Consider the following 125,030-nt stretch of genomic DNA (forward strand, 5'->3'; position numbering starts at 1 on the left):
GTCCCTGCACTCTGACCTGTTATCTCAATGACATACCAATTACTTATGAAATAGATTGAATAAATGCTATTTTTCTGGACAAGATATATAATGGCAGAGGGTTCAAGAAAAGAACTTGCTCCTGGTGAGGCTCGAACTCACAACCTCGGCATTGCTTCGTTTCATACTGCTGTATAAGTACCACGCGCTAACCGACTGCGCCACAGGAGCTATGCAGAGCACTCTTACTGACCACCATATTTTGCACCAACATATCTGTACGATATTCGGTCCAAGTCAGTACCTCAATTGATCTGCCTGGCAAGCTCAGACATTTGAGCATGAGCCTCTTAATCTCAGAATCGTAGGGTCGATACCACAAATGGGGTGATTCTTGTCTGGGCCGGAGCACCAACTCACTTTGCAAACAGCCATTCACCTGGACTTTCTAGCAGGCTTGCCACCCTGCATTCCTGATGTGTCAGGCATAGCTGGTGATACAGAAGACTATGGATTTGAATCCTAGCTGTGCCTGCACTCTGACCTGTTATTTCAATGACATACCAATTAATTATGAAATGTCCTCCTAAGTGTATTGAATAAAAGCTCATTTTCTGGACAAGAAATAGACAGGGTTCAAGAAGAATACTTGCTACTGGTGGGGCTTGAACTCACAACCTTGTCATCAATTTGCTGTATCTTACTGTATAAGCACAATACGATAACCGATTGCACCACAGGATCCACTAACAACACTCTCAATGATCACTACATTTTCCACAAACGGAGCTGTACGATATTCGGACCAATACAAGATGACCACTGAGGTACCTGGCTAGCTCAGTCGGTAGAGCATGAGACTCTTAATCTCAGTGTCGTGGGTTCGAGCCCCACGTTGGGTGATTATTTTCTCTTCCGAAGTACCAACTAAATTCGCGAACAGCCAACCGCTTGGATTTTTGAGCAGGCTGCATTGCTGATGTTTCAGGCATTGCTGGTAATGCAGAAGACTATACATTTGAAAGGTAGCTGTCCCTGCACTCTGACCTGTTATCTCAATGACATACCAATTACTTATGAAATAGATTGAATAAATGCTATTTTTCTGGACAAGATATATGAAGGCAGATGGTTCAAGAAAAGCACTTGCTCCTGGTGAGGCTCGAACTCACAACCTCGGCATTGCTTCGTTTCATACTGCTGTATAAGTACCACGCGCTAACCGACTGCGCCACAGGAGCTATGCAGAGCACTCTTACTGACCACCATATTTTGCACCAACATATCTGTACGATATTCGGTCCAAGTCAGTACCTCAATTGATCTGCCTGGCAAGCTCAGACATTTGAGCATGAGCCTCTTAATCTCAGAATCGTAGGGTCGATACCACAAATGGGGTGATTCTTGTCTGGGCCGGAGCACCAACTCACTTTGCAAACAGCCATTCACCTGGACTTTCTAGCAGGCTTGCCACCCTGCATTCCTGATGTGTCAGGCATAGCTGGTGATACAGAAGACTATGGATTTGAATCCTAGCTGTGCCTGCACTCTGACCTGTTATTTCAATGACATACCAATTAATTATGAAATGTCCTCCTAAGTGTATTGAATAAAAGCTCATTTTCTGGACAAGAAATAGACAGGGTTCAAGAAGAATACTTGCTCCTGGTGGGGCTTGAACTCACAACCTTGTCATCAATTTGCTGTATCTTACTGTATAAGCACAATAAGATAACCGATTGCACCACAGGATCCACAAACAACACTCTCAATGATCACTACATTTTCCACAAATGGAGCTGTACGATATACGGACCAATACAAAATTACCATTTAGATACCTGGCTAGCTCAGTCGGTAGAGCATGAGACTCTTAATCTCAGGGTCGTGGTTTCGAGCCCCACGTTGGGTGATTATTTTCTCTCCCGAAGTACCAACTCAATTCGCGAACAGCCAACCGCTTGGATTTTTGAGCAGGCTGCATTGCTGATGTTTCAGGCATTGCTGGTAATGCAGAAGACTATACATTTGAATGGTAGCTGTTCCTGCACTCTGACCTGTTATCTCAATGACATACCAATTACTTATGAAATAGATTGAATAAATGCTATTTTTCTGGACAAGATATATGAAGGCAGATGGTTCAAGAAAAGCACTTGCTCCTGGTGAGGCTCGAACTCACAACCTCGGCATTGCTTCGTTTCATACTGCTGTATAAGTACCACGCGCTAACCGACTGCGCCACAGGAGCTATGCAGAGCACTCTTACTGACCACCATTTTTGCACCAACATATCTGTACGATATTCGGTCCAAGTCAGTACCTCAATTGATCTGCCTGGCAAGCTCAGACATTTGAGCATGAGCCTCTTAATCTCAGAATCGTAGGGTCGATACCACAAATGGGGTGATTCTTGTCTGGGCCGGAGCACCAACTCACTTTGCAAAAAGCCATTCACCTGGACTTTCTAGCAGGCTTGCCACCCTGCATTGCTGATGTGTCAGGCATAGCTGGTGATACAGAAGACTATGGATTTGAATCCTAGCTGTGCCTGCACTCTGACCTGTTATTTCAATGACATACCAATTAATTATGAAACGTCCTCCTAAGTGTATTGAATAAAAGCTCATTTTCTGGACAAGAAATAGACAGGGTTCAAGAAGAATACTTGCTCCTGGTGGGGCTTGAACTCACAACCTTGTCATCAATTTGCTGTATATTACTGTATAAGCACAATAAGATAACCGATTGCACCACAGGATCCACAAACAACACTCTCAATGATCACTACATTTTCCACAAACGGAGCTGTACGATATTCGGACCAATACAAGATGACCACTGAGGTACCTGGCTAGCTCAGTCGGTAGAGCATGAGACTCTTAATCTCAGGGTCGTGGGTTCGAGCCCCACGTTGGGTGATTATTTTCTCTCCCGAAGTACCAACTCAATTCGCGAACAGCCAACCGCTTGGATTTTTGAGCAGGCTGCATTGCTGATGTTTCAGGCATTGCTGGTAATGCAGAAGACTATACATTTGAATGGTAGCTGTTCCTGCACTCTGACCTGTTATCTCAATGACATACCAATTACTTATGAAATAGATTGAATAAATGCTATTTTTCTGGACAAGATATATGAAGGCAGATGGTTCAAGAAAAGCACTTGCTCCTGGTGAGGCTCGAACTCACAACCTCGGCATTGCTTCGTTTCATACTGCTGTATAAGTACCACGCGCTAACCGACTGCGCCACAGGAGCTATGCAGAGCACTCTTACTGACCACCATATTTTGCACCAACATATCTGTACGATATTCGGTCCAAGTCAGTACCTCAATTGATCTGCCTGGCAAGCTCAGACATTTGAGCATGAGCCTCTCTTAATCTTAGAATCAATACCACAAATGGGGTGATTCTTGTCTGGGCCGGAGCAGCAACTCACTTTGCAAACAGCCATTCACCTGGACTTTCTAGCAGGCTTGCAACCCTGCATTGCTGATGTGGCAGGCATAGCTGGTGATACAGAAGACTATGGATTTGAATCCTAGCTGTGCCTGCACTCTGACCTGTTATTTCAATGACATACCAATTAATTATGAAACGTCCTCCTAAGTGTATTGAATAAAAGCTCATTTTCTGGACAAGAAATAGACAGGGTTCAAGAAGAATACTTGCTCCTGGTGGGGCTTGAACTCACAACCTTGTCATCAATTTGCTGTATATTACTGTATAAGCACAATAAGATAACCGATTGCACCACAGGATCCACTAACAACACTCTCAATGATCACTACATTTTCCACAAACGGAGCTGTACGATATTCGGACCAATACAAGATTACTATTGAGGTACCTGGCTAGCTCAGTCGGTAGAGCATGAGACTCTTAATCTCAGGGTCGTGGGTTCGAGCCCCATGTTGGGTAATTATTTTCTCTCCCGAAGTACCAACTCAATTCGCGAACAGCCAACCGCTTGGATTTTTGAGCAGGCTGCATTGCTGATGTTTCAGGCATTGCTGGTAATGCAGAAGACTATACATTTGAAAGGTAGCTGTCCCTGCACTCTGACCTGTTATCTCAATGACATACCAATTACTTATGAAATAGATTGAATAAATGCTATTTTTCTGGACAAGATATATAATGGCAGAGGGTTCAAGAAAAGCACTTGCTCCTGGTGAGGCTCGAACTCACAACCTCGGCATTGCTTCGTTTCATACTGCTGTATAAGTACCACGCGCTAACCGACTGCGCCACAGGAGCTATGCAGAGCACTCTTACTGACCACCATATTTTGCACCAACATATCTGTACGATATTCGGTCCAAGTCAGTACCTCAATTGATCTGCCTGGCAAGCTCAGACATTTGAGCATGAGCCTCTTAATCTCAGAATCGTAGGGTCGATACCACAAATGGGGTGATTCTTGTCTGGGCCGGAGCACCAACGCACTTTGCAAACAGCCATTCACCTGGACTTTCTAGCAGGCTTGCCACCCTGCATTGCTGATGTGTCAGGCATAGCTGGTGATACAGAAGACTATGGATTTGAATCCTAGCTGTGCCTGCACTCTGACCTGTTATTTCAATGACATACCAATTAATTATGAAACGTCCTCCTAAGTGTATTGAATAAAAGCTCATTTTCTGGACAAGAAATAGACAGGGTTCAAGAAGAATACTTGCTCCTGGTGGGGCTTGAACTCACAACCTTGTCATCAATTTGCTGTATATTACTGTATAAGCACAATAAGATAACCGATTGCACCACAGGATCCACGAACAACACTCTCAATGATCACTACATTTTCCACAAACGGAGCTGTACGATATTCGGACCAATACAAAATTACCATTGAGGTACCTGGCTAGCTCAGTCGGTAGAGCATGAGACTCTTAATCTCAGGGTCGTGGGTTCGAGCCCCACGTTGGGTGATTATTTTCTCTCCCGAAGTACCAACTCAATTCGCGAACAGCCAACCGCTTGGATTTTTGAGCAGGCTGCATTGCTGATGTTTCAGGCATTGCTGGTAATGCAGAAGACTATACATTTGAATGGTAGCTGTTCCTGCACTCTGACCTGTTATCTCAATGACATACCAATTACTTATGAAATAGATTGAATAAATGCTATTTTTCTGGACAAGATATATGAAGGCAGATGGTTCAAGAAAAGCACTTGCTCCTGGTGAGGCTCGAACTCACAACCTCGGCATTGCTTCGTTTCATACTGCTGTATAAGTACCACGCGCTAACCGACTGCGCCACAGGAGCTATGCAGAGCACTCTTACTGACCACCATATTTTGCACCAACATATCTGTACGATATTCGGTCCAAGTCAGTACCTCAATTGATCTGCCTGGCAAGCTCAGACATTTGAGCATGAGCCTCTTAATCTCAGAATCGTAGGGTCGATACCACAAATGGGGTGATTCTTGTCTGGGCCGGAGCACCAACTCACTTTGCAAACAGCCATTCACCTGGACTTTCTAGCAGGCTTGCCACCCTGCATTGCTGATGTGTCAGGCATAGCTGGTGATACAGAAGACTATGGATTTGAATCCTAGCTGTGCCTGCACTCTGACCTGTTATTTCAATGACATACCAAATAATTATGAAACGTCCTCCTAAGTGTATTGAATAAAAGCTCATTTTCTGGACAAGAAATAGACAGGGTTCAAGAAGAATACTTGCTCCTGGTGGGGCTTGAACTCACAACCTTGTCATCAATTTGCTGTATATTACTGTATAAGCACAATAAGATAACCGATTGCACCACAGGATCCACGAACAACACTCTCAATGATCACTACATTTTCCACAAACGGAGCTGTACGATATTCGGACCAATACAAGATTACCATTGAGGTACCTGGCTAGCTCAGGCGGTAGAGCATGAGACTCTTAATCTCAGGGTCGTGGGTTCGAGCCCCACGTTGGGTGATTATTTTCTCTCCCGAAGTACCAACTCAATTCGCGAACAGCCAACCGCTTGGATTTTTGAGCAGGCTGCATTGCTGATGTTTCAGGCATTGCTGGTAATGCAGAAGACTATACATTTGAATGGTAGCTGTTCCTGCACTCTGACCTGTTATCTCAATGACATACCAATTACTTATGAAATAGATTGAATAAATGCTATTTTTCTGGACAAGATATATGAAGGCAGATGGTTCAAGAAAAGCACTTGCTCCTGGTGAGGCTCGAACTCACAACCTCGGCATTGCTTCGTTTCATACTGCTGTATAAGTACCACGCGCTAACCGACTGCGCCACAGGAGCTATGCAGAGCACTCTTACTGACCACCATATTTTGCACCAACATATCTGTACGATATTCAGTCCAAGTCAGTACCTCAATTGATCTGCCTGGCAAGCTCAGACATTTGAGCATGAGCCTCTTAATCTCAGAATCGTAGGGTCGATACCACAAATGGGGTGATTCTTGTCTGGGCCGGAGCACCAACTCACTTTGCAAACAGCCATTCACCTGGACTTTCTAGCAGGCTTGCCACCCTGCATTGCTGATGTGTCAGGCATAGCTGGTGATAAAGAACACTATGGATTTGAATCCTAGCTGTGCCTGCACTCTGACCTGTTATTTCAATGACATACCAAATAATTATGAAACGTCCTCCTAAGTGTATTGAATAAAAGCTCATTTTCTGGACAAGAAATAGACAGGGTTCAAGAAGAATACTTGCTCCTGGTGGGGCTTGAACTCACAACCTTGTCATCAATTTGCTGTATATTACTGTATAAGCACAATAAGATAACCGATTGCACCACAGGATCCACAAACAACACTCTCAATGATCACTACATTTTCCACAAACGGAGCTGTACGATATACGGACCAATACAAAATTACCATTTAGATACCTGGCTAGCTCAGTCGGTAGAGCATGAGACTCTTAATCTCAGGGTCGTGGGTTCGAGCCCCACGTTGGGTGATTATTTTCTCTCCCGAAGTACCAACTCAATTCGCGAACAGCCAACCGCTTGGATTTTTGAGCAGGCTGCATTGCTGATGTTTCAGGCATTGCTGGTAATGCAGAAGACTATACATTTGAATGGTAGCTGTCCCTGCACTCTGACCTGTTATCTCAATGACATACCAATTACTTATGAAATAGATTGAATAAATGCTATTTTTCTGGACAAGATATATGAAGGCAGATGGTTCAAGAAAAGCACTTGCTCCTGGTGAGGCTTGAACTCACAACCTCGGCATTGCTTCGTTTCATACTGCTGTATAAGTACCACGCGCTAACCGACTGCGCCACAGGAGCTATGCAGAGCACTCTTACTGACCACCATATTTTGCACCAACATATCTGTACGATATTCGGTCCAAGTCAGTACCTCAATTGATCTGCCTGGCAAGCTCAGACATTTGAGCATGAGCCTCTTAATCTCAGAATCGTAGGGTCGATACCACAAATGGGGTGATTCTTGTCTGGGCCGGAGCAACAACTCACTTTGCAAACAGCCATTCACCTGGACTTTCTAGCAGGCTTGCCACCCTGCATTGCTGATGTGTCAGGCATAGCTGGTGATACAGAAGACTATGGATTTGAATCCTAGCTGTGCCTGCACTCTGACCTGTTATTTCAATGACATACCAAATAATTATGAAACGTCCTCCTAAGTGTATTGAATAAAAGCTCATTTTCTGGACAAGAAAGAGACAGGGTTCAAGAAGAATACTTGCTCCTGGTGGGGCTTGAACTCACAACCTTGTCAACAATTTGCTGTATATTACTGTATAAGCACAATACGATAACCGATTGCACCACAGGATCCACTAACAACACTCTCAATGATCACTACATTTTCCACAAACGGAGCTGTACGATACTCGGACCAATACAAGATTACCATTGAGGTACCTGGCTATCTCAGTTGGTAGAGCATGAGACTCTTAATCTCAGGGTCGTGTGTTCGAGCCCCACGTTGGGTGATTATTTTCTCTCCCGAAGTACCAACTCACTTCGCGAACAGCCAAGCGCTTGGATTTTCGAGCAGGCTGCATTGCTGATGTGTCTGGCATTGCTGGTGATACAGAAGACTATGGATTTGAATGGTAGCTGTCCCTGCACTCTGACCTGTTATCTCAATGACATACCAATTACTTATGAAATAGATTGAATAAATGCTATTTTTCTGGACAAGATATATGAAGGCAGATGGTTCAAGAAAAGCACTTGCTCCTGGTGAGGCTCGAACTCACAACCTCGGCATTGCTTCGTTTCATACTGCTGTATAAGTACCACGCTAACCGACTGCGCCACAGGAGCTATGCAGAGCACTCTTACTGACCACCATATTTTGCACCAACATATCTGTACGATATTCGGTCCAAGTCAGTACCTCAATTGATCTGCCTGGCAAGCTCAGACATTTGAGCATGAGCCTCTTAATCTCAGAATCGTAGGGTCGATACCACAAATGGGGTGATTCTTGTCTGGGCCGGAGCACCAACGCACTTTGCAAACAGCCATTCACCTGGACTTTCTAGCAGGCTTGCCACCCTGCATTGCTGATGTGTCAGGCATAGCTGGTGATACAGAAGACTATGGATTTGAATCCTAGCTGTGCCTGCACTCTGACCTGTTATTTCAATGACATACCAATTAATTATGAAACGTCCTCCTAAGTGTATTGAATAAAAGCTCATTTTCTGGACAAGAAATAGACAGGGTTCAAGAAGAATACTTGCTCCTGGTGGGGCTTGAACTCACAACCTTGTCATCAATTTGCTGTATCTTACTGTATAAGCACAATAAGATAACCGATTGCACCACAGGATCCACAAACAACACTCTCAATGATCACTACATTTTCCACAAACGGAGCTGTACGATATTCGGACCAATACAAGATTACCATTGAGGTACCTGGCTAGCTCAGTCGGTAGAGCATGAGACTCTTAATCTCAGTGTAGTGGTTTCGAGCCCCACGTTGGGTGATTATTTTCTCTCCCGAAGTACCAACTCAATTCGCGAACAGCCAACCGCTTGGATTTTTGAGCAGGCTGCATTGCTGATGTTTCAGGCATTACTGGTAATGCAGAAGACTATACATTTGAATGGTAGCTGTTCCTGCACTCTGACCTGTTATCTCAATGACATACCAATTACTTATGAAATAGATTGAATAAATGCTATTTTTCTGGACAAGATATATGAAGGCAGATGGTTCAAGAAAAGCACTTGCTCCTGGTGAGTCTCGAACTCACAACCTCGGCATTGCTTCGTTTCATACTGCTGTATAAGTACCACACGCTAACCGACTGCGCCACAGGAGCTATGCAGAGCACTCTTACTGACCACCATATTTTGCACCAACATATCTGTACGATATTCGGTCCAAGTCAGTACCTCAATTGATCTGCCTGGCAAGCTCAGACATTTGAGCATGAGCCTCTTAATCTCAGAATCGTAGGGTCGATACCACAAATGGGGTGATTCTTGTCTGGGCCGCAGCAACAGCTCACTTTGCAAACAGCCATTCACCTGGACTTTCTAGCAGGCTTGCCACCCTGCATTGCTGATGTGTCAGGCATAGCTGGTGATACAGAAGACTATGGATTTGAATCCTAGCTGTGCCTGCACTCTGACCTGTTATTTCAATGACATACCAATTAATTATGAAACGTCCTCCTAAGTGTATTGAATAAAAGCTCATTTTCTGGACAAGAAATAGACAGGGTTCAAGAAGGATACTTGCTCCTGGTGGGGCTTGAACTCACAAACTTGTCATCAATTTGCTGTATCTTACTGTATAAGCACAATAAGATAACCGATTGCACCACAGGATCCACGAACAACACTCTCAATGATCACTACATTTTCCACAAACGGAGCTGTAGGATATTCGGACCAATACAAGATTACCATTGAGGTACCTGGCTAGCTCAGTCGGTAGAGCATGAGACTCTTAATCTCAGTGTCGTGGTTTCGAGCCCCACGTTGGGTGATTATTTTCTCTCCCGAAGTACCAACTCAATTCGCGAACAGCCAACCGCTTGGATTTTCGAGCAGGCTGCATTGCTGATGTGTCAGGCATTGCTGGTAATGCAGAAGACTATACATTTGAATGGTAGCTGTTCCTGCACTCTGACCTGTTATCTCAATGACATACCAATTACTTATGAAATAGATTTAATAAATGCTATTTTTCTGGACAAGATATATGAAGGCAGATGGTTCAAGAAAAGCACTTGCTCCTGGTGAGGCTCGAACTCACAACCTCGGCATTGCTTCGTTTCACACTGCTCTATAAGTACCACGCGCTAACCGACTGCGCCACAGGAGCTATGCAGAGCACTCTTACTGACCACCATATTTTGCACCAACATATCTGTACGATATTCGGTCCAAGTCAGTACCTCAATTGATCTGCCTGGCAAGCTCAGACATTTGAGCATGAGCCTCTTAATCTCAGAATCGTAGGGTCGATACCACAAATGGGGTGATTCTTGTCTGGGCCGCAGCAACAGCTCACTTTGCAAACAGCCATTCACCTGGACTTTCTAGCAGGCTTGCCACCCTGCATTGCTGATGTGTCAGGCATAGCTGGTGATACAGAAGACTATGGATTTGAATGCTAGCTGTGCCTGGACTCTGACCTGTTAATTCAATGACATACCAATTAATTATGAAACGTCCTCCTAAGTGTATTGAATAAAAGCTCATTTTCTGGACCAGAAATAGACAGGGTTCAAGAAGAATACTTGCTCCTGGTGGGGCTTGAACTCACAAACTTGTCATCAATTTGCTGTATCTTACTGTATAAGTACAATACGATAACCGATTGCACCACAGGATCCACTAACAACACTCTCACTGATCACTACATTTTCCACAAACGGAGCTGTACGATATTCGGACCAATACAAGACTACTATTGAGGTACCTGGCTAGCTCAGTCGGTAGAGCATGAGACTCTTAATCTCAGGATCTTGAGTTCGAGCCCCACGTTGGGTGATTGTTTTCTCTCCCGAAGTCCCAACTCACTTCGCGAACAGCAAACCGCTTGGATTTTCGAGCAGGATGCATTGCTGGTATAATGCAGAAGACTATACATTCGAATGTGAGCTGTCCCTGCACTCTGACCTGTTATCTCAATGACATACCATTTACTTATGAAATAGATTGAATAAATGCTATTTTTCTGGACAAGATATATAAAGGCAGAGGGTTCAAGAAAATCACTTGCTCCTGGTGAGGCTCGAACTCACGACCTCGGCATTGCTTCGTTGCATACTGCTGTATAAGTACCACGCGCTAACCGGCTGCGCCACAGGAGCTATGCAGATCACTCTTACTGACCACCATATTTTGCACCAACATATCTGTACGATGTTCGGTCCAAGTCAGTACCTCAATTGATCTGCCTGGCAAGCTCAGACATTTGAGCATGAGCCTCTTAATCTCAGAATCGTAGGGTCGATACCACAAATGGGGTGATTCTTGTCTGGGCCGGAGCACCAACTCACTTTGCAAACAGCCATTCACCTGGACTTTCTAGCAGGCTTGCCACCCTGCATTGCTGATGTGTCAGGCATAGCTGGTGATACAGAAGACTATGGATTTGAATCCTAGCTGTGCCTGCACTCTGACCTGTTATTTCAATGACATACCAATTAATTATGAAACGTCCTCCTAAGTGTATTGAATAAAAGCTCATTTTCTGGACAAGAAATAGACAGGGTTCAAGAAGAATACTTGCTGCTGGTGGGGCTTGAACTCACAACCTTGTCATGAATTTGCTGTATATATTACTGTATAAGCACAATACGATAACCGATTGCACCACAGGATCAACTAACAACACTCTCACTAATCACTACATTTTCCACAAATGGAGCTGTACGATATTCAGACCAATACAAGATTACCATTGAGGTACCTGGCTAGCTCAGTCGGTAGAGCATGAGACTCTTAATCTCAGGGTCGTGGGTTTGAGCCCCACGTTGGGAGATTATTTTCTCTCCCGAAGTAACAACTGAATTCGCGAACAGCCAACCGCTTGGATTTTTGAGCAGGCTGCATTGCTGATGTTTCAGGCATTGCTGGTAATGCAGAAGACTATACATTTGAATGGTAGCTGTCCCTGCACTCTGACCTGTTATCTCAATGACATAACAATTACTTATGAAATAGATTGAATAAATGCTATTTTTCTGGACAAGATATATGAAGGCAGATGGTTCAAGAAAAGCACTTGCTCCTGGTGAGGCTCGAACTCACAACCTCGGCATTGCTTCGTTTCATACTGCTGTATAAGTACCACGCGCTAACCGACTGCGCCACAGGAGCTATGCAGAGCACTCTTACTGACCACCATATTTTACACCAACATATCTGTACGATATTCGGTCCAAGTCAGTACCTCAATTGATCTGCCTGGCAAGCTCAGACATTTGAGCATGAGCCTCTTAATCTCAGCATCGTAGGGTCGATACCAGAAATGGGGTGATTCTTATCTGGGCCGGAGCACCAACGCACTTTGCAAACAGCCATTCACCTGGACTCTCTAGCAGGCTTGCCACCCTGCATTGCTGATGTGTCAGGCATAGCTGGTGATACAGAAGACTATGGATTTGAATCCTAGCTGTGCCTGCACTCTGACCTGTTATTTCAATGACATACCAATTAATTATGAAACGTCCTCCTAAGTGTATTGAATAAAAGCTCATTTTCTGGACAAGAAATAGACAGGGTTCAAGAAGAATACTTGCTCCTGGTGGGGCTTGAACTCACAACCTTGTCATCAATTTGCTGTATCTTACTGTATAAGCACAATACGATAACCGATTGCACCACAGGATCCACTAACAACACTCTCACTGATCACAAAATTTTCCACAAACGGAGATGTACGATATTCGTACCAATACAAGATTACTATTGAGGTACCTGGCTAGCTCAGTCGGTAGAGCATGAGACTCTTAATCTCAGGGTCGTGGGATCGAGCCCCACGTTGGGTGATTATTTTCTCTCCCGAAGTACCAACTCAATTCGCGAACAGCCAACCGCTTGGATTTTTGAGCAGGCTGCATTGCTGATGTTTCAGGCATTGCTGGTAATGCAGAAGACTATACATTTGAATGGTAGCTGTACCTGCACTCTGACCTGTTATCTCAATGACATACTTATGAAATAGATTGAATAAATGCTATTTTTCTGGACAAGATATATGAAGGCAGATGGTTCAAGAAAAGCACTTGCTCCTGTTCATCTCAGCCTATGCCTCCCTCCAGTCCCTCGACTTCTTGGCACTGACGGAAACATGGATCACCACAAATAACACTGCTACTCCTACTGCTCTCTCCTAGTCCGCCCACGTGTTCTCACACACCCCGAGAGCTTCTGGTCAGCGGGGTGGTGGCACCGGGATCCTCATCTCTCCCAAGTGGTCTTTCTCTCTTTCTCCCCTTACCCATCTGTCTATCGCCTCCTTTGAATTCCATGCTGTCACAGTTACCAGCCCTTTCAAGCTTAACATCCTTATCATTTATCGCCCTCCAGGTTCCCTTGGAGAGTTCATCAATGAGCTTGATGCCTTGATAAGCTCCTTTCCTGAGGACGGCTCACCTCTCACAGTTCTGGGCGACTTTAACCTCCCCACGTCTACCTTTGACTCATTCCTCTCTGCCTCCTTCTTTCCACTCCTCTCCTCTTTTGACCTCACCCTCTCACCTTCCCCCTACTCACAAGGCAGGCAATACGCTTGACCTCATCTTTACTAGATGCTGTTCTTCCACTAACCTCATTGCAACTCCCCTCCAAGTCTCCGACCACTACCTTGTATCCTTTTCCCTCTCGCTCTCATCCAACACTTCCCACGCTGCCCCTACTCGGATGGTATCGCGCCGTCCCAACCTTCGCTCTCTCTCATAATATATAATAATAATATAATAATAATAATCTCTCTCCCCCGCTACTCTCTCCTCTTCCATCCTATCATCTCTTCCCTCTGCTCAAACCTTCTCCAACCTATCTCCTGATTCTGCCTCCTCAACCCTCCTCTCCTCCCTTTCTGCATCCTTTGACTCTCTATGTCCCCTATCCTCCAGGCCGGCTCGGTCCTCCCTCCCGCTCCGTGGCTCGACGACTCATTGCGAGCTCACAGAACAGGGCTCCGGGTAGCCGAGCGGAAATGGAGGGAAAACTCTGCCTCCCTGCGGACCTGGCATCCTTTCACTCCCTCCTTTCTACATTTTCCTCCTCTGTCTCTGCTGCTAAAGCCACTTTCTACCATTCTAAATTCCAAGCATCTGCCTCTAACCCTAGGAAGCTCTTTGCCACCTTCTCCTCCCTCCTGAATCCCCCCTCCTCCCTCTCTGCAGATGACTTCGTCAACCATTTTGAAAAGAAGGTCGACGACATCCGATCCTCGTTGCTAAGTCAAACGACACCGCTGGTTCTGCTCACACTGCCCTACCCTATGCTCTGACCTCTTTCTCCCCTCTCTCTCCAGATGAAATCTCGCGTCTTGTGACGGCCGGCCGCCCAACAACCTGCCCGCTTGACCCTATCCCCTCCTCTCTTCTCCAGACCATTTCCGGAGACCTTCTCCCTTACCTCACCTCGCTCATCAACTCATCCCTGACCGCTGGCTACGACCCTTCCGTCTTCAAGAGAGCGAGAGTTGCACCCCTTCTGAAAAACCTACACTCGATCCCTCCGACGTCAACAACTACAGACCAGTATCCCTTCTCTCTTTTCTCTCCAAAACTCTTGAGCGTGCCGTCCTTGGCCAGCTCTACCGCTATCTCTCTCAGAATGACCTTCTTGATCCAAATCAGTCAGGTTTCAAGACTAGTCATTCAACTGAGACTGCTCTTCTCTGTATCACGGAGGCGCGCCGCACTGCTAAAGCTAACTCTCTCTCCTCTGCTCTCATCCTTCTAGACCTATCGGCTGCCTTCGATACTGTGAACCATCAGATCCTCCTCTCCACCCTCTCCGAGTTGGGCATCTCCGGCGCGGCCCACGCTTGGATTGCGTCCTACCTGACAGGTCGCTCCTACCAGGTGACGTGGCGAGAATCTGTCTCCTCACCACGCGCTCTCACCACTGGTGTCCCCCAGGGCTCTGTTCTAGGCCCTCTCTTATTCTCGCTATACACCAAGTCACTTGGCTCTGTCATAACCTCACATGGTCTCTCCTATCATTGCTATGCAGACGACACACAATTAATCTTCTCCTTTCCCCCTTCTGATGACCAGGTGGCGAATCGGCATTAGCTTTCATACTGCTGTATAAGTACCACGCGCTATCTCTGCATGTCTGGCAGACATATCAGTGTGGATAACGGATCACCACCTCAAGCTGAACCTCAGCAAGACGGAGCTCCTCTTCCTCCCGGGGAAGGACTGCCCGTTCCATGATCTCGCCATCACGGTTGACAACTCCATTGTGTCCTCCTCCCAGAGCGCTAAGAACCTTGGCGTGATCCTGGACAACACCCCGTCGTTCTCAACTAACATCAAGGCGGTGTCCCGTTCCTGTAGGTTCATGCTCTACAACATCCGCAGAGTACGACCCTGCCTCACACAGGAAGCGGCGCAGGTCCTAATCCAGGCACTTGTCATCTCCCGTCTTGATTACTGCAACTCGCTGTTGGCTGGGCTCCCTGCCTGTGCCATTAAACCCCTACAACTCATCCAGAACGCCGCAGCCCGTCTGGTGTTCAACCTTCCCAAGTTCTCTCACGTCACCCCGCTCCTCCGCTCTCTCCACTGGCTTCCAGTTGAAGCTCGCATCCGCTACAAGACCATGGTGCTTGCCTACGGAGCTGTGAGGGGAACGGCACCTCAGTACCTCCAGGCTCTGATCAGGCCCTACACCCAAACAAGGGCACTGCGTTCATCCACCTCTGGCCTGCTCGCCTCCCTACCACTGAGGAAGTACAGTTCCCGCTCAGCCCAGTCAAAACTGTTCGCTGCTCTGGCCCCCAATGGTGGAACAAACTCCCTCACGACGCCAGGACAGCGGAGTCAATCACCACCTTCCGGAGACACCTGAAACCCCACCTCTTCAAGGAATACCTAGGATAGGGTAAGTAATCCTTCTCACCCCCCCCCCCCCCTAAAAAGATTTAGATGCACTATTGTAAAGTGGCTGTTCCACTGGATGTCTTAAGGTGTATGCACCAATTTGTAAGTCGCTCTGGATAAGAGCGTCTGCTAAATGACTTAAATGTAATGTAAATGGTGAGGCTCGAACTCACAACCTCGGAATTGCTACGTTTCATACTGCTGTATAAGTACCACGCGCTAACCGACTGCGCCACAGGAGCTATGCAGAGCACTCTTACTGACCACCATATTTTGCACCAACATATCTGTACGATATTCGGTCCAAGTCAGTACCTCAATTGATCTGCCTGGCAAGCTCAGACATTTGAGCATGAGCCTCTCTTAATCTTAGAATCGATACCACAAATGGGGTGATTCTTGTCTGGGCCGGAGCAGCAACTCACTTTGCAAACAGCCATTCACCTGGACTTTCTAGCAGGCTTGCCACCCTGCATTGCTGATGTGTCAGGCATAGCTGGTGATACAGAAGACTATGGATTTGAATCCTAGCTGTGCCTGCACTCTGACCTGTTATTTCAATGACATACCAATTAATTATGAAACGTCCTCCTAAGTGTATTGAATAAAAGCTCATTTTCTGGACAAGAAATAGACAGGGTTCAAGAAGAATACTTGGTCCTGGTGGGGCTTGAAATCACAACCTTGTCATCAATTTGCTGTATATTACTGTATAAGCACAATAAGATAACCGATTGCACCACAGGATCCACTAACAACACTCTCAATGATCACTACATTTTCCACAAACGGAGCTGTACGATATTCGGACCAATACAAGATTACCATTGAGGTACCTGGCTATCTCAGTTGGTAGAGCATGAGACTCTTAATCTCAGGGTCGTGTGTTCGAGCCCCACGTTGGGTGATTATTTTCTCTCCCGAAGTACCAACTCACTTCGCGAACAGCCAACCGCTTGGATTTTCGAGCAGGCTGCATTGCTGATGTGTCTGGCATTGCTGGTAATGCAGAAGACTATACATTTGAATGGTAGCTGTCCCTGCACTCTGACCTGTTATCTCAATGACATACCAATTACTTATGAAATAGATTGAATAAATGCTATTTTTCTGGACAAGATATATAAAGGCAGAGGGTTCAAGAAAAGCACTTGCTCCTGGTGAGGCTCGAACTCACAACCTCGGCATTGCTTCGTTGCATACTGCTGTATAAGTACCAAGCGCTAACCGACTGCGCCACAGGAGCTATTCAGAGCACTCTTACTGACCACCATATTTTGCACCAACATATCTGTACGATATTCGGTCCAAGTCAGTACCTCAATTGATCTGCCTGGCAAGCTCAGACATTTGAGCATGAGCCTCTCTTAATCTTAGAATCGATACCACAAATGGGGTGATTCTTGTCTGGGCCGGAGCAGCAACTCACTTTGCAAACAGCCATTCACCTGGACTTTCTAGCAGGCTTGCCACCCTGCATTGCTGATGTGTCAGGCATAGCTGGTGATACAGAAGACTATGGATTTGAATCCTAGCTGTGCCTGCACTCTGACCTGTTATTTCAATGGCATACCAATTAATTATGAAACGTCCTCCTAAGTGTATTGAATAAAAGCTCATTTTCTGGACAAGAAATAGACAGGGTTCAAGAAGAATACTTGGTCCTGGTGGGGCTTTAACTCACAACCTTGTCATCAATTTGCTGTATATTACTGTATAAGCACAATAAGATAACCGATTACACCACCGGATCCACTAACAACACTCTCAATGATCACTACATTTTCCACAAACGGAGCTGTACGATATTCGGACCAATACAAGATTACCATTGAGGTACCTGGCTATCTCAGTTGGTAGAGCATGAGACTCTTAATCTCAGGGTCGTGTGTTCGAGCCCCACGTTGGGTGATTATTTTCTCTCCCGAAGTACCAACTCACTTCGCGAACAGCCAACCGCTTGGATTTTCGAGCAGGCTGCATTGCTGATGTGTCTGGCATTGCTGGTAATGCAGAAGACTATACATTTGAATGGTAGCTGTCCCTGCACTCTGACCTGTTATCTCAATGACATACCAATTACTTATGAAAAAGATTGAATAAATGCTATTTTTCTGGACAAGATATATTAAGGCAGAGGGTTCAAGAAAAGCACATGCTCCTGGTGAGGCTCGAACTCACAACCTCGGCATCGCTTCGTTGCATACTGCTGTATAAGTACCACGCGCTAACCGACTGCGCCACAGGAGCTATGCAGAGCCCTCTTACTGACCACCATTTTTTGCACCAACATATCTGTACGATATTCGGTCCAAGTCAGTACTACAGTTGATCTGCCTGGCAAGCTCAGACATTTGAGCATGAGCCTCTTAATCTCAGAATCGTAGGGTCGATACCACAAATGGGGTGATTCTTGTCTGGGCCGGAGCACCAACTCACTTTGCAAACAGCCATTCACCTGGACTTTCTAGCAGGCTTGCCACCCTGCATTGCTGATGTGTCAGGCATAGCTGGTGATACAGAACACTATGGATTTGAATCCTAGCTGTGCCTGCACTCTGACCTGTTATTTCAATGACATACCAATTAATTATGAAACGTCCTCCTAAGTGTATTGAATAAAAGCTCATTTTCTGGACAAGAAATAGACAGGGTTCAAGAAGAATACTTGCTCCTGGTGGGGCTTGAACTCACAACCTTGTCATCAATTTGCTGTATATTACTGTATAAGCACAAAACTATAACCGATTGCACCACAGGATCCACTAACAACACTCATTGATCACTACATTTTCCACAAACGGTGCTGTACGATATTCGGACCAATACAAGATTACCTTTGAGGTACCTGGCAAGCTCAGTCGGTAGAGCATGACACTCTTAATCTCAGGGTCGTGGGTTCGAGCCCCACATTGAGGGTGATTATTTTCTCTCCCGAAGTACCAACTCACTTCGCGAACAGCCAACCGCTTGGATTTTCGAGCAGGCTGCATTGCTGGTAATGCAGAAGACTATACATTTGAATGGTAGCTGTCCCTGCACTCTGACCTGTTATCTCAATGACATACCAATTACTTATGAAATAGATTGAATAAATGCTATTATTCTGGACAAGATATATAAAGGCAGAGGGTTCAAGAAAAGCACTTGCTCCTGGTGAGGCTTGAACTCACAACCTCGGCATTGCTTCGTTGCATACTGCTGTATAAGTACCACGCACTAATCGACTGCGCCACAGGAGCTATGCAGAGCACTCTTACTGACCACCATATTTTGCACCAACATATCTGTACGATATTCGGTCCAAGTCAGTACCTCAATTGATCTGCCTGGCAAGCTCAGACATTTGAGCATGAGCCTCTTAATCTCAGAATCGTAGGGTCGATACCACAAATGGGGTGATTCTTGTCTGGGCCGGAGCACCAACTCACTTTGCAAACAGCCATTCACCTGGACTTTCTAGCAGGCTTGCCACCCTGCATTGCTGATGTGTCAGGCATTGCTGGTGATACAGAAGACTATGGATTTGAATCCTAGCTGTGCCTGCACTCTGACCTGTTATTTCAATGACATACCAATTAATTATGAAACGTCCTCCTAAGTGTATTGAATAAAAGCTCATTTTCTGGACAAGAAATAGACAGGGTTCAAGAAGAATACTTACTCCTGGTGGGGCTTGAACTCACAACCTTGTCATCAATTTGCTGTATATTACTGTATAAGCACAATACGATAACCGATTGCACCACAGGATCCACTAACAACATTCTCACTGATCACCATATTTTGCACAAACGGAGCTGTACTTTATTCGGACCAATACAATATTACCATTGAGGTACCTGGCTAGCTCAGTTGGTAGAGCATGAGACTCTTAATCTCAGGGTCGTGGGTTGGAGCCCCAAGTTGGGTGATTATTTTCCCTGCCGAAGTACCAACTCACTTCGCGAACAGCCAACCGTTTGGATTTTCTAGCAGGCTTGCCATCCTGCATTGCTGATGTGTCAGGCATTGCTGGTAATGCAGAAGACTATACATTTGAATCCTAGCTGTGCCTGCACTCTGACCTGTTATCTCAATGACGTACCAATTAATTATGAAACTTCCTCTTAAGTGTATTGAATTAATGCTCCTTTTCTGAACAAGAAATAGACAGGCAGAGGGTTCGAGAAAAATACTTACTCGTGGTGAGGCTTGAACTCACAACCCTTTCATCAATTTACTGCATATTCGTGTATAAGCACAATACGCTAACCGATTGCACCACAGGATCCATTAACATGGTCATTGGTATGACATAGCACATGATGTGAGTAGTAAATAAATCCACGTAATTCAATGCAACAACAACTCAATTGGTGGCGAATCACATCTCTGCATGTCTGGCAGACATATCAGTGTGGATGACGGATCACCACCTCAAGCTGAACCTCGGCAAGACGGAGCTGCTCTTCCTCCCGGGGAAGGACTGCCCGTTCCATGATCTCGCCATCACGGTTGACAACTCCATTGTGTCCTCCTCCCAGAGCGTTAAGAACCTTGGCGTGATCCTGGACAACACCCTGTCGTTCTCAACTAACATCAAGGCGGTGGCCCGTTCCTGTAGGTTCATGCTCTACAACATCCGCAGAGTACGACCCTGCCTCACACAGGAAGCGGCGCAGGTCCTAATCCAGGCACTTGTCATCTCCCGTCTGGATTACTGCAACTTGCTGTTGGCTGGGCTCCCTGCCTGTGCCATTAAACCCCTACAACTCATCCAGAACGCCGCAGCTCGTCTGGTGTTCAACCTTCCCAAGTTCTCTCACGTCACCCCGCTCCTCCGCTCTCTCCACTGGCTTCCAGTTGAAGCTCGCATCCGCTACAAGACCATGGTGCTTGCCTACGGAGCTGTGAGGGGAACGGCACCTCAGTACCTCCAGGCTCTGATCAGGCCCTACACCCAAACAAGGGCGCAGACTGCGTTCATCCACCTCTGGCCTGCTCGCCTCCCTACCACTGAGGAAGTACAGTTCCCGCTCAGCCCAGTAAAAACTGTTCGCTGCTCTGGCCCCCCAATGGTGGAACAAACTCCCTCACGACGCCAGGACAGCGGAGTCAATCACCACCTTCCGGAGACACCTGAAACCCCACCTCTTTAAGGAATACCTAGGATAGGATAAGTAATCCTTCTCACCCCCCCCCCCTTTTAAGATTTAGATGCACTATTGTAAAGTGACTGTTCCACTGGATGTCATAAGGTGAATGCACCAATTTGTAAGTCGCTCTGGATAAGAGTGTCTGCTAAATGACTTAAATGTAAATGTAAATGTAATTCAATAATGTGAGCTGACATGGAAACTATTCAGACCCCTCTTTTCCCACATTTTGTTAGGTTCAAATCTATGCACAATACTGCATAATGACAAAGCAAAAACAGTTTTTCTAAAATGCTGCTAAGAAAATAAAAATGTAAAACTGAAATATCACATTTACATGAATATTCAGACCCTTTACTCAGTACTTTGTTGAAGCACCTCTGGCAGCGATTACAGCCTCGAGTCTTCTTGGGTATGAGGCTAAAAGCTTGGCACACCTGTATTTGGGGAGTTTCTCCCATTCTTCTCTGCAGATCCTCTCAACCTCTATCAGGTTGGATGGGGATCGTTGCTGCACAGCTATTTTCAGGTCTCTCCAGAGATGTTTGATCGGTATCAAGTCCGGGTTCTGGCCGGGCCACTCAAGGAGATTCAGAGACTTGTCCTGAAGCCACTTCTGCATTGTCTTGGCTGTGTTCTTAGGGGTGTTGTCCTGTTGGAAGGTAAACCTTCACCCCAGTCTGAGGTCCTGAGTGCTCTGAAGCAGGTTTTCATCAAGGATTTCTCTGTACTTTGCTCCGTTCATCTTTCTCTCGATCCTGACAAGTCTCCCAGTTCCTGCCACTGAAAAACATCCCCCAGCATGATGCTGCCACCACCATGCTTCACTGTAGGGATGGTGCCAGGTTTCCTCCAGATGTGACGCTTGGCATTCAGGCCAAATAGTTCAATCTTGGTTTCATCAGACCAGAAAATCTTGTTTCTCATGGTCTGAGAGACTTTAGGTGCCTTTTGGCAAACTCCAAGCGGACTGTCATGTGCCTTTTTACTGAGGATTGGCTTCCGTCTGGCCACTCTACTATAAAGGCCTGATTGGTGGAGCACTGCAGAGATGGTTGTCCTTCTGGAAGGTTCTCCTGTCTCCACAGAGGAACTCTGGAGCTCTGTCACCTCCCTGACCAAGGCCCTTCTCCCCCAATTGCTCAGGTTGGCAGGACGGCCAGCTCTAGGATGAGTCTTTGTGGTTCCAAACTTCTTCCATTGAAGAATGATGGAGGCCACTGTGTTCTTGAGGAATTTCAATGCTGCAGACATTATTTGGTACCCTTCCCCAGATCTGTGCCTTGACACACCATGTCTCAATGCTCTACGTGCCATTGCTTAGACCTCATGGCTTGGTTTTTACTCTGACATGCACTTTCAACCTTATATTGACCTGTGTGTGCCTTTCCAAATCATGTTCAATCAATTGAATTTACCACAGGTGGACTCCAATCAAGTTGTAGAGACATCTCAAGGATGATCAATAGAAACAGGACGGACCTGGGCTCAATTTTGAGTCTCATAGCAAAAGGTTCGAATACTTATGTAAATAAGGTATTTCTGTTTAAAACCTGTTTTTGGTTTGTCATTATGGGGTATTGTGTATAGATTGAGGATTTTGTTTTATTTGATCCATTTTAGAATAAGTCTGTAATTTAACAAAATGTGGAAAAGGTCCAGGGGTCTGAATACTTTCTGAATGCACTGTATGGAGAGCGTTTGGGCCGATGTAGTATGGAGAGTGTTTGAACATTGGCAAACATCTATTCCACATCCATTAATACAGCTCAAGTCCCTAAAAATATAATTCAACTTGGCAAGAGTCTATTGTCCTGCTAATAATAGCCCATTATGGGTGGATGGCTTCGTTTATATTCCAATATATTGAATTCATGTATTACGTTGTTTGCGGAGTTCACAACCTACTACACTTGTGAAAAACAAGTGTTTGAAAACATGTTTTCAAATCCCTCCAGCTCACATTGTAAAGTGGTGGGTGACTCGCTGACAGACTGTAGCTCGCACTTGAGTGGTGAATGGGAGGCGGGCTTCAATTACCAGTTGAGACATACAATTGTGCTAATTCTTCTATAGACCGACTAGCATGACGGTCAAATGTATTTACACACATAAATTGTTTTATTTTTGTATAATTAAGTATTATGTTGATTATAATAAATTGACATTATTTGTTGTTGCATTTGCCATTGTGTCTGGATGGCCAGACACAAATTCATGCTGATCACAAATTAGCTATCATGAGGGTTTCGGCTGGCTATTGTCCAATTTAATAGCTCATCAATGCATGAACTGTGACCAATGTCCATCACTACTGTAAACCGAAAACTTTATTCTCAAAATAAAAACACAGCATCTACAGTGGTAGAAAAAATATACAGTATTTTTTACTGATTCAAGATGCATATATTTATTAGGCTACTGTGCAGTGTGACAAAAACCAACAGGACAATGAGATGTTTACTGTCGTCTGCATATACTGTATGCCTTAGATAAGGGAGAGCAGGCTTAGCCCAGACTTTCTCAGCGAACTCAAGTACTCATTAACCCTGTCTTTAATGCTTTCTCGGGTTGCATCAGTCATGGACAGAAACTTCTGAAACACTCAAAGGGTGAACAGACGACCTGACGAACCCCCCACGATTGTTGCCTCCACCTGTCGGAGGGGGAGTTCCGGAGCTCATAGGTGTACCTGACACATGTTAGAAGAGATTCATTTGAATAGAGGCACTGCAGATAGTGCTGATGACTGGTCCGTCCATGCATGAACAAGGGTGTTTATTGTCCTGCTAATAGCCTATCATGGGGGGATGGCTTCTTTTGTATTCCAAAAGTATTGAATGAATGTATTAATTATAGTAATTTACCATTCTCATTTTCATAGTGGCATCGTTGTTTGCAGAGTTTACAATCTGCTACACTTGTGAAAAACATTTGTCATTGTATCTGATTGGCCAGATACAAATTAGCTTTGATGACCAATTAACTGTTATGAGGGTTTTGGCTGGCTGTTGTCCAATTTAAATGTCTCATCAATGTGCGAACTGTGACCAATGTCCATCACTAGCGTAAACTGAACTGTATTCTAAAAATAAAGCATCTACAGTGGTAGAAATATATTATTGATTTTTTTTTTTTTTTTTTTACTTTTAAAGTTTCAAAGTTCATATGTTTACTAGGCTAGTGTGCCGTGTGACAAAAACCAACAGGTTCCTTAAATAAGAGAGAGCAGGCTATGTCCAGACTTTCTCTGTCTTTAATGCTTTTTCAGGTTGCATCGCTCATAGACAGAAACTTCTGAGACATAGCATTCATGATGAACACTAGGATGTTCACTGGTAAGCCAAATTTGTCCCTGGATCCATCCCAGTTGGCATTCGGTGTCCACTCGTTGTGAGCCGTTCATCAAGTTTTGGTGTCAGAAGAGGAAGAGGAATGGAAATGTCAGGGTGAACAGACGACCCGACGAACCCGCCACAATTGTTGCCTCTGCCTGTCGGAGGTGGAGTTCCAGAGCTCATAGGTGTACCTGACACGGATTGTGACTCTATCATCTCGTCCCCTCACCCTCTTCAACGCGTCATTCTCCACCTGACTCTCTGCTAATGCTGAATCTCCTAGGCTACATTCTCTGGAATGTGTTGCACCATAGAAAGAAGCTGGCTTGCTGAAAACTATGTCCATTCCGGAGATAAATATATCATTTTTTAATGGTAACTGTGTTAAGGGCAGAGTTTAGGGTGGGGTGAGGGAGTACTGGAAAGGTGTGACTCCAGGTTACAATAGACCATAAGTATACAGCAGACCTCCCATGTCCTCACTTTGATTAGGCTGTTGCACATACTGTAGCTATGATGATGAGCGATCTCTCTCAAATGCAGACAGTGACTTAAAACACACTGCCGCCTGGGTTTGCATTGCAAATGAGGGCATAAACTGGGTCAAGACTCCAGCAGAGTAAGTAAACCTACAACAGCACATTACTCAACACTAGTGAGACTCACCTCGCCTACAAGAGACCTACAGTACATCTTGAAATATTTTTGTAGGTCTCCTGATTTAAACCCAATCAAACTTGTTTGGCATCAACTGAAAACATGCATCCATAACATGCAGCCAACAAGCAAAGATGAACTGGTGCCATCAAGATGTTTAGGTGTGAGAAACTGACAATACAACAATGCAACAAATACATTGATCATCTCAGCAAGGTTTTACCCGTGGTCGTGGAGCTGGGGGGAAGTGAAGCTAAAATGTAGTTGAGATGTAGTTGAAATAAACATCTGCATTTTGAAAGAGTCTTTTATCATTATTTTATCAACAAAAACAAAGATGTTGATGAACAAATACTGTAAATGCATCTTTCTTTTGGAAATATATAAATCATGACCTATTATAAGGTTGATTTGATTATTATGTGGATTATAATACATTTACATATTTGTAAGTTGTTGTTGCATTTTTCGTTAGGGCAAAGCAGGTCTGTGATATTGATAGTCTTGTATCAGATTAACTGTTGTGTCCTCACATTTGATCTGATAATTGCCCTATGACCTCTAGTGTTCTTCGATATATATCATCCATTCATTCAAGCATTTGATTTATATTAAACAAAATAACAGGAGCCTTGAATAATTAAACAATAAATGAACTGCAACATGTGAGTCTCGTGTTCATAATGTATTTCACAACCTCTGCGGGCATTTGGAGTTGCCTTTACTGTATGGGGTTGAGCAAAATAATAGGCTTACTCTTTATTTATTTAGGCTACATTATTCCACAGCCTAAATGTAGCCTAACCAATATCCTAACAGAGATTCAGTGAAAAGAAAACAACCTGACATTAAGGGTGGATGGCTTCTTTTGTATTCCAATTTATTGTCAGGCTGCTAAACCATTTCCACCTGTACCACAGTGTTGTAACTTACTTACAGTACAGCACACTTTCACTCCACGCTCCACCAGATGCTTCTTTCTATTGTTGTTATCTATCCAGGAACATTCCACAAGTGTAATGCACACGATGGGAGACAGAGAGCTGGTTTCAAGCAGGTGTTTATTGTAAAGGACCACAGGAGGAGGCAGGTAGCTGGGTCCAGGGGCAGGCAGAAGGTCATACACAGGGTGTCCAAAAACCGTCATCCCGGAGATCAGGCAATAGGTTGATAACAGGAAATTCGATAAAGTACAGGCAGGGAATAGGCAAAAGGCATCGTTAGTGAGGCAGGCCAAAACTATCATACACGGGAGGATTAAATAATGGGGGAAAACAGAGCTCCGACTAGAAGTGTGTCACAAAACACACAATACCTCACAATGATGGTGTGCAAAGAACTGAACTAAATAGTGTGTGATAATGACATACAGGTGTGTGAACAGGTGATCAGAATTCAGGTGATTGGTATCTAGAGAGTGAGCTGTGTTCAGGGGATCTGTGTGTTTCAGAGTGTGAGTTGGAAGCAGACGTTACAACAAATCAATAAAATAGCTCAGTTCTTGAAAATATGTATGTGAAGTATAGTACAGTATATTTATTGAAGAAAACTAAATGTTTGTTATATTGTCAGTCTGTATAACGGGTTATGTAAAAAGATTGTACATTTTTCTACTAGTTGTCTACTGTGAAATGTGTTTTTCCAATGTATGCAGTGTATATAGTTCATTTTTTTTCTATTTTCTGAATATGAGAGAGAGTGATTTGATTGTTGTCATTATGCCGGTCCCAAAAGAAACAGCGGTATGGCTATTTGTTGGGGGGTTCAAACTACTTTACTAAAATTGCATTTGCCCATACAGAACTGTAATACATGCCATTTACTTAGCAGACATTCTGATCCAAAGTGCCAACCATCCACACATTTTGGTATGTGACCCCAGTGGCAATCAAACCAACAACTCTGGTGTTGCTAGTGCCATGCTCGTATGACCTAAGCCATGTACAGGAACATTACAAAACATAAGTACAATACCGTAAAGTACAATGCACAATTAGAATCAGAGAAGAGCAGTATTTCTGTTACATGTATATATTGTGTCATTTTGTATTACACTAGGCTGAACTACACTCCAATGTATTTTGTAACAAGATACTTTCGAGAGCTTTAATACTTTTCTATACCATTTTTTTGTAGCAGTTCACAATTCTGTGGCCCCCTTTCACCCTGCATTGGTATCAGAAGTCTGATGGCACTATAGTGTGATAAGACTATCTGCTAAATGAACTAAATATAATTGTACACTGAATGTACAAAACATTAAAAACATTAAAAACATCATAGAAAATTGACCACATACTTATAGTAGTACCAAAAACCAAAAACAAAATGTACATGGACCAAATTTGAACCACTCGTAGACATCTGTTTTTGGGACAAATCAAGGCCGATTAGGACTGAAAAATCATGGCCAGGGCGGACAGACCAAAATTCAACAAATGTTCAATGTCCATGGACGACCTGCACGCTCGCATACAAGCACACATCTTTCCTTCCTGGGCCTACACCCTGTGAAACAGCCATCTTCATCATTATTGGGGATCCTGAGTGGCCTAAGGCACTGCATCACAGTGCTAGAGGCGTCACTACAAACCCGGGTTCAATCCCGGGCTGTATCACAACTGCCCGTAATCGGGAATCCCATAGGGCGGCATCCAATTGGCCCAGCGTCATCCAGGTTAGGCTGGGGTAAGCCATCATTGTAAATAAGAATTTGTTCTTAACTGACTTGCTCAGTGAAATAAAGGTTCAATAAAAATTTGCACCACAATAACCTTCATCATCCATATTCAGCAAGGTACCCAAAAAGCTGTGACAGCGCAGCCAGGGTGAATGGGGCAGCAGGATAACAGTGGAGTCAAAGCTAAATGTGGAGATGGGGTGGTGGTAATAACTTTTCCTATGGGTGTTGGGTATATTGCTGGGGGACCCTAGGGCCACTTGCACGCAGGTCAAGTAAGGGAAAACGGCCTTGTCTGCCTGCCAAATACTATCAATAGAAATTGCATGCCCCAAATTAGCTTTCATATAAAGCAATCATAGCAATAGAGTACAGTAAAACAAACATGTAAGTTATTTAAATAAAATAATCATATGTTGGGCTTATACACATTTGAACTGAATGGCTCATTATGGGCTAACCTTTCTGTGCGATGCGCATGCCATGACGTTTGGTCTCTTCTCTAGCGCACTCGCAGTTAACACAAGTAATTGAACACAGCTGAATAACATAGAAAGGATATTTTCTCCAAACGATTTCCAAGGAAGTGCGCACATGTGGATATTCTGTGTTGAGCAGTTAACAAAGAAGCAGGCTCTCCTATAGGCTTAATTTAGTTATTCATACAACTTTAGTTGTGATAAAACATATAGCCAAACATTTGTGATGTTTAATACATTGTAAGGCTGCATAATGCGACTCTAATGATGGTTTGAAAAACGTTGCATGAAAAGCTCTGATTTGTTTCTTGCGCAGGCTACACACACTTCATCAGTCTCTCACTCACAATTTGACCAGCACTTGATAATATTCACACCAGGCCTTTAATTTCCTGGCAGCATCCCACTTGTGTGGCCATAATGCCCCCTAAAACATGTATGCTTTTTGTGGCCGTTGTGCCTTTGGGCTGAAAATAATAATTATAATTCCCTTCCCTAAGCTGCCGTGCTCCGAAGTACCTCTAACTCACATGGCTCTCTCAGATACATACATTCTATTGGCCAATGCCCATTACGTGATCGGGTCCTTTTCAGAGGTAAGAAGTAGGCTACAATTGAAGACAGACACATCGGGGAAGCAATCATGTCCATCTTATAAGAATCCGAGGCGCATATTGAAGATATTAGAAGAACTGTCCACAATTAGCCTACTTATCGTCAGCCAACAATATGATTAGGCCTAACAAAGAGCAACATCACTAGCCTATGTCAATTTACTATCACCCATAGGCCAAAAGTGTACCTATTGTATTGGTCAACTTGTCCTTCTGTGCAACTGTAACGGCTTTATTCTGTGGACGAAGGAGAGGACCAAAACGCAGCGTGCTTAGTGTTCATCATGTTTAATAAAGACGATAAACGTGAACACTACAAAATACAAAACAACAAATGTGACCAAACCGAAACAGTTCTGTCTGGTGCAGACACACAAAGACAGAAGACAACCACCCACAAAACCCAACACAAAACAGGCTACCTAAATATGGTTCCCAATCAGTGACCATGACTAACACCTGCCTCTGATTGAGAACCATATCAGGTCAAACATAGAAACGGGAAAACTAGACACACAACATAGAATGCCCACTCAGCTCACGTCCTGACCAACACTAAAACAAAGAAAACACAAAATAACTATGGTCAGAACGTGACAGCAACAAATAAATATTCCAAACATACAGTACCAGTCAAGAGTTTGGACACACCTACTCACTCCAGGGTTTTTATTTATTTTTACTATTTTCTACATTGTAGAATAATAGTAAAGACATCAAAACTATGAAATAACACATATGGAATCATGTAGTAACCAACTATTTTTTTAAACGAAACAAAATATATTTTATATTTGAGATTCTTCAAAGTAGCCACCCTTTGCCTTGATGACAGCTTTGCACACTCTTGGCATACTCTCAACCAGCTTCATGAAGTAGTCACCTGGAATGCATTTCAATTAACATGTGTGCCTTGTTAAAAGTTAATTTGTGGAATTTCTTTCCTTCTTAATGCTTTTGAGCCAATCAGTTGTGTTGTGACAAGATAGGTGGGTGGTATAGAGAAGATAGCCCTATTTGGTAAAAGACCAAGTCCATATTATTGCAAGAACAGCTCAAATAAGCAAAGAGAAACAACAGTCAATCATAAACCTTATGAAGCTGGTTGAGAGAATGCCAAGAGTGTGTGAAGCTGTCATCAAGGCAAAGGGTGGCTACTGTGAAGAATCTAAAATATATATTGATTTGTTTAACACTTTTTTGGTTACTACATGATTCCATATGTGTTCTTTAATAGTTTTGAAGTCTTCACTATTATTCTACAATGTAGAACATAGTAAAAATAAAGAAAAACCCATGTAGGTGTGTCCAAACCTTTGACTGGTACTGTACGCTGGGACTGTTGTGGGATGCGATAGATCCCAAATTATTACAACAACTCGAATCAAAAAAAACTGTTAAAAGTGAGGCTGATTCAACACATCAGAATGTTTAGCTTAAAATGTTGATTAACTATTAAGCTATTTCTTCACATTAAAAGTGCAGCAATGCACATGGCAGTAGGCTATAAGCTCAAGGTGCATTATGGTGAAAATGATCTTCCCCAAACTGGAAACTCATGTGTCACCTATTTATACCACTTAGGCTCTTCACCGGTTGTAAAAGCTGATTAGTGTACTTAATTTTTAGAAGGTATTTGGCCACTTTAGTTGTGATACAAACCTTATCAAAACATATTGGCCTATGGGCTAGGCTACATGATGTGTGTGACTATGATTTGAAAAGGTCTTGCCTTATTGCACAAGCTGGGCATCATTCACAAGTGATAATACATCATTCACAAGTAATAGGCTAATATTGTCACCCATCAGACTGTTCTTAATTCATTTAATGTTGTCTTTACATATACTAAATAATATATGTGTGAAATTAGTTTTGATTTCATAACAACATATTGGAGGCCCCGTGCGAGGAATCTAAGATAAAACTAGGCCTTACTGTTGACTTCTGTCTTTATGAATTGTGTAGCAAATTCCGTTATACACCAATAGTGCTGTAGGCAGCATTATTGTTGAGAGTGAGGTGTGTGGATCCTTTTCATCCAGATACTAGAGAGAGTTTGAATCTGGTGTTGTATATCTGACAAAGGGTCAGTGTGTAGGGTCAATTACTGAATGACTATGAGCCAGGACATATGGGCCAGCCGATTTAGGAATTCTGAGAAATAGACCTGTTGGGTCAAAGCAAAGTATTATTTCTGTCTCTCGTGTTTAACGGTCGGTCGGTATTCAATTAATGAGCAGGGACATATGGGCCAGCCAATTAAAGAAATTTGAGAAGATATGTTCGTTTGATCGAAGTGAAGTAATTATCTCTCGCGTTTCAGTAGCGTGAGTAGATCATGGCGAGTATTTCTTTATGTTACTGCGAGTTCCGGTATGACATTGCTTGTGAAGAAACGCCAATTGGGTTTATGGTGGAAAATTGCAAAATTATGTTATAATACTTTTATTGCATCAAATGGTTGTTTTATGCAACAGAATAGAGGATTCTTATAACTATTGTGTGTATGTTCTACTGAGGATGGGCCTCTGGGAGATAACACTGACAAAGGAGATGTACGATGTCTTTTGGGTGATAAAACCTAAAGAGCATTCCAGAGCATGAGTTAATGCTTCTGCTCTATACCGTGCCCAGGGAGACATGGCTCCAGTATGGAGTTGGTGGACAAGGTACTGGTCCCTACACAATGAAAACTGTTGACACAGCAGATTTTTTATTTATTTCACCTTTATTTAACCAGGTAGGCTAGTTTTACAACTGCGACCAACTGCGACCTGGCCAAGATAAAGCAAAGCAGTGCAACACAAACAACAACACAGAGATACACATGGAATAAACAAAACATACAGTCAATAATAAAATAGAAAAAGTCTATATACAGTGTGTGCAAATGAGGTAGGATGAGGGAGGTAAGGCAATAAATAGGTCATAGTGGCAAGATAATTACAATATAGCAATTAAACACTGGAGTGATAGATGTTCAGAAGATGAGTGTGCAAGTAGAGATACTGAGGTGTAAAGGAGCTAAATAAATCAAATAAATAACAGTATGTGGATGAGGTAGTTGGATGGGCTATTTACAGATGGGCTATGTACAGGTGCAGTGATCTGTAAGCTACTCTGACAGCTGGTGCTTAAAGTTAGTGAGGGAGATATTTGTCTCCAGCTTCAGTGATTTTTGTAGTTCGTTCCAGTCATTGGCAGCAGAGAACTGGAAGGAAAGGCGGCCAAAGTAGGAATTGGCTTTGGGGGTGACCAGTGAAATATACCTGCTGGAGCGTGTGCTACAGGTGGGTGCTGCTACGGTGACCAGTGAGCTGAGATAAGGCAGGGCTTTACCTAGCAAGGACTTATAGATGACCTGGAGCCAGTGGGTTTGGCAACGAATATGAAGCGAGGGCCAGCCAACGAGAGTGGTGGGTAGTATATGGGGATTTGTTGACAAAACGGATGGCACTGTGATAGACTGCATTCAATTTGCTGTTGGAGGCTATTTTGTAAATGACATCGCCGAAGTCGAGGATCGGTAGGATAGTCAGTTTTATGAGGGTATGTTTGGCAGCATGAGTGAAGGATGCTTTGTTGCGAAATAGGAAGCCGATTCTAGATGTAATTTTGGATTGGAGATGCTTAACGTCAGTCTAACCAGACACCTAGGTATTTGTAGTTGTCCACATATACTAAGTCAGAACTGTCCAGAGTGGTGATGCTAGAAGGGCAGGCAGGTGTGGGCAGCGATCGGTTGAAGAGCATGCATTTAGTTTTACTTGCATTTAAGAACAGTTGGAGGCCACGGAAGGAGAGTTGTATGGCATTGAAGCTCGTCTGGAGGTTAGTTAACACAGTGTCCAAAGAAGGGCCAGATGTATACAGAATGGCGTCGTCTGCGTAGACGTGGATCAGAAAACCGCCCGCAGCAAGAGCAACATCATTATTGATATATACAGAGAAAAGAGTCGGCCCAAGAATTTAACCCTGTGGCACCCCCATAGAGACTGCCAGAGGTCCGAACAACAGGCCCTCCGATTTGACACACTGAACTTTTCCGAGATCAGTTTGGTTCAATTTCTGCCCAGAGTGAGCGAGCCATCGACAACAGCGTGCAACGGTCGTCGTATGAAGAAGGTGTGGACCAAAGCGCAGCGTGGTACGTGTTCATGATTTTTATTTGACTGAACACTAAAACACAAAACAACAACGTGAATAAACTAAACCGAAACAGTCCTGTAAGGTGCAGAAAACACTAAACAGAAAATAACTACCCACAAGACACAGGTGGAAAAAGGCTACCTAAGTATGGTTCACAATCAGAGACAACGATAGACAGCTGCCTCTGATTGAGAACCACACCCCGCCAAACACACAGAAATAGAAAATATTGAACACAAAAACATAGAATGCCCACCCCAACTCACGCCCTGACCAAACCAAAATAGAGACATAAAAAGGATCTCTAAGGTCAGGGAGTGACACAGCGTCCTATTTTGAGATGTAAAATAAATCTGAAAATGACGTACTTTAGAAACAAAACTGAATGCAATTACATTGCTAAATTATTACCCAGCATTTTAACAGATATCACAATAACTAAATGTAGTCTATTAAATCCTTAAGAGTCTATTGGTCACTTAGAAATGTCCTTGTTTTTGAAAGAAAAGCACATTTTTGTCCATTAAAATAACATCAAATTGATCCGAAATACAGTGTAGACATTGTTAATGTTGTAAATGACTATTGTAGCTGGAAATGGCTGATTTTTAATGGAATATCTACATAGGCGTACTGAGGCCCATTATTAGCAACCATCACTACTGTGTTCCAATGGCACGTTGTGTTAGCTAATCCAAGTTTATAATTTAAAAAAGCTAATTGATCATTAGAAAACCATTTTGCAATTTTGTTAGCACAGCTGAAAACTTGTCCTGATTAAAGAAGCAATAAAACTGGCCTTCTTTAGACTAGTTGAGTATCTGGAGCATCAGCGTTTGTGGGTTCGATTACAGGCTCATAATGGCCAGAAATAAAGAACTTTCTGTTGAAACTTGTCAGTCTATTCTTGTTCTGAGAAATGGAAGCTATTCCATGTGAGAAATTGCCAAGAAATTGAAGATCTCGTACAACGCTGTGTACTACTCCCTTCACAGAACAGCGCAAACTAGCTCACAAAGTGCCATTAGAACACAGGAGTGATGGTTGCTGATAATGCGCCTCTGTATGCCTGTGTAGAAGTTCCATTAAAAATATGCAATTTACAGCTACAATAGTCATTTACAACATTAGTAATGTCTACACTATATTTCTGATCAATGATGTTATTTTAATGAACAAAAAAAAAGTTTTTTTTTCAAAAACAAGGACATTTCTAAGTGACCCCAAACTTTTGAACAGTTGTGTAAGTTACATCTTAAAAAAATCCCCATCAAAATCTGTCAGTGTAAGCTAGAGATATGTTGGCCTTCCGCATCTGCGGTGGAAGGTGGGCGAGCTACAGCGGTGTGTGTCAGACACAAATGACTGAACAGTTAGTCCTACAAACTATTATGGAAAGGGGAGACTCTCACAATGGTTTCCTTTTTGCTCTATGACCCACACAAGTGTCACGGGACTCGTCTGAAGGTAACCCTTACAAACAAATGGAAGTATGGAGGTAGTTTGGTGCCAACAAAAATAAGGGGTTAAATATGTGTCCAAATAAAATACTAAATATTTCCTGAGCTTTCTTATATCTCCTAAATATAAAACAGACGTCTCAAACCTTATTTCTTATGATTTGTTTTTATTGCTGTATTTTTATTGCCATTTATGAATGTGTTAGTCAATGCGTTTCTATGGGCTATAGTAGTGAAGGCCCAATTCTATATTTGGTGTCCAAGAGACTTTGACTGGAAGCCATTGGAGTGTGCGAAGGAGCGGAGTGACATGAGAGAACTTGGGAAGGTTGAAAACCAGGTGGGCTGCAGCATTCTGGATAAGTTGCAGGGGTTTGATGGCACAAGTGAGGAGCCCAGCCAACAGCGAGTTGCAATAGTCCAGACAGGAGAGGACAAGTGCCTGGATTAAGACCTGCGCCACGTCCTGTGTGAGGTAGGGTCGTACTCTACGGATGTTGTAGAGCATGAACCTGCAGGAGCTGGTCACTGCTTTGATGTTTGCATATGACAACAGGGTGTTGTCCATGGTCACGCCAAGGTTCTTTGCACTCTGGGAGGGCGACATAGTGGAGTTGTCAACCGTGATGGAGAGGTCTTTGAGCGGGCAGGCCTTCCTCAGGATGAAGAGCAGCTCAGTCTTGTCAAGATTGAGCTGATGGGCTGAGATCCAAGTTGAGATATCTGCCAGGGACGTAGAGATGTGTGTCGTCACCTGGGTCTCAGTAGGGGGGGAAGGAGAAAAGTAGTTGAGTTTCATCCGCTTAGCAAGGATAGCAGAGATCATGTGAGGATATCACGGAGCCGAGTGACTTGGTGTATAGAGAGAAGGCCTAGAACCGAGCCCTGGGGGACACCAGTAGTGAGAGCATATGGTGCAGACACAGATCCTCTCCATGTCACCTGTGCAGAGTCTTAGACTCCCAGCCCTGCGAGGAGGACCTGATGGTTTATGGTGTCGAAGGCAGTGGATAGATCTAGGAGGATGAGGAGAGAGAGTCAGCTTTGGCAGTGTGGAGAGCCTCCGTGACACAGAGAAGAGCAGTCTGGGTTGAGAGACCCGTCTTGAAGCCTGACTGGTTAGAGGTCCAGAAGATCCTCCGTGACACAGAGAAGAGCAGTCTGGGTTGAGTGACCCGTCTTGAAGCCTGACTGGTTAGGGGTCCAGAAGATCCTCCGTGACACAGAGAAGAGCAGTCTGGGTTGAGAGACCCGTCTTGAAGCCTGACTGGTTAGGGGTCCAGAAGATCCTCTGTGACACAGAGAAGAGCAGTCTGGGTTGAGTGACCCGTCTTGAAGCCTGACTGGTTAGGGTTCCAGAAGATCCCCCGTGACACAGAGAAGAGCAGTCTGGGTTGAGTGACCCGTCTTGAAGCCTGACTGGTTAGGCGTCCAGAAGATCCTCCGTGACACAGAGAAGAGCAGTCTGGGTTGAGTGACCCGTCTTGAAGACTGACTGGTTAGGGGTCCAGAAGATCCTCCGTGACACAGAGAAGAGAAGTCTCAGTTGAGTGACCCGTCTTGAAGCCTGATTGGTTAGGGTCAAGAAGATCGTTGTGAGAGAGATAACTAGAGATAATCAGCGACAGCACACTCAAGTGTTTTGGAAAGAAAAGAAAGAAGGGACACAGGTCTATAGTTTTTGACATCAGATGAGTCAAGGGTTGGTTTTTGAGGAGGGGAGCATCTCGGGCCATTTTGAAGTCAGAGGGAACACAGCCAGTGGTCAGGGATGAGTTGATGAGGGAATTGCGGAATAGGAGAAGGTCTCCAGAGATGGTCTGGAGAAGTAAGGAGGGATGGGGTGTAGCGGGCATGTTGTCGCGCAGCCAGACCTCACTAGTCGCAGGATGTCATCTGGAGAAAGAGGGGAGAAAGAGGTCAAGGAATAGGGTAGTTCTGTGTGAGTGAGACCAGTGGACTCAATAGGCTGAGTGAATGACTGGTGGATGTCGTCAACCTTCTTTTCAAAGTGGTTGACAAAATCGTTCGCAGAGAGGGAGGAGGAAAGGAGGAGAAAACTTTCCGAGGGTTAGAGGCAAAAGCTTGGAATTTATAGTGGTAGAACACAGATTTAGAAGGGGATACAGAGGAAGAGAAGATAGAAAGGACAGAGTGAAAGGATGATAGGTCCTCCGGAAGTTTAGTTTCTCTCAGCCCTGTTCTGTAACATCACAATGAGTCACTCAGCCACAGAGAAGCAAGGGAGTTAAGGGGACAGCGCGAGTCATACTGTAGGACATGAAAAGGGAGGAGAGTAGGGTCGAAAGAGGCAGAATCAGGAGACATTAGGGAGAAGGATTTAGAAGGGAGAGATGATAGGATAGGAAGATTGCGACGGAGCATGGCCATCTGGGTAAGCTTGGAGGAAAGGGAGACAGAAAAGGAAACCAGGTAGTGATCAGAGACCTGGGGGGGGGGTAGCAGTGAGATTCGTAGGTGAACAGCCTCTAGTAAAGATGAGGTCAACCATATTGCCTGCCTTGTGAGTTGGAGGGGATTGAGAAAGGTTGAGATCAAAAGAGCCACAGAGGGGAAAGAGAGAGATGGAAAGAAATTAATCTAAGGCAGACATCGGGAGTTTGAAGTCACAAAGTACGAAGAGCGATGAGCCAAACATCAGGAAATTAGTTTATCAAGGTGTCAAGCTCCTTTAGGAACTCTCCAAGGGCTCCTGGTGGGCAGTAGGAAAGGGGCGCGGCTCTGTTGCATCCCGCAGTGTGTGTGACGTTTGGTGTGGCCTTCTTCTATGTTTTAATTTGTACACTTAGCTTACAAACAATCTGCCATCTGTCAATGATGGATTTACAGTGGTGTGGTGTTGGACTGATCTTGTTGATCGTGTACATACCCGCTACAAACGGACTAAATTATGAGAACGCTGCTGGCAGCGGAATTCAATACAGCAGAGCTCCTACTACAATGCAACTCAAACACGAACGCGATGGATATCCCAATGGCCCGTCTCCGATTGTCTGATTACAAACCAAAATGCAAACGTAAAACGCAGGGGAATCAGACAAAGACTTTGAAAATTAAAGAACAAACTTCCCTTACTCACCACCTTGCTGATCAACACCCAGTCACTGAGGGGAAAAGTGGATGAGCTGTCAGCGAATCTGCGCTTCCTACGCGAATAACGGGAGGCCTTCCAAAGCGTCTGGTCTATATCTTAACATTAAGAAATGTGAACTCATGGCTGTCAAAGATTGTGTGACACCTTCATATTATGGTATTCCAGTAAAAGAAGAACTTACATATTTAGGCATAACCATTACAAAGGATCAGAAGTCTAGAGGCTTACTAAATTTTAACCCTCTTATTAAAAAAACCCAGAAGAAACTAAATCAATGGCTACAGAGGGACTTATCTTTAAAAGGTAGAGTCCTAATAACCAAGGCTGAAGGTATCTCTAGACTAACATATGGTGCTCTATCTTTATATCTTGACCGTAAAATAAGCAAGGAGATAGACCAGATGCTTTTCAACTTTCTTTGGAGAAACCGTACCCATTACATTAGGAAAACTGTTGTAATGAACACTTATGAGAATGGTGGACTGAATTTTCTGGATTTTACTACTTTAAATAATACTTTCAAGATCAATTGGATAAAACAATTCCTAAGAAGACCCACTTCTATCTGGAATTTTATTCCTCATCATGTCTTCTCTACTTTTGGTGGCCTTAACTTCATGTTGTTTTGCAATTATAATATTGACAAAGTTCCAGTGAAACTTTCTGCTTTTCATCGGCAGGTTTTCTTGTCATGGTCCTTAATTTATAAACACAATTTTTCTCCACACAGATATTATATATGGAATAATTGGGATATATTGTATAAAAATACCTCTCTGTTTTTAGAATATTGGTTCAGAAATAATATCCTATTGGTGAGCCAACTGGTAAATGCAGAGGGTCTTTTACTCAGTTATAAAGAATTCTTATCACTTTACAAGGTCCCTGTAACACCTAAAGATTTTGCAATTGTTTTAGATGCCATTCCCTCAGGTGTTGCTATGTTATTCAGGAACATGTCAAGACCTGACCCTCAGAGCCTACCTTCTATTGACCCTGTTGACTCATCAGTAGGAAAGATTTGTTTCTCTTTTGGTCCATTCAACAACAGAGCGATACGATCCTTGTTTCAGCAGGATGTTGTATCTATATGCCTTATTGGAATGGATTTATTGATAATATCTGTTGGAAAAAAGTTTGGATGTTGCCACAAACATACCTACTTGTTAACAAAATTAAGGAAGTTTCCTTTAAAATTATTCATAAATATTATCCTGCCAACCACTATATGAAGAAGTTTAACTCAAATGGCTCCTTTTGTAATGACCACCCAGAAACAGTTGTGCATCTTTTTTGGCATTGTATGCATGTAAGAAAACTGTGGCAAGACATCAGTAGGTTTATAATTGAACACATTTATGAAGATTTTACACTATTGTGGAGAGATGTACTGTTTGGATTCTTTACATACAATAGAAATAAGCGGAATCATTTTTATGTAATTAATTTCATTATTCTTTTGGCCAAATTTCATATACACAAATGTAAATTTACAAACAGAAAACCACATGTTCGTATCCTACAAAAATAAATGGAACTGTATTTTAAGACGGTTAAATGCTCTACTAACCAAAAAGCTGTTAGAATTGTAAGTATATGCATGTCCCTTAAGGTCCTTGTGTAATTGTAATGTGATATTGTACCCCCTAGCTCGATTGTCCATTGTTTGTAATCTATGTATGCTTGTGTTCCCTCATGTGCTTTATGTATTGATTTGTTGTTAATAAAAAAATAAAAAAATAAAAAAAAAAAATATAAAAAAATAACGGGAGGCCTGTTTGCTGGCATTTACTGAGACTTGGCTGGATGACAGAGTCCCGGACAGAGAATTGGAGCCGGCCGACTTCACTCTGGTCAGAGCGGACCGTGATCTGACAGTCACAGGGAAACTTCACGGCGGGGGGCGACTGCCTGCTTGTCAGGGACCAGTGGTGTAAATCGATCCTGGTAAGAGAGAGGCTCTGTACCCCGACATTGAACTGCTGTCTGTGTCATTGCGACCTTACTATCTGCCCCGTGAGTTCCCTCAATTGTTTGTTATCGTTGCGTACATTCAACCTAAAGCTAATATAACAAAGGCATCAGAGATGATTTATAATCTGTCCAATCCATCTCCCCCGACGCACCCAATGTATTTTAGGGGATTTTAACAACTGTACTTCGCACATACCACCAGTATGTGAAATGTCACACTAGGAAAAATAGGACTCTTGATTTGTGCTATGGGACAATACCAAAGGTGTTCTCTGCCACCACCAGACCTCCCCTGAGGACATCAGACCACAATGTGGTCTACCTCCGGCCAACCTACTGTTGGCTCTTGGAGAGGGAGAAACCCTGTAACTTGTTTGTTTCATGGGTTTCTTCTTGCTGGCTTGTGATGTCTGGAGCCTGTATTGTTTGTTATGTGCCCTCCTCACTGCTTGCCTAGATTAGACTTGCAGATTGACTCGCCACCACGCTGTTTGAAGCTGGAAAAGATCAAATGAGCACATTTGTGGTAGAGTGCCTCCTAGAATGGTTGTGTACTCTTCCTAACCTGCTAATCCCACCATCCCCTCTCTGCTGTCCTCCGCAGTTTTGAGCTTTCTCCATTGATAATGAATGACGAACGACTGCTTAATTCATCTACAGGAGAGCAACCACCCCACACGACCCAACCCAGACTACCACGCATCTCCCGCTGTCACAGAGCGAGAGGGGGATCTTTCTCATGGCTACCCATGTATTTCCATGGAAATATAACATTTATTTGGAAAGTAATAAATATATAGATATTTTTAAAAGCATCCATGATTTGCAAAAATGTAATATAATAACTATTACTCTTGTTAAAAATATTAAATGGTATTACATTTGGTGAAGAGCACATTATGACTTGTTTAGGACTCGAAACTCAAGTTAGGGACTTGAGACTTGACTTGGACTTGCCTGTCTTGACTTGGGACGAATTGAGTGCTAAGACTTGAGACTTACTTGTGACTTGTAAAACAATGACTTGGTCACACCTCTGCCATTCTTACTCTCCTCAACATGGTCTATAGACATCTAGAGCCAAATCCCATGTCAGGGTTCTGTTTGTTGACTTTTCTTCTGCCTTCAACACAATCCAGCCTTACATTCTGGCACAGAGACACATTCAGGACTTCTCCTTAGATGGGGGCTGGTTTTGTGGCTGTTGGACTTCCTGAGCCAACGGTCGCAGCAGATCAAAGTAGGTCCCCACGTGTCGGACATACGCAACACCAACACAGGCTCTCCTCAGAGATGTGTTGTGACCCCACTCCTGTACGTCTTGTACACTAATAGTTGTACTAGTTCCCATCCTGACAGACACCTCGTTAAGTTTGCTGATGACACTGCCTTGATCAGCCTGTTGCATGATGACGAGGAACATCATGGCCTGGTCCTAGATGACTTTGTAGAGTGGTGTTACGAATCACACTTGGTCCTCAATACCAACAAGACCAAAGAGATGTGGCTTGACTTCAGGAAGCGTACAACACCTACCTCTGCAACATCTACCAGAGGCCAGAATATAGAAATTGTAGAGGAATATAAATACCTGGTTGTTGTCTTGGACAATAAGCTTCAGTGCAGTAAATGTACAGACCTGATCTACAAAAAGAGCCAACAGAGACTGTACTTTCTAAAACAGTTGGGTTATTTTAATATAGACTGTACTATACTGACTCTGTTTTACAAATCTTTCATTGAGAGTATTTTATCTTTTTTTATTGTTTGTTGGTTTGGCAATGCCACTGTCAGCCAGAGAAACATGTTGAGAAGGATTATTACCACAGCAAGCAAGGTACTTGTAGTCAAACAGACAGGCCTGGATGAGATCTTTAAGGTCAGGGCCCTCCATAAGGCTCACAAAATAATTTTAGACCCAAGCCACCCCCTGTACCTGGACTTTGAACTACTCCCCTCTGGGCGCAGATATAGGGCACCCCTCAGCAGGAACTGGTGATTGTCCACAGAACTGGACAATCATTTGTGCCAGGTGTGATATCCCTCCTATGTAGCTCGGGTCTTTTTTTTGGCTAGTCTTTTTTTATCGGTATGTAACTGTTATGAAAGTTGTATTGTCAATTTGTTTTATTTAAACGCCACTTTAAACGTGTACATGACACTGCAACAAAATGTCCCCAAGGGGACAATAAAGTAAGTAAAGTAGGTAACAATAATGTTAATCTTAAGTGGAGAAGTGACAGTGACAGCATGGAATTCAAATGAGGAGATGGACAGGTGAGAGAGGGAGAAATGAGTAGACGTACCACCTCCGCGACGACTAGATGCTCTCAGACTATGAGAGAAAATGTAGTCAGCTGAAGAAAAAGCAGCTGGAGTAGCAGTGTTCTCTGGGGTGATCCATGTCTCAGTCAGGGCCAACAGTCAAGGGATTGAAGGGCAGCATAGTCTGAGATGAACTAGGCATTCTTGATAGATCTTATCTAACCTCTAATTAGATCATTTCTTTCTTTCGGGACATGAATACCAAGCATGTCCACTTCACCATCATTGGTAAACTACACGGTAATGCAAAATATATACGTTTCAATTATATTTACCATAATGTGTTGGTAAACTTACCATTAAAAAGTACCATGGTGAGTGAGTGTCCATATAGCTGTACCATGTTATTTGTACTGCTACTGAGTAAACCTTCAATTGTTCTCCCCTATTCCACCTGCTAAAACCTCCCCCCATCCCATGTTTTCGTTGTCTTCCCAGAGACTGGCAGACCACCCCTGTCCACCTGTATCCTAGGGCCTTTGAGAGATTGGGACCCATCCTTTAAAAATAACACACAGTGCCATCTACACAACAGAAGCATATCAACTGCCAAAGAATTTCCACCGTTGATTGTATACGGTAAAAAAAAATACAACTATTTTTGGTGTTGTTGCATATATTAATTTATTTACACAATTAACAAATAATATGCGTAATGTTGGCAGTTCATACGAAGGAATGTTACCTATAACCAGGAATGGCATTACAAAAATTACATTTTTGGCCAGCAATTATTATTTTCGCAAACACTTATTGTGGTTCATCCTGTATTGTCCCTAACATCATTACCCCATAGTAACAGATGTGGGATACACACACACACACACACACACACACACACACACACACACACACACACACACACACACACACACACACACACACACACACACACACACAACAACCACCAGCTCAGATGTTCAACAGTTGTTCCATCCTGAGCCTAACTCAACAGAAGACTTGATGTGCAAATGCATACAGTTGTAGCTGTTTGAGAAGGCATGCAAAATTGAGCAAGAATGGGGAGATTTCATTAACCAATGTCAGGTCCTAGCTGATGGCGCTTAGATACACCCCCCTACCCGGAGACACAGACACACTGGTCCCCCGTTGTGACCATTTTCCCAAGCATCTCTGTGCAGTCAGACCTTTTGATTATTTTGTGCCACCAGGGCCACAATGATTGTCTGAGTGTGACCCCCTCCCCATGGGTTACTCCAGCTAGTGTTTCCAGCACAGCCACTCCCTGGGTGGCGGCACCCCACCGGAATCCCCACCAGCTGGGTACAAGGTCATGAGCGAGCTAGGACGAACGTAGTCAATATAACTATTTATTCAGCACTTTAGAAATGTACAGCGACAGAATTCAAAACACATGCTGTTCTTACAGTATTTTCCCAGAACACCAAGTCAGGACTGTAGGATAAGTTAAGGGGGCATATAAGCAGACAATGAAACCTCTTACAATATTCAATAATTACATGTCTCTAAAACAGGCTATAGGCTCCATGTGCACCACCAAGTCAGGACAGTAGGCTAAGTTAAGAAAGGAAAAGGGACCAAATTATTAGTGTGAGGAACATGGGCTACTAACAGCTTACCACACAACATACACTAAGTATTAATTTCTTAGCTACAGTATACATATCTCCCCTGCATATTACATAATTTATGCAGCATCATGCAATACATTTTTGGACTCACCTTGTTGTTCTGTGCTCACTTGAACAGAAAGGTGGTGTGGCGGTCCATCTTGTGGGCAAATTTTGTCATCAAACTTTCAAACTAATTTTCTGGATTCATGATGCTTTCAAGACAACTGGGAACTCTGAAAAAAACAAGGTTGAATCATGACGTCAGTGATCTTCAGGTCGGAGCTCTAGAAAAATGCCAGAGTTCCCGACTTGGAATTCAGAGTTGGGTGACCTTTCAAAACGTATTTTCCCAGTCGGAGCTTGTTTTTTTCAGATTTCCCAGTTGTGAATTTGCCGTGGTTCTGAAGTCTGAAATTTCACAGTTCTCAGTTTCCAGTTGTTTTGAAGGCGTCAGAAGTCATGCTGGATTGACAGCATGGCCAATGTATTCAACCTTTACTGGCCCATGATGTTGTATGTGAATGTTTATCCTTTTAAGCTTGGAAAAGAGACCCTTAAACTCAGACTTGGACCACATACCCAGTCCACTGAATAGCAGGCTCGTGATTGATTTGCAACACTTGCAGTTAGCCACTGATTCCTTCCAAACCACTCATGGTTGATTATGCGATTTCCAACTGGTTGTGTAATGTTTATCTAATATTGATGTTCTGGTGCAGTTTGGCCAATTTAAAGTATTGATTGGGAATTTATCTGTGGAGGAATGATTTGTGATGTTTTATTTGTGCTTTGAATCAAATCATTTGTCACATACACATGGTTAGCAGATGTTAATGCGAGGGTAGCGAAATGGTTGTGCTTCTAGTTTCGACAATGCAGTAATAACCAACGAGTAATCTAACCTAACAATTCCACAACTACTACCTTATACACAAGTGTAAAGGGATGAAGAATATGTACATAAAGATATATGAATGAGTGATAGTACAGAACGGCATAGGCAAGATGCAGTAGATGGTATCGAGTACAGTATATACATATGTGATGAGTAATGTAGGTTATATAAACATAAAGTGGCATAGTTTAAAGTGGCTTGTGATACATGTATTACATAAAGATGGCAAGATGCAGTAGATGATATAGTGTACAGTATATACATATACATATGAGATGAGTAATGTAGGGTATGTAAACATTATATTAAGTGGCATTGTTTAAAGTGGCTAGTGATACATTTTACATCAATTTCCATCATTAAAGTGGCTGGAGTTGAGTCAGTATGTTGGCAGCAGCCACTCAATGATAGTGGTGGCTGTTTAACAGTTGGCCTTGAGATAGAATCTGTTTTTCAGTCTCTCGGTCCCTGCTTTGATGCGCCTGTACTGACCTCGCTTTCTGGATGATAGCGGGGTGAACAGGCAGTGGCTCGGTTGGTTGTTGTCCTTGATGATCTTTATGGCCTTCCTGTGACATCGGGTGGTGTAGGTGTCCTGGAGGGCAGGTAGTTTGCCCCCGGTGATGCGTTGTGCAGACCTCACTACCCTCTGGAGAGCCTTACGGTTGTGGGCGGAGCAGTTGCCGTACCAGGGGGTGATACAGCCCGACAGGATGCTCTCGATTGTGCATCTGGAGAAGTTTGTGAGTGCTTTTGGTGACAAGCAGAATTTCTTCAGCCTCCTGAGGTTGAAGAGGCGCTGTTGCGCCTTTTTCACAACGATGTCTGTGTGGGTGGACCAATTCAGCTTGTCCGTGATGTGTACACCGAGGAACTTACTACCCTCTCCACTACTGTCCCGTCGATGTGGATAGGGGGGTGCTCCCTTTGCTGTTTTCTGAAATCCACAATCATGTCCTTTGTTTTGTTGACTTTTGAGTGTGAGGTTATTTTCCTGACATCACACTACATACTGTACATAATATACAGTATGTAGTGTTTAATGTGTACTTTATATTGTATTTATACAGGGCTTATTTATAAGAGACCTAGGTCTCTATGTCTTCCCTGTCAAAATAAAGGTTCGATATGCTTGCCATAACAAAGGGGTTGAATAATGATTGACTCAAGACATTTCAGCTTTTCATTTTTAATTAATTTGTAGAAAATTATCAAAACATTATTGCACTTTGACATTATGGAGTCTTGTACGTAGGCCAGTGACACATCACAATTTAATCATTAAAAAATGTCAAGGGGTGTGAATACTTTGAAGGAACTGTACCTCTTTAAAGCCTTTCAAATGTAACATTTGTTCTTTAATTGTTAAGTTATTACTTTGTTAAACACTAACGCTAAATGCTCACTTTAGATTAGGGACAAACTAATGATTACTAAATGGTTTATAAAGGACCTATATTAAACATCTTATTATCTTATGAATCACTAATACATCAGTTAAAATATAAAAGTTTATAAATGTGTGAATAACTAGGTTACTAACATTTACAAATGTGGGCGTAATGATTAAGTGTGATCAAACTTTTTGTAAATGCCTTATGACAAAACCAACAGAGCAAAATTGGTTGAAATGTAATCGTAACCAGTTTTGCCAGCTCTGAAGTATTATTTAAGTAAGCAAGTTGGCTGGCACAAATCCAAGCCAGTCAGCAGACACAGTGTTGTTGTGGACATAAAAGTCTATGAAAGGTTTTCTAGAGGTATTACGGAGTGCTTATGGGTGTATTATGTAAACCTTATTTAGAGCCCACATGTTTTCCCCCCATCCATAAACACACAGTGAAGAGGAAGACGATACATGCACTTTGGTGCTGAGATTCTGTAAAATAAAGACAGGGAATACTTGTGCAGAGAAAACCATGCACTCCCTCATGTGACATTTAATAGTGACCCAATTCTATTTCGTCCCCAAGTCTAGTTCCCCTAATGCCTACCTAAGCAGTGTTCACTGATCTAAAATGAATGGACAGTGATCTTATGGAGTTACACAGTTGATATAAGGAAGTCAAGTCAAATGAAATGAATTCAGTATGCCCTAATTTATGGATTTCACATGATAGGCAGGGGCACAGCCATTGGTGGGCCTGGGAGGGCATAGGCCCACCCACTTCAGAGCCAGGCCCAGCCAATCAGAATGAGTTTTTATCTACAAAAAAAGGCTTTATTACAGACAGGAATACTCCTCAGTATCATCAGCTTTCTGGGTGGCTGGTCTCAGACGATCCCACAGGTGAAGAAGCCGGATGTGGTCCTGGGCTGACATGGTTACACGTGGTCTGCGGTTGCGATACCGGTTGGATGTTTTGCCAAATTCTATTTTTTTTTGTTGGAGGTGGCTTATGGTAGACAAATTAATGCTCTGGCAACTTAGATTCCAGGCTGTATCACAACCGGCCGTGATTGGGAGTCCCATAGGGCGGCGCACAATTGGCCAGCATCGTCTGGGTTAGGGTTTGGCCGCGGAAGGCCGTCATTGTAAATAAGAATTTGTTCTTAACTGACTTGCCTAGTTAAATAAAATAAAAAATAATTTACTCCAGGCATTGTTTGATACAATTTAAGGACTTTAAACTTTTTATTTCTTTATTTTACCAGGTAAGTTGACTGAGAACACATTCTCATTTACAGCAACGAATTAGGGAATAGTTACAGAGGAGAGGAGGGAGATGAATGAGCCAATTGTACAGTACACTTATCTAAGACAAAGTTGCATAGGATTTACCCCGAAGGGGAAGGAAGCAGGTAGGGTGGGCTTATCCTTTTGGGGGGTATTTTTTTCTAACTTCTTTGTCTGTTGATTGAATTAAGTCCGGGTTTGACCTTTTCTTCCCCTTTCCATGCTATTTTTGATATATCTACTTTGTTTAAACATGTCAATCAACTTCTGTGATAAATTATTTGTTACTGTTATCGTTTGTGTTCAAAAGGAGCTATCAAAATGATTTCTACATTTGTAAACTTGAATCTTCATTTAAAAATGAAACATATTTGAAAGACAAAGCCCCAACGAGAGGGAAGGGCTAGAGGTTTGTTAAGTTAGAAGGCATGAGCCAGCGTCACGGTAACCGAGCCGTTTCTGGGTGTAGAGCCTATCTGGAGAGGTTGCGTGAAGGAGACTGCTTTCATCATACAAGCCCCGCCTCCTGCCAGACAGCAGTAAACCCAAACACTCAGGGTGAGGGAGGGGCTGGACTCTGTCGCCTTGAGAACCGTTGGAAGTATGGCAGGGATGGAAAGGGGCTGGGAAAGATTTGGGATGTCCCCGGTCACCACCTGGTTCCCTACCAACCACTCGTTACCTGTACAACACAGGAAATAGTTAGGCAATATCCTATTTAATGGCACACATACAGTCAACTCATCATAGAATAATATAGCGGATATCAAGCACACATTTCACTCTATCAAGACATATTATCTTAACATAAATGGTAGTATTGCTTGCTGTTTGGGATTTTAGGCTGGCTTTCTGTACAGCACTTTGAGATATCAGCTTATCTCAGGGCTATATAAATACATTTGATTTGATTTCGAGAGAGACTGAGAACAGGAGTGTTTGAATCTAAGGGCATGTCTGGAAAGAGGGAACAAAGCAAGAGAAAAGATGCAGCTACATCAGTCAGCATGTCAATTTGTACTTCAACATATGGTGAGAGAGAGTGTGTGTCTGCCACTACGACCCCCGATGTAAGGTTTATTTCATATCCAGGTTTGCTTTGACCTTGAATGGGGGAGTGGAAACTATAATGCCCTGAACACTCATTGGAGCCCATTACAGAACATTACATTGAAAGGGAATGTTTTAGTAACTTTTTCCAGCTTGAGGCATGAATGGGAACAGCTTCACAGTCACGCGAACAAGGTTATGTTTCAAAATGTTGACAACATTGTGCCCTACTGAACATTACACTGGTGTAATTTTCATTACCTTCTGCTGACAGGGTCCAAAAGCTGGGTGCGTCTTCAGTGAGCTTGGTGCCCTCTGGTAGCGATAGCACCAGCTCCAAGTTGACAGTCTGTCCTGGTGACACTGCCAGTGGTGGCATCTTCACCCTAGAAGCAGATTTGGGGAGCTTGGGGACTTTACAAGGTCCAGCGGACTTAGTTGGTGCAGAGTCTACCGCGTCCTCCAATGAAATGGGGAACTACAAGAGGGTGAGAGAAGAGAAACACTTTTCTTTGGTGTTTCTAAAAGAGAAGCTGTATTAAAAAAAAGAGTCAAAGCAAAAGCAAGCCCCATAACATCTATGGCTTTCCACTTGTTCCCTCTTAAAAAAAAAAAAGTTTTTGAGCAGAGGTCCAGTAATTTCAAACCAAAATGTTTTTGTCAAACTGTACTTTTTTAATATGAAAGCTTCCGAACAGATAGATACATGTTTATTCACACACACAATCGTGCTCTTTCTGTCACACACACCCCTCACCAGTGACACAGTCTTGGTGTCCAGGTCCAAGACTTTGAGGTGGTGGTTGTTGGTGTCAGCTACATACAGCACCCTGCCCCCCTCCCCGACACACAGGCCACCAGGCTCATTGAAGCTGGACTCAGTCAACCCTGGCCCTAACACGTCACCTGCTTCCCCTGTCCCAGCCACAACCAGACACTGCCTGGTTTTTGGGTCCACCACTTTGATCTGAAACAAACAAACACAGCAAGGTTAAGAGGGATTCGATTTGTGAGTACTCTATACAACCATACCAAACATACATGCACTCTGCCCTGAAGGCCTACTGTCTTTTCAAGAAGCAATCTCCAATCTCACAGCAGAGAATATGAAGGCTTTACATATGTATTGTCTATTGGCTGTTTCAGAGAAAACATCCAATGACACACCACAAGCTCTTCCTCTTGATGACTTTGTCACTGATGTGAAACTACACTGTATTTTAGGACATGTGAACATTACAACGTCTGAAAAACTGACCTTGTGGTTGTAGGAATCCGCCACATAGAGGAGGCCTTGGTCAGGAGCCCAGGCCACACCGAGAGGGTGCTGGAGCTTTGCGTCCACTCCTTTCCCGTCCACGTCCCCAAACGCAAACAAGTTCTGTCCCCAAAAAACACCACATGAAAAACATGAGTGACGTTACATGTTTCAACTCATTTCAATGCCATTAGTCATCCATCCATCTAGGGCAGGGTTGTCAAACATGTGGCCCAGTTCCGGGCAACAGATTGTTTGGGATATTTTGTTTTGAAACTGTGGAAGAATAATAGACCTACATTCATACAGCTTGACTGTCCAGCTCGCTTAATAAATGACTCAAATGAAAGCATTGAAAATCCACCAAACTATGGAGAGAGGAAATGTTGCTAATTTTCAGTGTGAACCTCATTGAAGAGGTTGTCCCTGGGGCAGAATTAGTTCGGCACCCCTGTTCTAGGGCCAATATCGAGTCAGCAGCCGTGCCATTTTTCAGAGTATTAGGAATCTGAACTGAGTCAACTATTTGTTAAATGAAGCCTTCTGATTGGCCAGAATATAAAGATTGACTTGATGGTGAAGCAGTGCATTGATTGTATTTCAGAAATTGTACTACATTAAGCCTTCCCTCGACAAATCATCTGAAGTTTCTAAAGACAGATTACTCTCATATGTATAAAATTGAAACAATGCTCTGCTTGAGGGAGGTTAGTGTAGGTGTGTATTCATTATTAACATCAGGTAAAACATTTTGCAACGGTTTGCTAATGAAAATGAGTGTTTCTTAAAAAGGTCCAATGCAGATGTTTTTATCTCAATATCAAATCCTTTCTGGGCAACTGATTTTGACAATTTTAATTGAAAACAAAGAAATAAAAAAAATTGCTTCTTAGCAAAGGGCAATTTCTCTAGCAAAAAATTGACTAGGATTGTTTGGGGAGGCGAAAACCGAAAATGAACAGTTATTGGCAGAGAGGTGGAACTCGTTCTTATTGGTCTATTAACTAATTTACCACATGGTGATGTCACCATGGAATGCCAAAAGTCCATCCCACCAAAACAGGTTGAAATTTCAGGCAGTCTTTTCTGAAATATTCTACAAAATATTATGCTGTTTTCAAATGAAACACAATACCTTGCTCTTGTTAAAGAGAAGCCCAACCCGTTGCTGGCAGCAGTGCGATAAGGGACAGAGAGAAAAATGATTGCAGTTAATGTGCAGCCATTGTCAATGGTAGAGGATGTCGGCTTCAATACCCTAATGGCATATCTAGAACCAGAATACAAGATGCCATGTCGAAAAACCGTGACGGCCGTGATGGAGAAATTGTACAATGATCGTTCTGCATGTACAAAGCGCGAGCCATACGTGGATTCAACAAAAGATTGTTGGACGTCTATGAACATCACTGCAAAGAGCCATCACATTGATGAGAAGTGGGACATGACGTCCCATGTACTGACAAATGAGAACATGGAGGAGAGACAACAGAGAACAGCATTAATACCATTGTTGCTTAGTGGGTGGGGAACAGCAGAGCGCCTTCTGGTAGGTAGCCAGGACTGAGGTAGATTGAAATGCATTGCCCCCTAGAGGTCATACGGATGACCATCTGTTAATTAATTCAATTTAGATTTTTTTTATTTTTACATTTCAAATGTTAAGAAAATGTTTACATGTATCATATCCCTAGCACAAGTACTAAGCGTTGGTTGTGCTAAGCAGAAATGGACACCAAGGAAATCCACTCATTTGTGCCCTGGCCTAAACATCCTCACCGGACACAACATTGGTAGTTAGCTAAATGGAGCTTGCAGAGGATATTTTCAATGGGTGTATTTCAAAACGTGAGTAGTTTTTTTCGCCTGCGACATGAAAGCTAACGTTACAAGCTTTCAACCACTTACTGGTGGTTGTTTACATACACTTGGGTTGGAGTCATTAAAACTAGTTTTTCAACCTCTCCATAAATGTATTCTACCAAACTATAGTTTTGGCAAGTCGGTTAGGACATTACTTTGTGCATGACACAAGTCATTTTTCCAACAATTGTTTACGGACAGATTATTCCACTTATAATTATCACAATTATAAGTGATTATCACAATTCCAGTGGGTCATAAGTTTACATACACTAAGTTGACTGTGCCTTAAAACAGCTTGGAAAATTCCAGAAAATGTCATGGCTTTAGAAGCTTCTTGATAGGCTAATTGACATCATTGGAGTCAATTGGAGGTGTACCTGTGGATGTATTTCAAGGCCTACCTTCAAACTCAGTGCCTCTTTGCTTGACATCATGGGAAAATCAATAGAAATCAGCCAAGACCTCAAAACAAATTGTAGACCTCCATAAGAAATCTTTGGGAGAATTTTCCAAAACGCCTGAAGGTACCACATTCATCTGTACAAACAAAAGTACGCAAGTATAAACACCATGGGACCACGCAGCCGTCATACCACTTAGGAAGGAGACGCGTTCTGTCTCCTAGAGATGAACGTACTTTGGTGCGAAAAGTGCAAATCAATCCCAGAACAGCAGCAAAAGGACCTTGTGGAGATGCTGGAGGAAACAGGTACAAAAGTATCTATATATCCACAGTAAAATGAGTCCTATATCAACATAACCTGAAAGGGCGCACAGCAAGGAAGAAGCCACTTCTCCAAAACCGCCATAAAAAAAGCCAGACTACTGTTTCCAACTGCACATGGGGACAAAGATCATACTTTTTGGAGAAATGTCCTCTGGCCTGATGAAACAAAAATAGAACTGTTTGGCCATAATGACCATCGTTATGTTTGGAGGAAAAAGGGGGATGCTTGCAAGCCAAAGAACACCATCCCAACCGTGAAGCACGGGGGTGGCAGCATCATGGGGGTGCTTTGGTGTACTGGTGTACTTCACAAAATAGATGGCATCATGAGGGAGGGGAAATGATGAGACGTCTTGTGGATATATTGAAGCAACATCACTCAGGAAGTTAAAGCTTGGTCGCAAATACGTCTGCCAAATGGACAATGACCCTAAGCATACTTCCAAAGTTGTGGCAAAATGGCTTAAGGACAACAAAGTCAAGGTATTGGAGTAGCCATCACAAAGTCCTGACCTCAATCCCATTGAAAATTTGTGGGCAGAACTGAAAAAGCATGTGCGAGCAATGAGGCCTACAAACCTGACTCAGTTACACCAGCTGTCAGGAGGAATGGGCCAAAATTCACCCAACTGATTGTGGGAAGCTTGTGGAAGGCTACCCGAAACGTTTGACCCAAGTTAAACAATTTAAAGGCGATACACTCAATTAGTATTTGGTAGCATGTACATTTCTGACCCACTGGGAATGTGATGCAAGAAATAAAAAGCTGAAATAAATCACTCTACCATTATTCTGACGTTTCACATTCTTAAAATAAAGTGGTGATTGTAACTGAACTAAGACAGGGAATTTTTACTAGGATTAAACGTCAGGAATTGAGAAAAACTTAGTTTAAATGTAGTTGGCTAAGGTGTATGTAAACTTCCGACTTCAACTGTACATCCGCATTGTGTACATCTGTCATGTTTCCGAGATGTTTTTTAAAGAGCACAATTCCCAAACTCGTGATTTGTTGGGACTGTTGTCTGCCTGAAGAGCACCCTCCCCAGAATTGTTTTTCTCCCCTTTCAAAGGGGCCAAGAGAAATCCTTGTGTTCCCCAGACCAAGTGCTGTTGCCCTAGGTCTGGTATTTCGAAGACTACACTATAGCCCAGTGGTTCCCAACTCTAGTCCTCAAGTACCCCCAAAAGCACACATTTTTTGCTGTTTTTAATAAACAGAAATAGCTTATTTACATAAGTATTCTGACCATTTGCGATAAGACTCAAAATTGAGTTCATTTGCATCCTGTTTCCAGTGATCATCCTTGAAATATTTATACAGGTTGATTGGATTTACCTGTGGTAAATACAATTGATTGGACATGATTTGGAAAGGCACATCTGCCTATATAAAGTATTACAGTTGACAGTGCATGTCAAAGCAAAAACCAAGCCATGAGGTCAAAGGAATTGTCCGTAGAGCTTTGTGACAGGATTATGTCGAGGCACAGATCTGGGGAAGGGTACGAAACATTTCTGCAGCATTGAAGGTCCCCAAGAACAGTGGCCTCCATCATTCTTAAATGTAAGAAATTTGGAACCACCAAGACTTCCTGGAGCTGAACACCTGGCCAAACTGACCAATCGGGGTAGAAGGGCCTTGGTCTGGGAGGTGACCAAGAACCCATTGGTCACTCTGACAGAGCTCCAGAATTCCTATGTGGCGAACCGTACAGAAGGACAACCATCTCTGCAGCACTCCACCAATCAGGCCTTGTTGGTAGAGTGGCCAGACAGAAGCCACTCCTCAGTAAAAGGCACGACAGCCGCTTGGAGTTTGCCAAAAGGCACCTAAAAAGGAAAAAGCGAAGGGGTCTGAATACTTTCCGAATGCCTCACAAAGACTGACACCTATTGGTAGATGGGTAAAAAAAAGAAAAAAGACTGAATATCCCTTTGAGCATGGTGAAGTTATTAATTACACTTTGGATGGTATTACACCATCAATACATATACTTCTTCGCCACACATTGTGTGGAGTTTGCCATTTCAGATCGTCAGTGATGTGTATGCCGAGGAACTTGAAGCTTTCCACCTGCTCCACTGCGGTCCCGTTGAAGTGGATAGGGGGGTGCTCCCTCTGTCGTTTCCTGAAGTACACTATCAGCTCCTTTGTTTTGTCAACATTGAGTGAGAGGTTATTTTCTTGGCACCACACTTCCAGGGCCCTCACCTCTCTGTAGGCGGTCTCATCATTGTTGGTAATCAGACCTACTACTGTTGTGTCTTCTGCAAACTTGATGTTTGAGTTGGAGGATTGCGTGGCCACGCAGTCCTGGGTGAACAGGGAGTACAGGAGGGGGCTGAGCACTCACAATTGTGGGGCACCTGTGTTGAGGATCAACAAAGTGGAGGTGTTGTTTCTACCTTCACCACCTGGGGGCAACCAGTCAGAAAGTCCAGGACCCAGTTGCACACGGTGGGGTTCAGTCCCAGTGCCCCGAGCTTAAAGATGAGCTTGGAGGGTACTATGGTGTTGAATGCTGAGCTATAGTCAATGAACAGGATTCTTACACAGGTAGCTCTCTTGTACAGATGAGATAGGTCAGTGTGCAGTGCGATTGCATCGTCTGTGGATCTATTGGGGCGGTAAGCCCCTAAGTGGGTCTAGGGTGTCAGGTAAGGTAGATGTATGATCCTTAACTAGCCTCTCAAAGCACTTCATGATGACAGAAGTGAGTGCTATGAGGCGATGGTTATTTAGTTCAGCTACCTTTGCTTCTTGGGTACAGGAACAATGGTAGACATCTTGAAGCAAGTGGGGACAGCAGACTGGGATAGGGAGAGATTGAATAGGTCCGTAAACACTCCAGCCAGCTGGTCTGCGCATGCTCTGAGAATGCAGCTAGGGATGCCATCTGGGCCGGAAGGCTTGCGGGGGTTAACACGCTTAAATATCTTACTCAAGTCGGCCACGGAGAAGGAGAGGCCACAAGGGGCCGTGTTGGTGGCACTGTGTTATCCTCAAAGCGGGCAAAGAAGGTGTTTAGCTTGTCCGGAAGCAAGACCTCAGTGTCCAGGACATGGCTGATTTTCATTTTGTAGTCTGTGATTGTCTGTAGACCCTGCCACATACGTCTCATGTCTGGGCCGTATAATTGCGACTCTACTTGGACTCTATACTGACTTTTTGCCTGTTTGATTGCCTTACGAAAGGAATAGCTACACTGTTTGTATTCTGCCATAAAATCCCCAGCTACAATAAATGTGGCCTCAGGATGTGGTCTTCACTTTGCATAAAGTCCAGTGAAGTATACACGGCTGTATATATAACCGAAGAGAAATCGCTTGGGAGGTAATACGGTCGGCATTTGATTGTGACGTATTCTAGGTCGGATGAACAAAAGGACCTGAGTTTCTGTATGTTATCACAATCATACCATCACTGGTTAATCGTGAAACATACACCCCTGCCTTTCGTCTTCACGGAGAGTTCTTTATTCTTGTCTGTAACCCAGCTGGCTGTATGGACAAAGACAGTATATCCCCAGAGAGCCATGGTTTCATGAAATAGAGTATGTTACAATCCCTGGAAGGAGATTCTCACCCTGAGCTTGTCTACATTTTTATCCAGAGACTGAACATTAGCGAGAAATATACTTGGAAGCAGTGGATAGTGTGCGCGCCTCGTTAGTCGGACAAGAAGTTCACTCCGAATACCTCTTCTCCCCTGGTGGTATTTTGGATCAGCCTCTGGAATCAGTTCGTAATCCCGGTCGTAATGCTGGTGAGTTACCACCGCTCTGATATCCAAAATGTCTTTCCGGCAGTATGTAATAAACAATTCCCTGGACTAATAATGCAAGAAAAAGAAACACACAAAAACTGCAAAGTTACTTAGGAGATAGAAGCATAGTTGCCCTATCTGTCAGCGCCATCTTTATATTTAAATATTAATTTAACCTTTAACTAGGCAAGTCAGTTAAGATCAAGTTCTTCTTTACAATGACGGCCTACCCCAGCCAAACCGTAACCCGGACGACGGGCCAATTGTGCGCCGCCCTATGGGACTCCCAATCACGGACGGTTGTTATACAGGGTCTGTAGTGACGCCTCTAGCACAGAGATGCAGTGCCTTAAGACTGCTGCGCCACTCGGGAGCCCCATCTTGCTTTATTAACCATAAAGACTCACTGCTGTCATCGCTGGCAAAGGTGCTTCTACAGAGTACTGACTCAGGGGTGTGAATACTTACAGTAACAGTCAAAAGTTCGTCTGCACCTACTCAGTCAAGGGTTTTTTTTTTTTTTACTATTTTCTACATTGTAGAATAATAGTGAAGACATCACAACTATGAAATAACAGATATGGAATCATGTAGTAACCAAAAAAAAAAGTGTTAAACTAATCAAAATACATTTTAGATTTTTACATTTTAGATTTTTCTAAAATAGCCACCCTTTGCCTTGATGACAGCTTTGCACACTCTTGGTATTCTCTCAACCAGCTTCAACTGGAAGGTGTTTCCAACAGTCTTGAAGGAATTCCCACATATGCTGAGCACTTGTTGGCTGCTTTTTCTTCACTCTGTGGTCCAACTCATCCCAACCCATCTCAATTTGGTTGAGGTTGGGGGATTGTGGTGGCCAGCTTATCTGATGCATCACTCTCCTTGGTCAAACAGCCCTTACACAGCCTGGAAATGTGATTTGGGTCATTGTATTTTTATTTATTATGGATCCCCATCAGCTGTTGCCAAGGCAGCAGGTACTCTTCCTTGGGTCCGGCAGAATTAAGGCAGCTATACACTTTTAAAAACATTACAATACTTTCATTATAGAATTCACTAAGTGTGTTCCCTCAGGCCCATACTCCACATATCTACAACACAAAATCCATGTGTACGTGTGTGTATAGCACGTATGTTATCATGTGTGTGTATGCATGTGTCTGCGTCTACGTTTGTTACTTCACAGTCCCCGCTGTTCCATAAGGTGTATTTTTTACCTGCTTTTTAAATCGGATTCTACTGCTTACAAATACACCTCCTCCTCCATGCTTCATGGAGATCATCCGTTCACCTACTTTGTCTCACAAAGACACAGCGATTGGAACCAAAAATATCAAACTTGGACTCAGACCAAACGACAGATTTCCACCAGTGTGATGTCCATTGCTAGTGTTTCTTGGCCCAAGCAAGTCTCTTCTTATTGGTGTCCTTTAGTAGTGGTGTATTTGCAGCAATTTGACCATGAAGGCCTGATTCACGCAGTCTCCTCTGAACAGTTGATGTTGAGATGTCTGTTACTTGAATTTTGTGAAGCATTTATTTGGGCTGCAATTTCTAAGGCGGGTAACTCTAATGAAGTCATCCTCTTCAGCAGAGGTAACTCTGGGTCTTCCTTTCCTGTGGTGGTCCTTATGAGAGCCAGTTTCATCATAGTGCTTAATGTTTTTTACGACTGCACTTGAAGAACCTTTCAAAGTTCTTAAAATGTTCAGGATTGACTGACCTTGATGTGTTAAAGTAATGATGGACTGTCATTTCTCTATGCTTATTTGAGCTGTTCTTGCAATAATATGGACGTGGTCTTTTACCAAATCTTCTGTACACCACCCCTACCTTATCATAACACAACTGAATGGCTCAAACGCATTAAGAAAATAAATTCCACAAATTAACAAGGCACACGAGTTAATTGAAATGCATTCCCAGTGACTACCTCATGAAGATGGTTGAGAAAATGCCAAGAGCGTGCAAAGCTGTCATCATTGCAAAGGGTGGCTACTTTGAAGAAAGTAGGTTTAACCTTTCTGGCGCAGATGTTCTGCTAGCGACCCTCCTCGACAACATCCAGTGAAATTGCAGAGCGCCAAATCCAAAATACAGAAAGTCATAATAAACATTCATAAAAAATACAAGTGTTATACAGTGGTTTAAAGAGGAACTTCTTGTTAATCCAGCCGCTCTGTCAGATTTCAAAAAGGCTTTACGGCGAAAGCATACCATGCGATTTTGAGGACAGCTCCCCGCATACAAAAACATACAAACATTTTACAACCAAGTAAATTAATTACAAAAGTCAGAATTAGCTATAAAATGTATCACTTACCTTTGAAGATCTTCATATGGTTGCAGTCACAAGAGTCCCAGCTACACAATACATGTTCATTTTGTTCAATAAAGTCCCTCTTTATATCCCAAAAACTGTTTTGTTGGCGTGTTTTGTTCAGTAATCCACTGGCTCAAAGGAGGTGAAAACATGCAGACGAATACATCCTAATAGTACCGGTAAAGTTTGTTGAAACATGTCAAACGATGTTTATAATTAATCCTCAGGTTGTCAATTGTCTAAATAATCAATAATATTTAAACTGGACAATAGCGTATTCAATAGAAAGGAAAAACAACGAAGGGCACGTAATCGGTCACACGAACAAACCAGCACTGCATGATTCTACAGTCCACTGACAGAAAGGTCTCATTCTTCATATTTCAAAAAACAAGCCTAAAACAATGTCTAAAGCCGGTTGACATCTAGTGGAAGGCATAGGAACTGCAATCTGGGTCCTAACCCATTAGATACTCTATAGGCATTCAATTGAAAATGCCCACATCAAAAAAATCCCACTTCCTGGATGGATTTTCCTCAAGTTTTTGCCTGCCGTATCAGTTCTGTTATAGTCAGACATTATTTTAACAGTTTTGGAAATGTTAGAGTGTTTTCTATCAAAATCTACCAATTATATGCATATCCTAGCTTCTGGGCCTGAGTAACAGGCAGTTTACTTTGGACATGCTTCTCATCCAGACGTCAAAATACTGCCCCCAAGCCATAAGAAGTTTTAACTCTACAGGATCGGTGGGTCCCCCATGGGACGGTTGAGCTAACGTAGGCTAATCACATTAGCATGAGGATGTAATTAACAACAACATTTCCCAGGACATAAACATATCTGATATTGGCAGAAAGCTTAAATTATTGTTAATCTAACTGCACTGTCCAATTTACAGTAGCTATTACAGTGAAATAATACCATGCTATTGTTTGAGGAGTGCACAGTTATGAACTTATGAACATTTATTAAGTAACCAATTAGTCACATTTGGCCAGCCTTAGTACAACATTTTGAACAGAAATGCAAAGGTTCATTGGATCAGTCTAAAATGTTGCACATACACAAGTGGCCAAAATATAAATTGTGCCTTGGCTGGAATAATACATTATGGCCTTTCTCTTGCATTTCAAAGATGGTACAAAAAAAATACAAAAAAACATGGTTTTTGCTTTGTATTATCTTGTACAAGATTTAATGTGTTATATTCTCCTGCATTCATTTCACATTACCACAAACCTCAAATGGTATCAATAATATGCATATCCTTGCTTCAGATCCTGAGCTTTGGGTATGTCATTTTAGGCGAAAAAGGATGTATATTATTAAATCCAATTTATTTTCATCTTCTGCTTCAGAAAACAAGAGTGACGCAACAAAGGAATCATATTGGTTTGACTGTAGTGGAATTTCGGGAATTTAAATAAATAGCCATATAATCTCCTTGTGAGCATGCTCAATAAATCAAAATGATTGGATAACACGCCCATTATAAAGATATTAATAATTTCAAAAGGTTTGGAAACTTGCCACGACTGTCAACTAAACTTGCAACAAATGTTACATGGCGCTAGTAATGCTTTTCAAATCTTGTCACGACAAATGCTGTAATAATTCAGCCACTGCTCCAATTAAATCATAACCCCTATGGCACAATATGGTTTCTCCTTCCTTTATAAAGAACCAGATCTGTGGGGAGGAAGACAAAGTGCTGAGAGGAACATAAACTGGGTGTGATTAGAGGGAGGTAAGCAATGCCTCACAGAGCGCTGAGTGACAGCCTGGAATCAAGTTCACCCTTCACCAGCCTCCTGTACCCTCACCCTATTTAGAGAGAACAAGGCCCATAGGTGCCATTTGGGATGCACCCCTACTGTGTAGTGTTTGTCGGGCTCAGGAGAGAACAGCCTAACATCAAGGATCAGCTTAAAAGTATAAATCTTCATCTTTAGTTGAAAGGGGGTTGAAACTTCTCTGACCCTGGATCAGTGTCTAGAGGTGGTGTCATTCTACTAAGTGTGGGGAACTGGAACTGCAACACTTGAACCATGGAGAGTCCCCAGTTGACATTGATACTAATATATTGATGATAAATTGAGATAAAAATGACCAGCGGATTCCATTGGGGTTGCAACTAGATTGTGCCCAGAAACTTTGGTTTGGTTTTAATTTTGGATTCATGAGGAAAAAAGCAAAACATACAACCCTGTGTCCCAATCCTTGACGCTCAGAAATACCTCTAAGAATAAGTAGAGGTTACCCCACAGATATAGAAGACTATTGTTCTTGCTGTATTGTCTATGGGTTACCCCTAACCACTGATATGGGCATAGATATTTTTCCCTCCCCCTAAGGGTTAAGGTTAAGATTGGGGTTATGGTAATGTGAGGTTAGGGGTATCTTTTACCTTGAGCCCCCCTAACCGTTCCATCACAGGACTGACTCACCAGAGGGTCTCTCTCGCCCCCCACCAGCAGTTTGACAGCGCCGTCCTTCAGAGCCAGGGAGCGCACAGTGCTGCTCTCACTGTCGGCCACGTACAGACACCCCCAGGGCTCCTCCGGAGCGGGGGCCAGGCCCGAGGGCTGGGCAAAGCCAGCCTTTTGGGGGTAGGAGTTGTTGCGGTTCTCTTCGTTGCCACTGCCGGCGAAGCGCACACACGTCCCCGCTTTGGACTCGCTGGAGGGAGTTGTCATGCGGTTAATATTATCATCTATGTGTATGTAGCCTATGTGATCAAGTGGTTAGTTCCGCGGAACCTGGCACACATGTATACCAGTCGGCATGGGCTCGAATCCGACCCATGCCCTTCTGACTCATAATATCGCCTAACTTTCCTGTCCCTTCTTCACTGTCCTCTCTCAATGAATATATAAAACCATCCAAAATAAAATGATTATCCATCACTGGCACTAAAGCTTAGTCAAATCGAAGGAATGGTGAAATATCACAACATTGGTCTGTAAACCAATCCTAGCCTCAGGAGCCCCATTGTTTGAGCCTAAGGAACTGGATTGTTGTTACTTAAGCAATATGGTGCAAGCTCCCCTGACAGTGGATCTGTCACATTATTGGGTTCTCGTACAGATTTGAAAACACCAAAAGGGGTAGATAGAAGCTAATAGCCTACTTAATTCTAACTGAATATATGGAAGAACAACATTATCTGGCCCTGAAACAGTTGCCAGTGCACAAAGCAATTATGTGCCAGTCACTCACCTTCTTTTAGGCAACTTCCCATTTTCCAGGAACAGAGCCCAGATCTGGTGTGTCCCTGCCATGGCCACCCACAGCATGTTATCCTCCTCACCGCCTGGAAAGTAACACAGAAATACCCCTTTCACAGTACTGAGCGAGCCGAATCGAGCAAAGCCGAGCTATACTGTACTGCTCTTGCCTGATCACACATCCACCTTTCTTTAACAGATCCATTGACTTGATCTGAGATTACCTCAAATAACCAGGAAGGACAGATGGATTTTTTAAAAGTATTCAAGGCATATACCAGGGCCATACACTTGAATACTTTAGATCTGCAACAAGACATTGAGTACACAGGACCCAAATATTTCAGAGCTCGTACTATTGCTTTTAGTCATTGGATAGTCAAAAATAAATCCTTTATATTCAAGCAAGGACACAAAACATCTCCCCTATACTCACATGCTACCCGTATCAGCTTAAACAGAGTAATATTTGCTAGCAAATCTCTATGGGGTCAATTTCACACCTTAAGTATTGAATTCAAAATAAAAGAAATTGTAAATATGAAAAATAAAGTTGAAAATGTAAAAAATAATATTTGAGGAAAAGTGAAATGATGGATGTTGAGATAACAAAACAAATCTAAAGTAACATTTGTAGAATTGTAAACAAAAATAATGATATCAAAAGCTACTCTTCCTGGGGTCCAGCAAAATTAAAGCAGTTATGCATAAAAAAAAATAAAAAAAACATTACATTCACAACAGATTTCACACAGTCCCCACTGTTCCATAAGGTGTATTTGTTTGTTCTTTAAATATAATTTTACTGCTGCGTCAGTTACTTGATGTGGAATATAGTTCCATGTAGTCATGGCTCTATGTAGTACTGTGCGCCTCCCAGAGCCTGTTGTGATGAAGTCAATCTCTCTACTTTGAACCAGGAGAGATAGACATGCATATTATTAATGTTAGCTCTATGTGCCCATCCAAGGGCCAGCCATGTTGCTCTGTTCTGATCCAATTGCAATGGTCCTAAGTCTCTCTGTGGCACCTCACCACTGGACTGAACAGTAGCCCAGGTGCGACAAAACTCTAGGACCTGTAGGACCTGCCTTGTTGATAGTGTTGTTCAGAAGGCAGAGCAGTGCTTTATTATGGACAGATTTCTCCCCATCCTAGATAGTGTTGTATCAATATGTTTTGACCATGACAGTTTACAGTTCAGGGTTACTCCAAGCAGTTTACTCTCCTCAACTTGGTCAATTACCACATTCTTTATTACAATATTTAGTTGAGGTTTGGTGAATTATTTATCCCAAATACAATTATTGTAGTTTTTGAAATATTTAGGATGAACTTATTTTGGCACCCATTCTGAAACTAACTGCAGCCCTGTTTAAGTGTTGCAGTCATTTCAGTCGCTGTGGTAGCTGACGTGTATCGTGTTGAGTCATCCGCATACAGTTTAAGTCATAAGTTTACATATACTTAGATTGGAGTTGTTAAAACTTGTTTTTTAACCACTCCACAAATTTCTTGTTAACAAACTATAGGTTTGGCAAGTCGGTTAGGACATCACTTTGTGCATGACAAGTAATTTTTCCAACAATTGTTTACAGACAGATTACTTCACTTATAATTTACAATTCCAGTGGGTCAGAAGTTTACATACACTAAGTTGGATGTATTTCAAGGCGTACCTTCAAACTCAGTGCCGTCTCTGCTTAACATCATGAGAAAATCAAAAGAAAATCATCCGAGACCTCAGATAATACATTGTAGACCTCCACAATTCTGGTTCATCCTTGGGAGCAATTTCCAAACGCCTGAAGGTACCACGTTCATCTGTACAAACAATAGTACGCAAGAATAAACACCATGTGATCACGCAGCCATCATACCGCTCAGGAAGGAGATGCATTCTGTCTCCTAGAGATTAACGTACTTTTGTACGAAAAGTACAAGGACCTTGTGAAGATGCTGGAGGAAACAGGTACAAAAGTATATATATCCACAGTAAAACAAGTCCTATATTGAAATAACCTGAAAGGCTGATTAGCAAGGAAGAAGCCACTGCTCCAAAACCGCCATAAAAAAAGCCAGACTACGATTTGCAACTACACATGGGGACGAAGATCGTACTTTTGGAGAAATGTCCTCTGGTTTGATGAAACAAAATTAGAACTGTTTGGCCATCGTTATGTTTGGAGGAAAAAGGGGGACGCTTGCAAGCTGAAGAACACCATCCCAACCGTGAAGCACGGGGGTGGCAGCATCATGTTGTGGGGGTGCTTTGCTGCAGGAGGAACTGGGTGCACTTCACAAACTAGATGGCATCATGAGGGAGGGAAATCATGTGGATATATTGAAGAAACATCTCAAGACATCAGTCAGGAAGTTAAAGCTTGGTCACAAATGGGTCTTCCAAATGGACAATGACCCCAAGCATACTTCCAAAGTTGTGGCAAAATGGCTTAAGGACAACAAAGTCAAGGTATTGGAGTGGCCATCACAAAGCCCTGACCTCAATCATTTAGAAAATTTGTGGGCAGAACTGAAAAAGCTTGTGCGAGTAAGGAGGCCTACATACCAGCTCTGTCAGGAGGAATGGGACAAAATTCACCCAACTTATTGTGGGAAGCTTGTGGAAGGCTACCCGAAACATTTGACCCGAGTTAAACAATTTAAAAGGCAATGCTGCCAAATTCTAATTGAGTGTATGTAAACTTCTGACACAATGGGAATCTGATGAAAGAAATAAAAGCTGAAATAAATAATTCTCTACTATTATTCTGAAATGTCACATTCTTAAAATAAAGTGGTGACCCTAACTGACCAAAGGCAGGGAATTTTTACTCAGATTAAATGTCAGGAATTGTGAGAAACTGAGTTTAACCTCTTGAAGCTAGAGGGCACTATTTTTATGTTTGGATAAATAACATTCCCAAAGTAAACAGCCTATTTCTCAGGTCCAGATGCTAGAATATGCATATAAATTGACAGATTAGGATAGAAAAACAATCTAAAGTTTCCAAAACTGTCAAAATATTGTCTTATATTGCAGGCGAAACCCTGAGGAAAATCAAACCAGGAGGTGGCTTCTATTTTGAAAACTCTGTTCCATAGCCTGCCTCTGTTCCTTTTAAAGGGATATCAACCAGATTCCTTTTCCCATCGCTTCCTCAAGGTGTCAACAGTCTTTAGACATAGTTTCAGGCTTTTATTTTGAAAAATGATCGAGAAAGATAACACTGTGTCATTGTATGGCTGGGTGCCAGCAGAGTTTTGCTTGGCGCAACAGAGTTTGGGCAGCCATTGCCTTTCCCTCTCCTACTGAAAAAGACAGTTGCGGTTGATATATTATCGGTTATATATATTAAAAACAACCAGAGGATTGATTATAAAAAACGTTTGACATGTTTCTGTGGACATGACGGATACTATTTGGAATTTGTCTGCGTTGTCGTGACCGCTCTTTCCTGTGGATTTCTGAACATAACGCACCAAACAAACGGAGGTATTTTGGATATAAAAATAATCTTTATGGAACAAAATGAACATTTATTGTGTAACTGGGAGTCTCGTGAGTGAAAACATCCCAAGATCAAAGGTAAACGATTAATTTGATTTATTTTCTGATTTGTGACCAAGCTACTTGATGCTAGGTGTTCATAATGTTTTGTTGAGCGATCGATAAACTTACAAAACGCTTCGATTGCTTTCGCTGCAAAGCATATTTTCAAAATCTTACATGACAGGTGGATTAACAAAAAACTAAGCCAGTGGCATGTCGTTAGTGAAGATTGAAAAAAGTAAGGGGCCTAGACAGCTGCCCAGGGGAATTCCTGATATTACCTGGATTTTGTTAGAGAGGCTTCCATTAAAGACCACCCTCTGTGTTCTGTTAGATTTGTAACTCTTTATCCACAATGTAGCAGGGGGTGTAAAGCCATAACAGCTAGGTTTTTCCAGAAACAGGCTATGATCAATAATGTCAAAACCCGCACTGAAGTCTAACAAAACAGACCCAAATCTTTTTATCATCAATTTCTCTCAGCCAATCATCAGTCATTTGTTTCAGTGCTGTACTTGTTGAATGTAACCTATTGAATCGATTTCGCCTACATGCTTGCCTGCAGTTACTACCGTTGGTTAGGTTACTCGGATCTTTGCTTTCACTGGCAGTTGTTTTCGATGGTTTTGGAAACATGTTTCTGAGAAGGCAGGGCTTGGAGGGAGGAGTAGATAAGTCTTTATTGGTCCACTAGTTTTGGAGTGACGATTCATCGTAACCAAATCAATGAGCAGGATAGACATAGGAAGGTGGAAAACTGAAAAAAAGCATTCGTTTTCAAATAATTTGCTCTTGCTGTAAATGTATTTGCATGAAAGTTTTTTTGTTTCGGTTTTGAGTCTCCAATTATTATTATTATTATTATTATTATTTTTTATCTTGACAGATTGTAAATGACTTTTATATTACTGTTTTATATCATTATGTCCTCTTAGTATGAATAGAATAGTTTTTATTTCCTTGCAGCTCTGTGTACGAGAAGAGTGTAATTATTTAGTGGACTGCAATAGACTGTAGGAATGTGCACTCCCAACAACTCAATGCCTCTCCTGACTGATAAGAAGTCCTGTGATATGAGAAATCCTGGGTGATGGAAAAGTACTGAAGTACATCTTTGTGGAAGGGAGGGGGTGAGAGCTAAGAATATAAAGTAGACACTGCAATTTATTCAAGGTATGTATTCAGCTGTACATCTTCTCTGAGTAAATATTTGAAACGTCACTGGGAGTTTGGGCTCTTTTGTATGATAAATGTTTATTGTATATTGGTCTTCTTATTAATTGCCGTTTTCAGCAGGATTTCAAGCTTAAGGAAGAGGTTTGGGAGGAAGGAGAATCAGGAGTGGAGGAGGGCAGCCAATAAATAAAGGTACGCTTGTATCCTACCAATTCCTCATGTGCCCCTTAAGGGCCATCTACCCATTCTGTTTGTCAACCTGTCGTGAGCCTTGAGATTGTTGAATCAAAGTATCTGTGGAGAGTGAAGTTAAAATGTTTAAGCGAATCGGCAATATGGCCATTTAGGAAAAATCCTGTGTGTGCTTGTGACAGGTGGATGCATCCTCTCCGTAACTGGTGGCTAGAACCATTGTTATTAAATCTGAGGCCAGTTTATTAGTGGATAGCTCTAGGGATAGAGAAGTATCTTATGTATAGGATTCCACCGGAGATAAAAAAAAACTAGATCGTATGCACATAGTTCTGGGGTGGGAAGTTTGTTGAGACTATACATCAACAAGCCTCCACCAAAACAGACAGCGGGCGGTGTGATTGATTCCCATGTTTATGTGCTACCTATGAGAAGACTCCCAAAGAATCTCTATGATGTGGTCTTGGTGATTGGAGTCACCCGTGTAAGGGACATGCCCATCAAGACACTGCATCTCAGTGCAAAAGGCTTCACTGCAGTACATGGTTCGAATCTAGGCTGCATCACATCTGGCCGTGATTGGGAGTCACATAGGGCGGTGCACAATTGGCCCAGCGTCGTCCTGGTTTGGCCAGGGTAGGCCGTCATTGTAAATAAGAATTTGTTCTTAACTGACTTGCCGAGTTAAATAAAAATCAATGGATAGCTCTGGGTGAGGAAGAGTCTTAGGGCAGGTCTTCCAGGGCAGGACCTCACCGAAAAATGTGTTTGAAGTCATATAGACTGCGCAGGGTAAAACGTACCAATGTTATTGGTAGATGCTACCTACTAGAAGATCCCTTAATGATCTATATTGGCTATTTGGCCCCAGTGGGGTAAACAAACCTATATATCCCCATATACAAAAATGTTGTCAGTGGTTTTGGCATGTTCATTGTGGACAGGTGGGTGAAGTAGCCAGTGCATTTAGGCCTTATTAGTGTATGGTCAAGGGGTGGGAATTGTATCTAACAGATTACGAAGGAGAATATATAGAAAATATTCCTAAAAGGTATGAATCCAGAAATTCAGACTGGAAAATTAACAATTAGTGAGTGGTGATCAAAGTATTATTAAAGGATGCACTATAAAAGCAGCACAATATAACCCACAATTGTGAAATAAAGTAGTTTTAGATGGAGTCACTGCTTATTGGGTTCCAATTTATGAATATGATGGGAATGAGAGACATTATGTAGATATGGTGACTATATATTCAGTTCATCGAACTTTTACATTCAACCATCGTGAAGTCTTTTTGTAAAAAATACGTAGAGGCAAGAATACAGAGCTTGGTGGTAATATGGCTCTTCCTGCTTCCCAATCTGTGGGATGTTATGCTGCAGTCTAAAACATGCAGCAAACAGTAGGCCCCTTTGCTATTATGTAAATAGTTAATTTTGAAACAACATTCCTCAATTCAAAATCACCCACCAAGTGTAAAGAGACTAAAACATGACTGGAAACTACGCAGAAAGCGTTAGGAGAAAGTGACCAGCTTATCGCTGGTCTCCTACCAAAGATGAATGTACCACGGTACTTTGCTATGTGCATTGTTCCTAAGCACACCAAACATCTTTGTTGTTGTCGTCTGAGTCTGTTGCGTCTTTCTTGTAGTCTGCTCTGTGCATTATTTCCATCTGTGGTCTGTTTTGTCACAAAATTCTAAATGATCCATCTCTTTGACTCAGTATATAGGGATTAGATTCATTTCACAGCATAACCACACAAAATAAAAAAGTCCAATCAATGGACAGTATAGGCTGGATGTGTGCAAAATGCATAGGCTACAGGTTAAAGTGCATACGGTTGTGAAAGTGGCTGTCTCATTGACCTAGGCCAATTTGGACTGGTCACGACCAGCTACAGTGACTGTCAATCATCAAATAATTGGATTAAAAAAAAAATATAAAAAAAAAACACTTCTGTTTATTCGATTTCATATGCAAGATCAAAAACATGAAGAATGGCCCATGTATCATTCTGTGTTGTCTGGAAGCCGAATATTAAGTGGCCAAAACGTACAGAGGATAAGTTGAACCAGAAATCAAAAATAAATTTGAATAATCAAATCATTATTCCTTTTCTCGTAATTCAATATTTCCTTTAGACACTGAAAAAAAAAATCAAATTGTTTGTGTTGTTTGATTTCAGAATCATCTCAAATAAACCAGGAATGACCATATACTCGTTTTTTTACATTGTAATATTAATTGGCCAAAACATACACAGACATTATTGCAATGTGAAACATGTATTTCTAAATGAAACAGTTACTACAGTACATTCAGAAAGAATTCAGACCATTGACCTTTTCCATATTTTGTTACATTACAGCTTTATTGCAAAATGTATTAAATCATTTTTTTAAACTCAATCTACACACAATACCCCATAATTACAAATCAAAAACAGTTTGACATTTCTGCACATTTAGTCAGAATAAAAAACAGAAATAACAAATTTACACAAGCATTCAGACCCTTTACTCAGTACTTTGTTAAAGCACCTTTGGCAGCGATTACAGCCGAGTCTTCTTGAGAATGATGCTTCAAGCTTGGCACACCTGTATTTGGGGAGTTTCTCTCATTCTTTTCTGCAGATCCTCTCAAGCTCTGTTAGGTTGGATGGGGAGTGTCACTGCACAGCTATTTTCAGGTCTCTCCAGAGATGTTTGACCAGGTTCAAGTCCGGGCTCTAGCTGGGCCACTCAGGGGCATTCAGAGACTTGTCCCAAAGCCACTCCTGCATCGTCTTGGCTGTGTGCTTATAATCGTTGTCCTGTTGGAAGGTGAACCTTTGTCCCAGTTTGAGGTCCTGAGCGCACTGGATACGTAAAAAAAAAATCAAAGACATCTCTGTACTTTGCTCCGTTCATCTTTACCTCGATCTTGACTAGTCTCCCAGTCCCTGCCGCTGAAAAACATCCCCACAGCATGATGCTGCCACCACCATGCTTCACCGTAGGGATGGTGCCAGGTTTCCTCCAGATGTGACGCTTGGCATTCAGGCCAAAGAGTTCAATCATGGTGTCATCAGACCAGAAAATCTTGTTTCTCATGGTCTGAGAGTCTTTAGGTGCCTTTTGGCAATCTCCAAGCGGGCTGTCATATGCCTTTTACCTAGGAGTAGCTTCTGTCTGGCCACTCTACCATAAAGGCCTTATTCATGGAGTGCTGCAGAGATGCTTCCAGAAGGATAACCTTCTCCCAACTCCACAGAGGAACTCTGGACCTCTGTCAGAGTGACCATCAGGTCCCCCGATTGCTAAGTCAAATCAAATCAGATTTATTTATATAGCCCTTCGTACATCAGCTGATATCTCAAAGTGCTGTACAGAAACCCAGCCTAAAACCCCAAACAGCAAACAATGCAGGTGTAAAAGCACGTTTGGCCATGCAGCCAGCTCTAGGAAGAGACTTTGTGTCTCCAAACTTCTTTCATTTAAGAATGATGGAGGCAACTGTGTTCTTGGGGACCAGAATCATTTTTTGTACCCTTCCCCAGATCTGTGCCTTAACAATACTGTCTCGGAGCTCTATGGACAATTCCTTCGACTTCATGGTTGGGTTTTTGCTCTGACATGCACTGTCAAATGTGGGACCTTATATAGACAGGTGTGTGCCTTTTCCAAATCATGTCCAATCAATTGAATTTACCACAGGTGGACTCCAATCAAGTTGTAGAAACATCTCAAGGATGATCAATGGAAGCAGGATGCACCTGAGCTGAAATTCAAGTCTCATAGCAAAGGGTCTGAATACTTATGTAAATAAGGCATTTCTGTTTTATACATTAGCAAAATACTCTAAAACCCTATTTTCACTTTGTCATTATGGGGTATTATGTGTAGATTGATGAGGAAAATGTTTTATTGAATATATTTTAGAATAGACTGACAAGTTTCAGCAGAAAGTTATTCGTTTCTGGCCATTTTGAGCCTGTAATCGAACCCACAAACGCTGATGCTCCAGATACTCAACTAGTCTAAAGAAGGCCAGTTTTATTGCTTCTTTAAATCAGGGCAACAGTTTTCAGTTGTGCTAACATAATTGCAAAAGGGTTTTCTAATGTCAATTTCCCTTTTAAAATTATCAACTTGGATTACCTAACACAACGTGCCATTGGAACACAGGAGTGATGGTTGCTGATAATGGGCGTCTTTACACCTATGTAGATATTCAACTAAAAATCAGCCATTTCCAGCTACAATAGTCAATTACAACATTAAACAATGTCTACACTGCATGTCTGATCAATTCAATGTTATTTTAAATGGACAAAAAAAAATGGGCTTTTCTTTCAAAAGAACATTTCTAAGTGACCCCAAACTTTTGAACAGTAGTGTATATTTCCCTCTGTCTGTAAATGTACAATCTGCCACAGTCGGCGTGTGCTAAGTTAAGGGTCTTGAATTTGAGTGATAGTGCTTCACGTTGAGTCTGTCATTCTAAATTTGTGTTGAATAAGTTATCAATAGTTCTAACGATGATTCGGAAAGGCTAGGAGAGAGAGAGAGAGCACAAAGTGAGGGGAGGGTGCAGTGCTCCAATCTATGGAGTCTAGAGAGGGTTTCCTCCCAGGACAGTAGGGGTTTTGTTTTACCATATATCATCATAATCTTGTTAAAGCGCATCAATACATATGGCTTTCTGGGTGATACAGTACAGTTAATTAAGGCTTGTAGTCTGCGTCTTGCTTTGACACCCGAGGATGAGCATAAGGTTTTTATTCTAAGATAAATTAAACTGTTCAATTATATTGAACTCCCAACCAGTCACGTTGTGCAGCCCCATTATTGGCTATTAGCAGGACAATAGACTCTTACCAACACCTCTCTGTATTTTGATACTTTGTGCACGGCAATTGATTAGCACTAAAAACTTTGTGTATGGGGTCTCCTGAGTGGCGCTGCGGTCTAAGACACTGCATCGCAGTGCAAACGGCGTTGCTACAGATGCTGGTTCGATACCGTGCCGGCCACGACCGGGACACCCATGAGGTGACGTATAATTGGCCCAGCGTCATCCGGAGGGTTTTGGCTGGCCAGGATGTCTTTGAAAACAAAATGATCTCCAAAATATCGTTATTTTTTAAATAAACAATTTAGAATCCTCTAAATGTAATTATTTGCAGAGAGCCATATAGATTGCAAAATAGTTGAGAAGAGATTTGATGGGACATGGTTTATGAATTGACATGAAGTTTTCCGTTCCTCCTGAACAATAGTGTAATAATTGCTAGTTCTCGGTCTTGAGAGACTTATTTTTTTGTTTCTACTTGATCAGAACAATCTGTAACTGGACTGTAGCATATTACTTACAAAAAATTACATGAGAAGCGCACATTTGTAAATCCCAAACTATAAAAATAAGGCAACGGTGGGCTTTTGGTTTCTCTCCCTCTAAAAACAGAGATAAATCATTTAAAATAACAAACTGGCTTTAATTGACAAATTAGTAAGAATGTCCTTTTTCTTGCTCACTTTCGGAAACAAAATCATCTCCAAAATATCATTATTTTTAAACAAAGCGATTATAAATCAAATGATATAAAAACTCCTTAGATATTCTCACATATCAGATTTGCCCTAACGAAAAATGCCCCTTAGATATTAATTTAGAATCCTCCAATCCTCTAAATTTAATAATTGGCGGAGAGTCACATCATTGAACATTTTTTTATTTATTTACTGTATGCGACATGAGTCTCACTAGTGTTGAGTAATGTGCTGTTAAGTGGTGTAGGTCTTTTTAAAAATTAAATAAGCATATTGAAGTTAGAGGCAATAGGATTTGAAGCATTTGTCTACTCGCGTGTGGTCAAATAATAATAACTATTTCAGCACATTTTCCCGCTGCTCTGAGACAAGCATGGGGACTGGTCTTGATAAATCAATGAGATTTTTATTTTCACTGAATCTCTGTTTGGGTATTGGTTTGACTACAATTAGGGTGTGGAAATGTTCTTAGTACTGTAGCCTAGCCCCGACCGTCACGTTGTACAGAGTCATATTTTCCTAACGAAAACGTCTGGTTTCAGTCACTGATAAGGGTAGGACAGCCGTGAGTTAGGAAGCAGTGAGAAATGGGGGCCGAGGTCATGTCAAATTAAGTGAGAAGGAACAGTCACCACTTCAGTTCCTGCCTAGCAACAGAGATGTATTTGTTGCAAGGAGTGGACTCTGCCTAGGGGGAGGGTATAAATATATGTGCTTGTGTAAACACATCTTTGTCTTATCAGCTGTTTGACCCAGTGGGTGAATAAACGTGGTTTGAGCTTTGACTAGTTGTCCGTTAGTTTTTCACGGTGTTTGTCAGAACCTAACAATTGTTTAAGGACAATACATTTTTTTTAAAGAAACAAATAAAATTGCAGATGGCCAAATTGTCCAGAGCTGCATATCGTATGTCCCGATTTTGCACATCAGCACATCAGTACCATTCTCTCACTCCTTTCATATATAATAATTGGATCATTGTTAGAATAATAAAACAAATTATTTTAAATATGAAAAAAAAAAAAATCACAAATTACATCCACCTCCTAGCGATTTGCACAGTAGCCTTGTATCCTTGTTATTGTAGGCATGTTCACTTAAAAAAATATGTTGACCTTTATTTAACTAGGCAAGTCAGTTAAGAACAAATTCTTATTCACAATGACGACCTACACCAGCCAAACCTGGACGACGCTGGGCCAATTGTGCGCCGCCCTATGGGACTCCCAATCGCTGCCAGTTTAATGACACCTCTAGCACTGAGATGCAGTGCCTTGGACCACTGCGCCACTCGGGAGCCCTTTATTAATCACGTTCCAGTTCTTTAAAGATGCTAAATGTGTTTTGTTTCATTCTCTTAATAATTTTTTTGTTGGCTAAATGGTAGCGGCAGTAGCATTTCTTGATAATTGGTGCAATATTGCCTGTTCAAAACTTTGTGAAGGTTTAAACCAGTTCCCAAGTGTTGTGTTTCATTCTGTTGAGCCATTTTCTTTGGCCAAATGAAGTCCAACTGTAATGTTGTATTTGTCACAATATACCATCCTGTTTGTATTTTTCCTATAAGTAATGTTTTGACTTACTTTTGATTTTACCCTAATAAAGTTCAGAAACTTTAGTGAAGGTATGGTGTGGTTATTAGCCTATTATACTGCAGGCCTATGATATAATAATAATAATAATATATGCCATTTAGCAGACGCTTTTATCCAAAGCGACTTACAGTCATGTGTGCATACATTCTACGTATGGGTGGTCCCGGGAATCGAACCCACTAACCTGGCGTTACAAGCGCCATGCTCTACCAACTGAGCTACAGAAGGACCACAAGGATATGAAGGCAGTACTCACTGGCGCTCCAATTGACTGACAATTGAACTTGAGTTGATGAAGAATGTTTTAGTGCTACCAGAGTTACTTCTATAATCTAACATTATAATGCTTATCTTTATAAAAAATATTCATATTGAAAATGAATAAATTAGTCTATGCCTATTTCCATTTAGCAGTAGCCTATCTGACAAGGATAAAGAAATGCATGTCGGTGTCGTAGCATGCCGCCTGCATATCTCCATATCTTGCTCTCTGGGCTAGGCTTAAGCTTCTCTTCCTTTATATTTCGTTTTGAAACATTAATATCATATAGTGTACGCCTAAGTCTATGCATGCAATGCCCTGATGCACTTAGTGCTCAAATCCCCGACAGCTGAACCAGGACATGGACATTTATTGTTTTAGGAAAGTAAAAACCAATAAAACAATAGTCTATAAAAGTTTAACATATGCTACACATCGAAACAAAAACTTATTTTTGTATTTTGTTATAGGCCATTAATTATTATTTTTGGCCAATATCCCTTATTTATTGACGGTGCTGGCTGTGTGGGTGGATCCCCTAATGGGTTACGCACCCAATGCATAATAAAAATGTCAATTTTTTAGGAACACAAGCTGACTATTTAACATCAAGTTACTTCGAGGGATGCTTATTTTTGTCATATTTTTTTTTAAGGACAACTGAGTTCCAAACTCGTGTGCTTTTTTTGTTGATATAATAGTTGTATTTACAAGGTTTGGCTGCACTTCCTTTCGCAACACACTATCACAATAAATATAATTGTACATTTCACAGGAAGAAAAACAATATCTCACCTGGGCCGCAAACGGTGAAAAGTACCTGGAGCCAGGCTGTGAGCTATTGGTTCAGTTGAAATCTGGCGCGTTTTAGTAATTCTGAATAGCATATCGTGCCGTTTGACTTCTGTTAAGGCCATTTCCAATAAAACGTGTTTGATCACGTTTGTAATTAAATGATGCAGAATGTGTTACCAGACATGATCACTGCCACCTGGTCAGGTTAGCATAAGGCTAAATGAGCCAGGTTATGTTATGGGAACAGCTAATATGTAGCATTTTATCATGTGCAAATACGTCCAATGACTGATTGGTTGATGCGCATTTTGAGATGAAAAAAAAGTACCTAATGTTCACAAGTATAGACCCAGTGGTTCTGAATCTGTCGTATTTAATTTGGTACTTAGTCACCCCAAGTTGGATCAATTTAAATCCATTCTAAGCGGAGACCTACCAGTAAGTTGGCTCTAGACTTACCTGCAGTCCCAAGGGCCAAGTCCCAGGGTGAGCTGATAGGCTGCTGGGGTCCCATGGCCCCTCCCTCCATGTCTGTGCCTTGAAATCCCACTCCTGCCAGGGTGCTGACCTGTCCCTCTAACAAGTCAATCTGAGAGCGAGAGTGAGCGAGAGATTGGACAGTAATAAAGATTAAAGAGTCTGAGGAGGTTCTATTTGGAAGTATTGGTCTTTTGACCAATTAGATCAGATCTTTTGCCAATAAAAAGGCGAAAGGACATTATTGGGCACCCTCTTTCTTACCTTTCTGATCAGATGGTTTTCAGTGTCGGCCACAAAGACAGTATCTCCTTTGATGACAATCCCCTGTGGGGAGCAGAAGGTTGCTTCGTCGAGATTACCGTCTTTCCTACCACTCTCAGGCCCTGTGACATCACAGGGTGACAGGTATGGAAGACTTCATTTGGGGTGCATGTCAATAGTCTAAAGAGGCCTTTTAAGTTAGTATTTTCTTCATTTGCATTGACATGTCAAAGACAGGTTGGAGTACAGACCCGTGCCTCCTAGCTAACAGACTATACATACCATTACATTTCTATACAAACACAGCATGTGGATAAACTTGCGCTGCCATCACATCTTTCATTAGGTAGCAGTCTCCAGTAAAACACAAGGTTAACAAAATTGAATATTACTAATAAATAGACAAATGGCATTTACGCGTAAATGACCTATGAGGACCAACATATAATATCAGATTGGGTGTCAAATGAAAGCCAAGAGTCTATAATTTGGGGAAATTAAGACATATACAGTGGGGAGAACAAGTATTTGATAACCTGCAAAATCAGCAATGTTTCCTACTTACAAAGCATGTGGAGGTCTGTAATTTTTATCATAGGTACACTTCAACTGTGAGAGACGGAATCTAAAACAAAAATCCAGAAAATCACATTGTATGATTTTGAAATAATTCATTTGCATCTTATTGCATGACATAAGTATTTGATCACCTACCAACCAGTAAGAATTCCGGCTCTCACAAACCTGTTAGTTTTTCCTTTAACGACTAGCAATCCCGTAATCATAGCCTGAAGCGCATTACCGTAACGCAACTTTTCCTATTCATGAAAATCGCAAATGAAATGAAATAACTATATTCAAACACAATCTTAGCCTTTTGTTAACAACACTGTCATCTCAGATTTTCAAAATATGCGTTACAGCCATCGCTAGACAAGCATGTGTAAGTTTATCATGGCATGATGCTATGCTAGGCTCTGCTGGCAGCAGGCAACATTTTCACGAAAACCTGCTGCAGGGTGTGCAACCCTGGTCAAGAACTACAGGAAACGTATGATCTCTGTAATTGCAAACAAAGGTTTCTGTACCAAATATTAAGTTCTGCTTTTCTGATGTATCAAATACTTATGTCATGAAATAAAATGCAAATTAATTACTTAAAAATCACACACTGATTTTCTGGATTTTTGTTTTAGATTCCGTCTCTCACAGTTGAACCCATGTATAAAAATGACAGACCTCTACATGCTTTGTAAGTGGGAAAACCTGCAAAGTCGGCAGTGTATCAAATACTTGTTCTCCCCACTGTATGCATACTATTATTAGTATTGGATAAAAAAACACATTGAAGTTTCTAACTGTTTGAATTATGTCTGTGAGTATAACAGAACTCATATGGCAGGCGAAAACCTGAGAAAAATCCAAACAGGAAGTGGGAAATCTGAGGTTTGTAGATTTTCAAAGCTTGGCCTACTGAATACACAGTGTCTATGGAGTCAAGTGGCACTTCCTACGGCTTCCACTAGATGTCAACAGTCTTTAGAAACTGGTTTCAGGCTTCTGCTATAATGGAGGAGGGAATGGGAGCTGAATGAGTCTGTGGTCTGGCAGAGTGTCTCAGGCTCGTGACGCGAGCTCCCGACAGAGTTAGCTCTCGTACCATTGCTTTTACTCAGACAATGAAATTCTCCAGTTGGAACCTTATTGATGATTTATGTTAAAAACATCCTAAAGATTGATTCCATACATCGTTTGGCTTGTTTCTATACATCGTTTGGCTTGTTTCTACGACCTGTAACGGGACTTTGAGTTTTTGTCTGGACGAAGTGCTCATGCCTCATGAAGATGGATTACTGGGCTGAACACGCTAACAACAAGTGGCTATTTGGACAATGATGGAACAAATCAGTCATTTATTGTCAAACTGGGATTCCTAGGAGTGCCTTCTGATGAAGATCAAAGTTACGTGTTATTTCCAACTTCTGTTGACTCGGATATTTCTTTGGGTGGATTGGGCTCTGAGCGCAGTTCTCAGATTATGCTTTTTCCGGTAAAGTAAAAAAAAAAAAAAAAAAGAGCGGTTGCATTAAGGAAAAGTCTCTTTAATTCTGTGAATAACACTTGTATCTTTTATCAATGTTTATTATGAGGATTTCTGCAAAATCACCGGATGTTTTGGAATTAAAACATTACTGCATGTAATGCGCCAATGTAAACTGAGATTTCTGGATATAAATATGCACATTATCGAACAAAGCATACATGTATTGTGTAACAGCCAAATGGGGCACTCTGTCCACAACATTGACATCAACAAACCGCTCGACCACATGACGCCATACACAAGGTCCACGGTTGTGAGGCCGGTTGGACATACTGCTAAATTCACAAAAATGACATTGATGGCGGGTTAGGGTAGAGAAATTAACATTCCCTGCAGTCAGCATGCTAATTGCACGCTCCCTCAAAACTTGAGACATCTGTAGCACTGTGTTGTGTGACAAAACATTTTAGAGGGGGCTTTTGTCTGCAGCACAAGATGCAATGTAATGATCATGCTGTTTAATCAGCGTCTTGATATGCCACACTTGTCAGGTGGATGGGATTACCTTGGCAAAGGCACAAAACAACCTTACATTTTTGTTAAACCGGTACTGGTTACCTTCAGACGAGTCCCGTCACACTTGTGGGGGTAGTATAGCAAAACACCACCGCTTTCCACAGTGAGGTCACTTTAGTTTGCAGCCCAAACGGTTCAGACGCTAAAAACAGAAGATGGCACATCGACGGTACCGACTTCAAACTAGTTCACTGCCACTTGTGGGAGTTGTGGAGCATTTTTTTGTGAGAACACTGATTTTCAGGATGTCTCATGGTCTGATTAACACCGCTCTAGCTGCATCTGACACACCGGTGCGTCAATCGACTCTAGGGGGTTAACAATTCTTTAACACTGCTCCATTTCTAATTCCTGATGTCAAAGCAGGGGTTAAGGTGTTGTTGGAATATAAAAATCCCCTAATAGGTTTGCTACATAAATATGTCTAAGATTCTTCTGACACCCCACCCTTCAACTGGGTCAGAAAATACAGCATGTTCTATTCCCCACGGGTATATTTGGATTTCTCACCACAAGCTCTGTCAAGCCTTGAGGCGATCATAGAATTAGAATGTGTAAAACGGGCATCCCCATTCATCTGATTTATTTTGAGGCGATGCTCATCCAGCCCTTACCTCCTATAGAGTAAAGAACCAGCCCAATGCTGGACACCACAAGTACCCGATGATGGCCCGTATCTGCTATAGCCAGTCTCTTCCTACTGGAATCCACTGCCACCTTCCCAGGAAACGAAAGAAGCGATGGGGGCAGAGAGTCCCTGTAAAGCTTGGTCCCCACAAGGTGGTCACTGAGCAGGACCTGGTCCCTGTAGTGTCGAAGGGAGGTGTTGGTGAAGAGCGCTAGGCGCTCACGGTGGCCCTCTCCCACCAGCGAGAAGAGCAGGTTGCCCCTGGGCCCAATGAGCACCAGGGTGGGCCAACAGGCCACCTCCAGCTCATGCCACAGCCGAGCGTCTCCATCGTTCACCACCGGGTGGGTAATGTTGTAGCGGAGCACAGCACTCTGCACGTTCTGCAGCACCTTGAACAGGAGGTCAAATCCATTCCAGTTAGTAAAACATTTTATAGTTAATGGTTAACTTGAATTATAATATTACTTGCTGTTTCCATACACACAGAGACTTTGGATTTGTTTACCTACTTAGCTACTACCTCCAACAACTAACATTTCAATGTTATGCAAATAAGATATTTCTACCATTCACTTTTATTGTTTTTGTTCAGTGCCAATGTGAGCAAATAGTACTTGTGACTATGCACACACACCCAGTGTGTGGATTGCAATCTGGCCTGGTCCTGTTCCAGAGTAGTTTTGAGTCAAGGAATTTTCAAAGTACCATGACTTAAATGGTGTGTAAACTATCCCTTTAATAATGGAGAAGCTGTGTTGCAATATTAATGAAGAATGTAATTATTAAGATCACATATCTTCAAATAAAACATGACAATGGCTTACCTTTTCGTTGGGGAACTTGGCAGAGTGGACACCCACGATAACAAGCCCATCTTAAAAAAGAAAAACAGATGGAAAGAGAGAATGTGAAAGAGGGAAAATAAGTCATGAACAATTATATCCCTTTTATACCCAAACTAAATCCCGATATCTTTACCATACCGTCTCCTTTATACCGCCTTTTCTTTATATGTGAAAGGTGTAGATTAAATTCCGCCAACGGCTCTGAAAACCGAGCCTTAAAAACATTTCTAGGCTTTGGGACGACGCTCAATTGTGAGGCAATTACAAAGAAATTACAAAGCTTCACAGAAATGGTTTTAATGCATTTATTCTCTCCTTTTAAATGTAAACTCATCAAAAAAAGAAAGGTCCTCTCACGGTCAACTGCGTTGATTTTCAGCAAACTTACCGTGTAAATATTTGTATGGACGTAACAAGATTCAACAACTGAGAAAAACTGAACAAGTTCCACAGACATGTGACGAATAGAAATGGAATAATGTGTCCCTGAACAAAGGGGGAGGTCAAAATCAAAAGTAACAGTCGGTATCTGGTGTGGCCCCCAGCTCCATTAAGTACTGCAGTGCATCTCCTCCTCATGGACTGCACCAGATTCTCCAGCCCTTGCTGTGAGATCTTATCCCAGTCCCAGACGTGCTCAGGTCCCAGACGTGCTGAATGTGATTGAGATCCGGGCTCTTTGCTGGCCGTGGCAGAACACTGACAATCCTGTCTTGCAGGAAATCACACAGAACGAGCAGTATGGCTGGTGACATTGTCATGCTGGAGGGTCATGTCAGGATGAGCCTGCAGGAAGGGTACAACATGGGGGAGGATGTCTTCCCTGTAACGCACAGTGTTGAGATTGCCTGCAATGACAACAAGCTCAGTCCAATGATGATGTGACACACCGCCACAGACCATGACAGACCCTCCACCTCCAAATCGATCCCGCTCCAGAGTACAGGCCTCGGTGTAACGTTCATTCCTTTGATGAAACGCAAATCCGTCCATCACCCTGGTGAGACAAAATCGCAACTCTTCAGTGAAGAGCAATTTTTGCCAGTCCCATCTGGTCCAGTGACGGTGGGTTTATGCCCATAGGCGACGTTGTTGCCGGTGATGTCTGGTGAGGACCTGTCTTACAATAGGCCGGATAGTCTGAGCACTGATGGAGGGATTGTGCGTTCCTGGTGTAACTCGGGCAGTTGTTGCCATCCTGTACCTGTCCCGCAGGTGTGATGTTCGGATGTACCGTTCCTGTGCAGGTGTTGTAACACGTGGTCTGCCGCTGCAAGAACGATCAGCTGTCCTTCCTGTCGTCGCTGAGTTGATGAAGTTCTGTCCTTGAGCTGTCTATTAATGTTCACTATTATGTCATGTTTAGGCAACTGTCTGCTGCTGCTATTACAAAAATTAGATGGCGAGGCCATTTGTTAGTAAGCTATCTATCGTAATCTCCGGACTATTAAGCCACTACTTTTTTCCCACGCTTTGAACCTCACGGTTTATACAATGACGCGGCTAATTTATGAATTTTTCCTGCTTTCACAAGATTCATGCCGCCAAAAAACTGAGCACCGTCACATAATGTGGCGTAAATCGAGCGTGCTCAAACTTCATCATTCTGATTACGGTAGTCATTGTCACCCTCATCATGGCAAAGACACGGAGAAATGCATATGACGCAGCTTTCAAGTTGAAGGTGATCGATCTGTCTGTTGGAAAAGGAAATAGAGCTGCTGCACGGGAGCTTGTCCTTAATGAGTCGATGACAAAACGTTGGAAACAGCAGCGTGAGGAACTGACTCAGTGCAAAAAGACAAAAGCTTTCAGAGGGAAGAAAAGCAGATGGCCCGAACTAGAAAATGAGCTTGAAGACTGGGTCAACACACAGAGAGCAGACGGCCGAGGTGTTTCAACTGTGCAGATCCGACTGAAAGCAAAAACAAATCGCCACCGCAATGAAGTTTGATGATTTTAGAGGTGGACCATCGTGGTGTCTAGGATTTATGATACGTAAAGGCCTGTCCATCAAGGTACAGACGAGTCTGTGTCAGCAGCTCCCTCCCGACTACGAGGAAAAAGTTTCAAACTTCCGCAAATTCACTGATGCAAAGATAGCGGAGCATTCCATCTGCCCGCACGACATCATAAATATGGATGAGGTTCCTCTGATGTTTGACCTGCCTCTCACTCGGACTGTCAACAGGAAAGGCGTATCATCCGTCACGCTGAAAACAACTGGGCATGAAAAAAAAAAAACGCACTTCACCTGTGTTCTGAGCTGCACGGCATCGGGAGAAAAGCTTCCACCAATGTTGATTTTTAAACACATGACGATGCCAAAAGAAAAATTCCCGAGAGGAATTGTTATGAAAGTCAACAAGAAAGAATGGATGACGGAAGGCCTAATGCATGAATGGCATACGGAGTGTTACGGCAAGCGACCGGGAGGATTCTTTCACAAGAACAAGGCATTGCTCGTGTTAGACAGCATGAGGTCCCACATAACAGATTCTGTGAAAGAAGCCATCAAGAGGACAAACTCAATTCCAGCTGTGATTCCTGGGGGCACAACAAAGTATTTGCAGCCACTCGACATCAGTGTAAATCGTGCATTTAAGGTGGCGCTCCGTGTTCAGTGGGAGGCTTGGATGACAAGTGGGGAGAAATTCTTCACTAAAACGGGCCGCATGCGAAGAGCAACTCATGGTCAAGTCTGCCAGTGGGTCCTGACAGCGTGGAGCATTGTCAAAAAATCCACTGTCATCAACGAGTTTCGAAAGGCTGGACTGCTGCGTGTTGAAGAGGGCAGCATGAGCTCAGCGGGGAATTTGCCTCCGGATGAAAGTGACGAGAGCGACAATGAAAACGATCCAACATCGGATGATGCAATTCTGAGGCTATTCAACTCCGACACCGAAGGAGATGACTTCAATGGTTTCAGTGCACAGGAGGAGGAACATTCTTGGTAGGCTACTGTTTACTGCTATTTTTTAAATTTTTGTAAAAAGCAGTGTTTAGTTTAAAAGCCTATTTATTTTTGTTACAAGCAGTGTTTCTTTTAAAAGCCTATTTATTTTTGTTACAAGCCATGTTTCTTTTATAAACCTATTTATTTTTGTAACAAGCCGTGTTTCTTTTAAAAGCCTATTTATTTTTGTAACAAGCCGTGTTTCTTTTAAAAGCCTATTTATTTTTGTTACAAGCCGTGTTTCTTTTAAAAGCCTATTTATTTTTGTTTAAAGGCTGTGTAAAGTTCATTTGTTTCAATGTACCGGTAGGCACCTGCGGCTTCTACACATGTGCAGCTTATTTATGTACAAAATACAATTTTCTTTAAATTCAGTGGGTGCGGCTTATATTCAGGTGTGCTTAATAGTCCAGAAATTACAGTATGTGCATAATATCTAACAAGCAGAGAGAGGGTAGGAAAAAGATTAAACATGGATCTGCATACTTTTTTTGACAAAAAAAAGCGACATTTGATTTCTACACACCATAGCAAACAGAAGAGTCTACACAGTCTATGCAACGGATCCGGGTTTGTTACTTACTGCCATTGCTGATTAAACAAATATCCTGATGTGGCTCAATTTAAAAAAGGGAGAATCTGCAGTTGCTACATCCATTTTTTTTTTTTACTTTTAAATTAATGATAAACAGTTTAGGTCCAATATATTGGCACCATTGCACGATTCACTATATATTTGAAAATTAGTTGGAATTGAAAAAAAACTGTGTTCACACATGTATAGGTTTCATTTAGGAAAATGTACTGGACCTGAAAAATGTATAATTAAAACTTATTTGATATTTACCTTCAAAGTCCAAAAAAGGCCTGGAATAAATTATAGAAAGTGTAAATTACATTTGGTTGGAGGCAAGTGGTTCTTGTTTACTGTGTAATTGATCTCACCTGTGGTAAGTTGCCTACAGGGTGAAAATATCCATTCAACAGGTTTTGAAAACAGAACATTCTGCTCTTTTGCACTCCATTGTAAAACAACTTATTTGTTCGCTTTGAGGACAATAAAGTGCCACTGACACGGACTGCTACCAAAGCCTGTGGGCTCTCCTTCTCCGTGGCCAACGTGAGTAAAACATTTAAACGTGTTAACCCTCCCAAGGCTGCCGGCCCAGACGGCATCCCTTGTCGCGTCCTCAGAGCAGGCGCAGACCAGCTGGCGGGTGTGTTTACGGACATATTCAACCAATCCTGATCCCAGTCTGTTGTCCCCACTGCTTAGATGGCCACCATTGTTCCTGTTCCCAAGAAAGCTAAGGTAACTGAACTAAATGACTATCAATCCGTAGCACTCACTTCTGTCATCATGAAGTGCTCTGAGAGATGAGTCAAGGATCAGATCACCTCCACCCTCCCATATCCACCCTCCCTAGACCCACTCCAATTTGCTTACTGCCCCAATAGATCCACTGACGATGCAATCGCCATCACACTGCCCTATCCCATCTGGACAAGAGGAATACCCATGTAAGAATGTGGTTCATTGACTACAACTCAGCATTTAACACCATAGTACCCTCCAAACTTGTCATTAAGCTCGAGACCCTGGGTCTCAACCCCGCCCTATGCAACTGGGTCCTGGAATTTGACCCCCCAGGGTGGTGAAGGTAGGAAACAACATCTCCACCCCGCTGATCCTCAACACCGGAGCCCCACAAGGGTGCATTCTCAGCCCTCTCCTGTACTTCCTGTTCACACAGGACTGCGTGGCCATGCACGCTTCCAACTCGATCATCAAGTTTGCAGACGATAGTACAGTAGTAGGTCTGATTACCAACAATGATGAGACGGCCTACAGGGAGGAGGTGAGGGCCCTCGGAGTGTGGTGTCAGGAAAACAACCCCTCACTCAACGTCAACAAAACAAAGGAGATGACCATGGACAACAGGAAACAGCAGAGGGAGAACCCCTCCATCTGCGTCAATGGGACCGCAGTGGAGAAGGTGGAAAGTTCCTCAGTGTACACATCACGGACAAAATGAAATGGTCCACCCACACAGACAGCGTGGTGAAGAAGGCACAACAGCACCTTGATCTCACTTCTTCAACCTCAGGAGGCTGAAGAAATTTGGCTTGCCATCTAAAACACGCTGCACCACCCTCCTGGTGATGCAACGTGTGGTACGGCAATTGCACCACCCTCACCCCCCTGGTATGGCAATTGCACCACCCTCAATCGCAAGGCTCTCCAGAGGGTAGTGCGGTCTGCACAACGCATCACCGGGGGCAAACCACCTACCCTCCAGGACACCTACAATGCCCGACATCACAGGAAGGCCATAAAGATCATCAATGACAACAACCACCTGAGCCCCTGCCTGTTCACCCCGCTATCATCCAGAAGGTGAGGTCAGTACAGGTGCATCAAAGCTGGGACCGAGACTGAAAAACAGCTTCTATCTCAAGGCCATCACTAACACAGAGAGGCTTCTGCCTACATACAGACTCAAATCTATGGCCACTTAAATAAATTGACTTAATAAAAGGTATCACTTGTCACTTTAAATAACGCCACTTTAATAATGTTTACATATCCTACATTGCTCATCTCATTTACTGTATTCTATACCATCTACTGCATCTTGCCTATGCTGCACTCCATCGCTCATCCATATATTTATATGTACATATTCTATTCATCCCTTTACATTTGTGTGTATAAGGTAGTTGTGAATTTGTTAGATTACTGTTAGATATTACTGCATAGTTGGAACAAGAAGCACAAGCATTTTGCTACACTTGCATTAACATCTGTATACCATATGCATGTGACCAATAAAAATTGACTTGATTTAAAGTGCAAGAGTGCCAATATAATTTCACCACAAGTGTATAGCCATTGATTCTTGAAGAATATAACTTAGAAATACCTCATGAGCTTAGTTCAACTGTCTAAACCGATAATATAAGCTTGTTTAACCCCTTCGTTTGTAAACAACGTAGTTGTAAACAAACACTGTATAGCCTCAAAACATGGTTAAAACAATCATTTTGATATCATGAAGGTTCAGTCCTTGTATCCATAGCTCAGTCTATGGATTTGAGTGGAAAAATTTCTCCAGCCCCATCCATCAGCTGATTACCGAAAGAGTGGCTGTGTGTAATTGTGTTAATGTTTGAACTGCATATTACGTTAAGGAAGAACTAACATGTATCATGTAAGCAATTACAAATAGAGTGTGTCGGGGTGGTTCATCCAAGGGACAGTGACAGTGCTGAACATGACAACGGACCCAACTGGAATCATGCACGTACAAAGCCTTCATAAAGTATTCATACCCCTTGACTTATAACACATTTTGTTGTTACAGCCTGAATTCAAAATGTATTACATGTATTATTTTCTCAACCATCTACACATAATAATATGAAAACATGTTTTTAGACATTTTTGCAAATAGCTCAAGTACATAAGTATTCACACTACTGAGTCAATACTTTGTTGAAGCACCTTTGGCAGAAATTTCAGCTGTGAATATTTCTGGGTAAATCTTTAACACCCCAGCCATCCTACAATCTAAGCAAGATGCTCTCAATCTCACACAAATTATCAAGGAACCTACCAGGTACAACCCTAAATCCATAACCATGGGCACCCTCTTAGATATTATCCTGACCAACTTGCCCTTTAAATACACCTCTGCTTTTTTCAACCAGGATTAAAAATAGTGTGTATGTGCGCGTATACCTTTCACAGAGTGCTTTTTCTCCAGCTGATGCAGGTCAGGTAGGATATGGATGCAGTTTATGCAGCAGTAAGTAAAGAAGTCCAACACCACCACTTTACCAGCAAGCTCTCTTGTGAAAGAAAGGGGGCCTTCTGTGTTCAGCCATTCGAGACCTGCAGAAAAATATGCATTATCAAACAGTATCATTACTATTTTACAGCCGATGGTATAATGACATTCAGAGCTGAGGATGCAACATTTCATACATATCAAATATTAATCAAGAAAGAGCCTGTAGTCGCAGTGTTTGCATACTAGTCGACAGTGAGAGAATGAAAATACAGCAAACATCGTATGAGACCACATTCTACTTTAGGCTAAAATGTTGCAAGAAGAGCTATACCTATGCATGTTGCGTCATGTCAAAATATGCAGACCTTTCAACACTGAAAACAAAATAAGCAGCAACTGCCTGCCCATATACAGTTGAAGTCATAAGTTTACATATACTTAGATTGGAGTCTTAAAAATTGTTTTTCAACCACTCCACACATTTCTTGTTAACAAACTTTAGCTTTGACAAGTCGGTTAGGACATCTACTTTGTGCATGACACAAGTCATTTTTCCAACACTTGTTCACAGACGGATTATTTCACTGTATCACAATTCCAGTAGGTCAAAAGTTTACATACACTAAATTGACTGTGCCTTTAAACAGCTTGAAAAATTCCAGAAAAATGATGTCATGGCTTTAGAAGCATCTGATAGGCGAATTGACATAATTTCAGTCAATTGGAGGTGTACCTGTGGATGTATTTCAAGGCCTACCTTTAAACTCAGAGCCTCTTTGCATTACATCATGAGAAAATCAAAAGAAATCAGCAAAGATTGATCAGCAATAAATTGTAGACCGCCACAAGTCTGGTTCATCCTTGGGAGCAATTTCCAAACACCTGAAGGTACCACGTTCATCTGTACAAACAATAGTACACAAGTATAAACACGATGGGACATATAAACACAATGTCATACCGCTCAGGAAGGAGACGCATTCTGTCTCCTAGAGATGAACGTACTTTGGTGCGAAAAGTGCAAATCAATCCCAGAACAACAGCAAAGGACCTTGGAAAGATGCTGGAGGAAACAGGTACAAAAGTACCTATATCCACAGTAAAACGAGTCCCATATCGACATAACCTAAAAAGCCGCTCAGCAAGGAAGAAGCCACTGCTCCAAAACTGCCATAAAGAGCAAGACTACGGTTTGCAAATGTGACATGGGGACAAAGATCGGACTTTTGGAGAAATGTCCTCTGGTCTGATGAAACAAAAATAGAACTGTTTGTCCATAATGACCATCGTTATGTTTGGAGGAAAAAGTGTGAGGCTTGCAAGCCGAAGAACACCTTCCCGACCGTGAAGCACGGGGGTGGCAGCATGGCTTAAGGACAACAAAGTCAAGGTATTGGAGAGAGCATCATAAAGTTGTTGCAAAATGGCTTAAGGACAACAGAGTCAAGGTATTGGAGAGGCCATCACAAAGTCCTGACCTCATACTTATAGAACATTTGTGGGCAGAACTGAAAAAGCATGTGCGCGCAAGGAGGCCTACAAACCTGACTCAGTTAGACCTGCTCTGTCAGGAGGAATGGGCTAAATTTCACCCAACCTATTGTGGGAAGCTTGTGGAAGGCTACCTGAAACATTTGACCCAAGTTAAACCATTTAAAGGCAATGCTACCAAATACTAATTGTGTATGTAAACTTCTGACCCACTGGGAATGTGATGAAAGAAATAAAAGCTGAAATCATTATTTCTACTATTATTCTGACACTTCACATTCTTCAAATCATGTGGTGATCCTAACTGACCTAAGACTGGGAATTTTTACTTCGATTAAATGTCAGGAATTGTGAAAAACTGAGTTTAAATGTAGTTAGCTAAGGTGTACGTAAATGTCCGATTTCAACTGGACATAGAGTACTAGTCAAAAGTTGGACACAACAAAAACAAATGATAGTCCCACTAAGCCCAAACCTGATGGGATGGCGTATCGCTGCAGAACGCTGTGGTAATCATGCTGGTTAAGTGTGCCTTGAATTCTAAATCAATCACTGACAGTGTCACCAGAAAAGCACCCCCACACCATCACACCTCCATGCTTCACGGAGGGAACCACACACGGAGATCATCCGTTCACCTATTCTGCGTCTCGCAAAGACAGCGGTTGGAACCAAAAATCACAAATTTGGACTCATCAGACCAAAATAAATTGCTTGTATTTCTTGGCCCAAGCAAGTCTCTTCTTCTTATTGGTGTCCTTTAGTAGTGGTGTATTTGCAGCAATTTGACCACGAAGGCCTGATTCACACAGTCTCATCTGAACAGTTGATGTTGAGATGTGTCTGTTACTTGAAGCATTTATTTGGGCTGCAACTTCTGAGGCTGGTATCTCTACTGAACTTGTCCTCTGCAGCATAGGTAACTCTGGGTCTTCCTTCCTGTGGTTGTCCTCAAGAAAGCCAGTTTCATCATAGCACTTCATAGGTTTTGCAACTGCACTTGAAGAAACATTCAAAGTTCTTGAAATTTCCCACATTGACTGACCTTCATGTCTTAAAGTAATGGACTATCATTTCTCTTTGCTTATTTAAGCTGTTCTTGCCATAATATGGACAGGGTCTTTTACCAAACAGGGCCATCTTCTGTGTATCACCCCTACCTTGCCACAACACAACTGATTGGCTCAAACACATCAAGGAAAGAAATTCCACAAATGATCTTATAACAAGGCACATCTGTTAATTGAAATGCATTCCAGGTGACTACCTCATGAAGCTGGTTGAGAGAATGCCAGGAGTGTGTAAAGCTGTCATCAAGGCAAAGGGTGGCTACTTAGAATAAATTCAAATATACTTCGATTTGTTTAACACTTTTTTGGTTAGTACATGATACCATATGTGTTATTTCATAGTTGTGACGTATTCGCAATTAATCTACAATGTAGAAAATAGTCAAATTAAATTAAACCCCTTGAATGAGTAGGTGTGCCTAAACTTTTTACTTGTGATCACACACACAATCTTCAGACTGCGCAAATGCTGCGCCAGCCGACAATTCTAATTTGAAATAACACCCAGCTAGCTGTCATTAATGTACATTTTCCTAACCTTCGTCAAAATCGGGAATCCTCAAGTCATCTTTGTCGTCTAGTTTTTTCAAGTACTGGTAGACAAGGTTTTCTTTCTCTTGTTGGTTCGTAGCGTTGTCCAGGGCGTCGTCCAACTGGCTCTGGATCGGAAATAAAGCAGAAAGGTTGCACTTGGACGCCATCTTTCCAACCACAATTTCATTGAGTAAAGTCAATGCTACATTCTGCACCAGTACTTTTCAACAGTGACAAAATTAGCAATATGGAATTAATTAATTCAAAAAATGGTGCTCTTATTAATATAGGATCTTTTGGATACATGTTTATTTTAAAAGTACATTATATTAAAAAAAAATAACTGATAATTGTTTGGAAACTGCTGTTGTATTTTCTAACAACAATACAGAGGAGTCCGTGTTCGAGCGTGTCGTCAATAGTTACCACAGCCACAAAGTCATAAACACCGCCTAATTTCTGTAATGTATCTTCTACATATTTATGTAGAATGCTAACACATATATATATTTTAAACCTAACCTTAGCAGTGTGGTTAACGTTATGCATAACCGTAAGCACAAGTTAAGAACAAAAATACGTTTTTTGTTTTCATAAATGTTTTGCTATGTTTGACTTTGTGGATGTGGTAACTAGTGGAAATCCAGGACGAGCGCATCACCGTGATGTATCATGGGTAAATTGTGACAGACTGATGTGCAAATAATATGTAGTAGTTATTCATGATACACGGTGATATATAGATCAGAATCGCCCGTAGTTGGATACGTTTCATACATTTTTACGAAATAGCTCATTTTAGCACTGCATTGGCTTTAAGTCTGGTTGCTAGAGCTTCTTGTTGACAGGTTATTATTTAGAAAAAAAATGCTAACACAATTAACTGTTTTCGGTTTTGATTTGATGATTACATCTTTTCCAAAACGGTATGGAATGTTATCATCTGACTTTTTGCAGGATGTTACAGAAAAGCGCGGTTAAACAGGCTATATTGTAGCAACAACGAGGTGTATTGAAACATTGTGTGTCCTCTCTCTGCTGCTTCAAATGTCAAAGAACGATTTGGAAGATGACATATGGGAATATAAGCCTCTCAACAAGAAGAAAAGAAAGGACAAAGAGACACCTGATACTTTTAATGGATCCATGGCTAAGTACAGACAAGCCTCACAATGTTTAACCAAAGGAGAAACTTCTGTCCAAGTGAAGAACACAGTCAGACATGTGAAGCTCACCAAAGTAGCTCCAAATAAAACCCTCGGTGTGAAAAATAAAGAGGTGGCGCGTAGGACACTTTCAACTCAAAATATCGCCTTTCCACAGTCGACACAAGATGATGATAGTACACGTACTGCTGGAGAGAACGTGCACCGGGCATCTTCCCCTGGAGGAAGTTCCTGTCCGATCTGTCAGATGCCATTCTCTATATTGGTGGTGCAATCGCAAAGATGGCATGTCGCAGAATGTCTTGACAATCCTGGGGAAGACCGCAAAGGTACAGTATTGTTGTTTCAGGTTACGACGTGAGACGTTCCTCAATCAAATCAAGTTTATTTATATAGCCCTTCGTACATCAGCTGATATCTCAGAGTGCTGTACAGAAACCCAGCCTAAAACCCCAAACAGCAAGCAATGCAGGTGTAGAAGCACGGTGGCTAGGAAAAACTCCCTAGAAAGGCCAAAACCTAGGAAGAAACCCTAGAGAGGAACCAGGCTATGAGGGGTGGCCAGTCCTCTTCTGGCTGTGCCGGGTGGAGATGATAACAGAACATGGCCAAGATGTTCAAATGTTCATAAATCACCAGCATGGTCAAATAATAGGTCTGGGACAGGTAGGATGTCCGGTGAACAGGTCAGGATTCCATAGCCGCAGGCAGAACAGTTGAAACTGGAGCAGCGGCACAGCCAGGTGGACTGGGGACAGCAAGGAGTCATCATGCCAGGTAGTCCTGAGGCATGGTCCTAGGGCTCAGGTTCCCCGAGAGAAAAAGAGAGAATTAGAGAGAGCATACTTAAATTCACACTGGACACTGGATAAGACAGGAGAAGTACTCCAGATAAAACAAACTACTGCAGCATAAATACTGGAGGCTGAGACGGGAGGGATCAGGAGACACTGTGGCCCCATCTGATGTTACCCCTGGACAGGTCCAAACAGGAAGAATATAACCCCACCCACTTTTCCAAAGCACAGCCCCCACACCACTAGAAGGATATCTTCAACCACCAACTTACCATCCTGAGACAAGGCCGAGTATAGCCCACAAAGTCCCCCCTAAACTGGAACACCTGGATTTTTCTGAAATTCGATAGGCCTACATGAAATGGCTTTATTTGACATTTGTATGTAAAAGTATTGTTTAGAAATAATTAATTGAACAGGAATATTTTGCCCTTACCCAGCCTCCTTTAGTGCTGTGTTCTTAACCAGGTGGGAATTGACCAGTTGTGAAGTCCTAAATAAATACCTTTTGGATACATTCACATGCTTCGTAAACAACAAATCGTGAAATGCTTACTTATGGCCCTTCCCAAACAATGCATTCCAACTCAAGGAATAAAAACACAATTAGTAGTGATAGCTTGGCTATTTGCATGGGGTACCAGTACCGAGTTGATGTACAGGGAAATTGAGGTAGATACTGTATATACAAATAGGTAGGGGTAAAGTGACTAGGAAACAGGATATATAATAGACAGTAGGAGCAGCACATGATGAGTGTGGAAGTATAAGTGTACGTGGTATGTATGTATGTACAGTTGAGGTCGGAAGTTTACATACACATTTACATTTACACAACTCAGTTTTTCAAAATTCCTGACATTTAATCTTAGTAAGAATTCCTTAGGTCTTAGGTCAGTTAGGATCACCACTTTATTTGAAGAATGTCAGAATAATAGTAGAGAGAAGGATTTATTTCAGCTTTCATTTCTTTCATCACATTCCCAGTGGGTCAGAAGTTTACATACACTCAATTATTATCTGGTAGCATTGCCTTTAAATGGTTTAACTTGGGTTAAATGTTTCGGGTAGCCTTCGACAAGCTTCCCACAACAAGTTGGGTGAATTTTGGCCCATTCCTCCTGATAGAGCTGGTGTAACTGAGTCAGGTTTGTAGGCCTCCTTGCTCGCACATGCTTTTTCAGTTCTGCCCACAAATTGTCTATAGGGTTGAGGTCAGGACTTTGATGGCCACTCCAATACCTTGACTTTGTCCTTGAGGGCTTGTAAATTAGCATTTGACGCTAAGGTGTATTCGGCGCATGTGACAAAGTTTGATTTGATAGCTAGCTACTCTAGCTCCACTGACAGTGACCTATTTGTTGATGTTTATCAACTTTGGGAATTCATGAATATGTATAAGTAGCCTTTGTCATTCTTCGGAGGTGGAACCTAAACATGCAATTCGTCGTAATTGTGGCAGCAACTTCCTCTGGGGGAGGGTCCTTCAAAGTTATGGCTCATTTTCTACAGAGAAATTGGCATAGTAGGCAATGTAGCCAAAGATTGCCCTCCTTTTACTAGTATCATTGCACATCCTTTGAAAAACCATTCACTCTGTTGGTAATGCTTACAAATTTAATCATCATTTTAAAAGTAGAGATACCACTCTGGAATTTTGATATGCCCGTATATAATGTTCAATCATCTATAAACATTATTCATGATTGTATTTTTCAATATTAATACATTTATGTAAGTTGTTATTGAAATCAAAATACTACTCATTACAGAGGCAAGCGGTAAAGCTCCATATTACACCAATTTTCCCTTTGTTGCTCCTACAGATGAAACATTAGGGAGTCTTGAAGGAGGCCTGGATAAGGTCACAAACATTCTATTAGGTTCTGAACTAACAGAGTATAAACTCAAACGGACAACTAGAAAAAGCTCAAACCAAGTTTATTCAACCCACTGTATGCTTCAGCTGCAAACACACTTTACACATAATTAAAAGGGCATTTATATGTCATGACAAGGTTAGGGGTGTGACTTCTCAGAACTATTCATCTGTTTCCCAAAACTAGCTAAATGTTGCGCTGTTGTCTTCGTGGTCAAGGGGTCTGTTAGCAGTGATTCTTCATCCGGTCACTTCTCCATGATGTTTACAAGTGACTTTCTGTTCAACAGACTTTGGACATACATTCTGTTCCCCTTTTCTCTCACAGTAAATTTCCATACACAAAGTTCCTCTTCACCATTCATTTACACATAACATATACATTCATTATACAGATAACATAATCAATCATGTCTAATATAGCAACAGGAGTAAGTATATTTCAAGTTATAACCCAACAATTCCAACTTCAATAAATGATTGTATTGAATTTCAGAAAGTTCCAAAAAAGCATTTCCTTTTTTTCTAGTTTCATGATGTCCCATGTCTATTTTAGCACATTACATGCAAATGCCATTCTTAACCATAATCTCATATCCCTTGTAATTCCTAATCCTGCTCTGTCTTTGTCTTTTATGTCATGTGTGCAGAATGTCCCGATGGTATCCAGTGCTACTCCACAATTCTGAGCCACTACCAGAGATACAGCCACTCCCTGCTTGCCCACAGCCGAGCAACCAATGAGGCGCCCTGCCTCAGCTTGGAGTTGGTAACCAATGGCGGGGCCAATTTAAGCTTGGAGAGCTCACAGGACAGCCAGAGTTATTCTCCTATTAACAGACACAGTGGAGCGACATCCCCCACAAAGCCAAATGCCCTTCTGCTGCTCCGGTCTCCTGCTCCAGAGGTAATCCGAAAAAAAAAAGGCTGGTCACCTTCAACCAAAGTCTTGAAGTCTACCCTCCAAGACAATAAAACAAAAGTGTCAACCCCCCATAAGGACAATAGGGGGAGTGAAGGCCTTGAGGGTGGTTTTGTCAACGCAGAGCCCTCTGCTTCTAGTGATGAGATCTCCTATTCCCCCATGTCTGAGTTTCCCCAAGATATGGAAGTTAATGGGACACAACTAAAAAAAGCTCTATTTCCAAGCAGTATGTTGGAAGATGGGGAAAATAATGACTCAATGTTGTTATTCAGTGATGGAGTCTCAAGTGATAATGAGTTATTTTCCAACCTTGTGGCTCATTCTGAAACAAATGAAGTTGTAGGTTCTCCAGTATTCAGCGACAGCCAGGTGGTATCGATTAGCTCATTAGTGCATAGCAATCACCTACCTAGCTTCTCAAGAGAAGAGCATACAGAGGATAACTGTAATGCCGTCAGTGCTAGGCCTCCACTCCAGTCTCCAAAAAGTATAGTATTAGAAAGCTTAGGGGAGAGCCTGTTCAGCCCAAGCAGCAATTACAGCCTCCATTCCAAAAGCTTGGATCAGTGCCCCACTTACACAAACACGGAGTTGAACGTGTCATTACCTCAAGTGCCTCCATCTTCCCAAGCTTCCCCCACCCAACATTCTCAGGCAACCATGACAACTAGGAAGGGCAAGTCCTCTGGGCTCAAACAGACAGACATTGGGGTGTTTTTTGGGCTCAAGCCCCTGAAGGACAAAGGGAAGGAGCAAGAGGCTGGGAACGTTTTACCTGGGGTGGCTCTCCATCAGGGACCTGTACTTGAAGAGCGCAAGGGAGGTAAAGAGGACAATGGAGGACGTCAGAGGAAAGGCAGAAGTGCAAATGCCACGGTGACCCCTAAAGTTGGAGTGCGATCAGACGGTGGGAGTACACAGACTCCAAGTGAGGGAGGTAGGAAGAGGTGGAACAGGGGGAGAACCGATGGAGAACAAAGGGAGTCCAAGCGATGCCCGTTTTATAAAAAGATTCCAGGTGAGTTGGTCAGTGACTAGTGTAAGTAGCATGCAGTGTGCCCTGTGGATGGCTAATTGGTAGAGGTCGACCGATTATGATTTTTCAACACTGGTACCGATTATTGGAGGACTAAACAAAAGCCGATACCGATTAATCGGACGATTTAAAAAAAAAAATAATAATAACATTTTTTTTTATATATACATATTTGTAATAATGACAATTACAACAAGACTGAACAATGAACACTTATTTTAACTTAATATAATACATCAATAAAATCTATTTGGTCTCAAATAAATAATGAAACATGTTCAATTTAGTTTAAATAATGCAAAAACAAAGTGTTGGAGAAGAAAGAAAAAGTGCAATATGTGCCATGTAAAAAAGATAAAGTTTAAGTTCCTTGCTCAGAACATGAGAACATATGAAAGCTGAAGGTTCCTTTTAACATGAGTCTTCAATATTCCCAGGTAAGAAGTTTTAGGTTGTAGTTATTATAGGACTATTTCTCTCTATACCATTTGTATTTCATATAACTTTGACTATTTGATGTTCTAATAGGGACTTTATTATTGCCAGCCTAATCTCAGGAGTTGATAGGCTTGAAGCATTGCGAAGAGCTGCTGGCAAATGCAGGAAAGTGCTGTTTGAATGAAGCCTGCTGCTGCCTACCACCACTCACATTTACATTTACATTTAAGTCATTTAGCAGACGCTCTTATCCAGAGCGACTTACAAATTGGTGCATTCACCTTATGACATCCAGTGGAACAGTCACTTTACAATAGTGCATCTAAATCTTAAAAGGGGGGGGTGAGAAGGATTACTTATCCTACGCTCAGTCAGACTGCTCTATCAAATATCAAAACAGACTTAATTATAATATAATAACACACAGAAATACGAACCTTAGGTCACTAATATGGTAAAAACACGGAAACTATCATTTCGAAAACATAACGCTTATTCTTTCAGTGAAATACGGAACCGTTCCGTATTTTATCTAACGGGTGGCATCCATAAGTCTAAATATTGCTGTTACATTGCACAACCTTCAACGTTATGTCATAATTACGTAAAATTCTGGCAAATTAGTTCGCAACTAGCCCGGTGGCCCAAACTGTTGCATATAGCCTGACTCTACGTGTAATGAACGCAAGAGAAGTGACACAATTTCCCTAATTTAATATTGCCTGCTATTGATTTTAAGAAAGTCATTGATGTTTATGGTTAGATACATTCTTGCAACGATTGTTCTTTTTTCGCAAATGCGGTTTTGTTAAATCTTCCCCAGTTTAGTGAAGTTGGCAGTCTTTGTTAGGAAGAAATGGTCTTCACACAGTTCGCAACGAGCCTGGCGGCCCAAACTGCAGCATATACCCTGACTCTGATGCACAGAACGCAAGAGAAGTGACACAATTTCCCTAGTTAAAAGAAATTCATGTTAGCAGGCAATAGTATCTAAATATGCAGGTTTCAAAAATATATACTTGTGTATTGATTTTTTAAAGAAAGGTGTTGATGTTTATGATTAGGTACACATTGGTGCAACGACAGTGTTTTTTTTCGCTGTTATATCACCCATTTGGCGAAGTAGGCTGGTATTCAATGATAAATTAACAGGCACCGCATCGATTATATGCAACGCAGGACAAGCTAGGTAAACTAGCAATATCATCAACCATGTGTAGTTAACTAGTGATTATGGTAAGATTGATCGTTTTTATAAGATACGTTTAATGCTAGCTAGCACCTTACCTTGGCTCCTTGCTGCTCTCCCATAACAGGTAGTCAGCCTGCCACGCAGTCTCCTCTTTTAGTGCAATGTGATCGGTGTTCAAAAATGCAGATTACCGATTGTTATGAAAACTTGAAATCGGCCCTAATTAATCGGTCGACCTCTACTAATTGGTAGCAGAAACAACCTCCTGAAATCACTTAACATACTGCTAACAGTGCAGTACTTATGGGGGACTTTTTGAAGATAGCCACCTCTAGCGCCTTTCCATGAAACATATTGTATTATACCTTAGTCTCCGACTGTAGATGGCTTAGAATACTGCTAGCAATATCAAGATGTTCCGGCTAACCCTATGCTACGGTGCAAAAGGCTTAGGCCGACCTGGCTTTAGCGTTTAAGACTAGATACATTTTTAAAAATTGCAAATTCCAGTCAGCTCTAGGAGAGCTAAATCAAGAGCACCTAGTGGAAATCTACACATTTAAAACTCATTTCATTCTGCAACATGTTTTTCTCAAGTATGTCTGCAAGTGACTAGCGTCCTTCTCATGGCCTTATTGTCTTAAGCTGTTTTGGAATACTCAAACTAACTGTACTATTTGTGATGTAAAATTAGTATATAATATGGATATAGTTAGTATGCCAAAGTTCCCGAATGTCGTACTAAATTTGCCAATATACAAAGTATACAACCAGTGGACACTATTTCTGAGCTTTTAGGGCCCATGATGCAATTATTTTAAAAAACGGGTGTGGCTTCACAACATTTTTGGATTTGAAGAAAATAAGGGAAAATATGCAGACAAAGTCCAACGAGAGCAGATACAAATTCATTGCTTTAACTAATTATGACTAAAGTTAAGAAAATGTTGAGCAATGTAATAAAGTAATGCCTTCTGAAATGAGTTATGTTGGCCGACAATTTGTTACATTAGAGCAGTATGTAACGTTAGTTGGCTACTAATACATCGAACTTGCCAGGCAGTAAGTATATTAACTAACTATAACTACTCAACGTTTATTGACTTGATCATATTTGGCTATGTGGTATAGTCGTTGTGCATTCAATGGACATGGTTAATTATGGCTATCTACTCCGATTTCAGAGCACACTCGTCTGAGTTTGCCTAAGCGCAGAATAACTGATGAATTTACTGAACGCTTAACACCCGTTGAATATGGCTGGTGTCAGTAAACTTCGGCAAAAAAGCGTAATTAAATTGTTGCCAGCAGCACAGTTAGTCACCAACACTGTGGATAACATGAAAACAGCCTAACCAGCTCTACTAGGGTGAGTAAAATGGTCAGAGTGAGGTGTTCTCTCATTTTTTTCTGGAAGTAGCTAGCCAACGTTAGCCAGTTAGCTTGGGTCTTGACTGCCGTTGAATGCTCAGATCAACCCTACATCTCGGCCAGAGTGTCCATTTTGCGCTCTGAATTTACAAATGGACAATTTGACAACACTCTGGATTTAGGAACGCCCAGAGCGTACTCTGGCACTCCAGATTGAATGAATTTACGAACACACCCAGAATCGTAAAAAGACTAGTTAGTCATTTGTTAACAAGCTATCAAGAGGTTTGATAGCAACAGCATCAACTTCCGGTAGACAGGCGAAGCGCGAGTACGCTCAACTGAAACGATACCGTTTGTTTATAGTATACTAAAATGAACTAATAGTATGGAGTATATACTTTATGAATGTAGTATACATTGTTAGTATCGGTATTCAAACACAGATTTATTTTTTTCTCTCTTTTTGCACAGGCACTAAGTTTGCTGTGGATGCTTTTCAGTATGGGCTGGTTGAGGGCATCACCACTTACTTCCTCACACACTTCCACTCAGACCACTATGGAGGCCTGAAGAAGAGCTCTACATTCCATATCTACTGTAACAGAGTAAGGGCACTTCCCAACTAAAACAGATGCAACATGTGGGGCAATGCATGCTGTCAATAAATTCATTTTGATTGCGTCAGGTATCCCAATAGAGAGTTGGGGCCAAGCAGAGACGGCAAGGGTGGCTTGTCACTCCAGTACCTTGCCGTTCACCTTCCCATCTCTGGGCCAGACTCAATTATAAGACTGACTGAAGAGATAAGTCTTCGGTCTTAACCACTCTCAAATTCATAGACAGAGCTATGGATGCAATGACTGACCATCCATGATACCAACATTATAGTTTTAACTATGTTTTGAGGCTATATAGTATTTGTTTACATTTACTTTGTTTACAAATATTGGACTTAAACAAGCTTATATTATAGGTTCTGATGGGGTATAATAGTTGAGCTAAGCTCATGGGACATTTAGAAGTTATATTCGTCAAGAATCAATGGGTATATACTGTATCATAAATGTATAAGTTCAAAAATGGATGTAGGAACTGCAGATTGCCCCTTTTAAAGGGCAGCTGAACTCACTGATTTCGCCTTGGTTTTTGACCTCCTCATTAAGTAAAACTGGATTTGGGTCTTGGGCAGTGGTGGAAAAAGCCCCAAAATGTCAAACTTCAGTAAAAGTCTAGATACCTTAATAGAAAGTGACTCAAGTAAAAGTCACCCAGAACAATACCACTTGAGTGAAAGTCTAAAAGTATTTGGGTTTGACATATTCTTAAGTATAAAATGTAAATGTAATTGCTCAAATATACTTAAGTATCAAAAGTAAAATTATAAATCATATCAAATTCCTTATATTAAGCAAACCAGATGGCACCATTTTTTCATTTTATTTTAAAAAATGTATTATTTTTGACTCGAGTCATTTCAGCTTTCATTTGTGATTCATTTGTAAAATTTTGAAAAACATAATTCCACTTTGACAATATGAGGTATTGTGTGTAGGCTGGTGACAAAACAATCCCAATTTAATTGATTTAAAATTCCGACTGTAACACAACAAAATGTGGGAAAAGTCCAGGGGTGTGAAGGCACCGTATATGTGGTCTGGCACTGCAGCCCATTTATTGACAGCTCACAGCTGTGCGTCTCCCCAGATCACAGGTAACCTGGTGAAGAGTAAGCTGAGGGTGGCTGAGCAGTACGTTCACATCCTGCCCATGAACACCCAGGTCACTGTGGATGGGTTCAAGGTCACACTGCTTGACGCCAACCAGTGAGTATGAAGAAATCAAAGGGCTTTAAATGGAGTGTGAATTGCTGACCCATCTTGCCTCTTCTTCCCTATATTAGTATGAAAAATGTCATATGGTGAGAATTCCACTCAGGGTGCGGTGAATCTGTTCCTAGGCCGTCATTGAAAATAAGAATTTGTTCTTAACTGACATGCCTTTTTAAAATATATTTTTTTTAAACAATTACCATACAGAACCTACCCATTCCTTGCACATCTACTGGTCTTCTTAGGGGGTTGAATTCTATTTGGTATTCAGAAATGGTCTTGAGTCGTAATATGTTACCTGGTCCTCTCTGCCCACAGCTGTCCAGGAGCTGCCATGCTGCTGCTGTTCCTGCCCGATGGCCAGACTGTGCTTCACACGGGAGACTTTAGAGCTGACCCTTCTATGGAGGCCTACCACGAGCTGCTGAGCTGCCGAGTCCAGACACTCTACCTGGACACCACGTTAGTTTTTTAAGCTAGGGTTAGGCTAAGGGTAGAGCCATGGTGTGGTCATGAAGATAGGGTTAGAGTTAGAGCTATGGTTAGGGTTGAGCCAGGTTGTTGACATAAAGCCACTGTTAGGGTTATGGCTTGGGTAAGGCTTGAATCGGGGTGTGGTCATGAAGATAGGGTTACGGTTAGGGTTGAGCTGGACTGTGAACATGAAACTAGGGTTAGAGTTAGAGCTATGGTTAGGGTTGAGCCAGGCTGTTGACATAAAGCCACTGTTAGGGTTAGAGCTATGGTTAGGGTTGAGCCGGGGTGTCAATTTAACCACTGCTGTTAAACACCTCTCAAACAATTTTTCCTCTCTTTCACTCTCTAGTTACTGCAGTCCTGAATACACCTTCCCCACGCAGCAGGAGGTCATAAACCTTGCGGCCAACACAGCCTTCATGTGTGTGACCCTCAACCCTCGCACTCTGGTGGTGTGTGGCTCCTATTCCGTTGGCAAAGAGAAAGTATTCTTGGGTGAGTGCTGATTTGAGTGTTTGATCACCTTAAAGTAACTTTATTGAGCTACAGCAGTGGTCACCAACCTTTTCTGAGTCAAGATTACTTTCGCAGTCAAAAAGTAAGCCGGTATCTACCGCTAAGATTGTTTTTGTTAAACCAGATATTATTTTTTACATGAACCTAATAAAAAACATTCTATTGGAATTAGGTTTGTGCAATAGGCCTATTTGTCACAGCATATTGGCTATAGGCCTGCCAATATTGTTCTCCTCAGACAATATTATATTTCAAAAGTCAAGCTTTAGTTAACAAAACACATCAGTTGGTGTAGCACTTGCGAGGCACAGCTGAGCATAAATTGCAAATAATTAGCTTTTTTACTTTACTAGACTTATGGTAGAGATGCATCTGATAGATCATGGTGCTTTCAAGACAACTGGGAACTCGAGAGAGAAAAAACTAGGTCAAGTTATGACGTCAGTGATCCCCAGGTTAGAAAGTTGGCGCTCTAGAAAGATGCCGTTTTTTTTTTTTACTTGGAATTCAGAGTTGGATGACAGTTCAAAAAGATTTTCCCCAGTTGCCTTGAACACACTTAAATCGGAAGTCTGAGATTTCCAAGTTCGCAGAGTTCCCAGTCTCAGTGGAGGGTCTGCCTCTCACAGTCTCTGCTGGTGCATGAAATCTAAGGAAGTCTCAAGGTTTTGCGTTATCTCATGATAGTATCTCATGATGGTATCTCATGATAAGCTGTAGACCACACTATTTACCAAGATAATTTTCATCTACATTCTTCGTAGCTGTCTATTTACCACCACAAACTGATGCTGACACTAATATCGCACTCAATGAGCTGTATACGGCCATAAGCAAACAGGAAAACGCTCATCCGGAGGCAGCGCTCCAGGTGGCAGGGGACTTTAACGCAGGTAAACTTAAACCCGTTTTACCTCATTTCTACCTGCATGTTAAATGTGCAACTAGAGGGGAAAAAAACTCTAGACCACCTTTACTCCACACACAGAGAAGCATACAAAGCTCTCCATCACCCTCCATTTGGCAAATCTGACCATAATTCTATCCTCCTGATTCCTACTTACACAAAAAAAAACTAAATCAAGAAGCACTAGTGACTCGGTCAATAAGAAAGTGGTCAGATGAAGCAGATGCTAAGCTACAGGAATATTTTGCTAGCCGTTGCTGACCCCATGCTTACATCTTTATCACAAATAAGACACCTTGCTTTCCCTGGTGCCAATTCCATATAATAGTCCCATACTGGTGCTCTGCTTTTCTCTGCCATCTGTAAAACACACACACAGCTCTGAAGTGACAATGATACTGAAGAGTCTGCGTAGGAGACAAATACTCTCAACTGTTTGAATAAAAATAGAGTTTAAGTTACCTGTGATGAATGTTGAAAACAAAAACTGTAATTTCTATATGCAGGAAATCCTATTTTAATAATGGACATGGTAAGAATTGACTACCAAAGTGCGAGTCATAATTCCCATGACACCTTCTAGCAAAATCTGAAAAGCAGTTCCTTCATTCATTTATTCCATAGGATATTTTTAGATTCACTTAAAATAAGGTCTGTTTTGTGTAGGCTTACACCACCGTGCCAATTTTATAACTGTGTAGATATCCATAGGAAAATGTCACTCTAATCAATATTGGCTAAATATAAGCAAAGATCTTTTTTTTTGTAGAGTGGATTTATGAAAATATGTTGACAAACGTTACCTTATCCTAGTGAGATTTACACGGGTATCAAAACGCAGAGGCGGTTTAAGCCTGCACCCTAACCTGCACGAAACACAGACCTTATTTGCAGTAGATCAAGACATTCTCTATGGAAGACATGAACGGCAGGAAGTGAACTGCGAACAATGCTAAAATTTGACATGCATTGGATGGTTGACAAAATGCTTTGCTTAGAGCTTAAGAGAGTGTGGCCATTTTAAAAAGCCACTTCCAGGATTTTAATCTTGGGTAGCCAACTGAACTACTAGAAGTAGAATCCAACAATACTCATCATGAATCGGTGAATAAAAATTGTCTATACTCTCTGTGTATATATGACTCTGGCTTAACTGTCTTACTATGTCTTGTCCATAGCTCTGGCAGAGGTACTGGGCTCCAAAGTTTGCCTGTCCCGGGACAAGTTCAACACCATGTGTTGTCTGGAGTCAGAGCGCATCCGCCAGCTGATCACCACCGACTGGAAGGCCGCACAGGTCCATGTGCTACCCATGATGCAACTGAACTTCAAAGTGGGTCCTGTAGTGATTTTTACAGTTCCTATACAGTACCAGTGAACATTTCTGACACACCTACTCATTCAATTTGGGGCGACAGGTAGCCTAGTGGTTAGAGCGTTGGGCCAGTAACTGAAAGGTTGCTAGATCGAATCCTGAGCTGTCAAGTTAAAAATCTGTTGTTCTGCCCCTGAACAAGGCATTTAACCCACTGTTCCTAGGCCGCCATCGTAAATAAAAATGTGTTCTTAACTGACTTGCCTAGTTAAATAAAGGTTAATTAAAATGTAAAAAATGTCAAGTAAAAATTAAAAACTATGAAATAACACATGGAATCATGTATTAACCAAAAAAGTATTTAACAACTCAAAATATGTGTTGTATTTGAGGTTCTTCAAAGTAGCCACCCTTTGCCTTGATAGAAGCGTTGCACACTCTTGGCATTCTCTCAACCAGCTTCACCTGGAATGCTTTCCCAACAGTGTTGAAGGAATTCCCACATATGCTGAGCACTTGTTGGCAGCTTTTCCTTTACTCTGCGGTTCAACTCATCCCAAACCATCTCAATTGGGTTGAGGTCTGATTGTGGAGGCCAGGTCATCTGATGCAACACTCCATCACTCTCCTTCTTGGTCAAATAGCCCCTACACAGCCTGGAGGTGTGATGGGTCATTGGCCTGTTGAAAAACAATTGATAGTCCCACTAAGCGCAAACCAGAAGGGATGGCGTATTGCTGCAGAATGCTGTTTTAGCCATGCTAGTTAACCTCTCTGGCATATGTGGGATATGTGCGTCCCACCTGGCCAACATCCAGTGAAAATGCAGAGCGCCAGATTCAAATAAATTACTATAAAAATTTAACATTGATGAAATCACACATTCAATATACCAAATTAAAGCTACACTTGTTGTGAACCCAGCCAGATTTCAAAAATGCTTTACGGCGAAAGCAAACAATGCTATTATCTGAGCATAGCACCCCAGTATACAAAGAGAGAAAAACATATTTCAACCCTGCAGACGCGACACAAAACGCAGAAATAAAAATATAATTCATGCCTTACCTTTGACGAGCTTCTTCTGTTGGCACTCCAATATGTCCCACAAACATCACATATGGTTCTTTTGTTCGATTAATTCCGTCGATATATATCCAAAATGTAAATTTATTTGGTGCGTTTGATCCAGAAAAACACCGGTTCCAACTTGCACAATGTGACTACAAAATATCTCAGAAGTTACCTGTAAGCATTGTCCAAACATTTCAAACTACTTTTGTAATAAAACTTTAGGGATTTTTTAACGTAAATAATCGATAAAATTGAAGACCGGATAAACATTGTTCAATACAGGAAGAAAACAAAGTGAAGACAGTACACTTCAAGTTACCCTCATTCTGGATGGCCGTACTTCTTCATTACACAAAGGAAAAACCTCAACCAATTTCTAAAGACTGTTGACATCCAGTGGAAGCGATGGGAACTGCAAGCCCCAAGATTCCCAGTGAAAACCCATTGAAAAGAGAGTGACCTCAAAAAAATAAAATCCTGGATGGTTTGTCCTCGGGGTTTCACCTGCCAAATAAGTTCTGTTATACTCACAGACATCATTCAAACAGTTTTAGAAACTTCAGTGTGTTTTCTATCCAAATCTACTAATAATATGCATATCCTGGCTTCTGAGCCAGAGTAGCAGGCTGTTTACTTTGGACACGGTTTTCATCCGGACGTGAAAATACTGCCCCCTATCCCAAAGAAGTTAAGTGTGCCTTGAATATTATAAATAAATATATATTAAAAATAAATTGAATATTAAAAATAAGCCACAGACGGTGTGGGGAGGCTTTGCTGGTGACACTATCACACCTCCTCCTCCATGCTTCACGGTGGGAACCACACATGCGGAGATCATCCATTCATCGACTCTGCGTCTCACAAAGACATGTTGGTTGGAACCAATAATCTCAAATTTGGACTCCAGACCAAAGGACAGATTTTCCACCTGTCTAATGTCCATTGCTCGTGTTTCTTGACCCAAGAAAGTCTCTTCTTATTGGTGTCCTTTTAGTAGTGGTTTCTTTTGCAGCAATTTGACCATGAAAGCCTGATTCACGCAGTCTCCTCTGAACAGATGTATCTGTTACTTGAACTCTGAAGCATCTATTTGGGCTGCAATTTCTGAGGCTGGTAACTAATGAACTTATCCTCTGCTGCAGAGGATAACTCTGGGTCTTCCTTTCCTGTGGCGGTCCTCATGAGAGCCAGTTTCATCATAGCGTTTGATGGTTTGTGCAACTGCACTTGAAGAAACTTTAAAAGTTTTTTCCGTTTTCTGTTTTGACTGACCTTCATGTCTTAAAGTAATGATGGACTGTCATTTCTCTTTGCTTATTTGAGCTGTTCTTCCCATAATATGGATTTGGTCTTTTACCAATAGGGCTAGCTTCTGTATACCATCCCTACCTTGTCACAACACAGCTGATTGTGTTGACTCAAACAATTTAAGAAGGAAAGAACTTCCACAAATTAACTTTTAAGAAGACACACCTATTAATTGAAATGCATTACAGGTGACTACCTCATGAAGCTGGTTGAAAGAATGCCAAGAGTGTGCAAAGTTGCCATCAAGGCAAAGTGTGGCTACTTTGAAGAATCTCAAATGTAAAATATATATATATATACTTTTTTGGTTACTACATGATTCCATATGTGTGGTTTTATAATTTGTCTTCACTATTATTCTACAATGTAAAAATAAAGAAAAACCCCTGAATGAGTAGGGTGTCCAAACTTTTTACTGGTACAGTATGTCAAAAGTGCTTAAAGGTAGAGTTAGTAAGACAACATTCTCCTACAAAGCAGGGCAGCAACCTCACAGAAATGCAACAAAATTCAAACTGCCACAGTTGTCTCTTCCCAGTGTTGACATATTTCAAGGGAGGGCATACATTGTAAAAGACAATCGTGGAAGTCTTGACAGATTTGAATTATGTTGTTGTTTGTAATCAGATAATCACGCTGCTGTGTATATTGCTGAGTCTACCTTTAAACAACAACCACTTTTGTGCTGTAGCAAAAGAACACGATACAGTTAAAAACGAGTCAAGCTTTGCGTATATACAGTGGGGCAAAAAAGTATTTAGTCAGCCACCAATTGTGCAAGTTCTCCCACTTAAAAAGATGAGAGGCCTGTAATTTTAATCATAGGTACACTTCAACTATGACAGACAAAATGAGAAAAAAAATCCAGAAAATCACATTGTAGGATTTTGTTATGAATTTATTTGCAAATTATGGTGGAAAATAAGTATTTGGTCACCTACAAACAAGCAAGATTTCTGGCTCTCACAGACCTGTACCTTCTTCTTTAAGAGGCTCCTCTGTCCTCCACTCGTTACCTGTATTAATGGCACCTGTTTGAACTTGTTATCAGTATAAAAGACACCTGTCCACAAACTCAAACAGTCACACGCCAAACTCCACTATGGCCAAGACCAAAGAGCTGTCAAAGGACACCAGAAACAACATTGTAGACCTGCACCATTTTCTTTTGAGATTCCTCCACATTTTTATACAATAATGAGAAATGACGAGACAGAGGATGTTGATATTGACAAATGTAATGTTTTACTGCTATAGACACATTCAAAATGCTGTACAAGTTGTAAAATATAATTCATTTGAATTGCTTCTATATTCTCTTAGAGCAGAAATCTACACTACACACTTCTTGTGTAGTGTTTTCACTTTGAACGAAAACAAGGGGGTTGAGCCGACTTGGGCTGGCCTTCTGGGTAAGGTGCGTCTTTGCGCTAGTCCCGCTTACTCTAATGACCCTGCTGTCCTGGAGCTGGAGAGGAAGTGAAAGTCACTTGCAACCTAATGTTACAGCTGCCAGAAACAAACAGAGAAGACATTTACATTTACATTTAAGTCATTTAGCAGACGCTCTTCCAGAGCGACTTACAAATTGACATCCAGTGGAACAGCCACTTTACAATAGTGCATCTAAATCTTTTAAGGGGGGGGGTGAGAAGGATTACTTTATCCTATCCTAGGTATTCCTTAAAGAGGTGGGGTTTCAGGTGTCTCCGGAAGGTGGTGATTGACTCCGCTGTCCTGGCGTCGTGAGGGAGTTTGTTCCACCATTGGGGGGCCAGAGCAGCGAACAGTTTTGACTGGGCTGAGCGGGAACTGTACTTCCTCAGTGGTAGGGAGGCGAGCAGGCCAGAGGTGGATGAACGCAGTGCCCTTGTTTGGGTGTAGGGCCTGATCAGAGCCTGGAGGTACTGAGGTGCCGTTCCCCTCACAGCTCCGTAGGCAAGCACCATGGTCTTGTAGCGGATGCGAGCTTCAACTGGAAGCCAGTGGAGAGAGCGGAGGAGCGGGGTGACGTGAGAGAACTTGGGAAGGTTGAACACCAGACGGGCTGCGGTGTTCTGGATGAGTTGTAGGGGTTTAATGGCACAGGCAGGGAGCCCAGCCAACAGCGAGTTGCAGTAATCCAGACGGGAGATGACAAGTGCCTGGATTAGGACCTGCGCCGCTTCCTGTGTGAGGCAGGGTCGTACTCTGCGGATGTTGTAGAGCATGAACCTACAGGAACGGGCCACCGCCTTGATGTTAGTTGAGAACAACAGGGTGTTGTCCAGGATCACGCCACGGTTCTTAGCGCTCTGGGAGGAGGACACAATGGAGTTGTCAACCGTGATGGCGAGGTCAACAAGCGTCATTCTTGGATTTGAATCAATTCGACCCCAAAATGTTTTTAAAAAGCGAGAAAAAGACTGCCCATGACCAATCCAGAAACCAGATAAACATTGAAATTAATTTTGAAAGGTGGAAGAGTGACAGCGAAATGGCAACCGTTGTCATGGATTATTCATGTTAGGTAAGTGTTGGGTTGCGTATTTAGCCTGCTAGCTATGTTAGCTGCTAAGCTTAGTGTGTTCAATTTTCAATCCAGCTATCATCTTTTGTATTCGGATTGTTTTGTACTCAAAGGAATCTAATGATAGCATCATGTAGCTACACTACATAAACTCCACAATATGCCCAATGCCTTTATTTCAACTAGCTAACATTAGCTTGCTAAATCTAGATATTCAGATTGTTGGCATGATAGTGTTTAGTTTGTAGATGATCACGCTAGGTGGTTGACAGCATTTTTGGTCCAGGACCACCCCAAAAAATTCCTCTTGATGTACAGTTATTTGTGGCATCTAGTTAATTTGTGAGCGATTGGGTGTTTGCAGTTCCAGAGCTGACGACTCTTCAGAATGAGAATATGGTCAAATTGACTGATTTATATTGTTGATATTGTTAATGGTATAACAGTTCATGATAACTACTGATTAAGTTAATTCAAGAGTTTCTCTATATTTAACCCTTTATGGTGTCCCTCATCGATTAATTTGCATAGGATAACCAAGTTAATCAATCAAATCTAATCTTGCCAAAAGTCACAACAATTGCCATTATATTACCTTCTCTCTCAGGTGAGACCATGGGCAGTATATGACCTACTGCTAACCGTATTACCATAGCTAACTATTTTGGTTGATTATCAACAAAATAATTATTGAATCACAAAGCATAACATAACATGCATACTGCATTCTTTACCTCTTTCAGTGTTGGGCTGAAAATGCTTTTGACCACCTAGCTAGCTATCATTATCACCTACAAACTAAACACTATCATGTCAACAATCTGCACATCTAGCTTTAGCTAGCTAACGTTGCCTAGTTGAAATAAAAGCATTGGGCATCTTGTTGGATGTAGCTACTGGACATGATGGTATCGTTAGATTCCTTTGAGTTCAATACATTACGCATACAGAATGTTATATTTTTCTCGCTTATTTTTCTCTTTGGGTCCAGTTCATTCAGAACCAAGAACTGAGAATGATGCTTGGTTGGCTTCATCTGCTCTGTTTGTTTCTGGCAGTTCTAACATTAGTTTGCAAGTGACTTTCACTTCCTCTCCAGCTCTGGGGCAACGGGTTATTCGAGTAGGCGGGATTAGCATAAAGACACACCTTGCCCAGAATGCCAACCCAAGGCAGTCCAGGGCTCAACCCCCTTGTTTTTGTTCAATGTGAAAACACTACACAAGAAATGGGGCGACATAGGGTCGCCCACGGCCTGCGGATTCCTGATTTTAAGTCTACTAAGAGAATATAGAAGCAATTCAAATGAATTATATTTGAGATTTTTTGAAATGTTAGCAAATTTATTACAAATTAAAGTTTTCATTATTTACATAATTATTCAGACCCCTTGCCACGAGACTCGAAATTGAGCTCAGGTGTATCGTGTATCCATTTATCATCCTTGAGATGTTTCTACAACTTGATTTGAGTCCACCTGTGGAAAATTCATTTGATTGGACATGATTTGGAAAGACAAAAGACTAAAAAACCAAGCCATGAAGTCGAAGGAATTGTCTTTAGAGCTCCGAGACGACAGAATTGTGTCGAGGCACAGATCTGGGGAAGGGTACCAAAATTTGTGCAGCATTGAAGGTCCCCAAGAACTCAGTGCCCTCCATCATTTAATAGAAGAAGTTTGGAACCACCAAGACACTTCCTAGAGCTGGCCTCCCTGCCAAACTGAGCAACTAAGAAGGGCCTTGGTCAAGGAGGTGACCAATAACCCGATGGTCACTCTGACAGAGCTCCAGAGTTCCTCTGTGGAGATCCTTCCAGAAGGACAACCATCTCTGCAGCACTCCACCAATCAGGCCTTTAAGGTAGAGGGGCCAGACAGAAGCCACTCCTCAGTAACAGACACATGGGTAACACATCAGTAACAGCTTGCTTGGAGTTTGCCAAAAGGCACCTAAAGTATTCTCAGACCTTGAGAAACAAGATTCTCTGGTCTGATGAAACCAAGATTTGAACTCTTTAGCTTGAATGCCAAGCATCACGTCTGGAGGAAATCTGGCACCATCCCTACTGTGAAGCATGGTGGTGGCAGCATCATGCTGATGGGATGTTTTTTCAGCATCAGGGACTGGAAGACGAGTCAGGGTCGAGGGAAAGATGAATGGAGCAAAGTATAGAGAGATCCTTGATGAAAACCTGCTCCAGAGCGCTCAGGATCTCAGACTGGGACGAAGGTTCACCTTCCAACCAGATAATGACCCTAAGCACACAGCCAAGACAACGCAGGAGTGGCTTCGGGACAAGTCTCTGAATGTCCTTGAGTTGCCCAGCCAGACCCCGGACTTGACCCAATCGAATATCTCTGAAGTGACCTGAAAATAGCTGTGCAGCGCCGTTCCCCATCCAACCTGATAGAGCTTGAGAGGATCTGTTGAGAAGAATGGGAGAAACTCAAATACAGGTGTTCCAAGCTTGCAGTGTCATACCCAAGAAGACTCAAAGCTGTAATCGCTGCCAAAGGTGCTTCAACAAAGTACTGAGTAAATGGTCTGAATAGTTACATAAATGTAATATTTCAGTTGTTTATTTTATTTTTGTGATCATTTCTAAAAAAAAATATATATTTTTGCTTTGTCATTATGGGTTATTGTGTGTAGATATTCTAAAATATATTATTTATATATATTTATATATTCATATATAAATAAAACAAGGCTGGAACGTAACAAAATGTGGAAAAGTCAAGGGGTCTGAATACCTTCCGAATGCACTGTATGCCAATTTGTTTTGAGTGGGCTGATTAGGTGGCTATGATGGAATGGGGCCCCGTTGGGAGTTTAGCCATTTACACCGGGGCAAACACCCCTACTTGCCTTGTTAAATAAAATAAAATACTCTCATGATAAGTGCCATGGGATTTTATAATGACCACAGAGGTTCAGGACACATCATGTCCAAAAGACGGCACCTTCTACGCAGGGCAATGTCCCCTTCACTGCCCTGGGATCTCCTCAGAGGGAAGAATGCCCCCTACTGGCAATCTAAACACTACTTCCAGCAGCATCTGGTTTCCCATCCAGAGACCGACCAGGACTGACCATGTTTAGCTTCATAAAATAAATAATATAAATAATATATGCCATTTAGCAGACGCTTTTATCCAAAGCGACTTACAGTCATGTGTGCATACATTCTACGTATGGGTGGTCCCGGGGATCGAACCCACTACCCTGGCGTTACAAGCGCCATGCTCTACCAACTGAGCTACAGAAGCCAGCAGTGGGATGCTGAGTACCTGCAGCATTATAGCACTAGGATTGCTTACCCCTGCACTCGTGGAAAGTTTGCACCTGATTATAATATAACATTTCAAAATGTAAAGGGTGGAGCTAAATTGTCAAATACAAGAGTATGACAAACTCTGTCACATGTCGGTAATGCCGTTTTGGCTTTGGTTTTCATTCCTCTCAGAAAATAACAGGCTCAAACTATCTGTTCACTCCTCACACTTACTAAACCAAAGTACGTACTCCCATGTCCTTTTTTCCTTTCCAGAACCTGCAGGCTCATCTGAGTAGGTTCTCGAGGCAGTACGACCAGCTGGTGGCCTTCAAGCCCACGGGCTGGACCTTCAGACAGAGGGTGGAGGCTGTGGAAGATATCAAGCCTATGGTCCATGGCAACATCAGCATCTATGGTACAGCCCAGTATCTATAGCAGGTGTGCTCAGATGTGGCTCTCGAGGCCCAGAGCACTGCTGGTTTTGGTTCTAGGCATGAAATTTAAAGCATGCTAACTAGGAGACATTGACTCACATTAGCCATGTCATGCCTACTACTTACTAAAATGAATCATACTACATACTATTTAGAATGTACTGTTTTAGTAAAAATGCATACAGTTAGCAACAAATATCAACATACTAGGCTCACCCATTATGTGAATGCGTCATCTTATGCTCAATTGTGCTGTTTCCATCCATCCGTTAATGTTGGTGTAGCATCCCCTGAGCTAATTATCAACGGGTCAATCTCACTCAGTCTGAAAAATCATCCTCAATGGCTCGCAGCTAATTATACTTCATGAAAAGCCGGAATGAGTATGACATCCGAGCATTTAAAGGGATAGTGCGAGATTCTGGCAATTAATGAACATTTTTATGTCTGCGTCCAGTATGAAGGAAGTTTAGAGATAGTTTCGTGAGCCAATGACTGGAAGTCTACCGGTACAGCTAGCTAGCATTGGCTCACAAAACGACCTCTAACTTCCTTCAAACTGCAGAGACATATAAATGGTATCCATGAGTTCATCTGACTCTGGGTAAGTATAATTACCAGACTCTCGCATTATCCCTTTAAAGCATACTCAATGATTAAAATGTTACATACTATTTAGAACGCAAATAAGATTATTTGTTTTTGTTTTTTGTTCGATAATGCCAGTTTAGAACATTTGTGGCTAGTTTTACAAAACCTATGTGTGGATTGCTGTCTCTACTGGCCCATAGACTGCTTTCAACATAAGGAAACAATGATGTACATTTCTAATTTTGCTGAAGAATGCCTTTCACCAGAAACTGAGGAAACCATGTGTGTGCACATGAAATGATCAATTACGTGCCAGGAGAAGAACTAGTAGGAAGGGAAAGTAGCAGGACTGCGGAACTCAAGGTCCTGAGTTGTGCACCCCTGTCTATGGTATAGGACTCTACCTACAGCACTGCTCTGTATGATAACGATGACATGGTAATTTAGCAGACTCTTTTATCCAAGGCAGCTTACAGTTTAGAAATTAAATAAATCTAGGGTTGTATGGGGCCCATGGGGAATTAAAACCATGGTGTTGACGTCACCATACTCTAACCACTCAGCTATCTGGTACCTGATTCACAACCTGGCTCAGATATTTTATTTTCACATTGTCCTTTTCAGCACCGTTCCAGCAAATATGGTGGATATGTGGTGGCTGCATAACCAGGCTGGTCTTTGGCTAATCTTTTCACACATCCATACTAGGGATTAACACTGGAAACCGGGATCCCAAGATTTTCCTAGCAAGCTCCTTCCTGAGAGAAAAATGACGGGATCTCAGGAACAATAATATACTATGCAAAAATACAAACATGCATGTGCAAACTATCTGACTTCATTCACACATTAGACCAGTGATCACAATGCTCACTAATAGAAAACGTCACTTGCGTAGCTTATAAATTTCATTGTGTATTGACTATCATGAAACTTGAGGCGGCAGGTAGCCTAGTGGTTAGAGCGTTGGGCCAGTAACCGAAAGGTTGTAAGATCGAATCCCTGAGCTGACAAGGTCAAAAGGCAGAATGAGGCGCAGCATCAAATATGTTCCCTGTGGCTCCTATCCCATGTATTTGCATAACAAGAAATGTGTGTTAATGACAGGGCAACAATGCGCAGTGTGTTCGGAATGTAATCACATTTGCCTGACCACCTCCGGAAGTGGATGGGCTCGCATTGTGTTCCAATCTCTGCTCCGTGTAAATGCAACCAGGCCAGCTGACCACATTCAGTGGACAATGGCATCAGTGCTCCGCCTAAAAATATTCCTGTGTTATTTCAGCTCTGCTTCAGTGATCCACCTGTTCATCAAGTCCCTCATCACTGGATGTGTCCCTCAGCTCAAACGGGTGACACCAGTATGTAAAAACGTGGATCTGGCCCTGACAACCTCGAACTACAGGCCTATTTCCAACCTGCCCTTCCTGACTAAGCTCCTTGAACGTGCTGTTCCTAGTCAACTTTAAAACCATCTGGCCACTCACAACCTACATGAGCCCTTCCAGTTGGGTTTCAAGGCTGGACACAGCATTGAAACTGCCCTGGAAAGGGTCTCCAATGACCTCCTCATGAATGCTGACTCTGGGGCTGCCAGCATCTCCATACTGCTCGACCTCAGTGCAGCATTCGACACTGCACTCCTAGTCAGCTGCCTGCAGGACATCAAAGCGTAGATGCAGTTGAGTTTCCTGCAATTTAGCTACAAAAAAGAAAGAGGCGGTCCTAATTGGCATCCGCACAATCATAAACAACATTAGCAGCTACAGCTGTCAAAGGTCTCGTTTGACATCAAGAGTGTCACCAAAGTCAAATGTTTCCATCGAATGAACATTGCCAATTATCACAACCTGCAGCTGAGTGACTCATCCATGCCTTTATTTCATCCCGTCTGGATTATTGTAATGCCCTTTTTGTTGGAGCATCTGCCAAGTGTCTAAACAGGATACAATATGTCCAGAACTGCACGTGTCCTCACCCACACCTCCCCCCGAGAGCACTTCACAGTGCTTCTCAACATCCACTGGATCCCCATATGCTCACGCATCCTGGTTTACACCTACCAAGCTATCCACAACTCTGGACCCAAGTACCTGTCTGACCTCATTCTACCCTCCTGCCCCACACCATTCTCCTTCAGGTCCGTCCCCCTTCAGCAGCCCCGCAGCAGACATAAAACTATGCGTGACGGGGCTTTCAGTTGCACGGCTCCGCGGCTGTGGTATTTACTTCCAGACACTAATAGGGCTGCGGAGTCTCTGTCGTCCTTTAAGGCACATTTCAAGAACATGCTGTTCAGAAGAGCTTTCAAGAACCTCTGCTATTGACGACACCTATATAGCTTTGATTGTTGTCTGTGTTCTATGTTCTGGATTATGTTTTTGTTTTTTTGCCTTGGGTGTGAGATCAAATCAAAGTTTTATTTGTCACGTGCGCCGAATACAACAGTGAAATGCTTACTTACAGGCTCTAACCAATAGCGACAAAAAAATGCATTAGGTGAACAATAGGTAAGTAAAGAAATAAAACAACAGTAAAAAGATCGGCTATATACAGTAGTGAGGCTATAAAAGTAGCGAGGCTACATACAGACACCGGTTAGTCAGGCTGATTTGAGGTAGTATGTACATGTAGATCTGGTTAAAGTGACTGCATATATGATGAAGTAGCAGTAGTGTAAAAGAGGGGTGGTGGGTGGCGGGACACAATGCAGATAGCCTGGTTAGCCAATGTGCGGGAGCATTGGTCGGTCTGCCCAATTGAGATAGTATGTACATGATTGTATAGTTAAAGGGACTATGCATATATGATAAATGGAGAGTAGCAGCAGCGTAAAAGAGGGGTTGGTGGAGCGCACACAATGCAAATAGTCCAGTTAGCCATTTGATTACCTGTTCAGGAGTCTTATGGCTTGGGGGTAAAAACTGTTGAGAAGCCTCTTTGTCCTGGACTTGGCACTCCGGTACCGCTTGCCATGCGGTAGTAGAGAGAACAGTCTATGACTGGGGTGGCTGGGGTCTTTGACAATTTTTAGGGCCTTCTTCTGACACCGCCAGTGATGTACTGGGCCGTACGCACTATCCTCTGTAGTGCCTTGCGGTCGGAGGCCGAGTAATTGCCGTACCAGGCAGTGATGCAACCATGCTCTCGATGTTGCAGCTGTAGAGCCTTTTGAGGATCTCAGGACCCATGCCAAATCTTTTTAGTTTCCTGAAGGGGAATAGGCTTTGTTGTGCCCTCTTCACAACCCGCTGGGTGTGTTGTGACCATTCTAGTTTGTTGTTGATGTGGACACCAAGGAACTTGAACCTCTCAACCTGCTCCACTACAGCCCCATCGATGAGAACGGGCGCATGCTCAGTCCTCCTTTTCCTGTAGTCTACAATTTAAATATAATAATAATAATAATAATATTTCACCTTTATTTAACCAGGTAGGCTAGTTGAGAACAAGTTCTCATTTGCAACTGTGACCTGGCCAAGATAAAGCATAGCAGTGTGAACAGACAACAGAGTTAAACATGGAGTAAACAATAAACAAGTCAATAACTATAGTAGAAATAAAAGAATCTATATACATTGTGTGCAAAAGGCATGAGGAGGTAAGCAATAAATAGGCCATAGGAGTGAATAATTACAATTTAGCAGATTAACACGAGTGATAAATGATCAGATGAACATGTGCAGGTAGAGATACTGGTGTGCAGAAAAGTAAATAAAATAAAAACAGTATGGGGATGAGGTAGGTAAATTGGGTGGGATATATACCGATGGACTATGTACAGCTGAAGCAATCTGTTAGCTGCTCAGATAGCAGATGTTTGAAGTTGGTGAGGGAGATAAAAGTCTCCAACTTCAGCAAATTGTTTTTGCAATTCGTTCCAGTCGCAGGCAGCAGAGAACTGGAAGGAAAGGCGGCAATCATCTCTTTAGTCTTGGTTACGTTGAGGGACAGGTTGTTATTCCCGGCCAGGTCTCTGACCTCCCTTTAGGCTGTCTCATCAGTGTCGTCTGCATACTTAATGATGGTGTTGGAGTCGTGCCTGGCCATGCAGTCGAGGGTGAACAGGGAGTACAGGAGGGGACTGAGCATGCACCCCTGGGGAGCTCCAGTGTTGATGATCAGCGTGGCAGATGTGTTGCTACCTACCCTCACCACCTGGTGGCGGTCCATCAGGAAGTCCAGGATCCAGTTGCAGAGGGAGGTGTTTAGTCCCAGGATCCTTAGCTTAGTGATGAGCTTTGCGGGTACTATAGTGTTGAACGCTGAGCTGTCAATGAATAGCATTCTCACATAGGTGTTCCTTTTGTCCAGGTGGGAAAGGGCAGTGTGGAGTGCAATAGAGATTGCATCTGCTTCATCTGACCAAGTCACTGGTGCTCCCTGCTTTAATTTTTGCTTGTAAGCGGGAATCAGGAGGATAGCGTTGTGGTCGGATTTTCCAAATGGAGGGCTTTGTACACGTCTCTGTGTGTGTATAGTACAGGTGATCTAGAATGTTTTCCCTCTGGTTTCACCTTTGTTGATAGAAATTTTGTTGGACTGATTTAAGTTTCCCTGCATCAAAGTCTCCGGCCACTAGGAGCGCCACCTCTGGGTGAGTGGTTTCCTGTTTGCTTATTTCCTTATACAGCTGACTGAGTGTGGTCTTAGTGCCAGCATCTGTCTGTGGTGGTAAATAAACAGCCACTAAAAGTATAGCTGAAAACTCTCTAGGCAAGTAGTGTGGCCTGCAATTTATTTCTACTTCAGGCGAGCAAAATCTAGAGACTTCCTTAGATTTCGTGCACAGCTGTTGTTTACAAATCTGTACAGACTGCCCCCCCCCTCGTTTTACCGGAGTGTGCTCTTCTATCTTGCCGGTGCAGCATATTTCCCGCTAGCTGAATATCCACGTCATCATTCAGCCACGATTCCGTGAAACGTAGGATATTACAGTTGATGTCCCGTTGGTTGGATATTCGTGATCGTACTTCGTCTAATTTATTGTCCAATGATTGCACGTTGGCGAGTAGTATTGACGGTAACTGCATCTTTCCCACTCGCCTTCTCCGGGTCCTCACAAGGCATCCGGCTCTTTGTCCTCTGTACCTGCGTTGCTTCCTCTTGCAAATAACGGGGAAGTCGGCCCTGTCGGGTGTTTGGAGAATGTCCTTTGCGTCCTACTTTTTGTAGAAAAATATTTTGTCTAATCCGAGGTGAGTGATCGCTGTCCTGATATCAGGAAGCTCTTTTTTTTTGCCTTAAGATACGGTTGCAGAAACATTATGTACAAAATAAGTTACAAATAATGCGGGGGGAAAAAACACATTATAGCACAATTGGTTGGGCGCCCGTAAATCTGCTGCCATTTCTTCCGGCGCCATTTTAATAAGTGCTTTAGAAATGAAATGTATTATTATTTAATGCAAAAAGAACAAGGGCAGAGAATAGCAGACCAGCATGGAATTATGTAAGAGGACGAGTGCTTTTAGTGGAAAAAAATCTGTACTTTAATCTGTGCTGTTTGCGACAATGTTTTTAGATTGTATCTTTGTTTATTCCTTTTGAGCCAGATCTAGACCTCTTTTCAAAGGCAGTATCAAGAATATAAAATATCGAAAGAAAGGCAGTGCCTCTCGGATAAGCTCACAGAGAGGTAGATAGATCTGGATTCTTTGCTTAGTACAGATCTTCTGTGTAAAAAGTGTCTCACACGGAAAGGCAAAAATGCACCTAATGACGCACTTAGCTGCTCCACGAGGGGTCTGAGGCAGTCGAGAAATAACAAGGGTTTTAAGTGCAACTTTAGTAACAATGATTTTGACAAAAACAGCCCAGAGATTTAACATTGCTCATATGAAGGGCCTATTGATTAACTTAGCCTTAAGATGCTTTTGGGAAACCAGGCCCTGGTGCGTAATTTTGCAAGAGAACTGTGAGAGATAGGCTAGAGATCTCAAGCCTAAGTTAAATGCTTATGCATATCAACTCATCGGTTATTAGCTAAATATTAGGCCTAATACGGCAGTGAATTTACTACCTGTGCTATGCAACACAGTAAACAAATCTCTGCCCGTCTCCAGTTTACCCATGTCAAGTGGTTACACATTGTCACGCGCACTTGATATAAAATTAAGAATCAGCATTTAACCACCTGCTTTACTAAAATCTATCAACGGCTGATCATTATTAGGACAATATCATTTCTATTTTATTGGTTTCATCTTCATCACTATTGCACTATAAAAGACTCTTCACCCATCAATTATTTTCATATTATCCTGTAGGCTACAGGCTACGTTATTTCTCATGTTTTTGTTTGTATTTTTTAAAACCGTACACCTACATATAAGCTTGGCCTACTGCAGAGGAAGACAACTACGACAGCAGCTCCGCAAACAATGGTAGTCATAGGCTCAGCAGGTGCACAAAGAGGGACTTGAAGGAGACACCTTGTGGAAACTCTGGCATACCTGGTGTTCTTGGGCACCATGACTATGGTGGTCTGCTTGAAACATGTTGGTATTACAGACTCAAATCAGGGATAGGTTGAAGATGTCAGTGAAGACACTTGAATGTTAGTCAGCGCATGCTCGGAGTACACGTCCTGGTAATCCGTCTGGCCCTGCAACCTTGTGAATGGGGCTCCCGAGTGGCGCAGCGGTCTTTGATCACACAGTCGTCCGGAACAGCTGGTGCTCTCATGAATGTTTCAGTGTTGCTTGCCTCGAAGCAAGCATAGAAGTAATTTAGCTCGTCTGGTAGGCTCGTGTCACTGGGCAGCTCGCAGCTGTGCTTCCCTTTTTATAGCATGTAATGGAGAAAATTATGGACATTATTGTCTAGCTATAATTCTGAACGCATCCAAAATTGAGTAATTTAAACCCATTGGCCTGATTCCTCACTGCTCTCTTTATTTTGATAGGGTGCCCCCTGGAGATCAGGGGCTCCATGATAGCATATGAACACATCATAAACCATGGCAAAATATGTAAGATTGCAGGAACTTAGCTTTGAATCTGCAACAATGTGAGATGGGTTGATAGGCCCCCTTATCAGGCCCTCGGGGTGGGGGGTGTTGGTCTATTTTGCTGCTCCTGTTTCTGACTTCTCTGTCTCTCTCTTACTCTAGGCATCCCCTACAGTGAGCACAGCAGCTACCTGGAGCTGAGGCGTTTTGTCCAGTGGCTGCGGCCCCTCAAGATTATCCCTACAGTCAACGTGGGCAGCTGGGCTAGCCGGAAGGCCATGGAGAGGTGCTTCAGCGAGTGGCTAACAGAGGCTTACGAGGCTAATAATGTTAAAGGAATCTAAAACAGGACACTTCAGTATTCATACACAGTGAAAACAGTATATGACACAATACTTGAGTGTTAGCTAATTGGTTTATTCGGATCCCTATTAGCTTTTGCCAAAGCAGCGGCTATTCTTCCTGCGGTCCACACTAAAACACAAATAACAAAACACTGATACACAAGAACAGTTATACAAATTTAAAATACACCGATATACAAACAATACAACTAAAGAATAATTTGTGTCTAATTTCTGTTTGTTACAGTGTCTGTGTGTGCCATGAGATGTTGTTTTTAATCAATTATTTTAAGGTAATTTTTCTGTTTGTTTGGGTAATTGGAGATGGGAGTTCCGTGCAATCTTGGCTCTGTATAATACTGTGCATTGCCGTGAATTTGTTTTGGACTTGGGGACTGTAAAGTGACCCCTGGTGGCATTTTTTGTGGGGTATGTATGGGTGTCTGAGCTGTATGTTATTTGATTATGCAGGCAATCTGGGATTTTCATTCCTCATAAAAACTAGAAGAGAAGCAGTTAATCTCTTGTCATCCAGGAAACACTGGCATGCATGTTGTTGATGTTCGTTAGGTATGTGCAGTTAAGGGTAAGGCGTGCTGCTCTGTTTTGCTGCACTTGACCATATTACCAAACAGTAATCACGATGGGACAAGACAAGTTCCTGAACAACTAGTATAGTAGAAAAATGCAGAACATATTTTTGTAAACAGACATGCATCTTCACAAATTTGTCAAGATTACTTTGCCCATGATAACTGAACATACAATGTTTTACCTAGTTTAGCTCCCTCAACTTTCTTATGCACAACTCCAGTTGAGATTTATCTCTTAGACAATGTTTTGAACCAAATACAATGATTTTAGTTTTAGATGTATTTAAGACCAGTTTATTATTAATCACCCATTCTGATACTAATATGTCCTTATTTAGAATTTCAGTCAGCTCACTGGCTTTGGGTGCTGACATATGGAATCATCTACCTACATAGTAATTCTAGCTTCGTGTAAGACCAGTGGCAAATCATTTGTAAAAATAGAGAAGAGTAACGGCCCAAGGCAACTGCCCTGAGGGACACCACACTGTACATCTCTGTTATATTGGATAAACAACTCTCCAGGTGATGTAAAGCCATAGCAAGTGAGTTTTTTTCAATAACAATGTATGATCAATAACATCAAAGGCTGCACTGAAATCTAACAATACAGCTCCAACTATCATCTTATCCATTTATTTTAACCAATCATCAGTAATCTGAGTCAGTGCAGTTCAAGTTGAATGCCCTTCTCCAAATGCATGCTGAAAGTCAGTAGTTAAAGATATAGCAAATACCATTCTCAATAGTTTCACATCAAGGTTGATTATCATTATTGATGGATAACAATACATTTTACAGCTCTCCCACACTAACTTGACCCTTATTATTAAAATATGATTCACTGTTCAATGTTGTCATTTAACTTCTGAGTTTATCAACTTTACTCGTGAAATAGTAATTGAAATGATTGGCAATATCGAAAGGTTTTGTTATAAGTGACCCATCAACTTCAATGAACTATGAAGTCTATAAATAAAAATGATATTTAACTGGGCTCATATCTCACTTACTAGCAAAGATTATGAACGAAATGTGCAAACGTGTCTACATGCAGCTCTCATTTTGATCTCAAAACAAGCACATCTACTCATGACCGCTCATGCTGTAAACTCAGTTCAAAGTGAATGGCACAGATTCATGTATGTGACTCGTTTCAGGAAACTAGGCTTATGTCGTGTTGTGAATGAGCCAAGTCAGTATGACCTGGTGACTCTTCCAGACAGATATGTGGTAACACTGAAACAAGGAAGATGAAACAGAAGGACAGGAAGAGGCCTCAAACACAGGTAGCTGGGGAGCAGCAAACCCAGACAAAGGCATAGAGGAAATGACGGTCAGAGGTTCATCTTACATTGCGACATCCCGTCAGATCTTGGCCCTGGGATGGAGTTGGAAGAGTTGCTTGATGGCACATGGGCCATGAAGCAGATGACACCATGGATTTTGTCACCTATGAAAGAACCAATGTGGTACCTGACTCTAGACATCCTGTGTAAAGGAGCAAATTTGTTTTAATAAACACAAAAGGAGCACTGGATATCTATCGTTAGTCCTTACTCAGACGAAGTGTCGAACCACGGCTTTTCAGCTAAAAATTAATTTCAAGAAATTAGTCTTAGCTGAGACCCTATACCCGGGACTTAGCGAGTGTGATTCACCCGTGAGGGTGAGGTCCGGTCAACTAGAAAGGGAGTACCAGCTGCTAGCAGGAGTGTCTGAGACTATGCCACACTTATAAAAATAGTTTAACCCGACTTGCGGCGACGATATGGCGATGAGCAGCAGCTAACTAAAGAGGCTGTGTAGCTCCACTTGAATGAGAAGGTGTGTCCAAACTTTTGACTTTTTATGTCTTCAATAATATTCTACAATTTAGACACATTTGCACACATATGGAATCATGTAGTAACCAAAAAAGTGTTAAAACAAATCTAAAAAATATATACAGTGGGGCAAAAAAGTATTTAGTCAGCCACCAATTGTGCAAGTTCTCCCACTTAAAAAGATGAGAGGCCTGTAATTTTCATCATAGGTACACTTCAACTATGACAGACAAAATGGAAAGAAAATCCAGAAAATCACATTGTAGGATTTTTAATTAATTTATTTGCAAATTATGGTGGAAAATAAGTATTTGGTCAATAACAAAAAGTTTCTCAATACTTTGTTATATACCATTTGTTGGCAATGACAGAGGTCAATGTTTTCTGTAAGTTATCAATGAACCTACCAGGTACAACCCCAAATCCGTTAACTTCTTTGGGATAGGGGGCAGTATTTTTCACGTCCGGATTTTCACGTCCGGATGAAAATCGTGTCCAAAGTAAATGGCCTGCTGCCCTGGCTCAGAAGCCAGGATATGCATATTATTAGTATATTTGGATAGAAAACACTCTGAAGTTTCTAAAACTGTTTGAATGATGCTTGTGAGTATAACAGAACTTATTTGGCAGGTGACACTCCGAGGACAAACCATCCAGGATTATTTATTTTTTAGGTCACTCTCTTTTCAATGGGTTTTCATTGGGATTCTAGAATTCTTTAGAAATTGGTTGAGATTTTTCCTTTGTGTAATAAAGATGTACGGCCATCCAGAATGAGGGTAACTTGAAGTGTACTGTTAGATAGAAGCACGTGACCAGAAATGCTCGCTACACTTTGTTATCATCCTGTATTGAACGCTGTTTAAATGTTTGGACAATGCTTACAGGTAACTTTTGAGATATTTTGTAGTCACATTGCGCCAGTTGGAACCAGTGTTTTTCTGGATCAAACGCACCCAATAAATTGACATTTTGGATATATATCGACAGAATTAATCGAACAAAATGACCATTTGTGATGTTTATGGGACATATTGGAGTGCCAACAAAAGAAGCTTGTCAAAGGTAAGGCATTAATTATATTTCTGCGTTTTGTGTTGCGCCTGCAGGGTTGAAATATACTTTTCTGTCTTTGTTTACCGGGGTGCTATTATCAGACAATAGCATTGTTTGCTTTTTGGTATATTGAATGTGTGATTTCATCAGTTTAATTTTTATAGTAATTTATTTGAATTTGGTGCTCTGCATTTTCACTGGATGTTGGCCAGATGGGATGCTACCGTCCCACATATCCCAGAGAGGTTTTAACAAGGGCACCCTCATAGATATCACCCTAACTAACTTGCCCTCCAAATACACCTCTGCTGTTTTCAATCAAGAGCTCAGCGATCACTGATCAAACGACCACACCTCATCACTGTCAAACGCTCCCTAAAACTCTTCTGCGAGCAGGCCTTTCTAATCGACCTGGCCCTGGTATCCTGGAATGATAATGACCTCATCCCGTCAGTAGAGGATGCTTGGTTATTCTTTAGAAGTGCCTTTCTCACCATCTTAAATAAGCATGCTCCATTCAAAAAAATAGAACTAGGAATAGATATAGTCCTTGGTTCACTCCGGAACGGTCTGCCCTTGACCAGCACAAAAACATACTGTGGCGTTCTGCATTAGCATTGAATAGCCCCTGTGATATGCAACTTTTCAGGGAAGTTAGGAAATATACACAGGCAGTTAGGAAAGCTAAGGCTAGCTTTTTCAAACAGAAATTTGCATCCTGTAGTACAAACTCAAAAAAGACTAAAGTCCATGGAGAATAAGAGCACCTCCTCCCAGCTGCCGACTTCTCTGAGGCCAGGAAACACTGTTACCACCGATAAATCCACTATAATTGAGAATTTCAACAAGCATTTCTCTACGGCTAGCCATGCTTTTCACCTGGCTACCGCTACACCGGTCAACTGCCCGGCACCCTCCACAGCAACCTGCCCAAGCCCACACCATTTCTCCTTCACCCAAATCCAGATAGCTGATGCTCTAAAAGAGCTGCAAAAGCAGGACCCCTACAAATCAGCCGGGCTAGACAATCTGGACCCTCTCTTTCTAAAATTATCTGCTTAAATTGTTGCAACCCCTATTACTAGCCTGTTCAACCTCTTTTTCGGATCGTCTGAGATTCCCAAAGATTGGAAAGCTGCCGTGGTCATCCCCCTCTTCAAAGGGGGTGACACGAGACCCAAACTGCTTCAGACCTATATCTATCCTACCCTGTCTTTCTAAGGTCTTCGAAAGCCAAGTTAACAACCCAGCCATCCTACAATCTAAGCTTGATGCCCTCAATCTCACACAAATGATCAATTAACCTACCAGGTACCACCCCAAAGCCGTAAACATGGGCACCATAATAGATATCATCCTAACCAACTTGCCCTCTAAATACACCTCTGCTGTTTTCAAACAAGATCTCAGCGATCACTGCCTCATTGCCTGCATCCGTAATGGGTCAGCGGTCAAACGACCTCCACTCATCACTGTCAAACGCTCCCTGAAACACTTCAGCGAGCAGGCCTTTCTAATCGACTTGGATGGGGTATCCTGGAAGGATATTGACCTCATCCCATCAGTAGAGGATGCCTGGTTATTTTTTTAAATGCCTTCCTCACCATCTTAAATAAGCATGCCCCATTCAAGGAACCAGGAACAGATATAGCCCTTGGTTCTCTTCAGACCTGACTGCCCTTAATTAACCGACACAAAAACGTCCTATGGCGTTCTGCATTAGCATCGAACAGCCCCTGTGATATGCACCTTTTCAGGGGTGCTAGAAACCAATATACACAGGCAGTTAGAAAAACCAAGGATAGCTTTTTCAAGCAGAAATTTGCTTCCTGCAACACAAACTCAAAAAAGTTCTGGGACACTAAAGTCTATGGAGAATAAGAACACCTCCTCCCAGCTGCCCACTGCACTGAAGATAGGAAACACTGTCACCACCGATAAATCCACTATAATTGAGAATTTCAATAAGCATTTTTCTACGGCTGGCTATGCTTTCCACCTGGCTACCCCTACCCCGGTCAACAGCACTGCACCCCC

General features: G+C 42.1%; 2 protein-coding genes and 23 non-coding genes across 26 annotated transcripts; 8 read left to right on the forward strand and 17 right to left on the reverse strand.

Annotated features, from left to right (window-relative positions):
* Positions 1-116: 116 nt before the first annotated feature.
* On the reverse strand, positions 117-210 carry trnai-uau (transfer RNA isoleucine (anticodon UAU)). Its single transcript has 2 exons — positions 173-210; positions 117-152 (listed from the first exon to the last, which is right to left on the reverse strand). It is a non-coding gene; the product is annotated as a tRNA-Ile (tRNA).
* Positions 211-808: 598 nt separating this feature from the next.
* Positions 809-881, forward strand: trnak-cuu (transfer RNA lysine (anticodon CUU)). The gene has a single exon. It is a non-coding gene; the product is annotated as a tRNA-Lys (tRNA).
* Positions 882-1,126: 245 nt separating this feature from the next.
* Positions 1,127-1,220, reverse strand: trnai-uau (transfer RNA isoleucine (anticodon UAU)). Its single transcript has 2 exons — positions 1,183-1,220; positions 1,127-1,162 (listed from the first exon to the last, which is right to left on the reverse strand). It is a non-coding gene; the product is annotated as a tRNA-Ile (tRNA).
* Positions 1,221-2,136: 916 nt separating this feature from the next.
* On the reverse strand, positions 2,137-2,230 carry trnai-uau (transfer RNA isoleucine (anticodon UAU)). Its single transcript has 2 exons — positions 2,193-2,230; positions 2,137-2,172 (listed from the first exon to the last, which is right to left on the reverse strand). It is a non-coding gene; the product is annotated as a tRNA-Ile (tRNA).
* Positions 2,231-2,827: 597 nt separating this feature from the next.
* trnak-cuu (transfer RNA lysine (anticodon CUU)) lies at positions 2,828-2,900 on the forward strand. Its single transcript has one exon. It is a non-coding gene; the product is annotated as a tRNA-Lys (tRNA).
* Positions 2,901-3,145: 245 nt separating this feature from the next.
* On the reverse strand, positions 3,146-3,239 carry trnai-uau (transfer RNA isoleucine (anticodon UAU)). The gene is made up of 2 exons: positions 3,202-3,239; positions 3,146-3,181 (listed from the first exon to the last, which is right to left on the reverse strand). It is a non-coding gene; the product is annotated as a tRNA-Ile (tRNA).
* A 592-nt stretch (positions 3,240-3,831) lies between these two features.
* On the forward strand, positions 3,832-3,904 carry trnak-cuu (transfer RNA lysine (anticodon CUU)). The gene has a single exon. It is a non-coding gene; the product is annotated as a tRNA-Lys (tRNA).
* Positions 3,905-4,149: 245 nt separating this feature from the next.
* trnai-uau (transfer RNA isoleucine (anticodon UAU)) lies at positions 4,150-4,243 on the reverse strand. Its single transcript has 2 exons — positions 4,206-4,243; positions 4,150-4,185 (listed from the first exon to the last, which is right to left on the reverse strand). It is a non-coding gene; the product is annotated as a tRNA-Ile (tRNA).
* A 598-nt stretch (positions 4,244-4,841) lies between these two features.
* Positions 4,842-4,914, forward strand: trnak-cuu (transfer RNA lysine (anticodon CUU)). The gene has a single exon. It is a non-coding gene; the product is annotated as a tRNA-Lys (tRNA).
* Positions 4,915-5,159: 245 nt separating this feature from the next.
* trnai-uau (transfer RNA isoleucine (anticodon UAU)) lies at positions 5,160-5,253 on the reverse strand. Its single transcript has 2 exons — positions 5,216-5,253; positions 5,160-5,195 (listed from the first exon to the last, which is right to left on the reverse strand). It is a non-coding gene; the product is annotated as a tRNA-Ile (tRNA).
* Positions 5,254-5,851: 598 nt separating this feature from the next.
* Positions 5,852-5,924, forward strand: trnak-cuu (transfer RNA lysine (anticodon CUU)). Its single transcript has one exon. It is a non-coding gene; the product is annotated as a tRNA-Lys (tRNA).
* Positions 5,925-6,169: 245 nt separating this feature from the next.
* Positions 6,170-6,263, reverse strand: trnai-uau (transfer RNA isoleucine (anticodon UAU)). Its single transcript has 2 exons — positions 6,226-6,263; positions 6,170-6,205 (listed from the first exon to the last, which is right to left on the reverse strand). It is a non-coding gene; the product is annotated as a tRNA-Ile (tRNA).
* A 598-nt stretch (positions 6,264-6,861) lies between these two features.
* Positions 6,862-6,934, forward strand: trnak-cuu (transfer RNA lysine (anticodon CUU)). Its single transcript has one exon. It is a non-coding gene; the product is annotated as a tRNA-Lys (tRNA).
* A 245-nt stretch (positions 6,935-7,179) lies between these two features.
* Positions 7,180-7,273, reverse strand: trnai-uau (transfer RNA isoleucine (anticodon UAU)). Its single transcript has 2 exons — positions 7,236-7,273; positions 7,180-7,215 (listed from the first exon to the last, which is right to left on the reverse strand). It is a non-coding gene; the product is annotated as a tRNA-Ile (tRNA).
* Positions 7,274-8,189: 916 nt separating this feature from the next.
* On the reverse strand, positions 8,190-8,281 carry trnai-uau (transfer RNA isoleucine (anticodon UAU)). Its single transcript has 2 exons — positions 8,246-8,281; positions 8,190-8,225 (listed from the first exon to the last, which is right to left on the reverse strand). It is a non-coding gene; the product is annotated as a tRNA-Ile (tRNA).
* Positions 8,282-9,197: 916 nt separating this feature from the next.
* trnai-uau (transfer RNA isoleucine (anticodon UAU)) lies at positions 9,198-9,291 on the reverse strand. The gene is made up of 2 exons: positions 9,254-9,291; positions 9,198-9,233 (listed from the first exon to the last, which is right to left on the reverse strand). It is a non-coding gene; the product is annotated as a tRNA-Ile (tRNA).
* Positions 9,292-10,207: 916 nt separating this feature from the next.
* On the reverse strand, positions 10,208-10,301 carry trnai-uau (transfer RNA isoleucine (anticodon UAU)). Its single transcript has 2 exons — positions 10,264-10,301; positions 10,208-10,243 (listed from the first exon to the last, which is right to left on the reverse strand). It is a non-coding gene; the product is annotated as a tRNA-Ile (tRNA).
* A 900-nt stretch (positions 10,302-11,201) lies between these two features.
* Positions 11,202-11,295, reverse strand: trnai-uau (transfer RNA isoleucine (anticodon UAU)). The gene is made up of 2 exons: positions 11,258-11,295; positions 11,202-11,237 (listed from the first exon to the last, which is right to left on the reverse strand). It is a non-coding gene; the product is annotated as a tRNA-Ile (tRNA).
* Positions 11,296-12,213: 918 nt separating this feature from the next.
* Positions 12,214-12,307, reverse strand: trnai-uau (transfer RNA isoleucine (anticodon UAU)). The gene is made up of 2 exons: positions 12,270-12,307; positions 12,214-12,249 (listed from the first exon to the last, which is right to left on the reverse strand). It is a non-coding gene; the product is annotated as a tRNA-Ile (tRNA).
* Positions 12,308-12,905: 598 nt separating this feature from the next.
* Positions 12,906-12,978, forward strand: trnak-cuu (transfer RNA lysine (anticodon CUU)). The gene has a single exon. It is a non-coding gene; the product is annotated as a tRNA-Lys (tRNA).
* Positions 12,979-17,205: 4,227 nt separating this feature from the next.
* On the reverse strand, positions 17,206-17,299 carry trnai-uau (transfer RNA isoleucine (anticodon UAU)). The gene is made up of 2 exons: positions 17,262-17,299; positions 17,206-17,241 (listed from the first exon to the last, which is right to left on the reverse strand). It is a non-coding gene; the product is annotated as a tRNA-Ile (tRNA).
* A 910-nt stretch (positions 17,300-18,209) lies between these two features.
* On the reverse strand, positions 18,210-18,303 carry trnai-uau (transfer RNA isoleucine (anticodon UAU)). Its single transcript has 2 exons — positions 18,266-18,303; positions 18,210-18,245 (listed from the first exon to the last, which is right to left on the reverse strand). It is a non-coding gene; the product is annotated as a tRNA-Ile (tRNA).
* Positions 18,304-19,201: 898 nt separating this feature from the next.
* Positions 19,202-19,295, reverse strand: trnai-uau (transfer RNA isoleucine (anticodon UAU)). Its single transcript has 2 exons — positions 19,258-19,295; positions 19,202-19,237 (listed from the first exon to the last, which is right to left on the reverse strand). It is a non-coding gene; the product is annotated as a tRNA-Ile (tRNA).
* A 26,353-nt stretch (positions 19,296-45,648) lies between these two features.
* nhlrc2 (NHL repeat containing 2) lies at positions 45,649-89,393 on the reverse strand. Its single transcript, XM_035734826.1, has 12 exons — positions 89,178-89,393; positions 86,027-86,179; positions 79,308-79,357; positions 78,467-78,872; positions 75,233-75,354; positions 74,951-75,080; positions 61,372-61,465; positions 60,600-60,831; positions 49,461-49,583; positions 48,960-49,169; positions 48,464-48,680; positions 45,649-47,834 (listed from the first exon to the last, which is right to left on the reverse strand). The coding sequence occupies exons 1-12, from the start codon at positions 89,338-89,340 to the stop codon at positions 47,572-47,574; spliced, it is 2,163 nt and encodes a 720-aa protein (XP_035590719.1). The 5' UTR covers positions 89,341-89,393; the 3' UTR covers positions 45,649-47,571.
* A 360-nt stretch (positions 89,394-89,753) lies between these two features.
* On the forward strand, positions 89,754-121,108 carry dclre1a (DNA cross-link repair 1A (PSO2 homolog, S. cerevisiae)). Of its 2 annotated transcripts, none has more exons than XM_035734825.2 (9): positions 89,754-90,668; positions 93,666-94,958; positions 98,452-98,585; positions 99,685-99,803; positions 100,128-100,271; positions 100,636-100,781; positions 102,888-103,042; positions 111,471-111,635; positions 119,337-119,481. In XM_035734825.2, exons 1-8 carry the CDS (start codon positions 90,221-90,223, stop codon positions 111,630-111,632), a joined length of 2,601 nt encoding a protein of 866 aa, XP_035590718.1. In that variant the 5' UTR covers positions 89,754-90,220; the 3' UTR covers positions 111,633-111,635; positions 119,337-119,481. The 2 variants fall into 2 exon arrangements, with proteins under 2 accessions (XP_035590718.1, XP_035590717.1); XM_035734824.2 differs by having other exon boundaries at positions 89,769-90,668; positions 111,471-111,612; positions 119,337-121,108.
* The last annotated feature ends 3,922 nt before the right edge of the window (positions 121,109-125,030 follow it).

Source organism: Oncorhynchus keta, chromosome 24, assembly GCF_023373465.1.
Source record: "Oncorhynchus keta strain PuntledgeMale-10-30-2019 chromosome 24, Oket_V2, whole genome shotgun sequence".
Taxonomy (NCBI): domain Eukaryota; kingdom Metazoa; phylum Chordata; class Actinopteri; order Salmoniformes; family Salmonidae; genus Oncorhynchus; species Oncorhynchus keta.

Excerpts from the sequence above, each read along its gene's own strand:
- dclre1a (XM_035734824.2), top strand. The coding sequence starts at position 90,221 with ATGTCAAAGAACGATTTGGAAGATGACATATGGGAATATAAGCCTCTC. Across the intron at positions 100,272-100,635 it reads ACACTCTACCTGGACACCAC|TTACTGCAGTCCTGAATACA; the intron begins GTTAGTTTTTTA and ends TTCACTCTCTAG. Across the intron at positions 111,613-119,336 it reads TGGCAACATCAGCATCTATG|GCATCCCCTACAGTGAGCAC; the intron begins GTACAGCCCAGT and ends CTCTTACTCTAG.
- nhlrc2 (XM_035734826.1), bottom strand. The coding sequence starts at position 89,340 with ATGGCGTCCAAGTGCAACCTTTCTGCTTTATTTCCGATCCAGAGCCAG. Across the intron at positions 79,358-86,026 it reads GAAAAAGCACTCTGTGAAAG|ATGGGCTTGTTATCGTGGGT; the intron begins GTATACGCGCAC and ends TTCTTTTTTAAG. Across the intron at positions 48,681-48,959 it reads ACACCAAGACTGTGTCACTG|TTCCCCATTTCATTGGAGGA; the intron begins GTGAGGGGTGTG and ends ACCCTCTTGTAG.